Below are 144,179 nucleotides of genomic sequence, written 5' to 3'. Positions count from 1 at the left end.
CAACTAGGGAACATCATCAGTACTAGAAGAGGGGAGGAGGAGGAGAAGGGGAACAAGGAAAAGGAGGAAGGAGGAAGATGAAGATGAAGAAGACGAAGAGGAGGAGGAGGAGGAGCAGAAGAAGGAGGAGGAGGAGGAGGAGGAGAAGAAGAGGAGGAGGAGGAGGAGGAGGAGGTCCTGCATGCCCTCTGAGCTTAATTGTTTTCTCACAGATATTCATGATCCAACTAGGGAACATCATCAGTACTAGGAGAAGGAGGAGATGCGGAAAGGGAACAAGGATGAAGGAGGGGGGGAGGAAGGAGGAGGAGGATGGGGAGGAGGAGCAGAAGGAGGAGGAGGAGGAGGAGGAGGAGGAGGAGGAGGAGAAAAAGAAGGAGAAGAGTAGGAAAAGGAGGAGGAGAAGGAGAAGAAGAGGAGGAGGAGAAGGAGGAAGAGGAGAAGAAGCGGAGATGGGGAGGGGGAGGGGGAGGAGAAGAAGAAGAAGAAGAAGAAGAAGAGGGGGGAGGAAGGGAGGAGAAGGAGGAGGAGGATGGGGAGAAGGAGAAGGAGAAGGAGAAGAAGAAGAAGAAGAAGAAGAAGAAGAAGAAGAAGAAGAAGAAGAAGAAGAAGAAGAAGAAGAAGAAGAAGAAGAAGAAGAAGAAGAAGAAGGAGAAGAAGAAGCAACAAGAGCTCTCAGAGAGCAAACCACCCCCTTCCAGAGCTGGAGAATTGCCTAGCTGGAGCACAGACCCAGAGCAAACCTTTATCATCCAATAATCAGAGGATTCCGGGCATCTCAGAGCTCCTGGCCATCTGCCCTGGGCTTCCTACCTGCAGAGAGAATGCTCCACTTCTTGAACTTCCGCTACAGTTTCTCCGTCCTCGTGAATGGAGCGAGGTTCAAACTTCCGGTCCTGGAGGTCGTAGAGCATCACCACGACTAAGCTGGTCAGGTCATCTGACTGCAAGAGGACCAGTTGGACATCAGGCCCGAGAAACACCAATGTCGACAGTCCTCGACATACGACCGTTCGCTTAAGTGACCGTTTGAAGTTACAACGGCCACTGGAAAAAGTGACACATGACCATTTTTCACCCCTACGACTGTTTCAGCAATCCTTGCGGTCTCGTGATCAAAATTCAGACACTTGGCAACTGACTCATACTTATGACGGTTGTGGCGTCCAGGGTGACGCTGCACGCGATCCCCGTTGGTGACTTTCTGACGAGCAACATCAACAGGGAAGTCAGATTCACTTAACAACGGGGCTACCAACTTAAACACTGCAGTGGTTCACAGCAACGGTGGCAAGAGAGGTCGTAGAATGGGACAATCTCCCCCTTAACTACTGTCTGGTTCAGCAAGGGAAATTTTGGGGCTCAATTGTGGTTGTGCGTTGAGGCCAAAAGAGCCCCCATCCAATCAGGCAGAATTTAACCTGGCAAGATTGAAAAGGAAAAAAAAATGACTTTTCCAATGTTGCAGATCCAGAGAGATTGAGAGCTTTAGTCACTACTACACACCTCTGTTGTCATGTTACAGGCAATGCCTGTTGTGGCCTGCCAGCAGCCTGTGCAGTAAGCAACAGATTCGGACAGTGAGGAGGTTGGGGAGGAACCTGGGCCAGTCCTGGAGTCTGGGGAAGGCTCGGATGAGGGCTCTGTGTCGGAGGCAGAGAGGGGGCCAAGGCCGTGCGTTTCAAGGTTTTGATCACCATCTTTAAAGCGCTCCATGGCACAGGACCTAGCTACTTGCGGGATCGCATCCTGCCACACACATCCCTGCGGCCAATTCGCTCTCACAGGGAGGGACTTCTCCTGGTGCTGTCCACTAGGCAATGCCAACGGGCGACGCCAAGGAGTAGGGCCTTCTCTGTGATGGGCCCAACCCTCTGGAATGACCTCCCCCCCGACATTAGAACCACCACTGACCTCCGTTCCTTCCGACAAAAATTGAAGACTCACCTGTTCCGATTAGCTGGCCTGGCACATTCATAACTTCTACCTCCTGGCAGATATATTTTTTAACTGGTATTTTAGGGGAACTGTTTTTAAAATTAAATTTATGGGATATTTTTTAGGGGTTTTTTAAAACTATATTTGAGATACTTTATTTAGTTGCACAGTTCTTTTTAACCTCCTCCATATTTATCTATTTAACAATTTAACTATTTAATTATTTAATTATTCATGTGATGTATTTTTTGTATGGACTGTACACCGCCCCGAGTCCCTTTTGGGAGAGGGGGCGGTCTATAAGCGCAAATAAAAGTAAAGTAAAAATAAAGTATGCCAGTTACCAGCTGCCTTCGGAGTCAGACATCAGTGAGGCAGACGAACAGCTGGAACCTGTTCCCAGTGTGCGCATGCGCAGAGCTGCCAGACGAAGGGAAGAGCTAAAGAACAGGGGTCGACTTGGGAGGAAGGCCACAGGTGGACGATGAATGGCCCAGAGGAAATAAAAGAGGCGTGAAAGGGGAGTGGAGTTTGCAGGAGACCATTAGTTCATTTAATTGGTTCGTGACTCTCCGAGACTCCTGGCCAAGTTCTGCAGATATCGGCATGGCAGCTCTCCAAGCCAGATAAGGTCTGTGACCGTAAATCCTCCCTTGAAAGACTTGGCTGGAGGTGAAGGAGCAGAATTCACCGGAAATTAATAAAAGGGTTTTTTGTCAGGTCCAGGAGTTTGCTTCAAGCTCTTGGGAAGCCTCAGTCAGAACAACTCCCGAGTTACACAGTTGTGATGCGCGGTTATTTATTCACATGTAACTGAATAAACTGGGCTCACGAAAGTGTTTGGGGGAACGCAAGCCACGTCCGAGGGGAGGGATCCCAAAAGTTAAGATGTGGGTCATGACGAAATACCTGGGCCCTGTTCTGGACCACCCATGAAACCTTGACTGCACATTTTCAGGCATCGTGGTGGCTTTTCTGACCTCTTGCCAAACACTTGGCCTAGGACGGTGATGGCAAACCTTCTCGGCACCGAGTGCCAAAAAAGGAGCCCTTTGCATGCACATTTCTCTGGGCCGGAACCAGTGGTGGGTTGCTCTTACCGTCGCTACCGGTACGCTGCTCATGGTCTGTTGGTGCACACATGCGCATTGCACCGCCCCTCTGACACCCAGCTGCTCGTTGGAGGTCACGCAGGCGCAATTGACCCGGTTGCTTCAAACACAGGTATGAAACACAGGCGGGCAGGTGCGCCGCTGCTCCCGACCACTAGCGGCACGGCCGTACTGTCTGGAACCCAGAAGAGGAGTTGCCCGGGGAACATGTGCGTGCCGGAAAATGTACTTTCATTTTCTGGCACTGCCGCACGCACAAAGGCCACCTGATCGGCGCATGCGCATGGAGCCAGAAACCCAGAACAGGAATGGGCAATGCTGTGTGTGCCAGGTGACCTTGTCTCCTGCCCTAGGATGATGGCTTTAGTCTCCCCTGTACCAACTTCTATTGCTAAGCAATATCTGACAATCATATTTATTTATTTTTTAACATGAAACCCATAGTGTCTCCGATAAGATTTGCGTGAACTATGCTACAATGGAAATAAGATTCATCTTTGAAAAACGAATTCGGTGTCGACTCACTATTGATTGCAAGGGGTAAACGCCACTGTCTATCAACATGTATTCCAAAACGTCTTGATCTATAGGGGAGAAAAGGAAAGAAGGTAAGGAAAGGCATCGCAAGCGATCACAAAGCGACCTTCAAAGGCTCCAGATACAGTTCAAAATGTTTAACAACCTGAAAATAGATATACAGATACCGATTAATAGAGTTGGAAGGGACCTTGTAGGTCATCTAGTTCAAACCCCCTGCCCAAACAGGAGACCCTACACCGTTTCTGACCGATGGCAGTCCAGTCTCTTCTTGAAAGCTTCCAGGGATGAAGCCCCCATAGCTTCTGAAGGCAACTTCTGTTCCATGGGTGGATGGTCCTCATTGTCAAAAAATTCCTCCTTATTTCCAGGTTGAATCTCTCCTTGGTCAGTTTCCATCCATTATTCCTTCAGGGACTTTGGAAGATATCTTGACCCTCTCCTCTCTGTGGCAGCCCCTCAAATATTGGAAGACTGCTATCCTGTCTCCCCTGGTCCTTCTCTTCACTAGATTAGCCAGGCCCAGTTCCTGCAACCGTTCAATGTATGTCTTAGCCTCCGGTCCCCTCATCATCCTGGTTGCTCTTCTCTGCACTTTTTCTAGAGTCTCCACATCTTTTTTTATAGTGTGGTGACCAAAACTTCATATGTTTTAGTCTCCAGTCCCCTAATCCTCTTTGTAGCTCTTCTCTGCACTCTTTCTAGAGTCTCCACAACTTTTTTACATTGTGGCGACCAAAACTGGATGCAGTATTATAAGTGCAAAGGAGGCAATCAGACTTCCTTAAGCTCCATTTTTGGATTCAGTCTTTAGAGATATGTTAGAATCAGTGGTGAAATTCAATTTTTTTTGCAGAAGGATACTGCAAAATCCCCATTCCCTCCCCACTCTGGGGCCAGCCAGAGGTGGCATTTGCTGGTTCTCCAAACTACTCAAAATTTCCACTTCTGGTTCTGACAGGTTCTGGAGAACCAGAAGGATTTCAACCCTGGTTAGAATCGTTGTACTTTGGTCCCCTTCATGGAATTGTTATATTCAATCTTGCCCATGGAGGTGACCGATGATTGCAAGAAAACAACAGATCCTCCCCTGGCACTTGGGAAAACCATTTTCGGCCGTTTCCATGGCCTCAGACTGAGTCCCTGTCTCTTTGGCACACCGATTCAGACATAGCCGCCTCTGTTTTGCGAGTTGCCCGGGGTAACTCTCTCTCTCGCCAGCCCACTTTCACTAATGATTGACCTTTCGGGATAAAAAGACGATGCCTGACTTTGGGAGGGGTGGATGGGAAAACATTAAAGTAAAGCTTTAAAAATGGAAGATTCTGTGTGCTGGGAGATCCGACGATGTTATGTTTGCTTGGATTGAGTCCATTTCACCCCCTTTTTTTTCAGTTTAGTTTAGTTTAGTTTATTGTTGTTGCACCTCGTACAACGAAATTAAATGCTGTCTTTAGTGTACATTAGAACTATAAAAATAAAAATACAAACACACCTCCTTCACGTGCCACATAATTGCAATTGAAAACCCGATATTGCATTAATATTGCACCATACCCATTATGGCGAAACTATGGCACGCAGAGCCATATCGGGAGGCACACGAGCTCAGCTCTGGCGCTCATTGGTGCGCCGGCCAGCTGATTTCAGGTTGGAAACAGGATGTTTTCAGCCTCCAGTGGGGTTCTGGGGGGAGAGGCCGTCTTGGCCCTCCCCGGGCTCTTAGAAAGGCTCTGGAGTCTCGGGAAAGTGAAAAATGAACCTTCTGGTCCAATCGGAAGTCAGAAAACGGGCCGTTTCCGGCTTCCGGAGGGGTGGGGAAGGTCATTTTGGCTCTCCGCAGGCTCCTAGAAAGGCTCTGGAGACTGAGGAGAGTGAAAAATGGTCCTTCCGGTCAGACCGGAAGTCGGCAAATGGACTGTTTCCAGCCTCCGGAGGGCCTCCAGGGAGAGGGAGGCCCTTTTCTCCCTCCCCAGGCTCCTACAAAGGCTGCGGAGCCTGGGGAGGGCGGAAAATGTGTCCACCAAGCCATCATGTGCCAAAAATGGGGGGAGCGCATGTGGGGGTTGCATACACACGCATGGGGGGGATCACACACACATATGCACAGGGGGAGGGCGCATAGAATTATGGGTGGGGTCATGCACACACACACACACACACACGATACACACACCGCACTCCCCCTGCTTTTGGCACGCGATGGCTAAAAGGTTAGTCATCACTGCACTATACCATAGAATTCACTACAGTTACTACTTTGGGATAGAAGCTGTCCTTGTTTTTATTGCCCTGTACCGGCTGCCAGATGGTAATAGTTCCAAAAAAAAAGGAGTGCCCAGGATAAGATGGATCTTTAAGAATGTTTTGAACTTTCTTAAGTTAGGAAGAGAGAATTAGAGAGAGCTGGGGGTTTGTAGCCAAAGCAAAATACTTTCCCCTGGGAACCAAGGACATCCCAACAGGTGGCTGAAGAGAGGAGGAGGAGTGATGTTACCAAGCAACTGGACAGCACCCTGACTGGACCATGTGACTGTTCGTCTGAGAAAAGGGGAAAACATTTACGTTTAATTAGGTGAAAACCGCGGGAACCTTTAGAGACGGTTTTCACCAGCCTGTGCCAACGTGATATAGCTAATAAAACTGTTTTTGAGGAATCTACCTGCCTCGGAGTTCTGATTGTTATGGGTGCATTATACCGGCGACTCCGAGGCCCGTAAAGGCGTTTTCTACTTACATTTTAGAGCGTTGAACGCCAGTTCGTAGGACAAGCGCTGAAATTCTTCGTCTTTCAAATCCGGAAGGGATGGCAATGGCCCAGTTCCGTATTTCACCAGGATTTTATCGTGAGGTTTTTCATTACGGACGCTTTGGAAAATCTGGGCGGCACTGAGGTACAGGGGGTCTTGATAACCGCTTTTCACAACCGGCTCTGTCGAACTGATGTCAGAAGGCAGTGTTTCACTGGAAAATATGGTTTCGTGCAGGCTAGAAAGCTCGTTTGCAGTCGTGTGGTCCGCGGACCCCACGCTGCTCCTTAGAATCGGCATGGTTGTCGTACCGATGGGTTTTCGGCGGTTGCAGGCAGTAAATCAGAATCTTAAACGCCCTGGGGAAATAGAGAGAAAGGCCCAAAATTGGCATTACAAGAAACACCCGGTTGAAATTCACTTTGTGCCTCTTCTGAAATGGAACCGCACAACATTGGGTCCTGGCGGTCAACACAGGGATGTCGTCGCGGGATTCCACACCGTAGAAGACGCATACGGAAAGTGGAGAAGGTGAAAGAACATGAGGCAGACCCAGAACAGGATGGAGAGACAACATCACACTACACAACAACATCAGTTAACAATGGTTGAGGCCATCAGAAGAGCCAGAGCCAGAATTTCATATCTGCCTCAACACCCTAAGACAGCGATGGCGAACCTTTTTTGGCTCGCGTGCCGTAAGTTTGGGGAGCGCAGGGGGGTCGTGAGCAGACGTGCTGCACCCATAATGCAATGCGCTACCCCCCCAGTGTGCATGCACGCACTACAGGCGCTCCCCCCTCCATTTTTACATGCTTTTTTCCCCTTCCCCAGGCTCCAGAGGCTTTATAGGAGCCTGGGGAGAGCGAAAACAGCCTCCCCCGCCCCCCCGGACGCCCTCTGGAGGTGTCAGGGAGGCCTCCGGACGGTCCCTGAAGCCTTCGGAGCGCTCAAAATGACCCTCTGAGCAAACTGGAAGTGACTTCCGGTTTGCTCGGAGGGTCATTTTGAGCGCTCCGAAGGCATCAGGGAAGCTCATGAAGCCTCCGGAAGGCTCCGGGGGTGGGGGAGGCTCTTTTCGCCCTCCCCAGGCTCCTATAAAGCCACTGGAGCCTGGGGAGGGTGAAAAATGGCTTCAAAAAAAGGGTGAACTCAGCTGGCCAGCAAGCTGACAGGGCAGCACCTCGCGTGCCCTGACAAATGGCTCCACGTGCCACCTGTGGCACGCGTGCCATAGGTGCGCCATCACTGCCCTAAGAGGTAAAGGAGGAGGAGGAAGAAGAAGAAGAGGAGGAGGAGGACGATGACTGGGGGATCCTTAGTGCTTTCTGAACTTGGTTGTTTTCTTGCAGCCATTTCGTGACCCAACTAGGGAACATCATCAGTGCTAGAAGGGAGTGTGGGGCTCGCTGGCTGCTTATATATAGGAGATTGCCCAGCTGCTCTTAGTGGGATGTGACTTCCTCTTTGAAGGTTCTCTGACTAGGCTACGTTTCAGCCCTGACGATTTGTCTGGGGTTATTTGCTGCTTATCTGAATGTTGGCAGCTGGGGAGGATGTGTTCCAGTTGTTTGATTCCTTCCCAGGCTTTTGATTACATTTTGATTGATTTTGTAGGTGTAAACGAGGTGTATCTCTATGGACCAGTTGATGGTTGTTGTCTGAAGTGGGGTGTGCAGAGAGGAGGAGGAGGAAGAGGAAGGAGGAGAAGTTGTTAACACAGGGAGACTAGAGAACAGAAATTATATACATACATACATACATACATACATACATACATACATACATACATACATACATACATATAAAGTGTTATGTCAAAGCACCTGGTATGCCCAAATATGGGAGGGAGCATACTGCTTCCCTTTTGCCTTTCAGCTCCACCCTAGGAGCCTTCCATGCAGAAAACCATTTTTGTGTTGCATTTGTGCTGATAAATAAATAAAGGGAGACTAGGATAGATCTAGTATAGTATAGAAAAAAGGGAAGCAGTATGCTCCCTCCCATATTTGGGCATACCAGGTGCTTTGACATAACACTTAATCATTTCCTTGGCTCAGCTGATAAGGGAGGAGAGCTTGTGGCTTAGAGGCTAATACAATTGCCTAACATGTAAAAACAGCCCAGGTTCAAATCCCAGTAAGGGTATGGCTAGCTGATGAGAGCTAAATAGCTTGAAATAGATCTCTACTAGTCTCCCTTTATTAATTTATCAGCACGTATGTGTCTGTGTGTGTGTGTGTGTGTGTGTGATTGGTTGTGTGGTTGTATCATTCCACTTACTGAAACAAAGCCAGCACTCCATACCCCCCCCACCAAGATTTACAGAAAGACGGCAGCTCCGATCACGCTTTAAGCCCAAAACCCAGCCTGAAGATGGTGAGTGACACCTTGCCAAAACGTTGCCAAGACAATCTCAATCTTACACGGGAAAAGACCCAAATAAAAACAACACCAGCATATATATGCCACACTAAGTACAGTTTCCAGAATTCCACCCAATCGCCTCTCCTACAGACCTTGCATATTTTGTCCGTGCCTTTCTCTGATCAGCTGGAAGAGCAAACACAAACGAACGGCATCCACAACAGCAGAAAGAGTGAGAAACTGATAGCAGCACATGCTCCAAAGTTGCGCACACGTTCACATTTGCCAACCGTTAGGGAAGGTAAATAAATACCAGCCCTGTTCAAAAGGAAGAATGGAAAGCAAGCTTTTTTTTTTTTAATCCAGATGGATACTGTTTTTTTCAACTCGACTCTTTCTCCCGAGGTTATGTTGTTGGCGACTAGCGGAGCATTGCTTCCTAGGAAAGGCTGACCGTGCCTTTTGATCAAACTTGATCAAAACTTTAGCAAGGGAGTCAACAACTCCCTGGGAAGACGACAACAACGGCCAAAAAATTCCACCTTTGCAACCCAGCCGTGAAAAATGGAGTTTAAGGGGCAGCCCCAAAGCTTCGAATTGAAAAGTTCTTTTCTCTCTCTCTCTCTCTCTCTCTCTCTCTCTCTCTCTCTCTCTCTCTCTCTCTGGCAATCAATCTTTTCTCTCTCTCTCTCTCTCTCTCTCTCTCTCTCTCTCTCTCTCTCTGGCAATCAATCTTTTTTCTCTCTCTCTCTCTCTGGCAATCACAAAGTCCTTTTCATGCCACTGGCAGCACATTAGGTGCGTAGGATTAAGGCACAAACCTTGTTTCTGTATATACCATATACAACACCGGTAGTCAGATATTCAGACCCACCAAGTGGCCAACGTTTCCTCAACAATGTTTCTTGAATTTTTGGCTGATCCCCTTGCACTACAATTCGGTTTTCCAACCTATCAGAACAAACTTTCCATAGCCACAAGAAGATAGATAGATTTTGTTATAAAAATGGGACACAATATCTGAATATTGTTAACGTTCTCGAAATGAGAATGAAATGAAAAGGAGATTCTCTGCACCTCCCATCTATTTCCTCTCTGGACACCCAAAGGCGTTAAAGATGGGATATTTTTTCCCTCCTCTAATATTAAGATCTCAACTTGTAGACTTCAATTCCCAGAATTCCCCAGCCAGCCAGCATGGGGAATTCTGGGAGTTGAAGTCCACAGGTCTTAAAGGTTGCCAAGGATGGATCCCTGCTCTATAGGATTTCTCTCCAAATGCAGAAAAAGCAATTTGCAAATTCAAAGCATCCTCTGCTTACCTTTAGGATGTTATGCTTGGAGAGGATAATAATAATAACAACAACAATAATAACAACAACAACAAACGGCATAAAGGCAAAAATTCAACATGTTACCACCAACAGCAAATGTCGCCTCTGTAATGAGAAAGATGAGACAGTCGACCATTTCATCAGTGGGAGCAGCAAAATTTCACAAACTGACTACCTACAATGCCATGACCACATTGCTAAGATTGTTCACTGGAAATTGTGCCAAATGTTTGGATTTGAGTACAGCAAAAACCACTGGGACCATCAGATTGAGAAGGTTTTAGAGAATGAGAAAGTCAAGATCTTGTGGGACTTCAGAATACGGACTGACAGGCACTTGGCCCACAACACACCTGACATAACAATAATTGAAAAGAAAAAAGTTTGGTTCATTGACATTACAATACCTGGTGATGCACGAATTGAAGATAAACAGCAAGAAAAAATCACAAAATACTGGGACTTGCAAATTGAAGTTGAGGGACTGTGGAAAAAGAAATCATGTGTTATCCCAATTGTAATTGGAGCCCTTGGAGCAATACCTAAAGGGCTACCTCGCTATTTAGAAATTCTAAATTTACCTGACTTGAACATTCTGACTCTACAAAAAACCTCCCTACTTGGAACAACTTATATCCTCCGACGTTACCTTAACAGTTCCTAGGTCCTTGGTTAGGACTCAAGCTGTTGAGCTACCAACCAGCTCCAAAGGCTGTGAATCTCACCAAAGATTAACCAAATAATAATAATAACAACAACAACAATAATAATGAACAACTTGGTTGATACCTAGGACGCTGGCAGCAAACTGTATGAACCATTAGCACCAGACAGTGGTATTTGTGATGCATTTTTGAATGTTCAGTTGGCTGAGTTTCATGTTTAATGAATAAAGTATATAACAATAATGCAATTCTTCCAAAAATATAACTAAGAAACAGAAAAGCTTTGAGACAAGGGAAATGCCCCTCCTCCCGCCCCGTCTCCTATTCCATTCTCCCACCTGCTGAGTTACTTTTGGATTCGCTGGGGTAGGGTGGTGGAAATCAGCCAAATTTCACCAATCGAGAATTTTCTTTGGAATATCACCGGGGCATCTCAGGAGGAAGTTATCCCTTATTAGTGGTTATGATTTGTGTCGTGTATTTTTATTACTGCATTCCTTTTTACTGATTTACCAATCGATCAATGATTAAAACGTTACCGTGCTATAGTAGCAAGGTAGACTGTCCACACCAGGTATATACCGCTCTCTACGCGCATACAGTACATTGGGGAGTGAAGCGGCACCAGTTGAATATCCGACCATCCGCATCAGCCAATGTTTGCTGCGAAGAAGGATGGCGAAAAACACAATATCACAGGCAAAGACACCGAAAAAGCAAGAGTTTTGAACTTGGCAGACTCAGATTTGGGGATTTGCCCCCAGCTGGTAGCCTTGCTCTGGAGGAGGGTTGGACTAGAAGACCTTGAGCGTTCCTTCCTGCTCTGTGACCGTCGTAGACCAAGGCAAGTCCAAAAATGGACTCGAAAAAAATCCAAACACTTTTTTTTAAAACCTGGCCCTCTGACAAATTAGCCATCGATAAACACAGAGACATGAACAACATTATAGATTATGCAAAAGAGACCACCAACCAGCCCAACAGAGAACAAAAAGACTCCAGCACCAATAATCCACAACCAGATCAACATAGGTTAACTACCAAGGTTAACATCAGATCAACTATCAAGTCAACCAGACCCCAATCAAGCAGCTGTCAAAGAAGCCACAACTCAATGAATCTTTAAGACTACCGACAGGGCAGGCTACTAGAATATACACTGAGAGCAAATCCCACTCCGGACCAGTACTGATGCTGTTACCTAGTTTGGTAATGAGACGTCTGCAGGAAAATGTCTATAGAGATTCCCAGTCGTCCATCCAGGTCATGGTTGTCCTAAAGGTGCTTTTTTTTTTCAAGAGGCAACTGGACTTTCTGGTTTTTCTTTGAAGACGTTTTGCTTCTCATCCAGGAAGCTTCTTCCGCTCTGACCAGATGGTTGAATCCTCCCATTCCCCCCCCCCTTTGTCTAGTCAGAGCGGAAGAAGAGCTCAGGGGCTGCCCCAAAGAAGAGGGAGTCAAACTATTCTCCAAAGCCCTTGAGGGTAGGACAAGAAGCAATGGGTGGAAACTAATCAAGGAGAGAAGCAACTTAGAACTAAGGAGAAATTTCCTGACAGTGAGAACAATTAATCAGTGGAACAGCTTGCCTCCAGAAGTTGTGAATGCTCCAACACTGGAAGTCTTTAAGAAGATGTTGGACAACTATTTGTCTGAAGTGTTGTATGGTGTCTAAGCAGGGGGTTGGACTAGAAGACCTCCAAGGTCCCTTCCAACTCTGTTATTCTATTATTCTTCTATTTGGTATCATTGATTCCCCTAGTAGAGGCGCTCAAAGGAGTTGACACTAAAATATCCAGTGACTGGAATGTGTTATGAAACTTACATTCCTTCCAGGTGCATTACTAAAGTTATATGCACCTTGTACGAATTTTTAAAAATATATTTTAAAAACCCTTATTGCTTGTTCTGTTCTGTTCTATTCTAATTCTCTCGTCTCTTCTCTTCTCTTCTCCTTTACTCCAATTCTCTCTTCTCTTCGTTTTTCCTCTCCTCTCCTTTAATTCTCTCCTCTAATTATCCTATCCTATCCTATCCTATCTTTTTCTTTATTCTTTATCTTTATTCTTGGGATGAGAAGCAAAAGGTCTTCAAAAAAAACAAAAACAACAAAACCCAAAGAAAGTCCAGTCGCCTCTTGGGGCGGGCAGGAAGCACCTTGCAGGGTCCCCCAGGACTCCCCCCCCCTGTTATTCTGTTAAGGACGGGGTTGAGACAGCAGCAGGTCTGCAGGCAGAAGTTCCCCAGGCTGCACCTGTTGAACTGCCAGCCTGGCCGGTTTGGTTGGAGCCAAGAAGAGCCCCTCACCTGGCCAGCCCCGCGGGTCTCACCTGCCAGCCAACCCCAAGGATGCTGGACGCGCCCCCCCCTCCCCGCGCTGGACTCACCTGGCGCCTCCTGCCCACCAAGCCGAGCCCTCCAGCCGGGGTGGGTGGGGGGGGACCCTCTGTTAAAGACGGCGGGACCCCCGCAGACCCTCCGGCGCCGATCGCTCCCAGGCGCCTCTGGCCCCCCCAATCTTCAGCGCGCCGGTCCTGTCCCCTCCACGAGGGGAGGGGCGGGGGCGTCGCCTGGCCCGGCCCACGCGCCACACCCACCGCCCGGAGGGGGGGTCGAGGAAGAGGAGGAGGCGCCCCCCCCCTCCAGCCCCACCGGTCGTTTCATTCAAATCAGGACTCGGCCACTCCGGAGAAAAGAGAGGGGGGTCTCCAGTGGAGGTTGGAAAAGACCCCCTCCCCCTTTGGGGAGGGGGGGCGTTGGGAGTCTTGGCAACGACCCTTCTCGCCCCCTCCAGGGACACCGCCGGCCTCGTCGTCCCCTTCAGACCGGTTTTTGTAACCTTGCCTCCCACCCCAGCCCCCCACGCCCGCCACACCTGGCGCTTTGGTACAGTCGGCGGGCTGCCCCGGATTCGCTGAGCAGCTGCCTCTGTTTGCAGGTGGCTCCGTTGCTGGGCTGGGCCGCTCGGCTGCCTGCGCTGAGCTGAGATTTCTTACGCGGGGCTGTGGCCGTGGCACGCCTTTTACTACTACTATCCTACTACTACTACTACTACTACTACTACTACTACTACTACTACTACTACTACTACTACTACTACTACTATCATTATCATCATTATTATTACTATCATTATCATTATAACTGTGTTTCATGTTTGATGAATAAAAGTTATTATTATCATCATTATCATTATTAGTATTATTAGTATTATTAGTATTAGTATTATTGTTGTTATTATTATTATTATTATTATTATTATTATTATTATTATTATTATTATTATTATTATTATTATTATTATTATTATTATTATTATTATTCGATTGTATCACAGCGGCCAGTTGATTCGCCGGATTTGGCATTGATTACTAGTCGGGCCCCACCCAGGGGCCTAGGACGTCGTAACATATTTTTGTAATATACGTGCAGATCCAAGCAGTGCAGCCTTTTGCATTTGACTGATGGTGATTTTGTCAAGTTTTAATTGTTTTAACTGTAATTCCAGTGCTTTCGGAATAGCACCCAGTGTAATAGCACCCAGTGGTATTGCAATGCCTATGATTGTAACCTTATTTTTCTCAACCAGTGTGATGTCTTGGGGGGGGGGGCAGATCTGTCTATCTCTCCTTTCTTGAGTCTCTTCCAACGATGCATTTTCTGTCAGAAAAGAATAATCCATACCTTTGATATAGGTGATGCACCAAAAAGAACTGATCACCCAATAACATTGATTGTATGAAGATTGAACATGCAATGTATAATATATTGAACAAGGGGCGAGGGAAAAGATCATCGATAACATTCCACAGATGGCAAATGTATGGGTTGCTTTACTTTTCCCCCAGCTGGGTTTGTATCTTTCTTAAAACTTGGGAGTGTATTTTTAACTTTCGTGTCTTTCTTAAAAGTTGCAAGTTTATGTTTTCCTTTTGTGTCTCTCCTAAAACCTGCAAGTTTTTTTTTCCTTTTGTATCTTTCTTAAAATTGCAAATGTAATTTTTTGTACTATGTTGTAAAAAAAGGTGTTGAGACTCTAGAAAGAGTGCAGAGAAGAGCAACAAAGAGGATTAGGGGACTGGAGACTAAAACATATGAAGAACGGTTGCAGGAACTGGGCATGTTTAGTTTAATGAAAAGAAGGACTAGGGGAGACATGATAGCAGTCTTCCAATATCTCAGGGGTTGCCCCAAAGTCAAGATATTCTCCAAAGCACCTGAGGGCAGGACAAGAAGCAATGGGTGGAAACTAATCAAGGAGAGAAGCAACTTAGAACTGAGGAGAAACTTCCTGACAGTGGAAACAATTAATCAGTGGAACAACTTGCCTCCAGAAGTTGTGAATGCTCTAACACTGGAAGTCTTTAAGAAGATGTTGGACAACTATTTGTCTGAAGTGGTGTAGGGTTTGCTGCCTAAGCATGGGGTTGGACTAGAAGACCTCCAAGATCCCTTCCAACTCTGTTATTCTAAGTACTTCTAAATCATCTAAACATCCTTTGTCTTGGTATGAACATTTCACAGTGATGTCACCAGTGGGGAAAATAACAAGATATTATCTGCTATTTCAGTTCTATTCGAAATGTTCTTTGTGCTATTGTCTGAGCAACTGTGAGTTGGCATTGAGATATTTTACTACAGATACCTCATGGATTAAAGAGAATATTTGTAGCTCAAGATCTAACTGTGAGCTCTCTGAGCTAGGTAGTTTTCTTGCAGACATTTCATGACCCAACTAGGGAACATCCTCAGTGCTAGAAGAAGGGAGTGGGGTTTTCTCTCTGTTTATGTACAAGTAGCTTGGCTTGTACATCATTCCATTTGAACACTGATGATGTTACCTAACTGGGTAAGGAAATGTCTTCCAGAAAACCACCAAGCGCAGAGAGCACCAAGGACTCTACAGTCCCCCTTTTCCTCCATTCCACAGACACCACTCCTGTCTTACACTGAAGATGTTACCTAGTTGGGTCATGAGATGTCTAGAAGAAAACCATCCAGCTCAGAGAGCACCAAGGACTCCACAATCCTCCTCCATTCCACAAACCCACTCCTATCTGACATGGATGATGTTACCTAGGTAGGTCAGGAGATGTCTAGAAGAAAACCACCCAGCTCAGAGAGCACCAAGGACCCCACGCCTCATGGATTCCATCCCTTGATGACCCCTCTCAACAATGCCATGATAACAGAAGCTTGGAGCCCTTTCCCTTCATCCCCAAAGCAACATCTCATTTCCTCAAATCCAAATCCTGCGGGTCACTTAAGATTTAAGCAAATAAACCTTGTGCAAGCTTGGAAGGGCCCGAGGTAAGGTTACGTTACCCCAGGCATTGTGATTAAGTGCGCAGTCTTTAAAAAGGGGGTTAGAAATGAAGGCCACTTCCTCGTAAGAAGTCGTTGCAAGTCACAATTGGCACAAGGCGAAGGAGGATAAATGAGGAAAAGCTTTGTGCAGCCCTGTTGTCTTTTCGGTGAATTGCATCAGAAGGGCAGGGTGAAAAGAAAAGAAAAGAAAAAAGAAAGAACATTACAAAGGGAGCAGTCAAGAGGAATCTGTTTCGAGGGCAAATCTCAAGATCAATCCGGGTGGCGGTTGGGACCACAAGGCCGTGTGACAACGGCTTGGATTGTGATCATGTGGTCAGGACGGCACATTGTTCTTGCAAATTATTCTCACGCCTACCTTGGCAGCATTCTTTCTCAAAAACTGAGTGCCCAAGCCTTTATTTTGAGTTCTGGATGCTTGTTGTTTTCCTGCTGACGTTTCGTGACCATGCTAGGGGACATCATTGGCGCTAGAAGGGTGTGGTGTTTGTAGAGTGGAGGAAGGAAGAAGAGGAAGAGGACTGCGGGGTCCTTGGGGCTCTTTGAGCTTGGTTGTGTTCAATTTATTTATTTATTTATTATTCGTATTTATAGACCGCCCCCTCTCCCGAAAGGGACTCGGGGCGGTGTACAGTCACTAAAATGCGTTATAAAATACATACATAAAACAGTTAAATAATTAAATACGTAGGTGGAGGAGGTTGCAAGACTGTGTATAGAATAATAAATATAGTACATTAAAAACTCTAATAACCCAGGAGTTAAAATATTACCCAAAATTACCCATTAAAATATATCCACCGGGAGGTCAAAACTAAGAATGTGCCAGGCCAGCTAATCGAAACAGGTGAGTCTTTAATTTTTGACGGAAGGAACGGAAGTTAGTGGTAGTTCTAATGTCGGGGGGGAGGTCATTCCAGAGGGTTGGGCCCATCACAGAGAAGGTCCTACCCCTAGGCGTCGCCCGCTGGCACTGCCTAATGGACGGCACCAGTAGTAGTCCCTCCCTGTGAGAGCGGATTGGTCGTAGGGATGTGTGCGGGAGGATACGATCCCGCAGGTAACTGGGTCCTGTGCCATGGAGCGCTTTAAAGATGGTAATCAATACCTTGAAACGCACCCGAAAAACCACAGGTAGCCAGTGCAGCTCGCGCAGGAGAGGTGTCACGTGGGAGTATCTTGAGCTCCCCATAATCACCCGCGCGGCTGCGTTCTGGACTAGCTGTAGTCTTCGGATGCGTCCCAAGGGAAGCCCCATTTAGAGGGCATTGCAGTAGTCCAGGCGAGACGTCACCAGCGCATGAGTGACCGTGCGTAGGGCATCCCGGTCCAGTAGGGGGAGCAATTGACGCACCAGGCGAACCTGGTGGAACGCCCCCCTTGCCACGGCTGCCACATGGTCATCCATAGACAGCCGGGCATCTAGGAGGACGCCCAAATTGCGCGCCCGCTCCACAGGGGGGAGTTGTTCACCCCCTATGGCCAGCGATGGAGTTAGCTGGCTGAACCGGGGTGCCGGTAGCCACAGCCACTCCGTCTTGGAGGGGTTGAGTTTGAGTCTGTTGTCCCCCATCCAGACCCCGACGGCTTCCAAACACCGGGACATCACTTCGACAGCCTCGTTAGGGTGGTTTGGGGTTGAGATGTACAGCTGCGTATCATCAGCGTACAGATGGTATTCAACCCCAAAACCATGGATGATCTCCCCCAGCGGCTTCACATATGCGTTGAACAGGAGGGGCGAGAGGACCGACCCCTGCGGCACCCCACAAGAGAGTGGCCTCAGGGTCGACCTCTGCCCCCCTGTCAACACACATTGCGTCCGGTCAGAGAGGTAGGAGCCGAACCACCGTAGAACGGTGCCTCCGACTCCCATCCCCCCCAGCCGGCGCAATAGGATACCATGGTCGATGGTATCAAAAGCCGCTGAGAGGTCTAATAGGACCAGGATAGAGGAACAACCTCTATCTCTGGCCCTCCAGAGATCATCAACCAACGCGACCAAGGCTGTCTCCGTGCTGTGCCCGGGTCAGAAACCGGACTGGCGTGAGTCTAGATATTCGGATTCGTCGAGGTGTCGCGGAAATTGCTGCGCCACCACATTCTCAACAACCTTCGCCAAAAAGGGAAGGTTGGAGACTGGACGGTAATTAGCTAGTTCCGTTGGGTCCAGTGAAGGCTTCTTGAGCAGGGGCCTCACCACCGCCTCTTTCAAGGCGGTTGGCAAGGATCCCTCACCCAACGAAGCGTTCACCAGGCCCAGAAGCCAGCCTCGTGTCGTCTCCCAGGATGCCAGTACCAGCCAGGAGGGACACGGGTCCATTGAACATGTGGTGGGTCGCAGCCGTCCACGTAACCTGTCCAAATCCTCGGGGGCAACAGAGTCAAACTCCTCCCAGAGTGGTCTCACAAGACTCGCTGTTGACGGCTCGTCTGGTCCACTGAAGGGGGCCCATCCGCTCCGGATCTGAGCGACTTTGTCCTGCAGATATTCCCCAAACTCCTCTGCTCTTCCGTGCAGGGGTGCCCCCCGCGTCCTCTGTGATAGGAGGGAGTGGGTCACCCGAAACAGGGCGGCAGGGCGGTTATCGGCGGACGCAATAAGGGCGGCACAATGTCTACGTTTGGCCGCCCTTAATGCCACAAGGTAAGTCCGCAAGTAGGCTCTTACCTGTGCTCGATCAGATTCGGAGCGTGAGGACCTCCACCTGCTCTCTAGACGTCTCCTGTGGCGTTTCATCACCCTCAGCTCCTCGGTAAACCAAGGAGCCCGGGTGGATCGCTGCCGCAGGAGACGTCGCAAAGGCGCAACCCGGTCCAAGGCCCCAGCCGCCACCCTATTCCAGGCGGCCGCTAGGTCCTCCGACCGGGAGCGGGTCAGGGCTATAGGTATTGGCCCAAGCTCCGTCTGGAATCTATCCGGTTCCATCAGGTGCCTGGGGCGGTACCAGCTTAGACAGTCTGGTTCCGCCTCCTCGTGGTGGGAGGTAGCGCCAGGGAAGTCCAGCCGGAGGGATGAGTGGTCTGACCATGACAGGGGCGTGATGACTAAATCCCCCATTCCCAGATCACTCGTCCACTGCTCAGATACGAAAACAAGGTCCAGTGTGTGACCACCTTCGTGAGTGGGGCCCTGAACTAATTGGGTCAGGTCCATGGCCGTCATGGAAGCCATGAACTCCCGAGCCACCTCAGAAGCCTCTCCCGTTGACGGCAAGTTGAAATCCCCCATAACCAGAAGCTTGGGGGTCTCAACTGCCGTTTCCGAGATCAGCTCGAGGAGCTCGGGCAGGGCTGCTGATGCATAGCGAGGAGCCAAGTATACAATCAGCAAGCCCCACTGCCTCCCTGGGCCCCATTTCACACCAAGGGACTCACACCCGGGTATCTGAGGAACAGTGAACTCTCTCGGCTCCAAACATTCCTGAATAACTACCGCCACCCCACCACCCTTACCCAGGGCCCGGGGCTGATGAAATGCCCGGAAACCTGGAGGGCACATTTCCACGAGGGGCAAACCGCCCTCGTGGCCCAACCAGGTCTCCGTTATCCCTGCAAGGTCTAGCTCCCCCTCTGAGATCAACTCATTGATGAGGGGGGCCTTGTTAATCACAGACCTTGCATTGCAAAGCATCAGCCGCAGGCCCTGGCTCTGTAGCTCCTGACCACCCAGACTGCGGGGGTTGGTACAAACGACCGGGCGTAGCCAGCAGCCACGGTCTCCCAACCGACCTTGGGATCTTCTCCTGTCCTCGCATCCCCCTCTCCCCACGACTGTTGTAATAAAACAACCCTCTGTTGAAATGACCTTTTCTTTCCCCCCCCACCTCGTTCCCTTCCTTCCTGGACTCACCTGTTTGCCTGGCACTGGCTTCCCTCCCGGTCTGATGGACCCTCCCCCCCACCCTGGAACCCCCTAAAAAAGATACAAAGCATTTAATTAAAAAACCCCTTAGCTTCCGTTTCCTGCACCTCTCGGGGTTGATAAACCCGTCATCGAGGCGGGCCCTTGAGAGAGCCAAGGGCTATGCCTGTGAGAGAGGGGCCTCCCGCAGGCGGAGCAGGTCTGACCTCAGGTAAATTGATATAAGAATCCAGTGGGGTTAAGGTGCTGCAGATGGTAACAAAGTCAGTTAGGGAACATCGTCGGTTCTAGAAGGGAGTGGGATGTTGATCTGACCTATTCTTCCGGATACAGTAAAAAAACAGAGGCTTAGTCCCCAAAATCCTCTTTTTATTTCAAAGGCTGTGAATTATGTTCATTCACGGCCCGTAATGAGTCCCAAATAGTTTGTGAAGAGTCCAACAGTAGGCTGCCAAAGTCTTTTGGGATAAGGCTGATAAGCACCCGCCTTTATCACCCTTGAAATGCTGCCAAAGACCTAATTGGCAATTAGCTTTGCAAGGCCACACGGAGCAGAGTCAAAACGGAGCTTCAGAATGAAAACCGACCAGCATGAACCAAGTTGCTTCTTGCAATGGCTCATGTGCCTTTGCTCCTCCTTTATGTCCTCGGGAGGGGCCAATCACCTCCAAGCTCTACTCCTGAGTCGTCCCTTCTGTCTTCTGTCTGTCTGTTCTTGCTGTCTGGCAGCTCTGCGCATGCGTGCACTGGGAACAGGCTGCCCCTGTTTCTCTGCCTCGCTGATGTCCGACTCTGGAGGTTCGGAGGCAGCACATAACTCCCAGAGGGCCCTGGGCCCCTCTCTACCTCCGACGCAGAGCCCTCATCCGAGCCTTCCCCAGACTCTAGGACTGGTTCATTTTCCTCCCCAACCTCCTCACTGTCCGACTCTGCTGCCAGCTCCGCAGGCTGCTGGCGGATCACAACAGATATGTGGAGAGGAGGAGGAGGAGGAAGAGGACTGTAGGGTCCTTGGTGTTCTTTGAGCTTGGTGGTTTTATTGCAGACATTTCATTACCAAACTAGGCGACATCATCAGTGTTGGAAGAGGGGGTGGGTTGCAGAGAGATGGAAGAGGAGGAGGAGAAGGACTGTGGGTCCACGATGCTCTTAGACCTCAGTGGTTTTCTTGCAGACACTTCATGACCCAGCTAGGTAACATTATCAGTGCTAGAAGGGAGTGTGGGGCTCGCTGGCTGCTTATATATAGGAGATTGCCCAGCTGCTCTTAGTGGGATGTGACTTCCTCTTTGAAGGTTCTCTGACTAGGCTACGTTTCAGCCCTGACGATTTGTCTGGGGTTATTTGCTGCTTATCTGAGTGTTGGCAGCTGGGGAGGATGTGTTCCAGTTGTTTGATTCCTTCCCAGGCTTTTGATTACATTTTGATTGATTGCGTGCGTGCGTGTAAATGAGGTTTATCTCTATGGGCCAGTTGATGGTTAAGTTGTCTGAATGCCATATTTCCAACTGGCTGAGTCTGTCCATGATTAAGGAGATTTTGTCCTGTCTTCTGACTGCTACCAGTAGTTAGTGTTCACTGGATGAGCTCTGCTAGTTTTCTACCTGTCTGTCCTTCACGGTGGCTGTTACAGTCCTTACATTGGACGATGTAGATGTCTCTGAGTTGGTTTGCTTTGTTGTTTTTTTCATCTTCATCTACTAGATCGAGATGTTCGTTGCCACCTGTGGTGTGTAGATTGCACACACGATATTCTCCGTGTCCGTTGTTTCTTTTATTCCTTTGCCCTGTCTCTGTGGCTGGAGCAGGAGAACAATGTGGATTCAGAGGACCGGTTTAAGACGGTTTTGTCTTCTTTCTTTACTCTTTAAGAAGGAACAATTCCTCCAGCTTTGCTCTCCAAGTGAGATCCTTTAAGCTATTGTTCTTCACTCCGATCCCTTCTGTTCAAATCTTCGCTGCCTTTCCTGCGTTTGCTGTCCGTTTGTATCCCTTGCTAGGGATGTTTTTTTTTTGTTATAGTCCATTCTTTCTAATAGCTTCAAACATCCTGTTTTCAAAATGGAAGCGTCGATTCCCCAGACAAATAGGCCTGTAAGTTTTTATGTCCACAGGTCAACAACTGAAGTCCAAGATATGGGCTTCAATTCCTAGAATTTCCCCAGCCAGTCATGCTGGCTAGATCAGGGGTCCCCAAACTTTTGGACCTCAGGGACCACTAAATTCATAATTTTAAATCCCACAGACCACTAATATGATCTACCTAATGACCGGCTAGGTGGGCGTGGCTGGGTGGTCATGTGGCTACTTGCCCCGCCCCTCCCAGCCACTCCTCGCCTGCCCGCCTGGACTTCTTAGGACCCCAACAGGAAGCCGTTGCTGGAGCTAAGCAGCCACCACGAGAAAGAGCTGGCAAAACAGCTCAGTTCCAATTGGATCTGACCGAGAAGGAGGTTCAGCAGAAGCACCTCACTGAGGACTAGGAGCATAGGCTTTCCAAGCAGAGGGAAGATCTGCAGGAGTGCAAGGCCAGGTACCGGCGCCTGGAGGCTCAGCGGGCTGAGAGGGTCAGCCAGTTCCAGGCCATGATGCAGTCCCACTGGAACGAGACCCTCTGGCTCTTCCCCACCAGCGGCGCTTCCCTCCAGCCGTCACCCAAAGCCCCCCACCAGAAGGCTGAAGCAGACCCCAAGTCAGAATTTCTTCCCCCCTCCAACCCACACAAAAAGACCCCGAAGGGGGAGACTCTCTGCAGCAACACACAAGCATTCATTGCACGTATCCGTCCCAGGGACCGTAGTTTGAGGACTCCTGATTTAGTGCAATATAAAAAAACGCAAATAATTTTTCTACAGACCACTAAAAGTTTCTCACAGGCCACCAGCTGGTGACTGCTGGGCTAGAGAATTCTGGGAGTTGAAGTCCACCTATCTTCAAAGGGTCGAGTTTGAGAAATACTGATTTAAATTATGGCATTTTTAGAGGACTTCATACAAAAATGCCCTAAGCAGCCCAGTTTTCTTCCATAAACACAATATACAGTACTAGGAGCCTGCTCTCTTTTGTCAGAAGGCTGGAAGTTGATTTTGTCTCGTAAATACAGAAATGTTGTAAAGAGATAAAAAAACAACCCAGGCATTGAAAATGACTGCATTTACACGGGAAGTCACAAATTCCTGGATCAAATATTTGGGGTTTGCCAAAATATCCTCCAATCCGATTAGACTGAGCGAGAGCATTATCACAGAAGCATTGATATCCCAGGTTGCCTGATGTGCCTCTCCTGAGATCAGTGGTTGAGACAGAGAAGGTAATCGACACACCTTACGCCTCCTATTTCCCCCACAAACAATCCTGTGAGGTAGGTTGGGCTGATAATGAAGGACTGGCCTGAAGTCATTCAGTCAGCTTCACATGCCTAAGGTGGGACTAGAACTCACCGTCTCCTGGTGATTGGCTCAAAGTCATCCAGTCAGTTTTATATGCCTAAGGTGGAACTAGAACTCACCATCTCCTCGTGATTGACACAAAGTCAACCTTACATGCTTAAGGCAGGACTAGAACTCACTGTCTCCTAGTGATTGGCTCAAAGTCATCCAGTCAGCTTTGCATGCCTAAGGCGGGACTAGAACTCACCATCTCCCGGTGATTGACACAAAGTCAACTTTACATGCTTAAGGTGGGACTAGAACTCACCGTCTCCTGGTGATTGGCTCAAAGTCATCCAGACAGCTTAATATGCCTAAAGCGGGACTAGAACTCACAATGTCCTAGTGATTGGCTTAAGGTCATCCAGTCAGCTTTGCATGCCTAAGGCGGGACTAGAATTCACCATCTCCCGGTGATTGACACAAAGTCAACTTTACATGCCTAAGGTGGGACTAGAACTCACCGTCTCCTGGTGATTGGCTCAAAGTCACCCACCCGGCTTTCATTCCTAAGGTGGGGCTAGAACTCACCGTCTCCTGGTGACTGGCCCAAAGTTGCTCATTTGGCTTTCATGCCTAAAAGGGCACTAGAACTCACCTTCTCCCGGTCTCTACCCTGGTGCCTAAACTACTAGACCAAGCGGGCTGTCATATAAGCAGGACAAAACGCAATACGAAAACCATTCTCAAATATATTACATTGGAGGTGAGAAGCGACCTCTTTGACCCCACAGTGGGGTCTTCTACCTATGCAAAGCAGGGAGTATTTGAATAATTTTGCCTGGGCCTTGCTTTCCCCTTCACATTTGTAGCTTGAAGCAAATTCTGCCAAGCGAGTCAGGGCATATGGGTTGGCAGAGGTGCTTAAGAGCTGAACGGACCCTCACGGGGGTTTTGCAGGGAGCATTTAAGGAATGGAAAATTAAAGAGAGTTACCGATCTGGCAGAATGTCAAGTCCTTCTGTGCCATTATTTTCCCTTCCCCCAAACCTTTAAGCCTTTATCACAGATGCGAGAACGACACATTCCACTAACCGAGCCGTCTTCTGATGTCTCAGGGGCCATCCCAAAGAAGAGGGGGTCGATTTATTTTCCAAAGCACCAGAAGGCAAGACAAGAGGCAACGGATGGAAACTAATCAAGGAGAGAAGCAACTTGGAACTAAGGAGAAACTTCCTGACAGTTAGAACAATTCACCCAAGGGTGTCAAACTCAAGGCCCGGGGCCCAGGTTTGGCCCGCGGGGTGTTTTGATCTGGCCCGCGGGGTCACCTTGTACACAGCAAAGGACCAGTCCGCGGTGCCTCTGCCAGTAAAAACGGAGCTCTGTCTTTGCTGGCAGAGGGTTGCAAGAGGCCACGGCAGCCGAAAACGGAGCTCGGGAGGACATTTTTGTTGGCAGAGCACCTGGGCCACCAGAGGCGCCCCCGACACAGGTGACGTCGAGCTGGTCCCGGCCACGCCGGTCACGCCAACCCTGTCCCCCGAGGTCAAACACAACCCTGATGTGACTCTCAATGAAATCGAGTTTTACACCCCTGAATTAACCTCTGGAACTACCCTGTTTCCCTGAAAACAAGACCTCCCCGGATAATAAGCCCAATCGGGCTTTTGAGCACATGCCTTAAAATCAGCCCTCCCCCGGAAAGAAGCCCTCCCTGAAAATATTGCAATGAGGTGACCATGCTCGCTGCCTCCAGCACCTCAAAAATAATAAGGGCTCCCCAAAAATAAGGCCTATCTCAGTGATGGCGAACCTATGGCACACGAGGCGCTGCCCTGTCAGCTGGAGAGCACGCATGTGCGCGCTGGCCAGCTGAATTCACCCTTCTTTAAAGCCATTTTTCGCCCTCCCCAGGCTCCAGAGGCTTTATAGGAGCCTGGGGAGGGCGAAAAGAGCCTCCCCCACCCCCCGGAGGCCCTCCGGAGGCTTCATGAGCCTCCCTGATGCCTTTGGAGCACTCAAAATGACCCTCTGAGCAAACCGGACTTCCGGTTTGCTCGGGGGGTCGTTTTGAGCACTCCGAAGGCATCAGGGAAGCCTCCGGATAGTCCCTGAAGTCTTTGGAATACTTAAAACGACTCTCCAAGCAAACCGGACTTCCGGTTTGCTCGGAGGGTCGTTTTGAGTGCTCCAAAGACTTCAGGGACCGTCCGGAGGCTTCCCTGACGCCTCCGGAGGGCATCCGGGGGGCGGGGGAGGCTGTTTTCGCCCTCCCCAGGCTCCTATAAAGCCTCTGGAGCCTGGGGAGGGCGAAAAAAGCATGTAAAAATGGGGGGTCATGCCTGTAGTGCGTGCATGCGCACTGGGGGTCGCGCATTGCATTATGGGTGCGGCACGCCCGCACACGACCCCCCCTGCGGTTCCCCCCACTTATGGCACGCGAGCCAAAAAAGGTTCGCCATCGTTGCCCTATCTTATTTTCGGGGAAACATGGTACTTCCCTACAGAAGGTTTGGTTGCTCCATCCCTGGAGGTTTTTTTGGAAGAACTACTTGTCCCAAATAGGACAGGATCTCCTGCTTGAGCAGAAGGTTGGATTAGAAGACTTAGTTCATCTGGATTTCTGTGATGGCGGATGCTATCAGTTGTGACCACCATTGGTGGCTGTGCTATAGAATGTGCTGGCCACTAACAGACAAGACACCAACCACTGTAAAAATGCAACGATGGCCACTGTCACGAGTCAACAAGTGACCTCCTAATGGTGCAAAGGTTTCAAACATTGAAGAAATGCTACTGGACAATCACTTAAACATGAGTCGGCCGTGTGCGGCGGCCGCCAAAAAAGCTAACGCGATCGGTGGTTGTATAGACAGAGGCGTAGAATCAAATTCACATGAAGTATTAGCATTGCTTTATAAAGCCTTAGTAAGGAATATTGCATCCAGTTGCATCCAGTTTTGGTCACCACGTTACAGAAAAGATGTTGAGACTTTGGACAAAGTGCGGAGAAGAGCCACTAAGATGATGAAAGGCCTGGAGACTAAAAGATATGAAGAACAGTTGCAGGATTTGGGTTTGGCCCATCTAGAGAAAATAAGGACTAGGGGAGACATGATAACAGTGTTCCAATATCTCAGGGCCTGCCACAAAGAAGAGGAGGGGGTCAACCTATTTTCCAAAGCAGCAAAAGGCAGGACAAGAAGTAACAGATGGAAACTAACCAAGAAGAGAAGCAACCTGGAATTAAGAAGAAACTTCCTAACATCATGACGGGCCAACCAGAAGTTTGGAAACAATCCGTTTGCCCTCCCCAGGCTTCAAGAAAACCCCTGGAACCTGGGGAGAGGTCGTGCAGGAATGGGGGGTGGGTTCGAACGTACCTGCACAGGTGGGCAGGGAGATTGAGCGTGCACACAATTTTGGCACACTATACGAAAAAGGTTCACCACCCTTGGTATAGGATCTCCTGCTTGATCAGGGGGGTTGGACTAGAAGACCTCCAAGGTCCCTTCCAGCTGTATCCTGCTTGAATAACGGCGCACAAATAATGAAGAATGGATGGGACAGAATTCACTCGCATGCCCGGCCGTTCATCTTGCATTTGGTAATGTACTGTTTTTCCCACTGGACTTAATTACTGTGGTCGCTAAGAGTAACCGAATTGTCAGCCCTTGTTCTAAGTGGTGAACCAAGCACGGAGTGAAATGTTCTTTCTGGCGTAGGCGCCACTCCTGCCAAAAAGGAACTTGGAAGCGGGAGACAGAATTTGGGCACCACTGAGAAAGCATCTGTTGAAAGAAAAAAAGGGGGTTGGTAGCAAAGTTAATGAAGTATAAAACTCAGGGGTAGGACAGGAATGTTGGCATTTGGTACATAATTAAAAATGACCAGGATAGGCAGGGATTCAACTGGTACCTAAGAGAACTAATTTGAGCTTCGTTTGATAATAAATGTAAACACTGGATGAAGAAAAGGAGGCCCAGAATGTAGTCACTTTTAATTAAGGAAGAAGAAAAAATCAAACTCAAGTCCATTTGCACATTGTTTCAATAGCGGGTTACCACTGCGCTGGAAAAAAAAATCAATTCTTTTTTAAAAAAATAACATCAGTTGCTTTGACCTTGCTTGACCAAGCAAAGTTATAGATGAAAAGCCCCTGAGATTTCACGATGGGGAGTTATGGGCAGCCTCCAAGTTCGTGTTAATCGCTCAAAGAAGGAGGAGGAGGAGGAGCAGGAGCAGGAGCAGGAGGAAGAGCAGGAGCAGGAGCAGGAGCAGGAGCAGGAGGAGCAGGAAGAAGGGAGGAGGGAGGACGAGGGGGTGGGAAGAAGAGAGGAGAAGAAATAGGAAGAAGGAAGAAGAAGGAACAGGAGGAACAGGAATAAGGGAGGAGAAGGGAAGAAGGAAGGAGGAAGAAGGGAGGAACAGGAAGGAGGGGGAAGGAGGAGGAGGGAAGAAGGAAAGAGAAGGAATAGGAAGAAGGAAGGAGAAGGAACATGAAGAAAGGAGGAGAAAGAAGGGAGGAGGAGGAGGGAAGAAGAAAGGAGAAGGAATAGGAAGAAGGAAGGAGGAAGAAAGGAGGAAGAAGGGAGGAGGAGGAGGAAAGGAGAAGGAATAGGAAGAAGGAAGGAGGAAGAAGGGAGGAACAGGAAGGAGCGGGAAGGAGGAGGAGGGAAGAAGAAAGGAGAAGGAATAGGAAGAAGGAGGGAGGAAGAAGGGAGGAACAGGAAGAAGGGAGGAAGAGGAGAAGTAGGAAGGAAGGAAGAATGAGGAGGAAGAGGAAAAGATGAAGAAAATGGAAGAGGAGGAGGCAGCTAAGACAGAAAATCAACACAAACAAAATTCTTAGCTTGACTCAAACCATAATCTATCTATCATCCATTATCTCTCTCTCTCTTTCTCTCTCATCCAGTTACATGTTTTTACAGCATAAGCAATTTATTACTGCCATCTGCTGGAAAATTGCTGTACAGATTTATGTTATTTTTTCCCCGTCTCCATTGTAAATTTTGCTGTCTATCAGAACTGTATTTGTATGTATATACATATACATATACATATACATATACATATACATATACATATACATATACATATACATATACATATACATATACATATACATATACATATACATATACATATACATATACATATACATATACATATACATATACATATACATATACATATACATATACATATACATATACATATACATATACATATATATATATATATATATATATATATATATATATATATATATAAAGGAGGAAGCCAGATTCACTTCACCACCAGGTTGCCAACTTATCAAGTGCCGTGATTCACTTAACAACTGTGGCAAGGAAGGTGATAAAATGTGGCAAAACTCACTGAACAACAGAAATGTCTCACTTAACGACAGAAATTTGGGGGTCGATTGTGGTCGTAAGCCCGACGGCTGGCGGTATCTATATTAAAAAAAGAACTTTCAGCCAACTGAGTAAACCAAGCATGGGGGGGGGGGGGGGAGACAGCCTGACCAAATGCTACAAGGGTTCAAAAGGCCTCCCACTTCTAATTTTCTCTTCACAACAATCTTGCGAGGTAGGTCGCTGTTAAGACTGTCTCAAAGGAGGAGACTTCCTATGGAGGACGGCTATTCCCAGTTCTTTAGCACCGTCTGAGGAAAACTAGCTTTAGAACGAAAACATGTTATGGCTAATCCTTGACTTACAACAGTTCATTTAATGACCCTTACAACAGCACTGGAAAAAGTGAGGTCAATTTTTCACACTGTGGCAGCCTCTCCATGCATTACACATCTTGTAAAATTCAAAATTCAGAACGTGTGGCAACGGACTCCTAGTTATGACGGTTGCAGCAGTGTCACATGATCTCTTTTGGTGACCTTCTGTTGTGGCCCGCCAGCAGAGACGGACAGTGGGGAGGTTGGGGAGGAGGCTGGGGAAGGATCAGACGAGGACTCTGTGTGGGAGGCAGAGACAGGGCTGAGGCCGTCTGCCAGTGAGCAGGTGCCTTTGGAGTCAGACATCAGTGAGGCAGAGGAACAGCTGGAGCCTGTTCCCAGTGTGCGCATGTGCAGAGCTTCCCGAAGAAAAGAACAATTCAGAAATCAGGGTCGACTTGGGAGTAAAGCCACAGGTGGAAGGTGATTGGCCCCTCCCATAGGACATAAAAGGAGGACCGAAAGGGAAGGGGACTTTTGCAGGAAACAATTCGTTCGTTAAGATTCGTTTCAGGAGTGTGAAGATCTGTCCGTGAATCTCAGAGACTCTCTGCCAAGTCTTTCCTTGCACAGCATCTCATTTGGGAAAATATTTACATTGGCAGCTTTCCAAGCTAGATAAGGTCTGTGATCATAAATATTCCTTTGAAAGACTGTTTGCCTGGCCTTGGCTGAAGGTGAACGAGAGGAATTCACACTCGTTTAATAAAAGGGGTTTTGTCAGGACCAGGACTCTGCCTCGTGCTTTTTGGGGGAACAACTTCTGACCCTCAAAATCAATGGGGAAGCCAGATTTACTTAACAACTGTGTTACTAACTGAGCAACAGCAGCAATTCTCTTCCCAACTGTGACGTGAAAGTTCGCACAATGGGGTAAAACTCACCAAACAACAGTCTCACTCAGCAACACATAAATTTGAGGCTCCCTCCTGGTTCCTTTAAGGCAGGGGTGTCCAAACTTGGCAACTTTAAGACTTGTGGACTTCAACTGTTGAAGTCCACAAGTCTTAAAGTTGCCAAGTTTGGACACCCCTGCTTTAAGGTGAGGACTACCTGTACCGGAATTAGCCAATCGGCACCCTGCGCAGCCAGCCGGTGGGGAGGAAGTGATGCGATGATTGACAGCAGCATCTGTAACTGGTACAGAGGCTTTGGAAGCCCACTGTTTCCAAGTTAGTATCATAAGGTATTTTATCAAAAGACACAATGCTTACCCCACAGCAGGATCCCTATTTGATGTCTGCTGCCTAGGGAGACCCCGTGCTCGCGAAAAAGAAAAGTTATTATATGAATTATCATCCGTCGCTAAGGATTTGACAGGTTTTCTTTCCCCCATTCAAAAAAGAGAAGTGGGGGAGGGGAAGGCAGCACCCTAAATAACTTCCCCAACGCCAACATTTCACACACAAAAAAGACACGAAGGGGACCGACACTGTATTTTTTCCCCCTTTTTTTCCAGGCTTCCTTAGATTTGGAAAAAGAACGAAATTGAGGAGACGCCTGGAAAGGGGAGGGAATAAAACAAGCAGAACGTTTCGTTCCCCCAGTCAGTCCATAATTCTGTCTGTTGCACTTAACGTCCGGAATTTGCCCGTGGGATTAACTCTTTGTGTCTATGTGAGGAGGGTTCTTTATTGTTTTAAAATGAGATGATCTGTCTTGATTGATTTCAGCAAATGAAATTTAGACTATAAGTAAAAGGTAAAGATTCCCCTCGCATGTATGTGCTAGTCGTTCCCGACTCCAGGGGGCGGTGCTCATCTCCATTTCAAAGCCGAAGAGCCAGCGCTGTCCGGAGATGTCTCTCCGCGGTCATGTGGCCGGCATGACTAAAAGCCGAAGGCGCACGGAACGCTGTTACCTTCCCAACAAAGGTGGTTCCTATTTTTCTACTTCCATTTTTACGTGCTTTTGAACTCCTAGGTTGGCAGAAGCTGGGACCAATCATGGGAGCTCACTTTGTTACGCGGCGCTAGGGATTCGAACCGCGGAACTGCCGACCTTTCTGATTGACAAGCTCAGCGTCTTAGCCACTGAGCCACTGCATCCCTTCCTTTCGAATCTGTTGCATTACGCTTCCCTAAGCTAAGGAATACATCTTAGCTTCAGGCCACAGGAAGCTAAATTTTTTCAGCCACACCTTTAAGCAGCTGAAAAAGTACTTCAAGAGCTGTCAATCTTGATTTCCAGGGCAAATTAAAACAACTGTTTTTTTTAAAGAAGCAATTCTTACAGTGATTTGCATTAATACTAATGGTTTAAATGCTGGCATCCTTCAGGCTGTTAAATGCTAATTTGCTTCTGAACAAATTATGTAACTGTTAGGTTTTTTTTAAAAAAGCATTCCATTAGGTAGGTGTGTGCGTGTGTGTGTGTGTTCCAGCATAACTCTGGAACGCCTTGAGCAATTTTAACCAAACATAGTACACAGATGACTTACTCTCTGGAAACAAATACTGTGAGGGTAAGGCACCCCTAACACCCCTCAGGTGTGTGTTCTGTTACGATACAGCCTGTTGTGCCTTAAAATGGCTTCTACTGTACTGCCGTAAAATGGCTTCCAGTGTACAGGGCAGTAAAGTTGCCATGGTAACGGCTTCACAGTACTCCACAAGGGGGCTCCCTCTGGTAAGGGGGAAAATCCAATATTAGAAATTATGTTTGGTCTGGATATTTTCCCCCTATAAATAAATACTTGGGCAACGTCGGGTTATGAGCTGGTAAATAATAAGTGGAGCTATTTGTCAATCAAGACACAACCTACGACAAAAATTATGACTGGAGAAGAGATTGCGTTAACGTCTTCTTTGGCATCCACATGAATCGAAAAAAATAAGCTATGGATTTATCCCTGGGGTTTTAATCTAGGCTTGTTAGATCTCCGGTCCCCGAAGTGTTTGCATACCAGTTTTCTACTTTTGTTGGGGCCTCTCAAATTTTAGATAAGCCTCTTTGCATTCTAGTTCCTTGAGCTTTTCCGCAATTAGACCGAGTGGTGAAATTTGTCCCCAAACTTCCCTTCCATTATGATTATATTTACCGGCCTCGCTTTGAACTCGGAGGTCTCGGGGATGGCTTTGCACACAAGGAGCACTGAAGGGATTTAAACAGCTTAAACTTCTGGCAGTCCCTCCGAGATGCTAACCCGAGTCTTGAAAAAGTTCAGCAACAATGAATGGAAACATAGAGCGAGGGGATATTTTTTCTCCCCCCTCCTCAAAACTGTAAAGTTTGGGCTGCCACAGGCTCCCTCGGGCTTGATCCTCGGGTAAGCGATCAAAAATCGGTTTTGTGAGAAACCTGGCTTTCGTTGACATTCGTTTTTGCAAATATAAACCATGAGGATGGGAGGCCCCTTCATAATGTTGATTGAAATGCTCAATTGATACAACAAGTTTACCTGGGGTTTCCCTATAAATTATTAGCTCATGTTTCTGGAATCATATTGGAACCACAAATGGTTTAGGGCAGCGGTAATCAACTGGTGATCCGTGAGAAAAGTTTGGTGGTCCACAGAAAAATCATTTGCATTTTTTATATGGCACTAAATCAGGAGTCCTCAAACTACGGCCCCTGGGACGGATACGTGCAATGAACACTTGTGTTGCTGCAGAGAGTCTCCCCCTTCAGGGTCTTTTTGTGCAGGTCAGAGGGGGGCAGAAATTCTGACTTGGGATCTGCTTCAGCCTCCTGGTGGGGGGCTTTGGGCAAAGGCTGGAGGGAAGAGCCGCTGGTGGCAAAGAGCCAGAGGTCCTCGTTCCAGTGGGACTGCATCAAGGCCTGGAACTGGCTGACCATCTCAGCCCACTGAGCTCCAGGGCCGGTTCCTGGCCTTGCACTCCCACAGGTCTTCCATCTGCTTGGAAAGCCTATGCTCCTAGTCCTCAGTGAGGCGCTTCAGCTGAGCCTCCTTCTCAGTCAGATCCAATTTGAACTGAGCTGTTTTGCCAACTCTTTCTCCTGGTGGCTGCTTAGGTCCAGCAACGGCTTCCTGTTGGGGCCTTAAGGAGCCCAGGTGGGCAGGCAAGGAGTGGCTGGGAGGGGAGAGGTCAGTAGAGCCCGACAAGGTGCCCCTCAACATGAGTGACATCATTGGCCATGCCCACCCAGTCACATGATCACCTAGCCACGCCCACCCAGCAGGTCATTAGGCAGATCATATTAGTGGTCTGTGGGATTTAAAATTTTGGATTTAGTTGTCCCTGAGGTCCGAAAGGTTAGTGACACCTGATGTAGGCTAGGGTCTCCTGCTTGAGCAGGGGGTTGGACTAGAAGACCTCCGAGATCCCCTAGCAACTCTGTTATTCTGTTAAAAAGATAAAGGTAAAGGTTCTACTCATACATATGTGCTAGTCGTTCCCAACTCTAGGGGGCAGTGCTCATCTCCGTTTTAAAGCCGAAAAGCCGTCTCCGTGGTCATGTGGCCGGCATGGCTCAACGCCGAAGGCACACGGAACGCTGTTCCCTTCCCACCAAAGGTGGTTCCTATTTTTCTACTTGCATTTTTTACGTGCTTTCGAACTGCTAGGTTGGCAGAAGCTGGGACAAGTAACGGGAGCTCACTCCATTATGCGGCGCTAGGGATTCGAACCACCGAACTGCCAATCTTTTTGATCAACAAGCTCTGTGTCTTAGCCACTGAGCCACCGTGTCCTCAGTTATTCTGTTAAGACACCCTAAACCAGGGGTGGGCAATTATGACCCCTTTATAACCTGCGGACTTCTACTGTTTGTTTGTTTGTTTGTTTTATTGGATTTATATGCTGCCCTTCTCCCAAAGGACTCAGGGCGGCGTACAACATTAAAAAGCACATATCACGAAAGTTAAAAAGAAATTAGATACATATCCAAAAAACAAACCCAATTAATAGGACAATAACATTTAAAACTGCCAAAATTCCTGGAGTTACCTATCCCTGCACTAAACCATAAACTAATTAACATGGTTTTGATATTTATTTTTTTGTTTATTTGGTTGATTACATTTATGCACCGCCCGTCTCTATTCTAGGCAGCTTACAATCTAATAAAAGCAGAAATATAAAAGCCATTAAAATTAGGAGGAATTAATACCATACATACCCCATACTTTTCTGTCTCACTTACCAACAGATATTTGGGGTTCAGTTTTGGTCGTAAGTTGCAGACTACCTATAATCAGATTTAAGTAAACAGTGTAAGAGTGTCAAACTAGTTTTTATAGGAGACTAACTGGTAACCTTATGCCGCCCAGGTATTTATTTCTCCTGACCCTCCTCCCATAAAGGTCGCTGCAATTTCTAATGTTGGATTTTCCCCCTTACCAGAGAGAGCCCCCTTGTGGAGTACTGTGAAGCTGTTACCATGACAACTCTACAGCGCTGTACAGTAGAAGCCCTTTTACGGCAGTGCAGTAGAAGCCATTTAAAGGCACAACACGCTATATCGTAACAGAACACCCCTGCCCCCGAGGGGTGTTAGGGTGTCTTACCCCCAAAGTATTTTTCTCTAGAGAGTAAGTCATCTGTGTACCAAGTTTGGTTGAAATTGCTCGAGGCGTTCCAGAATTATGCTGGTACACACACACACACACACACACACACACACACACAAAGCCATTTTTATAGAGAGAAAGATATGGGTCTTGTTGGGAGCTGCTCACGACAACCTTAAGAACATAAGAACCACCCGATAATTTCACTGTGACTACAACAGGTTGCAGTAAAATAAACACATTGCACATCTTATAAAACAAATTCAATTGCTCTGCTTTCAGAGAGATGATCTTTAAAACCACATGCTGGAAGGATGCACACATCCTGATTCTCCATATGCTAAATATTATTATTATTATTATTCTTTTTTAAAAAAACACCTCATGCTCTTCCTATGACTTTGGGCATCTAATTAAAGGGGAATTAATGAAAGAGACATAGGGCTGAGCATATGACAAAACATGTCAAGAGTCCTATCATTAGGGAAGGCTACTTAAATTTTGATTCAGTAAATTTAAATTGGAAATATATTCATGTTTTCTTGGGAGAGTGAGGCCATTGTGTTCAATGGACTATGTTCACAGTCGGTTCACCAGATTGGGTTACATAGCTATAAATGACCACTAGATGGCAATATAGAGATGGAAGATATGCATGCTCTCTGGCGCCATCTAATGGTGGCCTCAGACTCCGCAGCCCAAATCAAGCAGCCAGCGTTGAAGGGCAGCATTAAGGGCAGCATTAACTGAAGTCCAAACCTGCACGAAACTTTTGGTCAATGGGTTTTAAAGCGAGTCAACTTCTGACTGGTATGCCTTTGCACAATCACTCACATCTTTTGCTTCTTAACATGCGTGGTCCATAACACATCCACATGGAACAATGCCGAACAGCTGGATGTCGCCGAGCAGTGGCGTGCGCATGCGGGCGTGCCTGAGGAGGACGACTGGCCCCGTCGCGGTGTACCGGTTGCGACGGGATCCAGAACCACAAACTGGTGTGCACATTTGCTCCGCATATGCGCAGAGTGTCAAAAATGGACATATCTGTGTAGGTGGGCGGAGCCTGCTACCGAGCATGCCTGAAAATGTAAGTAGAACAGCAAGGGAGGAGGAATCCACTGTGCCACGGGATTAAGATTAGCTAGAAAGCTTTCCAGGTAATATAAATCATGCATCACAGCTGATCATCGGAAATACCAGTTTGCCCGAACTGACAGTATTTTTTTATTACTGGTTCGGGCAAACTGGTCCAAACTGGTGGCATTTCACCCCTGGTGTTGAGGCTTATCGAGAATCCAACATATCTCCAACACGTTGCCTTCACATGGAAGTATGGAGATGTTGGACAAATTGTCTAGATTCATTCTACATCCAGCTAATTTGCAAGAGCTACAAACTCAAGATATAGGCAGTCCTCAGTTTACAACTGTCACCTTTTATTTTGGTCTTTTAATGACCTCGGAATCCCTTGCATCAGGGTGAAGTCAGGGCAACTGAATGGAGCTAAGTGTTTACTGGCCGGATGCCGTACCTGTCGCCAATGCGGAGTTTTGTTCAGCAAATGTATTCTCATCGTGCCCAGAGAGAGAAATATCTGCCTTGACCTAGGATCGAACTCCCAGCCTCCTGACTGGGAGACGAAAGCTCTGCCTCTAGGCTACCACACCCCTCCAAATTACAACTGTAACTGAGCCTGGGAATTTCGGTCGTACGTTATGGCATTCGTAAAACGGGTAACCACATCCCATCAAGGAAAAAAGCAGTTTTGCCCCTCAAAAATCAAGACTGACAACATCTGTAAAATCAGCCTGAGTCCAGATCAGCTTGGCGATTTTACTTTGACTCAAATCCCTGCCTTGATTTCTACATCAAAATAATTTACCTGTTGCTCAAAGTTTAATCTGTATTGGGAGGGGGGGAGAAGGAAGTGCAGCGATTTTGCTCAAGAGTTTTTGTCGTTGCCTTTTTTGGGGGAAAGCAGAGGTGGGCTTCAAAAATTTTAGCAAGGGGATCTCTGGGTGGGTGTGGCCATGGTAGGCATGGCCTAGTTGGCCTCTTGCACCATGGCTGGGGGGGGGCATTTTTGCCCTCCTTGGGCTCTGGAGGCTTTCCTTGAGCCTCCGGGAGTGCGAAAATGGCCCGGAGGCCCTCTGGAGGCCGGGAATGGCCCCAAACATCTGGTAGGCTGTTTTCCACCCTCACCTGGCTGGCCCCGCCCACCCCTTCCCTCCCAGGAGTCACCACACGGCCCCGCCCACTCCACACATGCCCTGCACTTACCTGCACCCAAAATGGGCCGCGCGGTGTCTCCTGGGAGGGGAGGGGTGGGCGGGGCCAGCCAGGAATGGGATTTGGGGCTTCTCCGAACTGCAGAGAATCCTAGCTAGAGGTTCTCCCGAACCCCTGCAAACCCCCAGCTGCCCACCCCTGGATAGGGGGGGTTGGGAAGCACCTTTTCTCCTGCAGGCAATCAAAGCCCAGCAAAAAATGTTAAGCTTAGCCTTCGGGTGGCGCTTTGTTTTAACCTAACTTTGAAACTTTTTAAGGAATTAACTTCGAATTGCTAATTTCTTGCTCCAAGGACGCTGATATTTTTGACTCTGTTTCACTGCCGTGTTGGAAGAAATGTTACTGCAGGGGTGACTGAAGCGTAAGAGAGTTTCCAGATGAGTAAGGAAAGCGACATAACACCCGTTTTCCGTTCTTCTCTAGAGAAACAGAGTGCAGAGACAAGACTGTTTATGACTCCGGTTCAAATTGAACAGTGAACGGTGGGCTATTTGTTGACCGGTGGGCACGTATCTATCCCAGTGGCCGTAGTTTGAGGACCCCGGATTGAGGGCAATATAAAAAATGCAAATCAGTTTTCTGCAGATCACCAACATTTCCTTGCGGACTACCAGTTGGTGACCCCTGGTCTACCATAAACCACGAGAGACAGTGGGAAACATCAACGATAAACTTTTCTGCACACCCTATTTCCTGATCTTATGGAGAATTTCAAAAGTCAGATTAATTCATCCGGTAGAGTCCCTCGGTCAAAGGAAACATTGGGGTTAAATTAAAAATATTCCAGGAGCCTTGGGGAAGTTACCGGTTGTTGAATCCGTAGTGAGGAGACTGAGGCAGTGGTCAGTTCAACGTAGTTTAATAGGAACAGGCTAACTGACAACGGACAAAACGCGATCCGGCTGACAGCTATTTATACTTACAGCTGTCAGCCGGTGGAACCAATAGGAAACCTTAAATTCTCCCGCCGGCTGGAGCGCGCGCCTTGGCCAATCAGAGGGCTTCCTCCGAACGCCCTCTGCTGGCCAGGCTCCTCAGTACTCAACACCCCTTTCCCCCGGATTGCGCATGCGTAATCTTCCAAATATCTTGGTCGTCTGCGCACGCGCTGGGAACGCCTTGGCATAGTTGGTGTGGCGTTCGAGGAGGAAGGAGTGTCGGCTCCGCCCGTGTGACGAGGCCCTGGAGGAGCGGCCGCTACAGGCCCAACCCTAGGAGATGGATGCGTCAGAACAGGTAAGGAACCAAACGCACCGGGGGCAACCTGCGCCGACTCGGAGCTAGAGTTTTTTGTGCAGTTGGGCCGGCAGGCGGCGTTGTTAGGGCCTGGCTGTTTCTGTCCGCTGGTTGCAATTCCGGGAACTTCTGCCGGTCGTCGCCGCAACAGGTCTACATGGCGCCTCCAAGATCTCCCATCGTTGAGGAGGACCCTGTAAGAGCAGGGCCCTGTTACATCTGAGATCTTTCCAGGCACCCATTTGGGTTCCCCCGCATAATTCCGGGCGAAAACTTCCTCCCCCACTAGAAAAGATCTCGGGGAGGTGGGAGGGTGAAAGGGGGGGGAAGAACAGAGGGGATGCAGACGGTCTAAAGTAGACCCGAGGCGGCGACCCATGAGTAGCTCGGAGGGGGCTTTGCCCGTGGATGAACAAGGGGTGGTGTGTTGGGTACGGAGATACGTGTGAATGCGGTCTGGCCAAGGTAGTGCTGCCATACGGGCAAAGGCATCTTTTGCAGAACGGACCGCACGTTCCGCCAGGCCATTGCTGGCCGGGTGATATGGTGATATTGGGGCATGGCGGATGCCCAGGGAGGTGAGGAAAGAAAAGAATTCGGAGGAGGCGAATTGGGGCCCGTTATCGGAAACGATAACATCGGGCAGCCCATGGGTTGTAAACAGGGAATTGAGAACGCGGATAGTGGCCGCGGAGGTGGTAGAGGTCATGGGGAATAGCTCAACCCATTTGGACCATGCATCTACCACAACTAGGAAGGAATGGCCATCAATGGGACCCATGAAGTCGACGTGCAATCGACTCCATGGGCCTAAAGGTTGTTCCCACTCGCGGGGAGGTGCAGTGGGGGGGGCAGCCTGCACTCGCTGGCAGGCAGAACAAACTTGGACGTAGGAAGCGATGTCCGCATCCATAGACGGCCACCAGACATATCCGCGGCCAAGGGCCTTCATTCGGACAATGCCTGGGTGGCCGTCATGGAGGCGAGACAGCACAGAGGCGCGCATGGACGAGGGAATTACAACGCGGGTGCCCCAGAGGAGGCAATCCTGCATTACTGAAAGTTCGTAACGGCGGCGGAAAAACGGCAGGAGGAGGGGGTCTGTAGAGTAAGCTGCCCATCCTCGAGTTACGGCGGACATAACTCGGATAATGACAGGGTCGGTAGCAGACGCCGCAGCTATGTCCGAGACGGACATAGGAAGGGACAAGTCATCAATTAGGGAGACTTGAATAGTAGGAGCCGGGTCAAGAATGGGCACTGGCAAGGGGCAGCGGCTCAAAGCGTCTGCGTGGGATATATGGCCGCCAGGGCGATAGGCAAGAGTATAGGAATAGGCAGAAAGGAATTCAAGCCACCTTAACATGCGCGGGGAGAGGATGGGAGGAGTGGGGCGATCCCCGGCAATGATACCTAGAAGGGGCTTGTGATCCGTAATGAGGGAGAAGTGACGTCCGTATAGGTAGTGATGGAAGCGCTTTACTCCCGCAACGGCAGCCAGCGCCTCCTTATCAAGCTGGCTGTAATTGCGCTCAGGCCTTGATAAGGTGCGGGAGTAAAACGCTATGGGACGCTCCGAGCCATCAGGAAAGGAATGGCTAAGAACAGCGCCCACCCCAAAAGGAGAGGCGTCACAAACTAAAGTTAATGGAAGGGACTCGTCATACTGGGCGAGGACTGGAGGAGTGGTGAGGGATTGCTTGACAGCCGCGAGCGCCTGCGCTTCGCGGCTGCTCCAGCTCCAAGGGACTTTGGAGTCCAAGAGGCGGTGAAGGGGTTCGGCTAGGGAAGCTTTGTGGGGAATGAAAGAAGCATAAAAATTTAGAAGCCCCAGGAAAGCCTGTAGCTCTGCTTTAGATTGGGGTGGGGGGGCAGCTAGGATGGCGTTAAGTTTATGTGGATCGGGGTGGATGCCCGCGGCATCGATGCGGTAACCTAGGAAGGTTACAGCAGAGACCCCCAGTTGGCATTTTTCGGGCTTTAAGTGGAGTCCCGCAGCGCGGAAGCGCTGGAGGACAACGCGCAGCGTCTGAACGAGGCTCGCAGTGTCGGGGGCTGCAATCAAGACATCATCGAAGTACGGGGTGACTCCGGGAATGGCATGGAGCAGGCGCTCCATTAATCCTTGGAAAATTCCCGGGGCCACGCTGACTCCGAATTGCAGCCTTCGACATTTGAAAGCCCCGCGGTGGGTTACTATGGTTTGCGCAAGCGCGGTGGGCTCGTCAACGGGCAGCTGCTGATACGCCTGCGCGAGGTCTAATTTTGCGAAAATGCGCCCATTGCCTAGTGTGTGCAGAACATGCTGCACCACGGGCACAGGATAGGGATGCGCTTGTAGGGCTTTATTTAATGTAGATTTAAAGTCCGCGCAGATCCTCACGGATCCGTCGGACTTAAGGGGGACTACTATTGGAGTTTCCCATGGAGAAAAATCCACGGGTTCCAATATGCCTTGGCGGAGAAGCTTATCTAGTTCCGCGTCCACCTTGGCTTTAAGAGCCAGCGGCAGACGGCGAGCCTTCAAGCGTATGGGGGCTACAGAAGGGTCGAGGTTCAGGGAAATGGGGGAACCTGTATAGCAACCCAGGGAGGGGCTGAAAACGTCAGCGAATTCAGTTAGGAGAGAAGAGGGAGAATTAGAAGAGGGAAGAGGAGAGGGAAGTAAGGAATGCACCCCCGCTATAGAGAGCCCTAGTGCCCTAAACCAATCTAAGCCTAGCAAAGAGGATAGAGGGTTTTTTACTATGAGGAGCGGGAGCCTGGCGTGGCGGGAACCATAGGCAACTTTAAATCTGCCACAACCCAGCAATTCAATGGAGTTCCCCTGGTAGTCACGTAAGCGACAGTCTGGGGGCGATAGGCTAGATCGTTGGATTTTAGGTAGCAAAGAGTGAAATGTGTCCCATGACATTATGGACCTAGCCGATCCCGTGTCCACCTCCATGGATGTTGTCACTCCCTCTAATGTAATTGGAATGTGCAGCTTACCTCGGCCCTCCGCAGAGGAAGAGGCCGAGTCCACCAGCCATTCAGGGAAAGCAGCGGCCGGGTCGCCAACGGTGAGGGAGTTTTGGCGACGGCCAGGGAAATTGGCTGGATTTCGGGGAGTGTGAGGGGGTTGTTGCGCGGGTCTTCTGTCAGGAGGCGCGGAGCAGCACACGGCAGCCAGGTGGCCCTTTCGGCCGCAATTGTGGCAAAGAGCTTGACGGAATCGGCATTGTGATCGTTGGTGGCGGCCGCCACAACTCAGGCATTGACGTCCGTCTCTGGTGGTGAGCGACTGGAGTCGGTCGACGGCCTGATCGACTTCATTTTGAAAAGTAGATGCTGTCGAATGCGCGTATGAGGCGGTGGAAGGCGCGTATGGGGAAGGCGGTACATAGGCAGCGTGAGGGTGCTGGCTGAGGTGGCTGAAATCTGGGGTGGATTGGTCAGCCATCTCATAGGCTCTGGCATCATCGACCGCGATTTTTAGAGTCAGTTCTGGTCGTGCGAGAATGCGGCGATGTAGTTTTACATCGCGGAGCCCATAGATAAACTGCTCCAGCAGCGCCTCTTCTAGGTCGCTGAACTCGCACAGACTCGCCTCAGCCCGAAGAGCAGCGACGTACTGGGCAATGGTTTGGCCCTCTTTCTGGATGCAACGTCGAAAGTACTGTCGGCGGGCGAAACGGGACGGCGCGGGCTCGTAATGATGCTTGAGGCGAGTCATCAGGTCTTCCCACGGCAGCGAATTCGCTGGTTCTGGGGCAGCTAGAGCCCTAGCAGTGGCGAACATCTCCGCGCCGCAGTAGTTTAGGAAGATGCCGCGTTTTCTCTCCTGAGAGAGGTTTATGAGGTCATGGGCTATGAGGAAGCAGTCGAATCTCTCTAGAAACGCTTCCCAAGCCTCAGCCTCTGGCCTGAAAGGCGAAAAAGCGGCAGAGGTAGCCATTGGTGGCACGACGAAGGGGTCCGTGTCGCCCGTCCTCGTCGCCAGTGTTGAATCCGTAGTGAGGAGACTGAGGCAGTGGTCAGTTCAACGTAGTTTAATAGGAACAGGCTAACTGACAACGGACAAAACGCGATCCGGCTGACAGCTATTTATACTTACAGCTGTCAGCCGGTGGAACCAATAGGAAACCTTAAATTCTCCCGCCGGCTGGAGCGCGTGCCTTGGCCAATCAGAGGGCTTCCTCCGAACGCCCTCTGCTGGCCAGGCTCCTCAGTACTCAACACCGGTCCATTCATCCACAAAGCTTTGAGTGCTCTTTGCAAAACTCCAGGTGCAATTGAAGTAACTCATTTTAATTTTTGGTCAATCAAGCCAGCTATTCATTCATTTGTTGGAAGAAATCTGGCTTCAGCTCCAAGTGGGGGAAAAGACACTGGAAACATGGAGGCTGCTTGGAAAGATGGTTTAATGGTGGACAGGATCGCCTGGCTTGAGCGCCTGAACAGAAAAGGGGGAATCAGATGCTTCCAGATGTTGGGGGAAGAAGAAAAGAGAGTGAGATGCTGAAAGCCCCTGGCTTTATACTGTCTGTTCGGCCCCACCTCTCTGTTTCCTGTTTCTGTGTATGAAAGGTACTCTGATTGGTTATCAGACTCCCATGGGGCCATGCAGGAGCAACTCTCTAGGTTGTGCTTTGAGTCCAAGTTTGGCTGAGCATTGCTTCTTCCCAGGTGCCCTGCGGTGGGTTTCTGTAGAAGGCTAATCCTACCTTTGTTATGTAGAGTAGACAAACTCAGGGCCCCTGATGGCCCATCGAGAAAGGTGGGGGCTATTAAGAGTAAGTCTGCTTCCTGCCTAAAAACATGTTTCTCCATTTCTGATCCAGGGAAATATAATATTCTGCCTTTTTCAATATTTCCCAGGATATTTCATTTTTTTCTAGGAGAGGGGTGGGCGCTAACTTCCTACACATTCAAACAAACAAACAAACCAAAAACCATCTCATTTTCCCCCACCCCCAATTGCATAACAACACAAGCAAGACTCACAACTTTTCAAAACCAAAAATGAAAAAGAGGGGGAAAAAACCCATTGGAAGCTGGAGACTTCCTCTTTAAGGGTCTGTGGTATGTTTGAGTCACAAGGGCTCAATAAGATTTCAGATCTTCGGCTTGGGTTGATTCCATTAGTCTCAAAAGGAGGGAGGGGGGTGAGGGGGGGGTAGGTAACGCAGAAGGGCTAAACCGAACTGAAGAAGTGTCTCTGTTTGTTTATTTTGCGCAGCGACGAGGTAGGTTGAAAAGAGCTTCGTTTTTTTCCTCCCCAATTTTATTTTATTTTTAAAATTTTGCTTCCTTTTATCTTCGGTTAAAACAAAAACAAAAACCAGAAGTATGCCTGTGGGATGTGGAGGGGAAAGGACTTTTTTGCAAAACAGTTCCAGAAAGAAGTGAGAAATCGACCTTTTCATCCAGTCTGCACTTAATTCTTACCAAATCTGAAGGGCGCTACGATCCAGGTAAGTCTTTTCAGCCCTTCTTTCTCTTGAGGTTTAAAATTGTACAAGTTTGATTTACAGAGTTGGAAGGGACCTTGTAGGTCATCTAGTCCAACACCACCACCCCGCCCAAGTAGGAGACCCTACCCCATTTCTGACAGAGGGCAGTCCAGTCTGTTCTTGAAAGCTTCCAGGGGTGAAGCTCCCACAAATTCTGAATAACAGAATAATAACAGAGTTGGAAGGGACCTTGTAGGTCATCTAATCCAACCCCCTGCCCAAGCACGAGACCCTATACCATTTCTGACAGAGGGCAGTCCAGTCTCTTCTTGAAAGCCTCCAGGGGTGAAGCTCCCACAACTTCCAAAGGCAACTTCTGTTCCATGGGTTGATTGTTCTCACTGCCAGAAAATCTCTCCTTATTTCCAGGTTGAATCTTTCCTTGTTCAATTTCCATCCATTATTCCTTGTCTGGTCTTCGGGTGCCTTGGGAAATAATAGTTTGGAAAAGTGTGAAGATTGCCTGTGCCCTCTACCAAATGTAGGGCCCACGATGGTTTAATACGATTGGATTGCAACTGTGATTGTAATTTATACTATTGGATCACTACTGTAATTGTAATAACCCCCCCCCCCTTGGGATTGACTCCTCCTGAGTCAAAATTTTTTTTTAAAAAAAAGATGGATAGCTTAAATTGCGTTGCAAAATTTAAAGTCACAAGGTGGAAGATTTGGAGAAGAATTCAGGGACCTGTTATCTGTTTGAATTCATCACTCAAGGGGGAGAAGATGGGATTGTGTGTGGTTGAGTTGTCCAATTTTATCCCCCCCCCACGCCCCACACTGCTTCAGCCGCATTGTTTCTAACTTTTATCTTGAAAGCTGCAGGCAGCCTTGATATCCCACGTCCTGCTGTACGGAACCTCCTTAAAAAATATCTTTAGAAAGGTAGCTAAATGGGAGGCAAGGTCAGCTGGCTTCAGAATGTGTCTCTTTAAGGCTGGATTTTAACGACATCGCCCTAGGAAGCTTATACCCAGAGTGGCTCACTTTGCAGCGTATTAGAATTATAATTTCATTTGTTTTTAAAACACGGAGCGTGCCCTGCCTGGAAACCTGTCAAAGGAGAGTCATAAAGGCGAAAACAGGTCCGTCCTCGGCTTACAACAGCTTGTTTAGTGGCCGTTCGAAGGTACAACAGCACCGGGAAAAGGGACTTATAACCAGGGGTGGGGTTGAAAATTTTTAGCAACCAGTTCTCTGCCAGGTTGCTGGGTGGGTGTGGCCACGGGGGCGTGGCCTACTTGGCCACAGCGGGGTGACTTTCCCTGAGCCTCCGGGAGTGTGAAAATGGCCTCCTCTGAGCTCCAGAGGCCCTCCAGAGTCTGGAACCAAGGCTCATTTCTGGATTTCCGGAACTTCCGGTAGGCCCGTTTTTCTCCATCCCAGAGCCTCTGTGCGAGCTCTGCATTTTAATTGATGAATGGGCCGCGTGGAGACTCCTGGGAGGGGAGGGGCGAAGTGGGCAGGGCCAGCCGGTCCTTGTAACAACCGATTCCGCGAACCGGTGCGAACCGGCTGAATCCCAACCCTGCTTATGAGCATTTTCCATACTTACTACTGTTGCAGCCATCCCCACGCTCACACAATTTACCTTCAGATCCTTGGCAACTGGCTCATATTTATGACGGTTATGCAACATCCCGGGGTGACATGATTGCAACCTTTTGCAACCTTTTGACAAGCAAGCAAAGTCAGCGGGGAAGCTGTATCCACTTAACAATCCGTGTTCCTAGTTTCGCCACTGCAGCGGTTCACTTAACCTCCATAGCAAGGAAGGTTGCAAAACGGGGCCAAACTCTGTTAACACATTTCTGAATCATGTAATCTAAATTCTGAGCTCACTTGTGGTCCTAAATCAAGGATTGGCTGTGTTTGGATTAATTTTATTCTTGCGCATTGAGTGTCCCCTGCCTAGAAACCGGTCAAAGGAGAGTCATAAATGTAAATACAGCTTAACAGGTGGAAATTACGCCTCGCTAAATATGTTTTTTTCTCCAGTGCTTACCTTTTATGGCTTAGGACAAATGTGGTTAGAAAGCTGGCCCAGATAAAGAATTAAAGCTGGGCTGTTGGTTTTGTTATATTTATTATAACAAACCAACAGCCTGGCTTATATTCAAATACATTTCAGAATTAAGCTAATTGATTGTAATGAGAACAATCCACCCATGGAACAGAAGTTGCCTTCAGAAGTTGTGGGAGCTTCGTCCCTGGAGCCTTTCAAGAAGAGACTAGACTGCCATTTGTCAGAAATGGTGGAGGGTCTCCTGCTTGGGCAGAGGGTTGGACTAGATGACCTACAAGGTCCCGTCCAACTCTTGTTATTCTGTCCCATCCTTGGATTCTACAATTTATTTTCCCCCCCTGTAGATGTGGTAAGTCAGCAAAGCCGTGGATTTTAGAACAGTAAGTAAGTAAATAAGTAAATAAATGAACAAACAAACAAATACCAGACCCAATTTATATTTTGGTTTGGACAGGAGAGAATGAGAAGGGGGGGGGGCGCAGTTTCAGAACAGGAGTTTCCAAAGTTTCTCCTTCCTTCCTTCTCTGTTCTCCAACTTGGCTCTTCCCCCCCTGCAAGAGAAAAAGGGGCCAAGGTGAGCGACCTTGCCGAAGAACAAAAAGCTCCCGAGGGAGGGGGGAGGGCAAGGGGGGAGGGAGGAAGGCTAAAATTTCAGCAGCTCAGATTTAGCACAGAGGCCGTGGTGGAGTCAGTGCAAAAAATCTGGTTAGGTGAGTTTGAGAAGCCGGGGAGTTAAACCTGGCTGAAGGCTGGAAGGGAGGGAGGAAGAGGAGGAGGAGGAGGAGAAGAAGCTGGCAGAGGAAGAGGTGAGAGCCCCGCAAGCCGTGGCTCTCCCGCTTTAAGCCCGGGTAAGAATTTGGGGAGGGGAGAGCTCTCTGATCTTTGGAAAAGAGCCAATGAAAAGGGAGAGCTCGCTGTCCAGCTGGCTCGCGTAATTGCGCATTCTCCACTTTCCCTGCGCGGAAAAAAAACTCCCAGGTGAGCGGGGAAGACAGCCAGGGGAGGATGCTCTCGAGTGGCGCCGCGCGGAGGGGGCTCGGAGATCCTAACCCCCTTCCCTTGGCGCCCCTTTATGGGTGGATGGGTGGGGAGAGGGAGGTCAGAGGGTGCCTTCCCTCGCCGGCTTACCTGCTTCCTTCCTTTCTTCCTGGTGTCAAGACAGCTGGAGCAAGGTAAAACTTTGGGGAAAGTTTTGCGTTCTACGGAGTTTCGCCATCATCCAGGCCGGCGGTGTTTCTCTCCCCCCCCCCCCAAAAAAAAGGCAACTGGACTTTTCCCCTGGGTTGTTTTTGGTTCTTTGGAAACTTCTTGGAGGAAGAGGGAAAGGTATCCGAAGGTAACATAAAACAAGGAAGTCCAGTTGCCGTTTGGTAAAAGCACCTTGGGTTTTTTCCTCTTTCTCTCTCTCTAAAATGGGTCATCTACCATCTCACTGGGTCTAGGACACATGAAAGAAGAGAGAGAGAGAGAGAGAGAGAGAGAGAGAGAGAGAGAGAGAGAGAGAGAGAGAGGAAGGGAGTAAGAAGAGGGAAGGAAGATGTGAGAAGAAGGAAAGAAAAGAGAGAAAGAGAGAGAAGGAAAGAAAGAGAGAAGGAAGGAAGGAAGGAATAAAAGAAAGAAAGAAAGAAAGAAAGAAAGAAAGAAAGAAAGAAAGAGAGGAGCAAGGAAGGAAGAAGAGGGAGGGAGGATGGGAGAAGAAGGAAGGCAGGCAGGCAGGAAGGAAGGGAGGAAGGAAGGACAATTAACAGTGGAACAGCTTCCCTCCATAAATTGTGGGCGCTCCAACACTGGAGGTTTTTTAAAGAAGAGATTGGACAGCTATACCACAATGGTGTAGGGTTTCCGGCCTGAGCAGGGGGTTGGACTAGAAGACCTCTAAGGTCCCATCCATCTCGGTTATTCTGTAATAAGAAACAACTTTTGAATTCCTTTTGGGTGCGTTTGGCTTTAAGGCAAACTTTAAAGGGCTTTGATAACTTGGTGGGGGGGGGAGTTATTGCCCTTGGCAAGGTTGGGCTCTTACACTCGGGGTGCTCGGATGGAATGCAGGGAATGTGATCATTTTAATGATGACTCTTCCTCAGACAGAATGATTTTTTTAAAAAAATTTCTCCCAGAACATGCTTTTAATTTTTTAATTTTTTTTACCGCCTTCGACTTTGGAATCTCCTATGAAAAACAGGGAGGATTGACCAGTGGGGATGATTATTTAAGACTTACTTTTTTTATTACTATAAATGATTATGATTATGAATTGTCAGACAGTCAGCCGAATGTTCAGACTGGGTTTGGCACTTTTGTCTACCGATCGCCGAAGGCAAATCTGGATGTTTGATGGTGTTACAGATATCATTATTATTATAAACTTTTATTCATTAAGCATGAAACAGTCAATTGAACATTTAAAAATGCATCACAAATACCATTGACTGATGCTAATGGTTGATACGGGTTGCTGCCAGCATTCCAGGTATCAACCAAGTGTCTTCTTAAAATGTATGTTGTTCCGAGTAGCATATTATTATTATTATACTTTATTCATTAAACATGAAACTCAAGTCAACTGAACATTCAAAAATGTGTCACAAATACCATTGACTGGTGCTAATGGTTGATACAGATTGCTGCCAGCATCCTAGGTATCAAGCAAGTACCTTCTTAAAATATATGATGTTCCGAGTAGCGCAGTTTTCTGCAGTTCCATTGGTGTTATTGCAGGAAGCTGCAATTCGTTGATGTATCTTATAAAATTCTTAGACATGGTGCCAAGTGCCCCGATGACAATGGGTATCACTGTTTATTATTTGGTTAATCTTTGGTGAGATTCACAGCCTTTGAGGCTGGTTGGTAGCCTAACAGCTCGAGTCCTAACCAAGGATCTAGGAACTGTTAAGGTAACGTCGGAGGATATAAGCTGTTCTAAGTAGGGCGGTTTTTTGTAGAATCAGAATGTTCAAATCTGATAGATTTAAAATTTCCAAATAGCGAGGTAGTCCTTTAGGTATTGCTCCAAGGGCTCCAATTACAATCCGGACAACACACAATTTCTTTTTCCACAGTCGCTCAACCTCAATTTGTAAGTCCCGGTACTTTGTGATTTTTTCTTGCTGCTTATCTTCTATCTGCGCATCACCACATATTGCAATGTCAACAAATCAAACTTTTTTCTTTTCAACTATTGTTATGTCAGGTGTATTGTTGTAGGCCAAGTGCCTGTCAGTCTGGATTCTGAAGTCCCACAAGATCTTGACTTTCTCATTCTCTAAAACCTCCTCAACCTGATGGTCCCAGTGGTTTCTTCTGTACTCAAATCCAAACTTCTGGCATAATTTCCGGTGAATGATTTTAGCAACTCAGTCAAGGTGTTGTAGGTAGTCAGTTTGTGAAATTTTGCTGCACCCACTGATCAAATGGTCGACTGTCTCATTATTATTATTATTATTATTATTATTATTATTATTATTATTATTATTATTATTATCATCATCATCATCATCATCATCATCATCATCTATCATCATCATCATCATCAATTCACAGTCTGGGACTGGTAAAAACCTAACAGTTCAAGTCTACTTAACCAAGGACGTAAGAGCGGTTAAGTACATAGGGAGTTCTGAGTAAAACGGGGTTGTTGGTTTTTTTTGCAAAGTCAGGATATTCAAAATTCCGAATTTCCATGTATCTAGGCAACCCTTTGGGTACTGCACCAAGGACTCCTCTTACTATTGGTACAATCATTGTTTTCCTCCTCCACAGTCGTTCAATTCCAATTTGCAAATCATGATATTTTGCTATTCTTCCCCCAGCTGTTTGCTTCAACTCGTGCATCGCCTGGTATTGCAATATCAATGAAACAGATCTTTTTTTTTCATTTCCACAATAGTGATGTCAGGCATGTTGTGGGCCAGATGTCTGTTTGTCTGGATCTGTAGGTCCCACAGGATCTTGGCTTGCTCATTTTCAAGAACTTTGTCAATTGGGTGTTCCTGATCAGTTTTGCTGGATTCGAACCCAACTTCTGGCAACCCTTTCAATCTGTGATTTGGGCAATTTGATTATGATGTGGTAGACAATCAGCCTGTGGTGTTGTTATTGTTGTTGTTATTACTATTATTATTATTATTCAATTGTATCACAGCGCCCAGTTGTTTCGCCGGATTTGGCATTGATTACTAGTCGGGCCCCACCCAGGGGCCTAGGACGTCGTAACGTATTTTCGTAATATACGTTCAGATCCAAGCAGTGCAGCTTTTTGCATTTGACTGATGGTGATTTTGTCAAGTTTTAACTGTTTTAAATGTAATTCCAGTGCTTTTGGAATAGCACCCAGTGTGCCGATTACCACTGGAATTACCACTGCTGGTTTGTGCCATAATCGTTGGATTTCAATTTTTAAGTCCTGGTATTTCGTGACTTTTTCATGTTCCTTCTCGTCAACCCTGCTATCACCTGGTATTGTGATGTCTATGATTGTAACCTTCTTTTTCTCAACCAGTGTGATGTCTGGTGTATTATGCGCCAGTATTTTGTCTGTTTGTATACGAAAATCCCATAGGATCTTGACCATCTGATTTTCGGTGACTTTTTCAGGCTTATGTTCCCACTAGTTTGTTGTTGTTTTAATATTATAATTTTTGCACAAATTCCAGTGGATCATTTGTGCCATTGAATTGTGCCACAATTTATAATCAGTCTGCGTGATTTTTTTACAGCAGCTGAGTATGTGGTCAACAGTTTCACCAACTTCTTTGCAGAGTCTGCATTTGGCATCATCAGAGGATTTTTCGATTTTGGCCTTAATGGCATTTGTTCGGATAGCTTGTTCTTGCGCAGCCAGGATTAGTGACTCTGTTTCTTTCTTTAATGTACCTGTTGTTAACCATAACCAGGTTTTTTCACTGTCCACTTTATCTTTTATTTTTTCCAGAAATTGACCATGTAAGGCTTTGTTCTGCCAACTCTCCATTCTTGATTTTATCACATCTTTTCTGTATTCTTGTTTCGTCTGTTGGGCCTTCAGTAGATTTTTGTTCTTTACTTCGATTAATAGATGTTCTTGACTTTCTTTTAGATAATCAGCCAGTGCATGTTTTTCTTCTTCAACTATTTGCTTCACTTGTAATAATCCTCTGCCACCTGATTTTCGGGGCAGGTATAATCTATCAGTGTCACCGCGTGGATGTAAACTGTAGTGCATTGTCATTAGTTTCCTGGTTTTTCGGTCCAAAATGTCCAAATCAGCTTGTGTCCAGTTAACTATACCAGCTGTGTATCTTATAACTGGTATTGCCCAGGTATTTATGGCCTTGATTCTATTTCCACCATTTAATTTAGATGATGATGATGATGATGATGATGATGATGATTGACCAAAGGCTTAGTTTTCCTGTCAAACTGGAACAGAGAGTGGCTTTATCTCCTATATTTATTTATTCCTCTGGAATGGGAATTGAATAGCTGTTCACCTTTAAAGCAGAAAAAGAGCGTGTGTCTTTAGTTTACCTATAAGAATTTTTATAGGGATGGCTTGATTTATTTTTAAACGGTGAGCTTTCATCAGCTGTTTTGCACAGACGGTTTTGAAGTGATTTGGTTTAGTAGGAACTTTGTATAAAATTGCTATAGCAATACTCCTAGGAGGAGGCAGTCTGATCCTGAATTATTTGGACAGGTTGTGAGTAGAAATGTGACTTGTGCCCCTTTTGCTTAGACTCAATCTCTCGTTGACTCAACAAGCTGCTTCTGTAATTTTCCGCTTTAAAATGAAAATATTTATCGGAAAAGCTGTGCCGAATTGTAAGATTTAAAGATGCATCTCCTCTCCCTTCGCCCATTCAGCTGATCTTAACTCTGAAAACTTCTTTCTGCATTTAAGAACAATGCTTCCCTATCATGGGCATTTCTGGTTTTTTGGGGGCGGAACCCAAAATATTGTCCCTCTTGCAAGGAACATTTAACTTAATTTCTTTCCAGGATCTCTTAGCTCAGCAGGTGTGTATGATCACAGGTGTGTATGATCGCAACGTTGCGTGTTCATTTGGACAGGAGCCGAAGCCTGGGGAAATCAACACAATGGATGCTTTGAAGGAAGAAATTAGAATAAGAGAAGAAATTGTCTGTTGGTTGGTGGTTTGGATTTTGTTTTGTTTTTCAGTAGACGAAACGTATATTACTTATAAATCTAACTAAAAAAAGGAACCGTTCAGTTTTGTTTCCCCTGCTACACATTGTACGGGGAGAAAGCCTGTTGCTTTAAAGATTGTTTCTCAGCTAATTGGTTTAGACGGCAATCTTAAACACTCAAAGAGCCATTGGGTCCCCTTTCCCACAGAAAAGAAAACACCGGGAGCAACAAAACCCTTCCCATGTCTGGCTATTTCCTGAGTATGGTATATGTAGTTGAATTAAACGTTCTGTTTACTTTCTGAAACTTTTCTTTTCTTGGATTGATCCATGGTTGAATACCTCAATAAATCATGTGCCGGCAGGTATCACACATTGGCGGTTGTGATGCAAATTTTGAGCCACAGGGAGCTGCAGCAGAGGAATGAAAGAGCCACCTGTGGCTCCAGAGCTGCAGGTGGCTATCCCCCGGTTTAGACCATTTGGATATATGTTTTTAATGTTATGGAAGTCTTTTTGAACTCGTGTTTCCCAGCTTTAAGAGGGCCCCGTTTTTGCAACTTGTCGGGCAACCAGAAATGGTTTCCTGAGTTGGGAAAAATTAGGAAATGGATTTGGGGCGAGTCAGATAGTTGGATGGCGCTGTCCAAACTCCACACGGTGCCCTTACCCAGGAGTAAAGCTGAGATGCGACCCCGGAGCATGTCTGATGGGTAGAGCTGCAATTTAACCAAGCTGTAGTACTAATATACACGTAATCCTCAAACCACCCCGGCCACAATTGGACCCAACGTTTCCATGGCTAAGCGAGATGGTCATTAAAAGGAGTTTTGCCCCGTGTGATGACCTTTCCTGCCGCAGTTGTTAAGTGAGTCACGGCAGTTGTGACATTAGCAACACGGTTGTTAGTTGAATCCAGTTTCCCCATTGATCTTGCTTGTCAGGTGATCGTATGACCCTGGGCACTCTGCAACCGTCATAAATATGAGTCGGTTGCCATTTTGATCACTTGACTATGGAGACACTGCAACGGGTCTTAAGTGTGAAAAACGTCCATAGGTCACATTTTTCCAGAGCTGTTGTAACTTTGAACGGTGACCGAATGAACTGTCATTAGTCGAGGACTAGCTGTACCGATAATGTGGTTCTGAATACATCTAGCCCTTGCCATGAGGAGCTCCCTTCTTGGCATTGTCAAGACCTGGTTGGTATCTTTCTATAGATGGAATTTTTAAAAGAATTTTGTTGACTCGTGATGCAATTCATCCCCATTTGAATTGCAAAGACAACAGACAATCTAATGTCTCCACTGAGAACTTTAAATGGTGAAAAAAGTCAGGTTCTACATTTAGGCAAGAAAAAACGAAATGCACAGGTACAGTATGGGTGGTATCTTGCTCAATAGCAGTAACTGTGAAAGGGATCTAGGAGTCCTAGTGGATAACCATTTAAATATGAGCCAGCAGTGTGCAGCAGCTGCCAAAAAAGCCAACACAGTCCTAGGCTGCATCAACAGAGGGATTTCTAGAATCAAGATCACATGAAGTGTTAATACCAATTTATAATGCCTTGGTAAGGCCACACTTGGAATACGGCAACAAGTTTTGGTCACCACGATGTAAGAAAGATGTTGAGACTCTGGAAAGAGTGCAGAGAAGAGCAACCAAGATGATTAGGGGACTGGAGGCCAAAACATATAAATGGTTGCAGGAACTGTGTAGTTTAATGAAAAGAAGGACTAGGGGAGATATGATAGCAGTGTTCCAATATCTCAGGGTTTGCCACAAAGAAGAGGGAGTCAAACTATTCTCCAAGGCACCTGAGTGTAGAACAAGAAGCAATGGATGGAAACCAATCAAGGAGAGAAGCAACTTAGAACTGAGGAGGAATTTCCTGACAGTTAGAACAATTAATCAGTGGAACAACTTGCCTCCAGAAGTTGTGAATGCTCCAACACTGGAGGTTTTAAGAGGAGATTGGATAACCATTTGTCTGAAGTGGTGTAGGGTTTCCTGCCTAAGCAGGGGGTTGGACTAGAAGACCTCCAAGGTCCCTTCCAGCTCTGTTATTCTATCCTATCCCATCCTATTCTAAATATGTCGGGATTTCATTCCAATAATCCATGCAAGGAGACTCAACAGGAGTCAAAATCCAAGGCCCCTGACAAGCATCTGAGTGAGCAGACCTACCAAACACCTGGCAATATTTTCTACAGTTCCCCATCAAAACTCTCTTTGTGGACTTCTCCTTCACTCCAGTCTTAATCCCATCAGTTTTCCTGATGGGATTAAGATATTGTCTTATCTTCTTCTTTCTGGCAGGAAAGGAAGGGATATTTCTGGCTAAACAGTAAGAGGGGCTTTGCTTACACTTTTAGACCTGGTTTGAAATGGTAGGTAGAGGGTCTCCTGCTTGAGGTTGGACTAGAAGACCTTCGAGATCCCTTCCAACTCTGTTATTCTGCAATTCTGTAAGGGTTTCCTGCTGGATCAGGGGGCTGGACTAGAAGGCCTCCAAGGCCCCTTCCAACTATGTTATTCTGCTATTCCTGATTTGTTATTTTGATAGCTTGGAATTGGGGTCTCTAGCCAAGGGTGCTTGAGTTCCTTGCAAATTTCTAAAATGGAATGCACAAGCCAAGCGAATCGGTGACAAGCCAGTTATCAAATTCTTCTCGTTTCCCCCTCCTCGAGGATGGAATGGATGAACTATTAACCAGGACTCCTAAATTATTGCAAGGTACACTTGCTGTTCTCCTAATCCAGACATCTGAACAGAGGGGATCACATTCTCTATTTTTTGTTTTTTTGGGAGGCTCTTTATCTTTGATCCTTATTTATGCAGGTAGCAAGTAAGAATTGGGGCTGCATAGCTGGAGGCCAAAGACGTTTTCCCAGGTCGGCCTAATCTTCACTCACATCAGATAACCACTATCTATTCTTTTCCCGTTATCAGTCTACTTGAAAAACGCCCCTAGATCTTATTAATAGCATATCAAAGGTGGCTTAAGAAAAAACCAATTCGGTGTAGGAGTGAAGAGGGCTCAGTTTTGAAACAGGGAGGCTGTGAGTTTTAATTCTGCCTCGGGGCACCAAAGCCAGCTGGGTGACTTTGGGCCAGTCACTTTTTCTCAGCCGTAGGAAAGAGGCAATGGCGCAAAACTTTTCTGAAAAACTTGGCCAAGGGGTTTGTGGAAGCGGTTTTCAAGAATCGAATACAATTGAAAGGGGAAACATGCAGCTCTAGTTCTACATTCAGCTCCTCCTCCTCCTTCTTCCCCGCCTCCTCTTCCTTCTCCATTTTCGCACTGATGATGTTCCCTAGTTGGGTAATGAAATGTCTGCAAGAAATTTCTGCAAGAAAACCACCCAGCTCAGAGAGCACCAAGGACTTCCCCAGTCCCCTCCCTTTCCTCCTTCCAAACCCCACTCCCTTGTAGCACTGATGATGTTACCTAGTTGGGTTTGCAATCAAGGTCAAAACCAAACAGATCGTATTCTGGCAAGTGAGAGGTGGAAAGTCTTGGGGAAATCTAGCTTGACTTAGCTGGTGCCTTTGCAACGAGATTCTCTAATAAAAACCAGTTTTTAATGATTGCAGTCATTAATAATAATAAGAGGCAATTAAGAACTGAATTCAGAAGAATTTTCACCACCAAAGATTCCACAGAACTGAAGTTCTTTTTATTAGCAATAAAAGTACCATTGGTTAAAATGATGATTAATCACATGAAAAAGGCATATGATCTTGGTCATCATTGCTGGTTGGCATTGTGCAACCTCAACATATATATTTTGTTGCTTGCTTCATTCATAGTGTGACTTTGGATTTTGAGCACACACAAACACACACACAAAAGCTTCATAATCCAATTGTGTTTTGCATTTGCTGCTATTCATCTTCGAATTGAACCTTACATTAAGAAGCAAAATGGCGGCAAACTTTTTACGGCTTTCCTGTTACGTAAACAAACAAACAAAAATCACGAAAGATGTCAGCAGCTTAAAATGAGTAGCCACAGGGGCAGTGTGGTTTTTTGGCACAGATAACTAGTGAAGGGTTTTTTTTGTTTTTTTTGTACAACACACAATTCCAGACTTCATTAAATCGGTCCGTGAAGCAGGGCCCTTTAAAATGGAGCCTGGATTACGGATTGGATTCTGCGGTGTTCATATTTTTAATTTGCCTTTTAAAAAAATAATTGCAAACAAGATGCAATTATTTTGGCTGATGTGAACTTCCTTTATCTTAGTCAGTCTTCGTTCTCTTCCTGGGTACGTGCTGTATTTGGTCAACGAAGCTTCTCACTCTTCTCTCGAGGCAACAACTCTTCAGTTTGGTGGATTGCAGAAACGCAAAGCGGAGTTGAACTTTAGGAGTAAATGGACAGGAGGCCACCAGGAAGCTCTAGATCTGTAGGCTGGATTTGAAAGTTTAGTTTCATTCTAAGAGGGGTGGTGAGAAACCATTTGGCACTGAGCCATGAAAGCTGCGGGTCGCCAGGAATTCAGGTTGAATTGAAAGAGTTTCCCTTTTGCCCTAGCATAGCCTCAGGATCTCTTGGTGGTCTCCGATCCAATTAAAAAAAAAACCAAAATAAATTATCTGCTTTGCTTTTCTGCTGCCATTGTTGGGATTCTATACATCGTAAGTGTGGTTCAAATGTATTGCTAAGTTGTGGATGAAAACTCCAGCCTGGTTTGAATGAGTGTTTGGTTATAGACGTACGTTTAGTGCACATAATCTATCTATATAAAAGGCAAATACCACTCACTCATCACGAAATCTCCAGAACGGTAAAGCCTACAAACTTGAAATTTGGCAGGTATGTTCCTCTTGGCTTTTAGGTGCTCACTAAGAAAGGATTTTTCAAAATGACCATCAGATCATTAGTATTTCTTATACAGTAATTAACATGCTCTGATGCTAAGGAGTTCTACTCCCCCTCCCCACCTGAAAAGAACTCTGTTCCAACTGCCAGTTGCCTCACATTCCGTTACCTCAGTTCAAATTGACAGACGTTCCACTCCTTCACTCAGGAGCCGTCTGGGGCTCCTTACAGTACTAAACGTCGGTACCTCACCATAATGTTTATGCCTTCCACCTATAGAACTGCTTCCGGACTCGAGGCGGCGGGAGCGATATTCCCTTATGTGTTTCAATCACTGACCACCACTGAGCCAACGGATTGAACCGGAGTGAACCGGATTTCTCCTGCATAGCCCAGTCACGCAGTCGCGAAGCACGGGTATCCAGCTAGTGTTGTCTAAAGCAAATCTGGGGACAGGTGATTTGATGCATTGCGCTTGAGAGTCTACACTGAATTTTTCACGATTTGTTTCAGCCCATTGCTTTGAGCATCACTGGATTTTCCTCTATGCAACCCTTGATCTATGAATCTCTCATTTGGATGTGAATATTTAATAATCATCGCACTGCCAGTATGGAATCTGGCTAAATATTATCCAGGATATGAGATCATGTACTTTGTCCTTACATAACCGTGATTTCTGCTGGGAATGGATATGTATTTGTTGAGTAAACAGTACACAGAATGATTTAAAGCAGTGTTTCTCAACTTTGGCAATTTAAAAAGGTGGGGACTTCAATTCCCAGCATGCTAAAAGTGGGGAATTCTGGGAATTGAAGTCCACACCTCTTAAAGTTCTGAAGGTTGAGAAATATCGGTGCTGTGCAGAGAGAGCCTGAATTTATTTATTAATTATTTATGCCGACCCTCCCCCACTACAAGATGACTCTGGCCAGCTATGAATCAATGCTATTTATTTATTAAAAGACTTGTTATTCTGTTATTCATGCGGAAAATCCCAAAGCATTGTTACAACAGTCACCCCAGTCCTATGCATAGTATTATTTCTGAATGAAACTTGAATAGTAGAACGTGCTCTAAAAAGCAAGTGTGTTGATGGCTGGAAAAAGCTAACCCTAAATGGCATCTATTTTTAATGTCGGGGTATCTCGCCATCTTTGGGTTTGAGACTTTAGCAAAAGCAAATTGTGAGTGATTTCTTTTGTTACTCTCTTAGAGTAATCTTGTGCCTGCAAAGAAAAAGGAGGGAAATAGAGAGAGAGGCAGAGAGAAAGACAGAGAAAGAAAGACGGAGAGAGAGAGAGAAAGAGAAAAAGAGAGATAGAGAGACAGAGAGACAGAGAGAGAGAGACACACACACAGTGAGAGGGAGGGAGGGAAACAGAGAAATAGAGACAGATACACACACAGACAGACACAGAGAGAGGAAGACAGAGAGAAATAGAGAGAGAGAGAGAGACAGACACAGAAAGTCACACACAGAGAGAGACACACAGAGAGAGAGAGAGAGAGAGAGAGAGAGAGAGAGAGAGAGAGAGAGAGAGAAAGACACACACACACAGACAGACAGAGGGAGACAGAGAGAGAAATAGAGAGACAGAGAAAGAGAGAAAGAGACACAGACACACACAGACAGAGAGAGAGACAGAGAGAGAAACAGAGAAAGAAAGGGATGGAGAGACAGAGAGAAAGACAGAGAAAGAGAGAAAGACAGACAGAGAGAGAGAGGGAGAGTCCTTCCACACTTAATCAATCAATGAACCTTTGTCTGCTCCGAGCTGAAGGAGTTAAATTAAAAATTATTCTAATCTCTTTATCCTTGTCACACAGCTCTGGTTATGCAGTAATACACCCAAGAATTTCTGAGGGCAAACACAAGGACAGGGAAATGCTTTCTCCTGGGTTTAAAAGGGTGAAGAATTTTTTTTTTAAATGGTGCACGCTGGCTTGTGCTATTGGGGCTTTCCTGCTGCGTTTCAGCAGAAAAGGATGTTGGCTTATTGGAAACATTGGTTTTGCTATGCTATGGCATCGCCCAGGGTGTCTGAAGAGATAAATGTGAGATGTTAGTTTAAGAGAAGTGGGAAAAGCTTCAGGCTAATCCTGAAAGAGAAAAGAACGTGTAGAAGTAAACTTAAGTTTGTTCTTGGGGTGGTTACGAATGGCTTATGCTTGGGGGCGATTCTTATACAAGATTTATGCATGCTAGTGACACGTTGCGCAGAAGTAACGCTTGAATGTAATGTTTGCTTGACAAATTAAAAAGATCCTTTTCTGTGCAACGTAACGGTATATGCAGGCCCTGTGGAAGAGAGAGAAAATGTACATTATAACACCAAAGGATATTGGTAGTCCTCATTTAGTGACTGCCACTGGCTCCCATGCAGTCGTTTAGTGACTGCAACTAGTTCCCAGTAACCTCATTTAGTGACTGCAACTAGTTCCCATGTCGCTAAATGAACCTTGTGACTCAGCTGCTGCAAAGGACACTAACGTCCTTTAGACAAAGTTCTCTCATACAGCGTCCTGTGTTTAACCTGTCCACCCCACCCCCTTAGGCAGAAAAACTATAGTTATCTCTTTCTTCCATCTCCTACCTAGCAGGTCCCCAAAGAATGCTAACTGGGAGTTCACAAGCTCTGCTGTGTGATCTTATTTACTTGATAGTAACCCTCCCACTGACTGGCAGCGCCTGCCTGAAACTGACTGGACTTTAATCAGCTTCACACTGAAGGTTTCTGTTGTCCTCAATGGGCTCATTTAGGTCCCAAAGTTATTTTTTTATCATCTTCTTAATTGAGGAACGCGGTGGCTCAGTGGCTAAGAAGCTGACCTTGTCGATCAGAAGGTCGGCAGTTTGGCAGTTCGAATCCCTAGCGCTGCGTAACGGAGTGAGCTCCCGTTCATTGTCCCAGCTTCTGCCAACATAGCAGTTCGAACGCACGTAAAAAATGCAAGTAGGAAAAATAGGAACCACCTTTGGTGGGAAGGTAACAGCGTTCTGTGCGCCTTTGCGGTTTTGAGTCATGCTGGCCACATGACCACAGAGACGTTTTTGGACAATGCTGGCTCTTCGGCTTAGAAACGGAGATCAGCATCGCCCCCTAGAGTCGGGAATGACTTGCGCATATGTGTGAGGGGAACCTTTACCTTTACCTAATTGGGAATAGTTGATATCTGAGACAATTAAATGAAGATTATTTAATACATCAGTGTGAGCACCTTAAAAGACATTACAAGGTATTTCTTGACTTACAACCACAATGGAGCTTAACAAACGTGACAGAAAAGTCGTAAACTGGAGCAAAACTCACTTAGCAAATTTCTCTCCTAGCAACATAAATTTTGGGCTCAACTCTAGTTGTAAGTCGAGGACTCCCTGTATGCAAGCCACTTCTATACAAACAGAGAACAACCCCTACTCCCTTCTCGCATTGATGATGTTACCTAGTTGGGTCCTGAAATGTCTGCAAGAAAACAGTCCAGCTTAGAGAGCATCAAGGGCATCACTGTTTGTGTGCTTTAAACTTCTGTACATGCAGAAAGCCCTATCCACTATTTTACATCTTCTATATATATAAAAGCGAAATACCATTCATGCATCATCATGAAATCTCCAGAACCGTAAAGCCTACAAACTTGAAATTTGGCACATGTGTTCCTCTTGGCTTTGAGGTGCTTGCTAAGAAAGGATTTTCAAAATGACTATCATTAGTATTTTTTATACAGTAATTAACGCGCTTTGATGCTACCCCCCCTTCCCATCTGAAAAGAACTCTGTTCCAACTGCCAGTTGCCTCACATTCCGTTACCTCAGTTCAAACTGGCAGATGTTCCACTCCTTCACTCAGGAACGATCTGGGGCTTCTTACAGTACTAAACATCAATACCTCACCAAAATGTCTACGTCTTCCACCTATGAAACTGCTTCCGGATTCAAGGCAGCGGGAGCGATATTCCCGTACGTATTTCAATCACCAACCACCACTGAGCCAACGGATTTTGAACCAAATTTCTCCTGCATAGCCCAATCACATAGTTTTGTCGCAAAGCACAGGTATCCAGCTAGTACATACATAAAAGCCCACTGCCAATATGTAAAATATGCCTGATTAAAATTCCTTTTTGGATTGGGTGAATATTCTGCTTGAACGGTCACCCCGTTTCCCGCTTCCCTTATAATATTCCAGTGGTGCAGCTACTGTTTAGTTCCTTGGAGATCTGGATATTTCACGGCATGTAAACCTTTATTGCAACATTCCTCTTCAGCTCTTCCTTGTTCGCTCTTAAGCTCGAAATATTTTACAGATCCATTTGATTTCAAAATACGTTTGTGGGCTGTCGTTTTAAAACTGGAGATTTTTTTTGAAGCAGTTATTCAGAGCCTGGGTGGAGGCATGCTACCGAGAAAAGGAAGTGTAGCTAGACACAATTCAGAGCTCTTCATTCTTGCTCTGAATTGCCTCATGGTTTGATTTCAGTTTGGGCTTTATTTTTTCCGCCGTTTAGAAGACAATTCCCTGAGTTTTTAAATGGTCATTTGCAACTTGCAGCGTTCCAGTGTCCGAGAGACCGAACCGGGTGTGTTCCTGAAGAGGGATAAGATAAGACAGAAAGATCAGCCTTCGGTAAGGATGTGACCTACTACGAAACACCTTAGTCTAGGGGTGGTGGTGTCAAACTCGATTTCATTGAGGGCCACATCAGAGTTGTGTTTGAGGGCGTGGCATGGCCAGGGTGGGCGTGGCCAGTTCGACCTCATTCGTGTCGGGGGCGCCTGTGGCGGCCCAAGCACTCTGCCAGAGAAAACGGGCTCCCGAGCTCCGTTTTCTGCCTCCTGCAATCCTCTGCTAGCGAAAATGGAGCCGGGATGCCCTTCGCTGTTTCTAGGGCCAGATCTAAGCACTGGATCCGGCCCATGGGCCTTGGGTTTGACACCCCTGCCTTAAACGTTTGAACGGTAATTCTTGAATGCAGTGTTTGGCGGTGGTGGCGATGTGCGCGTGGCTTCATTTTTAAACGGAGCGCACAGCGTTTTGTTTTGTTTTTACCAGCAACTTCCCCTGGTTCAATTCCAAGCTTGCTTGTGCAGGGAAATCTTGTAGTGTGTTGATGTTCTTGAGATGAAAGTTGGGCGATCGCCTTCTTAGGGTGACTTGGCAAATCCACCAAACTCAACTGTGGAACATCTTGGTTGACACACAATCTGGTTGAAATGGGTGAATATTTGCAGATAAATATGGATACAGATTAAGAGAGTTGGAAGGGACCTTGTAGGTCATCTAGTCCAGCCCCCTGCCCAAGCAGGAGACCCTACACCATTTCTGACAGTGGGCAGTCCAGTCTCTTCTGGAAAGCTTCCAGGGATGAAGCTCCCACAACTTCCGAAGGCAACTTCTGTTCCGTGGGTTGATTGTTCTCCCTGTCCGGAAATCTCTCCTTATTTCCGGGTTGAATCTCTCCTTGATCAGTTTCCACCCATTATTCCTTTTTTGGCCTTCAGGGGCTTTGGAAAATAGCTTGATCCCTTCCTCTCTGTGGCAGCCCCTCAAATATTGGAAGACTGCTATCATGTCTTCCCTGGTCCTTCTCTTCCCTAGACTAGCCAGGCTCAGTTCCTGCAACTGTTCTTTGTGTGTTTTAGGAAGTCCTCAACTTATGACCACAATCGACCCCAAAGTGTGCCTCTGTGAAAGAGAAGCACTGATTCAAAATGAAATTCATTTTGTGCTTATAATTTCCACATCTCTTTAAGGGAAAAAAACCCCCACAGAGCTTCTCCACAGTTCCACTTAGAATGGATGACTAAGAGTTCTCCATTGTCTCGGGCTATTATTTTGAGCAATGAGGAAATAGATGAGGATTTTGCTTCTCCTTTTTTCCTTTCATTCTTCTTATATTTTTTTTCAATCTCAAGGCCTTTTATTCTCTGCAAAAAACGTCCTAAAGGCAGGTCTGTCCTGCTCTCCAAGTTCACACCAAGGGAGGTGAGATGGAAAAAACTGGATTTTCTCTTGAACAAAACTGGAGGCAGGCAGTCCTAGCAAAAGACTTTTCCGGAACCGGAATGTCATTCTCACCTCTGTTCTAGCTAGTGTACGAAAGATTGACGTCTAAACGTAAAGGTTCCCCTTGCGCATATGTGTTAGTTGTTCCCGACTCTAGGGGGCGGTGCTGATCTCCGTTACAAAGCCAAAGAGCCAGTGTTGTCTGAAGATATTTTTGTGGTCATGTGGCCGGCATGACTCAACGCCGAAGGCGCATGGAACGCTGCTACCTTCCCACCAAAGGTGGTCCCTATTTTTCTACTTGCATTTTTTACGTGCTTTAGAACTGCTATGTTAGCAGAAGCTGGGACAAGTAATGGGAGCTCACGCCATTACGCAGCACTAGGGATTCGATCTGCCAAACTACCGACCTTTGGGGAGGTAATTCTGGGGTGAACCAGCTTGTGAGGTTTGTTCTCGGCATCCGGTGCCCTTCAGATATGTTGGACTACATCTTCCATCCTCTCCAGATAGTTTTTCTAGAGAAGGCTAAGTTGAAGGAGGCTGCTAGAAAAAACTGGGAGAAGATGGAAATGTGGATTCTGCAAAAATTCTGGAGACTCCTGGCCAGAAGTCCTCTTGAAGGGTCTGTGTAGCTGTTTGAGGACTTTTGGTGTCCACAAATCCAGAAGACAACAGTCCTGGTGGGTGGGTCTTTGATAATAGAATAGAATAGAATAGAATAGAGAAGGGAGACGAGAAGAGAAAAAGGAATAGAATAGAATAAAACAGAATAGAATAGATTTCTTTATTGGCTAAGTGTGATTGGACACACAAGGAATCTGTCTTTGGTGCATAAGCTCTCAGTGTACATAAAAGAAAAGATACATTCATCACGAATCCTAAGGTACAACCCTTAATAATAGTCATTGGGTACGAATAAGCAATCAAATAATACTAGGAAGCCATCAATATAAACGGTGAGGATACAAGCGACAAAGTTACAATCCTACAGTTATAAGTGGGGGGAGATGGGCGATAGGAACGATGAGAAGATTAATAGTAATAGTAATGCAGCCTTAGTGAATAATTTGACAGTGGTGAGGGAATTATTTGTTTAGCAGAGTGATGGCGTTTGGGGAAAAAACTGTCTTTGTGTCTAGTTGTTCTGGTGTGCAGTGCTCTATAGCGTCGTTTTGAGGATAGAAGTTGAAACAATTTGTGTCTAGGATGTGAGGGGTCTATAGATATTTTCACAGCCTTCTTTTTGACCTGCGCTGTGTACAGATCCTAAATGGAAGGCAGGTTGGTAGCCATTGCTTTTCCTGCAGTTCTGATTATCCTCTGAAGTCCGTGTCTGTCTTGTTGGGTTGCAGAGCCAAACCAGACAGTTATGGAGGTGCAGAGGACAGACTCAGTCCTTCCTCCGTAGAAAAGAATCAGCAGTTCCTTGGGCAGTTTGAACTTTCTGAGTTGGCGCAGAAAGAACATTCTTTGTTGTGCTTTTTTGATAATGTTTTTGATGTTAGGTGTCCATTTTAGGTCTTGAGATAGGATAGAACCTAGAAATTTGAAGGTCTCCACTGTTGATACTTGATACTACATGGATATGCATATTCAGATGACCAATAAGAGTCCTGACTCAACCACTATATTTTTTTGTCGCTTTCAATGCCTTCCAGGATTTTAAGGTGTTCCTGGTGCCAATAGAGACAAATCTGTGGGCTGCTTCAGCAAAAAGATACACCCAGAGACAAAGTTTTACACCTGGGCAGGAAAACCCAAAAGGTACAAAGTAGAGATGAAGCGAAATCTGGCTCAAAAAACAGGAACCGGTCTGAACTGGTAGGAACCCACCTCTGGAGCAAAGTGCGTGTTCACTAAACTGGTTGTTAAACAGGTTACAGCCCACTACTGGTTGATACCGTTTCCCTGAAAATAAGACCTCCCCGGATAATAAGCCCATTCGGACTTTTGAGCAAATGCACTAAAATAACCCCCCCCCCCAATATTGCAACACAGCAGCAGCCATGAAGTGAGCATGCTCGCCACCTCCTGCACCCCAAAAATAATAAGACCTCCCCCAAAATAAGGCCAAGCGCTTATTTCAGGGGTCAAAAGAAAATAAGACCCTATCTTATTTTTGGGGAAACACAGCAGGTAGGTAGGTAGATAAATAGATAGGTAGGTAGATGGTAGATGTAGGGAGAATGGTGTGTGTGTGTGTGTGTGTGTGTGCGCGCGTGTGTGAATATAGTAAACATATAATAAATATATAATAAATATATAGTAAATATATAGTAAATATACAGCAAACATATAGCAAACATATAGCAAACATATAGTAAACATATAGTAAACATATAGTAAACATATAGCAAACATATAGTAAACATATAGTAAACATATAGTAAACATATAGTAAACATATAGTAAATATAGACATATATAATCTTTGTTGTAACTCCCAAACATGGTGAGCCTACAAAACAAAACCAAAAAATAATGGCAGGTCACCTGTCTTAAAATACTCATTTTAAAACCCGAAGAAAAACCTGTTGGACCTGTGGATTGCAACCATTCCAGCTGGTCCTGCAAAGACGGGTCTGCTCGCCAGTTGCTGAACAGGAACTGCACTGTAGAAAGCAATAAAAGGGAACCTGGATTTTCCTGATCAAGGAGCAGATATTTGGTTTTTGGAGTCAAGGGGACGGGGTGTTAAGGGGGCGCTTGGCCGAGTCCCTTTCTGCCTCTGCCTTCAGTGCTCCGTTGAGAGGGCCCCTCCGACGCCTTTGATGCGTTGGCCATCTTCTCGGGAACGGGAGTTCTGGGGCAGCCCATGAGATGTGCCTGAATTTTTCTAGGCCAGTGATGGCGAACCTATGGCACGCGTGCTGGAGGTGGCACGCAGAGCCCTCTCTGTGGGTACGTGCGCTGTTGCCAGCTGCTATTCTGGTTTCCAGCACGCATGCTGGTCTTTGCGGGCCCTGGAGCACCAGAAAACAGCCTGAAAATGGCCTGAAAAACGGCCAAAAAACGGTCCGAAAATGGCCTGAAAATGACCAAAAAATGCCCCAAAAGCAGACATGCGCACACCAGCCTGCTGGTCTTTGGGTTTCCAGTGCGGGCACCTGTACACACATGTTCCAGTTTGGGCACTCGGTGCCAAAAAGCTTCACCATCCCTGTTCTAGGCATTGGCTTCATCCAGGTGTTTTAGATAAGGAGGGTTTTCTGTTGTTCTTTCTTCAGAGGTTTTGTTGTAGACGCATTCGGATTTTGGCGGCTGAAGAACATTTTTGAGGCCTCCTATTAGGACATTAGTCACAGTTTATCTATCTATGTAGGTATTTATGTATCTATCTCTTTATCTCATTCATTCATTCATTCGTTTATACATCCATATATCTATCTGTCATCTATCTCTGTCTGTCATCTATTTATCATCTGTCTGTCTGTTTAGCTATCTATCATCACATTCATTCATTCATTCATTCATATATCTATCTATCTGTCATCTATCTCTTGTCTGTCTGTCTGTCATCTACTTATCATCTATCTATCTATTTATCTATCATCCATATATCTGTCTGTCATCTATCTCTGTCTGTCTATTATCTCTATCTCTACCTACCTACCTACCTACCTACCTACCTACCTACCTACCTACCTACCTACCTATTTCATTCATTCATTCATTCATTTATTCATACATACATACATACATACATACATACATACATACATACTTACATACATCTATCTGTCCTCTATCTCTGTCTGTCATCTATTTATCATCTATCTATCTATCTATCTATCTATCTATCTATCTATCTCATTCATTCAGTCATTCATACATACATACATACATACATACATACATACATACATACATATATATATATATATATATCTGTCATCTATCTCTATGTCTGTCTGTCATCTATTTATCATCTATCAATCCATCCATCTATCTATCTATCTATCTATCTATATCTATCTATCTATCTATCTATGATCTGTCTCTCTGTCTGTCTCTCTACTACCATCTATCTCTCACCTTTGTTATCTTTACAAATAATTCAAGGTGGCGAACATACCAAGCATCCCTCCCTCCTCCTATTTCCCCCCCCCCCCACAACAACAACTCTGTGAGGTGGGTGGGTTGGGCTCAGAGAGCATGACTGACCCAAAATCACTCAACTGCCTTTCATGACTAAAGCGGGACTAGAACTCATCGTCTCCTGGCGATCGGCCCAAAGTCACCCAACCGGCTTTCATGGCAAAGAAGCGGGGCTAAGATTCATGTGATTCTGGCAACTTTCACGACCAAGGCAGGACTAGAACTCACAGCCTCCTACTTTCTACCCTGGTGCATTAACCACCATACCAAATTGTCTTTCTTTGTTCTTCGGCAGCCTAGAGGAAAAAGCAATAATTCAAATTACGCAGGTAAAAATATCAATTGTTAAATATAGTAAAGAAGATTCATATTTGATTGTACAGATAATAACAGCAGCTGGAATTGTATTTGCACAAAATTGGCAAGCAGATAAAATCCCATTGGAGGGGGAGGTAATAAAGAATATATTAGATTGTGCAGAAATGAACAGGTTGACATTGAGAATAAAGGACAAAGAGGAACCAGCGTATTACAGGACACGGGGGCAATTTTACGATTGGCTTGAAAAAAGATATAAATAGAAAGAGAAAGGAACAAAACATGAAATAAATATCTCAGACGACACAGTATTAGATTAGGGGGAGGAGAAATAGGAAAATATGAAAATGTAAATATACAAGCGTAAAAATGTCATAAGTGGAACTAATATCGGAAATAAAATGTGAAAATTATTTGTATGAAAATATAAAGTTGGGATTGCTGAAACAGAACCCACCCCAAGAACCCACCAGAGAAAGTAAATAAGCCAGGGCAACAATGGAAAGGAGGAGGGATGAGGAGGGAAAAGAAGAAAGGGTAGAGTAGAGAAAGTAAGGGTGGGGAATAGGAGAGAGGGTAAGAAAGAGGAGAATGGAGAAGGAGAGGGGAAAGAGAGGCGAAGAAGAAAGGAGGATGGAGAGAAGGAAGGAAGAAGGTAGAGAAGAGAGGTTGAGAGGAAGGAAGGAGTAAAGTTGTTGCAAAATATGATGGAGGCACAGGGGGACAAGAAAGTGACCCAAACTGTATTATATATGTGTGTGTAAAAATGAGTATAGAGACTATGATGAATAGACAAATGTTAAATAGCAATTATAAGAATATATATCTATGAATTTGAAAGGGAAAAATAAAAAAAACTTTACCAAAAAATATTAATTATTCTGCTCGATAAGCAACTCCCTTTGCCGTTTCAGCTAGCATCAAACAACCAACTATCTGAAATTGCTTGCAGGGCGTTATGTCTGGATGGCTGTAAATCTACGGATATGTCCAGTGTGTGTCATTTTCTGCTCCAGTGACTTCAGAATACCTAATTAACTGGTTTCATTCCACACATCCTGTATTTGTTCTTATATATTTGAGAAGAAGATTGTGCAGTTTAATTCTTACCTGTCAGGTTGTCCCAAGTTTTCTCTGCATCACCCCATGGAAATGAACACGTGCTATTAATTAAATGCCTGTTTTTTTCCTCGCCTTTCGCCAAACTATTTAGACCTTTTGACAGAACTACTTTATGGCATCCAGGTTTCAAATGTAGGAGCTACCGGGGTCCACTTACAGGTGATCCTCGACTTAAGGTGGTTCACTGTTTGGAGTTACAATAGCGCTGGAAAAAAAAGTGACTTACAACCGTTTTTCACCCTTACGATCGTCCCCGTGGTTAAGTAATTTATATTTGGATGTTTGACAACTGACTCACATTTATGACGGTTGCATCCTGGGGAGTCGTGTGATTCCCTTTTTTGCAAACTTCAGATGAGCAAAATCCACGTGGCAGCTGATTCACTAAACGACTGTGTTGCTCACTTAACAACTGTTAAGGTTAAAAAGTGGCAGAACGGGGCAAAACTCCCTTAGCACGTTTCTCACTTAGCAACATAAATTGTGGTCGTTAAGTTGAGGACTCGCCAGTCTTCCAGCAAGACGCAGGATGGTGATGTTGCTTTATCCAAGAAAAGTTTGGCAAAGTTTGAACTTTGCTTCCAAGGCTTGTCTGCTTTTCCCCACCGGCCGCGATCATTTAAAAAATATTTTACTTGCTCTTAGTATGACCCTACGTGGCACGATGGCGCAACTCTAAAGCGCCAGTAAAAACAGGTTTGGTGGCTTCTGGAGGGAGGTTATGAAACAGCTCTACTGCAATTCCTGAGTTTCAGGATATATAATTTTCTACCTGCCCCTGGAGATGAAAAACCAGTGTTTGCCATGAGGGCTCTTGAATGTCTAAATTGAAAACAGATCTTACTTTTGAAAGAGTTGTGCAAACAGTAGCTGCTTGAAGATCAAGAGCAATTCACCCATGGGAACCTTTGCCAATCTGGGTTCTCCAGATGGTTTGAGGGCCAAACACCTGTTCTGACCTCGGCTTTCCCAAAAAGCACGAGGCAGAGTCCTGGTCCTGACAAAACCTCTTTTATTAAACGCATGTGAATTCCTCTCATTCACCTTCAGCCAAGGCCTGGCAAACAGTCTTTCAAAGGTGGATTTATGACCACAAACCTTATCTAGCATGGAAAGCTGCCAATGTAAATATTTTCCCAAATGAGGTGCTGTGCAAGGAAAGATTTGGCACAGAGTCTCTGAGATTCACGGACAGATCTTCACACTCCTGAAATGAATCTAATGACCGAGCAAACAAATTGTTTCTTGCAAAAGCCCCTTCCCCTTTTGGTTCTCTTTTATGTCCCATGGGAGGGGCCAATCACCTTCCACCTGTGGCTTTACTCCCATGTTGACCCTGATTTGTGAATTCTTTTCTTCTGAAGCTCTGCGCGTGCGCACACTGGGAACAGGCTCCAGCTGTTTCTCTGCCTCACTGATAGCTGATAACTGTCGGATGACCCAGAGCTCTTGTCCGAGCCTTCCCCAGACTCTAGGACTGCCTCATGTTCCTCCCCAACCGCCTCACTGTCCCACTCTGCTGCCAGCTCTGCTGGCTACTGGCGGGCCACAGCAATTCCCAGAAATCTGTCTGGGTTGGCCAAACCCTTATGTAGAATTGAAATCACAATGCCAACAGAATCGAGGACAAAAAGCAAACCACTTTTGGCAACCAAAGAAACTCAAAAGTTGGAGATGCTTTTCTTGATTGAAAAGTTAGAGTCTGGTCACTAAACAGGACGTCTCTAGGGTTAAAATCAGGGAAGCCTCGGTTATCTTTACCAGCAGTGATAAAAGTAACAGCATGAAACAGAAGGTGAAAGTGAACTGGAGGACTCTGGGACTGGACCAGCTTCAGCGGGGATTAAAAACCGACTTTTGGTGGCCTCAGGGTAGAGACAAAAGTCCCGAGATGGAGTTGACCTGACTTGACCTCAGCAGTTTTTGCAGAGTTGCTAGTCCTGTTATGAGCTGAGGAAACATGCAATAAGCAAACAAAGATCTTCCTAGATGTGAAGATACAGAGGTCCTCACTATGGGTTTGAAGAGAGACAGTTGAAGGACCACTGCTGTGAAGATCTACCTAGACATGAAGGTGCAGAGGTCCTCACTATGGGCTTGAAGAGATACAGTTGAAGGATCATTGCTATTAAGGTCCACCTACACTTGAAAGTGCAGAGGTCCTCACCATGGGTTTGAAGAGAGACAGTTGAAGGACCACTGCTGTGAAGATCTACCTAGACCTGAATGTGGAGAGATCCTCATCATGGGTTTGCAGTTGAAGGACCAGTGTTATGAAGGTCTACCTACACTTGATGGTGCATAAAGCCTCACCATCTTTGAAGAGATGCCATTGGAGGACTAGTTTTTTGAAGATCTTCCTAGATTGGAGGTGGAGATGTCCTCACTATGGATTTCAAGAGATACAGTTGAAGGATCATTGCTATTAAGGTCCACCTACACTTGAAAGTACAGAGGTCCTCACCATGGGTTTGAAGAGAGACAGTTGAAGGACCACTGCTGTGAAGATCTACCTAGACCTGAATGTGGAGAGATCCTCATCATGGGTTTGCAGTTGAAGGACCAGTGTTATGAAGGTCTACCTACACTTGATGGTGCATAAAGCCTCACCATCTTTGAAGAGATGCCATTGGAGGACTAGTTTTTTGAAGATCTTCCTAGATTGGAGGTGGAGATGTCCTCACTATGGATTTCAAGAAATACAGTTGAAGGATCATTGCTATTAAGGTCCACCTACACTTGAAAGTACAGAGGTCCTCACCATGGGTTTGAACAGATGCAGTTGAAGGACCATTGCTATGAGGTCTACCTAGACCTGAAGGTGCAGAGGTCCTCACTATGGGTTTGAAGAGATACAGTTGAAGGACCACTGCTATGAAGGTCTACCTAGACCTGAAGGTGGATAGGTCTTCATCATGGGTTTGAACAACCAATGCTATGAAGGTATACCTACACTTGATGGTGCATAAGACCTCACCATCTTTGAAGAGATGCCATTGAAGGACCAGTTTTATGAAGATCTACCTAGATTGGAGGTGCAGAGGTCCTTATTGTGAGTTTGAAGAGATGCAGTTGAAGGACCACTGTGATGAAGTTGGACATGACTATTTTGGGGGACAGATCACTCTTTTTCAAAGTCAGTGTGACTTTCTTTAGCATTTAGGTCAGTGATCAAAGAATAATGTGAGATATAAATTTTATCTTGCTGTATCGCTGCCCCATCTTTCTTACCGCAGAGTAGAGAAACACACAATATCCTTCTCTTTAAGAATATATGAAATATTTGGGGCTAAATATCTCTTTAAAAAGCTTGGCAATTTCATATGATTTGTCAGGACAAATCCTAGGCATACGGGAAGTTTATTTTATTTATTAATCGAATTGATATGGATTCCTTTTTTTACAACAAGAGAATCTGGGCGGCATACCGATCAGTAAAACAGTAACAATAAAACAATGATGACCTAAACCCATTAAACATAATTATTTATAGAAGACCTTTAAAATGATAAAGGCAGAACCAAACAAGAAAAGAAAGAGAATAGAGGCATGTTCATACCATATTTCCCCGAAAATAAGACAAGGTCTTATTTTCTTTTGACCCCCGAAATAAGCGTTTATAAGGCCTTATTTTCGGGGAGATCTTATTATTTTCGAGGTGCAGGAGGCGGCGAACGTGGTCACCTCATGGCTGCTGCTGTGTTGCAATATTCTCCGGGAGGGCTTATTTTTTGGGGGAGGGCTTATTTTAGCGCTTGCACTCAAAAGCCCGATTGGGGGAGGTCTTATTTTCGGGGAAACAGGGTAATAAGAGAGCCACTTCGCTATGTACTTATTAAATTTATAAGGCCACCCATCTCAGGGAAAGTGACTCTGGGAAGTGTAAAATAATACAATAAAACAATAAATATTAATCGTTACCTAAATAGGTTGCCTCTTATCAGGAACTTGAGGGTGTGCAGCGATATGGACCTCTTGCAATTATTTATCAAGAAAGTCCAAGGACTGAATTTGGTACCTTCTGCCTATCAAGAAAATGTTACTTATTACCAAATTACTCCTCCACCCTTCTTTGTGAACACTTTCTTGAGCGCTGCATTTGTTCGTTTCTACCTACAGTTTGTAGACTACTTGACTCCCAATAACTCTGGGCCAGGGGTCGGCAAACTTAAACACTCAAAGAGCCACTTGGACCTGTTTCCCACAGAAAGGAAAACACCGAGAGCCACAAAGGTCCTAACCGGATGCCCCCCGTTCAATTCTGGAGCTGACCGGAAGTTCAGTTTCCCCACCATAGAGTTTCCTCCTAGTGCGGCGTACTTTTTCCTCTACCTGTCATAACCGAAAGCCCTATCAATTGTGGAGTCAACTGGAAAACCATCCCCTTGCCATAGAGTCTTCTCCTGGCGCACTGTACTTCTCTCCCCCCCCCCCCACCGGAAGCTCCTCTCAAAATTGTGGTGCCAACCAGTGACGGAGCTGCAGCAGAGGGAGGAAGGAGCCACATGCGGCTCCAGAGCCACAATTTGCTGACCCCGGCTCTGGGCAAATTACAATTGGAAATTACAGAGAGAAAGAAATGATTTTAGGCGGTCCTTGGTGTTCCCTGAGCGCGCTTGTTTTCTTGCAGATGTTTCATTACTCAACTACCCTGTTTCCCCGAAAATAAGACTTAACCGGAAAATTAAAACCTACATGATTTCTCAGGATGCTTGTAATATAAGCCCTATCCCCCCCAAAATAAGCCCCAATTAAGATTGTCAGCTAGATGCAAAGGTGGATTCCTACCGGTTCGGCCTGGTTCAGCCGAAAAGATAGTAACTTGGCGGTCTGGAGTCGCTGGAACCAGAAGCAACCCAGGCCTACCAAGCCCCTGAACCGGTGGCGCCATTTTGATCCGTTCTGCGCATGCGTAGAACAAATTTCATTGAAGAAATGTATTTTTCCCCTTTTTTAATGTTTTGCACATGCGGAGACCATTTTAGGTGAAAATGCGCACGCAAAAAAATTTGCACACCCAACTGGCAGTAATGCCCGCAGCAACTCACCCTGGCCAGATGGATGCATTTAGTACCATATTTTCCCGAAAATAAGATCTAACCAAAAAGTAAGCCCTAATGCATCCTTTGGAGCAAAAATTAATGTAAGACCCATTCTTATCTTGACAGACTTGAACATTGGGTGCGATCTAACAAAATGAAATTCAAGGGTGAAAAAAGCCAGGTTCTACATTTAGGCAAGAAAAACCAAATGCACAGGTACATATAGGTGGTACCTTGCTCAACAGTAGTAACTGTGAGAAGGATCTTGGAATCCTAGAGGACAACCATTTAAATAGGAGCCAGCAATGTGCAGCAGCTGCCAAAAAAGCCGACACAGTTCTAGGCTTCATCAACAAAGGGATGGAATCAAGATCACATGAAGGGTTAATACCATTTTATAAGGCCTTGGTAAGGCCACACCTGGAATATTTGCATCCATTTCTGGTCGCCACGATGTAAAGAAGATTTTGAGACTCTAGAAAGAGTGCAGAGAAGAGCAACAAAGATGATTAGGGGACTAGAGGCTAAAACATATGAAGAACGGTTGCAGGAACTGAGTATGTCTAGTTGAATGAAAAGAAGGACCAGGGGAGACAGGATAGCAGTCTTCCAATATCTCAGGGGTTGCCACAAAGAAGAGGAAGTCAAGCTATTTTCCAAAGCACCTGAGGGCAGGACAAGAAACAATGGATGGAAACTAATCAAGGAGAGAAGCAACCTGGAATTAAGGAGAAACTTCCTAACAGTGAGGACAATTAACCAGTGGAACAGAAGTTGCCTCTAGAACTTGTGAATGCTCCAACACTGGAGGTTTTGAAGAAGAGATTGGATAACCATTTGTCTGAAGTGGTATAGATGTAGAGACTCAATGGTTGATTGTAAGTCGAGGATGATCCTGGGGTGAAGGTTTTCTCGGCAAAGGGTAAATAAAGCCTTTCCATCTTTAAAGAAACATTCTGCCCTTGGTTGGTGTTTTCCAAAACGAACTTTGAAAAAAAAACATCCAAATATTCCTTCAGAATTTGCATGGTTACAGGTGCTGTTAGGACAGTCCATGGGAGTGCATTGTTTGCTATCTGTTTGTCTGTGCATGTGCACGCTTAAATTTCCTGTCTTCCTCCTCATGTCCCTTCCCTGTTTTCATTTCTGCCTCTGTTTCTCTTTTCTCCCTCCCCTCCCGTGTACCACTAGTATCTTGCTTGCAGTGTCCTGCTTGTGGAGGTTTTAACATCCTCGCAGTTGCAACCTCTACTTAGACCCCTCCACCGCCCAGTTCCTGCTCACAAGGAAGTGTTTGTGGATATGCAAAATCTCCCTGTACTCTGTGAGCTGGGAGATTATCTTTTCATTGATGTCACCAGTGCAACCAGAAGTAGGGAAGGGCCACCCAACGTACAAACTCCTGGCTTGCAATGTTGTGTTTTTTTTAAGAAAAATCAGTTCCTGGTTTAAGGCGGCATTGTAGTGTCAAGGTTCCTTAATGCTCCTTTCCTTTCTCCTCGTTTCTAATTAATCTGGGATTTTTAAGGTGGCCTACGATGGTCTTTTGGACGCCTGCTAGCCCAAAGGTTTTCTAGATAAGCAAAAAGATAATTGCTGTGCTCACAGCTCACATCAGAGGTGGGCTCCTACCGGTACATTATTGTTTGGCCGAATAGGTAGTAACTCCAACGGACATGTGACCGTACCAGTTGTATTCTCGGTGGTGCCATCTTGATTTTCTGTCCTGCACCTGTGCAGAACAATCTTCATTGAAAAAAAATGTAATTTTTATTCCTTTTTAAATGTTGTGCAAACGTTTTAAGTGGAAATGCGCAGGTGCACGGAGTATGCTTTTGGCGTGCAAAATTTTTTGGCCACCGAACCAGTAATAATAGCTCACATCCCTGTATATTTCTTACCAATTGTCCTGTCCCAAGCCTCTACAATATATACGGACGCAGACTTGGCTATCTGCCACAACTAAGGAGGGAGATAAGCAACCCCTTGGCTGGGAGCCCAGAAAGCTATCTCTATGAAAACAAGGCTTGAACTCACGAAATTCTCCCCATCTTTCTCTACAGCAAGATCAGTAAATTGTTGTTCCTGCAAAATTCCCCTCCTGTCGCCCCACCTATAAGCCCTCCAGGAGGGGCCAATTAGTAGCCACCTGTTCCTATTTCCTTCTGTAATCCTTTTTCCAAAGCTGCTCCCTCCTCCTCGCAGCCCTACGCATACGTACGTCAGGGACAGCCTCCCTCTGTTCTTCCTCACTGCTCCCTGACGCAGACGCCACCTGGTGGCCAACAGGCCTCTGTAGTCCCTGCTCTGACTCCGAACACCCCCCAGAGTCTTCCTCAGCTTCCAGGGCAGTCCCATAGTGTTCATCGCTGTCAGATTCCAGCAACAGCTCAGCTGGTCGCTGTTGGGCCACAACACCAATGCAAGATCTCTCACTAACAAAATGGATGAATTAAGGCTACGTATTTCAAAAACTAAATAAACGAAGAACTGCTGTGTTTTGCTAATTACAGAAACTTGGCTTCATCCACTCATTCTGGATGCAGCTGTTGCACTGGAAGGCTACATAGCTCACCAGCAGGACAGGAATAGTGAATCCGGCAAGAGCAAAGGAGGAGTTGGTTTAAGCATTTATGTGTACAAAAGCTTGCACACTGAAGATGGCATTTTATTTTGTTGTACCATGTGCAATGACAATAAAGTAAACTAAACTAAACTGTAGTAACCTTAGTGGATTCCTGCCGCCATTACTACCGGTTCAGCACACAAAATGCACGCTCCGCACGCCTACACATTTGCACCTAAAAAGGTTTGCGCATGCACACAACATTAGAAAAGGGGGGGGGGAATTACATTTTTTTCAATGGAGATTGTTCTGCGCATGTGCAGAACAGAAAATCAAGATGGCGGCCCCGAGAATAGAACCGGTTCGGGCGCGTGTCCAATTGAGTTCCCTACTTGGCCGAACCAGGCCGAACTGGTAGGAACCCACCTCTGGCAGGTGCCATATCACATCTCTTTCTACCTCTATCCTTGCTAAAAAGCCTAATGCACTCCTAGGTTGTATCTATGGAGGGATAGTTTCAGTATCATGTGAAATGATAGTACCGCTTTATACTGTACTGGTAAGATCGGACTTGGAATACTGCATCAAATTATGGTCACTATGAGAGCAATAGCAGTAGCCCTTAGATTTATATATCGCTTTGTAGTGCTTTACAGCCCCCTCTAAGAGGTTTACAGAATCAACCTCCTGCCCCACAACAATCTGGGTCTTTGACCAACCTCGGAAGGATGGAAGGCTCGAGTTGGTCAGGATCGAACTGTTGGCAGTTGGCAGAATTAGCCTGCAATACTGCCTTGTAACCACTGCACCACCGCAGCTCACGTAGCAATAGCATTAGCACTTAGACTTATATACCGCTTCATCATCTTTACCGCCATCTCCAGGGGTGGGATTCAGCCGGTTCGCACCGGTTTGGGCAAAATGGATGTTAAGTTTACATCCGATTCGCCAAACTGGCCCTGCCCACCCCAACTTTCCCCTCCCAGGAGTCTCCACATGGCCCGTTCATCATGCCAGGTAAGTGCAGGGCCTGTGTGGAGGCTCTGGGTGGGCAAAAAACGGACCTCCCGAAAGTCCAGAAACTTCTGGGAGGCCCACTTCACTCTGGGGGAGGCCGTTTTCACCCTCCCAGAAGCTCGAGGAAAGCCTCCGGAGCCTAGGGAGGGTGAAAAAAGGGCCTACTGGAAATACCGGAAGTCCAAAAACAGCCCTGTTTCTGGCCCCTGGAGGGCCTCCGGAGACCGGGGAGGGGGAAAGGCCCCCCCCAACATGGTGCAAGAGGCCGAATAGGCCATGCCCACCATGGCCACACCCACCCAGCAACCAGGCAGAGGGCAGAGAACTGGTTGCTAACATTTTTCAATCCCACCCTCTCTAAGCAGTTGTCTGAAATGGTATAGGACAGTGTTGGTGAACCTTTTTGGCACTGAGAGGGCACCAGAGACTGGAAGAGCAGCCGCTCAGTGGGCATGCGTGCACCGATAGGGTGAGCTTCGGTTTCCGGAACGTGCATGCTCACTGACCACCTGGTCTTCTGATTTCTGGTACGCATGAGCATGCGGACTGGCTGGCTGGTGCGCATACGCACGCCGGAAACCAAAAGAGCAGCTGCAGGGTGTGTATGCGTCTGCCGGGAAGATGATCTTCCAGTTTCTGGTGTGCGCATGTGCACCGGCCAGCTGGCCTTTGTGCATGCATGCACACCAGAAGGCCAGGTGGCTGGTGTGCATGTGTGTGCCAGAAACTGGAAGATTATCTTCCTGGTGCGCGCATAAACGTCGTGCAGCTGCTCTTCCAGTTTCTGGTGCTCCCGCACATATGAAGACCAGCTGACCAGCGTGCTGGTACTCGGAAGGGCAATGCCCAGAGAGATGGCTCTGTGTGCCACTTCTAGCACGCATGCCATAGGTTCATCATCGCAAGTATAGGATGGACATAGGATCGGATTAGAATACAATAATACAATACAATAGCAGAGTTGGAAGGGACCTTGGAGGTCTTCTAGTCCAACCCCCTGATTAGGCAGGAAACCCTACACCACTTCAGACAAATGGCTATCCAACATCTTCTAAAAACTTCCAGTGTTGGAGCATTCACAACTTCTGGAGGCAAATTGTTCCACTGATTCATTGTTCTCACTGTCGGGAAATTTCTCCTCAGTTCTAAGTTACTTCTCTCATTGATTCCACCCATTGCTTCTTGTTCTACCCTCAGGTGCCTTGGGGAATAGTTTGACTCCCTCTTCTTTGTGGCAGCCCCTGAGATATTGGAAGATTGCTATCATGTCTCCCCTAGTCCTTCTTTCTCTTAAGCTAAACATACCCAGTTCCTGCAACCGTTCTTCATATGTTTTAGTCTCCAGTCCCCTAATCCTCTTTGTTGCTCTTCTCTGCACTCTTTCTAGAGTCTCCACATCTTTTTTACATCGTAGTGACCAAAACTGGATGTAGTATTCCAAGTGTGGCCTTACCAAGGCATTATAAAGTGGTATTAACACTTCAGGTGATCTTGATTCTATCCCTCTGTTGATGCAGCCTAGAACTGTGTTGGCTTTTTTGGCAGCTGCTGCCCACGGCTGGCTCCTATTTAAATGGTTGTCTACTAGGACTCCAAGATCCCTCTCACAGTTATGACTATTGAGCCAGGTACCACCTATACTGGACCTGTGCATTTCGTTTTTCTTGCCTAAATGTAGAACCTTATTCTTTCACCAAGACTTCCAAGATTCCCTTCCAACCCTATTCTTCTATATTCGAATGTTTCCCTTGGACGGTTTGTGGACTGGGTCAAGGAGGACATCTAAAACTCAAATATTCAGTAGGTCAGAGGACTCCTTACCCTTGGCCTTCTTAATAACAAAATTACCTTTCGGCTATTTGTGTCCCTGTGATAATAGCTTTGGAACGCAGAGGGAGTCTTGTTTTGCTTGGGAATAATTTGGTCGCTTAAATATGGCAACAATCTCACAAGGGAGGGAGGGATCTCTTTGCAGAGCTTGGAGGAAGCTGGGGAGATGCTTGGAGTAAGCTCAAGCCTCATCCTCGTCTACGGGCGTCAGGCTACAACTTCCACCAGGTCTGTCAGTTATCCATTGTGGCCCCCAGGAAGAGGTTTTAGGGATGTCATAGTTCAACAAACGGTGAGGTCCCAAGTTGAGATTAACTGTAGATTGCCGTATTTTTCAGAGTATAAGACACACCTTTTTCCCTCAAAAAGAGGCTGAAAATCTGGGTGCGTCTTATACACTGAATACAGCATTTTTGGCCTTCCAAAAACCTGTCCCCTTCACCAAAATGACCATGCATAGTCTTTAGGAGACTTCCAGAGGGCTCCTGGGGGCTGGGGAAGGCAGAAATGAGAGAAAAACGTGCCATTTTTTGCTCAATTTTGCCCCCCCCTCCAGCCTCCCGGAGCACTCTATAAGCCTCCTAAAGGCTATGCATGCCCTTTTCTTGGGGGAAAAAACATCGGGGCCATTTTTGGGAGGTCTGCAGAGTGCAAAAATCTTTTTTTAAAAAATTTGCCTCTTCAAAATCTTGGTGCGTCTTATACTCCGATGCATCTTATACTCCGAAAAATACCATAGCTATAAATTGTGAGTTTCAACTGCAATGGATGTGGCTGACAGATCAGAATTAGCTTGGGCTCCTTCATCTTTTCTGTAAATTGTATTTCTGGGATGCCCTCATATTGGTTGAGATATGACACAATCAGGGGTGGGATTCAGCCAGTTCGGACCAGTTCGGGTGAACTGGATGTTAATTTTATATCCGGTTGACCGAACCAGAATTTGCAAGGACTGGCTGGCCCTGCCCACCCCTCCCCTCCCCTTCCAGGAGTCTCCACATGGCCTATTCATCATGCCAGGTTAAGTGCAGGATCCACGCGGCAGCCTTGGGAGGGCAAAAAATGGGCCTTCCAGAAGTTCCGGAAGTCTGGAAATGGGCCTGTTTCCAGCTTCTGGAGAGCCTCCATCATCTGGTAAAGGTAAAGATTCCCCTCGCGCATATGTGCTAGTCGTTCCCGACTCTAGAGGGCGGTGCTCATCTCCGTTTCAAAGCCGAAGAGCCAGCGCTGTCCGAAGACGTCTCCGTGGTCATGTTGCTGGCATAGCTCAACGCCGAAGGCACATGGAACGCTGTTATCTTCCCACCAAAGGTACCTTCCCTATTTTTCTACTTGCATTTTTTATGTGCTTTCAAACTGCTAGGTTGGCAGAAGCTGGGACAAGTCAGGGAGCTCACTCCATTGCATGGCATCGGGGATTCAAACAGCCGAATTGCCGCCCTTTCTGATCAACAGGCTCAGCCACTGACGCACTGCGTCCCATCCAGCACCCGGGGGAGGCTGTTTTTGCCCTCCCGGAGGCTCGAGAAAAACCTGGGGAGGGTGAAAATGCCCCTCCCTGCCGTGTTGTAGGAGGCTGCATAGATCATGCCCACCATGGCGACACTCACCCAGTGGTTAGGCAGAGAACTGGTTGCTAACATTTTTCAATCCCACCCCTGGATCAATGCATCTGGGTATGTTTTTTTCGCCTTCTCTTGTTTCCTGCCATACATCTATTTCCCACTTCTAATTTCTTAGCTTTTGACTTGAGCTAGGATTGTAGATCAGTGGCTAAGACGCTGAGCTTGTCGATCAGAAAGGTCGGCAGTTCAGCGGTTCAAATCCCTAGCGCCGCATAATGGAGTGAGCTCCCGTGACTTGTCTCAGCTTCTGCCAACATAGCAGTTTGAATGCATGTAAAAATGCAAGTAGAAAAATAGGAACCATCTTTAGTGGGAAGGGAACAGCGTTCCGTGCATCTTTGGTGTTTAGTCATGCCGGCCACATGACCCCGGAGGCGTCCTCGGACAGCGCTGGCTCTTCGGCTTTGAAACGGAGATGAGCACTGCCCCCTAGAGTCGGGAACAAATAGCACATTTGTGCAAAGGGAACCTTCACCTTTACCTTGCTGTGTGGATTGTAGATATTTCTATGTGATCCATTGATGATGTTGGGATGTCTTCATTCAGGTATGACCACCTCTGGATTTTTTTGATGGTGTCACTTGGCAACTGAACAAGGGTCAACTTGGTCTCTATACCAAACGAATGAGCCGTTGGGATCCCCATATCAAAACAACTTATCTTATGTGCGGCCAGATCTTAAAATAACATCAAACACAGCACAGTACTTAAGCAAAATAGTTCAATTGAGATCGGCATAGGCGGGACTGATTGGGGTAGATTGCAAGGGTGACACCAAAATATCATTTTATCACATTCTTTATCTAAATCTTAAATTATTGTATTTTGTTCCAATTTCATTTTAGACTGTATTTCATTCCAATTTCATTTCAAATTGTATCTTATCCAATCCCATTTTAAATTGCTTTGATCAAATTTTAGTAACCATTTGCTTCTGGACTGATGCATTTTGATATGGCCCAAGAGCTAATCAATAAAATGAATGAATGAATGAACTGAACAAGGTCCCACTTGGTGAGAAAACCTTCTCCCGTAATCAGGTACTTTCCTGTTGGATTGGGCTGCCCATCTTAAATCCTGACTGAGGATTATGGGAGTTAAACCCAACACCTTTGGTGGAGATCAGTTTGGGAAAGGTTGATTATAATGCTTTGGTAAGACCACACTTGGAATACGGCATCCAGTTTTGGTCACCACGATGTAAAAAAGATGTGGAGACTCTAGAAAGAGTGCAGAGAAGAGCATCAAAGATGATTTAGGGGACTGGAGACTAAAGCATATGAAGAACGGTTGCAGGAACTGGGTAGGTCTAGTTTAATAGAAAGAAGGACTAGGGGCGACATGATAGCAGTCTTCCAATATCTCAGGGGCTGCCCCAAAGAAGAGGGAGTCAAGCTATTCTCCAAAGCATCTGAGGGCAGGACAAGAAGCAATGGATGGAAACTAATCAATGAGAGAAGCAACTTAGAACCAAGGAGAAAATTCCTGATGTTTAGACTAATTAACCATGGAACAAGTTGCCTCCAGAAGTTGTGAATGCTCGAACACGGGATATTTTAAAGAAGATGTTGGACACCCATTTGTCTGAAGTGGTGCAGGGTTTCCTGCCTGAGCAGGGGGTTGGACTAGAAGACCTCCAAGGTCCCTTCCAACTCTGTTATTCTATCCTATCCTCCTATAGATCTTTGGCCTGCTGCGAGGACTTTGTCATTTCAGATCCTCTCGGGATACCAGCGGTACAAGTTTCTGTACCCTTTTGTGTAATTTTTAACCAGAATGGAATGCAGAAAGGCTGGTTCGAAAGTGGTAAAGAGTTTTAACCTGGGATAGTAGACGTGGAAAACTGGCAGTGAAGGAAGACAGACTACCTTACGGGGAAAACACTTGTGTGTATGTGTGTGTGCCTGCGTGCTCACACACATTTGGGAATTGCGTGCGTGTTATCAGTGAAAGTTTCGTCTTCCCCTTCCCCTTCTCCATTTCTTTCCTCCAGCCTTCAAAGTGTTCATTGCAAATTGCTCGGGTTTTTTCCCACACACACAAAACAAACTTATTAAGATGTTTTGATCGGAGCGTAGAATCATTAGGAAACCTGTTTAGTGACCCCTTCTTTATTTGCGGTTCCTGATTGTGGGGTGTTTTTTTTAGAACCTTAGAAGGCTTTAGAACCGAGCTAACGAAAGACAGGATCCCACTTTGCGACCAAGAAATATGTGGGGATGATTCCGAACCATCCTATTCCCACCACGATGGCTGCCTCGCCCTGCAGCCTTCGACTCAAAGTCCTTGCTGTGTTTGTGTTACCTGCCGGCAAGGTTGCGTGGCTTTTTTTTTTGTTGCCTTAGATCCTGTGCGCTCCTGTGTTTGCATGAAGGGTGGGACGAGAGAGAGGCTGGTGAGCGTCTTGTAAAACATTTACAAAAACCAGCCAGCCATAGATTTGAAGGGCATTCCACTGCCAAGCTGCCTGGGGGAGGAGAAACAGAAGGCGTACGTGAGCAGACGAAGGACAGCTACTTAACAGGTACGGTTGCAATATTTGGCTTTTCCCCCCCTGCTATTTTTGAGAGTTAGGGATGGAGGGGTGTCGTTGGCCCAGCAGGACTCAAAGAAATGAAAGCAGTCACCTCAAATAAAGGCGAGGGAACCTGACTTACACAAGCCCAGCGAGGGTGGGCAGTTGTGATTTTTTATATATATACACCTTTTTTTATATCTAAAAAGGCAGCCAAAAGTCTAGTTCTTGCAAAGGTGCAGCGTGTTGTCGCCTGGATGAAGTTTGCAGCTGGATTCAGTACCAAATTTCCGCTAGAGAATCCGAAGCCTTCAAATCAGCAGTTTCTGGGAACGTTTGAACGGGAGGGGATTTAATCGAATCGAACCTCTGAAGGATAGTAAGAAAACTTCTTGTTTTTCCCCCTTAGAGGATGTTTTGCTTGTAATTGGAGACGGCCTCGCATGCCGTAAGATATAGATTAGGTACATTGCATAACGTCTCTCTCGCCGTATATGTATTATTATTATTATTATTTTTAATGTTGAGATCCTATCATAGCCATTGCACATCGGAGAAAAGTACAACTCTGATTTGTAACTTGCCCAAGCTGGTTCTGTTGCCAGTTTTGTGTTGCTGTTCTGTAAATGCACTACTAATCAAGCAGAGAGTTATTTTTCTATTCATGAATTTTCTTCTCTCTCTCTCTCTCTCTCTCTCTCTCTCTCTCTCTCTCTCTCTCTCTCTCTTTCTTTCTTTTTGGTACTGAGAGATTAGAGAAACGCTTTGGGCAAAAGTTCAGAATTTTTATCGCCTGGGGAAAATGCCCTGCGATTGTTTCATAACCACAATTGATATATTGAATAGCGTTGCTGCAGTCCTTTATTTTTTCCCCCTCTCTTTTTATTTTCTTTTTTGCGATTTCAAATTGTCAATTGGATTGTTTAGAGCCTGTAGCACCCAGATTGCAATAATATACATAAGAAAAGAAAAGAAAGCACATTTTCCCATAACCCTGGATCTTCCAGAATAGGATTTGGCGTGTTTGAAGTGCCCTTTTAAGCAAACTATTATCAAAAAATCGGATTGGAGGCATTCCCATCAGAAATTTAAACACGTTTATTTCCCCCAGTTCTGTTCCTGCCTGTTTTTAGAATGTCAGTACAAAAAAAGGAGAGGGAGGAACGTTCGATAACGTTTAACATTTTTACAAATCTTTCGCTCGGGGTTTGGAAATGCACAACCGAAAACCACAATTATATGGTTTTGGAAAGTGGCAATCCGAAGAATTAAAGTGGGTTTAGGAGAGAAAAATTGCACAATGGGGTCTTAGAAGTGTTTTAAAAGGGGAAGCTTTGTTTGAGTTAACTCTTGACGAAGGTGGATAAGTCTGTGTCGCTCGCTTGGCATCAAAATTATTATTTTGAATTATTTGATGTTGGCTTCTCTTTTCCTCACAACCCCTGTCTCCCATCCAAGGATTCACCAAGTGTGACTCTGCTTAGCTTTTCAAGTTCAGCCACAACTGTCTACACTCTGCATGAACCCATTATGGTAGTAAATATGATTATATCTAACACGACTTATAAAGTGTTTAAGGGTGCAAACTAAGTTCATTGTTTTGTGTTATTTCTTTGGAAGTACAGGCTGTTTTTTTCTAACCAAGTTTGTTGGCCTTTTGCGTTTGTTTATTTGCTACCTAGCAAATTTCTTACATTTGCTTCTAAAGATCAGCCTACAATGGCCTAAAAAATGTTTTTTTTTTTTAATCCCATTATTAACTCGGAAATGCAAATTAAAAATCCTAACTTTAGTTAATTGCGAAGGCAACCATTTATACAGTTTCCCCAAGAGTCCAGTTTTTGGTTAAAAGACTGAAGGGGATTTGGGGTGTCTTTGGTTAATGACCTTGAAGCTCATTGAATGTTTTGAGACAGACAAAAAAATAACACTAGTCCTCTACTTACGACAGTTTGTTTAGTGATGCTTCGAAGTTAGAAGGGCACCCAAAAAGTGACTTATGACTGTTTTTCACACTTACGACCGTTGTAAGAACCCCATGATCACATCATCAAAATTCAGATGCTTGGCAACTGACTCGTATTTATGACGGCCGCAGTGTCCCGGTGTGTGTGTGTGTGTGTCACGTGGTCCCCTTTTGCGTCCTTCGGATGAGCCAAGTGAAGCTGGATTCACTTAACAACCTTGTTACCAACTTATCAACTGCGGGGATTCATTTAACAACGGTGGCGAGAAAGGTCATACCGTAGGACAAAGTTGCCTGAAATGTCTTGCTTAGCCACAGAAATTTGGGGCTAAGCAACTGCGGTCATAAATTGAGAACTACCTGCACAGAAACTAACATTCACTGCTTGTTAGCGAAACCAGTGCACTTCCTTTCCATTTTTAAAAGCTTTCATTTTTAATCTCGGACCTTATCTCGTACACGTTTGACAAACTAACTAAATAAATAAAAATAAGAAGTGCTGGAATTTTAGTAGCTCCAAATCTGGTGTGTGGATGGCAGGATCAAATGTCAAGATTAAAAAAGAGAGAGAGATTAGCCATTTTGTTTTATTCTTTTGCAATGTTTAAGCCAGTATTTGAAAAATGGCAGAGATCTCTATAGTAATTGGAGACCAGTTCAGCTCTGATTGCTTAGTAACATAATAGAAGACCGTAGCCTTATTTTCGGAGATATTATGCAAAGCTATGGCTAGTTCTTTGGAAAAGTCTGAAAGATGGAAGGAAAGAGAAGAAGAGGCAGCTAGCAGCAAAGGAGTTGGACCCAAAGGTGCTTCTTCAAAAGGCAATGAGACTTTGTTTTTCCTTGAAGATGTTTTGCTTCCAATTCAAGCAGCTTCTGACTTGAAAAAGCACCTTTGGGACATCATGACCTGGAGGACTGAGAATCTCCATAGATATAAAGAAGATGGACGTAATTAGAATTCACCATTGAAAACTTGAAGGTCCAGGCTAGGATAGTTCATCTTGGAGAAGGTCCATCTGAGTGGTTACTACAAATAACGCCAACTGGATGACCCATAACCGTCTTCCATCGTCCTACTTTTTTCTTCAGGGCAGAATTTTATGGAAGAGCTGCAGGGCTTTTTTTTTTTAAGATAACGGAATCTAAAATCGGTCCAATTGAGGGTGAGGAGAACAGCCATTCTGGAAGACGGAATGGGAGGACTCGCCATGACCAGCTCACTGCGGGGCAATTTATCAATTCAATTTCATTATTTAAAATACATTTAAAAATAATTTAATTTTCATCATTCCCATTTCATTCTGTCCCTCCTTTTGCGCCCTTTCTTTAATGATTCTATTCTGCTATTTCTTTGGTATTAGCATAACTCTTATCCTGCAGTGAGTTTTCCCATGATGAGTTGGCCATGACAGGTTGGCTGTGACAAGTTGGCCATGACGAGTTGGCCAACAAGTTGGCCATGACAAGTTGACCCTGGTGAGTTGGCTATGACAAGCTGACCATGGTGAATTGACCATGGCGAGTGGCCTTGGAGAGTTGGCCATGACAAGTTGGCCATAACAAATTGGTTGTGACAAGTTGGCCTTGGCAAGTTGATCATGGTGACTGGGCTGTGATAAGTTGGCCATGGTAAATTGACCATGGCGAGTGGCCTTGGTGAGTTGGCCATGATGAATTGGCTGTGGCGAGTTGACCATAGCGAGTTAGCCAAGATGAGTTGGCCATGGTGAGTTGACCATGGCAAGTTGGCCATGGTGAGTTGACCGTGGCAAGTTGACCATGGTGAGTTGGCTAATGGAACAGGAAAACTGAGGATGTCCTCAAGTGAGGGGGAAAATCTGTTCCCCTGTTCTGATGTTATAAGTGAAGTAACGATTACCCCATTGCTATTTGTCTAGGGCATCCTTGTTTACCGACTTCTACTCAGTCCCCCTCTGTAAGTACGCAAAAACCTTGTGAAGCAACGTTTATTTGGAAGGGAGCAACTGGAATGAAGAATCTTCTTTGGGGAGACTAATCCAGAGGGTGTGAATGTTGTTGAATTTCTTTTAAGCGGAAGCCAGGTTCATTTGAATGATTTCATGTAGAAGTATGTCCACAAATATGACTCTGCGCAAACGTGCATTAGCTTACTCCTAACAGGAAGTTCTGGGTCCCTCAAGGGTAGGTCTTGTATTCCTGGCACAGGGGAGGAGCTGCAAGAAAGCCGTTGTGGAAAGCTTGAAGGTTGAAAGACTCTGTCATCAAGATCTGAAGTTTAACTCTACTTAAGGCAACAAAAGTCCAGAGTCACCTAATTACACAATTAAAGAAGGGTGCCATCCTCCCTTCTCCCCCGTTTAATTAAAGCCAAAATCAACAATGGAGATCCACGCTATATTTCCCCCCGTGGCTGAAGGCTGTATTGATATTCAGGCAGGCCTCAACGTATGACCAGAGTTGAGCCCAAAATTTGGGCTGCAGAGTGAAACATTTGCTAAGTGAGTTTCGCCCCGTTTTATGGCTTTTCTTGCTGCCGTTGCGAATGGATTTATTGCCGTTGCTAAGTCAGTCACACCGTTGTTAAGTGAATCTGGCTTCCCTGTTTGATTTTGCTTGTCAGAAAGTCTCAAAAGGGAAGGGCATGACACACACACACCCCGGGGGGACGACAACACTGTGGCCGTCATAAAGATGAGTCACTTGCCAGTGTTCTGAATTTTGATCACATGACCTGCAATGGTTGTATGCGTGAAAAAGGGTTGTTAAGTCGCTTTTTTCAGTGCTGCTGTAACTTTGGTCACTAAATGAACTGTTGTAAGTCGAGGACTACCAGTACAGGCAATCCTCGACATACCACAGTTCATTTAGTGACCATTTGAGTTACAACAACACTGAAAAAAGTGGGTATTTTTCACACTGTTGAAGTTCCCCCTATGATCAAAATTTGTATGCTTGACAACTGATTCATACTTACGATGGTTGCTGTGTCCCGGGGTCATGTGATCAACTTTTGCAAACTTCTGACTATGGGGGAAGCCAGATTCACTTAACAACTTATTACAAATTTATCACCTGCAGTGATTCACTTAACGACGGGGCAAGAAAGTTCGAAAAAAGGGGACAAAACTCATTTAACAAATACTTTGCTTAGCGATGTGAATTTTGGGCTCCATTATGGTCGTAAGCCCGGGACTTTAGGTGTGTGCAGAAAATGGCACCTTGTTTTCCTCGTGAAGTTTGATGTCCTTTGCTTCCAGATTCGAAGTGTCTCGTTCTCACCTTCAGTTGTACCAGGAAGAGAAAGATTCAAATAATCAAAACTCCCAAAGGGTTGTGAATTGTGGCTTTTGGGGAGTCCACCTTCAATTTTGGGTCTTCTGTTTTACCATTTCGGCTAAATTAATTAGTAGCACAACTGACCTACACGCAGGAAGTGTCTCACTCTTTGTCCCAAAGATGCTTTTTATAAAACAGGCAACTGGACTTTCTGGTTTTTTCTTTGAAGACGTTTTGCTTCTCATCCAAGAAGCGTCTTCAGCTCTGACAGGATGGTGGGGAATGGAAGGATTTATATTCCTTGCAGACAGCTGGTCATTTGCATCCTTTTAGAGAGTTGTTGAGGCCGCTTGTAGGTTTGCCTGTGTCCTCAGGGTCACCTGAGTGGTGCAAATGGGTGTGGAGCCTTCTTGGAGCTGTTGAAAGGATCTGTGTTATAGGCTGGAGATACATGACGTCATATCCCCCCCCTCTGTTGAGAGAGGGCTGTTTAATTTGGACCTTGATGGCTTCTTTGACTCCTCTTTCAAACCGGCTGTCCTCTCTGTCCAAAATATGGGCTTTGCTGCCTTCAAAAGAGCGGCCTTTGTCTTTTGAATGCAGATGGACTGCTGAATCTTGTCCTGATGGGCTTGTTCTCCTATGTTGTGTTTATGAAGTGGCTGTTTTGTTTCCCCAATGTCCAGAGCTTCACATGTCTCACTGCTTTGTACTGCATATACCGTCAACAGCTCTCCAAAGGATGCAAATGACCAGCTGTCTGCAAGGCGTATCAGTCCTTCCATTCCCCAACATCCAGTCAGAGCTGAAGAAGCTTCTTGGAATGGGAAGCGAAACGTCTTCAAGGAAAAACCAGAAAGTCCAGTTTCCTCTTGAAAAAAGCACCTCTGGGACATCCATGACCTGGATGATTTGAGAATCTCCATAGGCATGTCTCACTACTTGATATATATATATTTTGACATCTCTTACTCTTACATGGGGCGGTAATGCCCTGAGATATAGGAAGGGGAAAAGACATGGGTCATAAGGGGTCAATACAGCTAGTCCTCGACTTACGACTGCAGTTGAGCCCAGAATTGATGCTGCTAAGCAAGACGGTTATTAAGAGAACTTTGCCCCATTTTACGACCTCTCTTGCCACCGTTGCTAAGTGAATCACTGCGGTGGTTAAGTTAGTCGCACACGGTTGTTAAGGAAATCTGCCTTCCCTGTTGACCGAGCCTGTCGGAAGGACGTAAAAGGGGACCACATGACTCTGGGGCGCTGCAACCGTCATAAATAGGAGTCAGTTGGCCAGTGTTGGGATTTTTATCACGTGACCAAAGGGAACGTTGCTGTAAGGGTGAAAAAGGGCCATAAGCCACCTTTTTCAGTGCTGTTGTAATCGGGCATGCACATTTGCACAAAAATAGGTTTGCACATGCGCAAAATGTTTTAAAAAATGAAAAAAAATTAAATTTGTGCAATTACATCTGTTCTGCGCATGCGCAGATGCAAAAATCAAAATGGCGGCCCTGTAGGAGAACCGGTTCGGGGGCTTGGCAGGCCTGGGTGGCTGCCGGTTCCAGCGATCCAGGCTGCCAAATCACTACCGGTTCGGCCAAACCAGTTCAAACCACTAGGAATCCACTTCTGGTTATAACTTCAGTCATTAAATGGACTGTTGTAAGTGGAGGGCTACCTGTAGAATGGTTCTTTGGCCATTTGTTGCTGTGAATTCACGGGTTCTTTCATCGGATTATTATTATTATTATTTTTGGTCCCACTTCTATCAGTCCCAAATTCATCAGGATTGTCAACATGATTAAAGGCTACCTTTGGGCCCGCAACGACACCGTCACAATCACAAGGTAGAGGTGGAGAAGAGCTTGGGGTCCCCTAATTACTTGCGTTGGGGTTATCCTTTATACTATTTATGTTGTATTTGTTGTCGTGAATTTTGCACCAGTGGGCTAAAACCAATTTCGTGGCATTTATTTTGTACAATGACAATAAAGTCTATACTATACTATATTTAGATATTTCATCTATGTACATGATTAGCCAGAAAGGAAGGATATAGTATAAAGGTTAAGACCACACCTAGAGTACTGCATCCAGTTTTGGTCACCACAGTATTAAAAAAGATGTCGAGACTCTGGAAAGAGTGCAGAGAAGAACAACCAGGATGATGAGGGGACTGGAGGCTAAAACATACGATGGACGGTTGCAGGAACTGGGCATGGCTAGTCTAGTGAAGAGAAGGACCAGGGAAGACAGGAGAGCAATCTTCCAATATTTGAAGGGCTGTCAGAGAGGAGGGGGTCAAGCTATTTTCCAAAGCACCTGAAGGCCAAACAAGGAATAATGGATGGAAACTGAACCAGGAGAGATTCAACCTGGAAATAAGGAGGAATTTTCTGACAGTGAGAACAATCAATCCATGGAACAGAATTTGCCTTCGGAAGTTGTGGGAGCTCCATACCTGGAAGCTTTCAAGAAGAGACTGGACTGCCCTCTGTCAGACATGGTGTAGGGTCTCCTGCTTGGGTGGAGGGTGGGGGTTGGACTAGATGACCTACAAGGTCTCTTCCAGCTCTGTTAATCTGTTAAAGTCCTGGAGCAACAAAGACAATTAGGGAAATGGAGAATAAAATATATGAACTGTTGCAGGAATTGGGTATGTCTAGTCTAATGAAGAGAAGGACTAGGGGTGACATGATAGCAGTCTTCCAATATTTGAGGGGGTTACCATAAAGACGAGGGGGTCAGTTTATTCTCCAAAGAAACAACAGACAACTCATCAACGAGAGAAGCAACCTAGAACTAAGGGGAAATTTCCTGACTTGTTAATCAGTGGAACAACTTGCCTCCAGAAGTTGTGGGTGTTCTAACTGGAGATTTTTCCATTGGACAACCATTGGTCTGAAGTAATATAGGATTTCTGCCTAAGCAGGGGGGTGGACTAGAGGACCTCCAAGGTGCCTTCCAACTTGGTTATGCTTTTAGTCTGTTACTCAGATTCTAGGAGTCAGGTAGACAGTGGTGGGTTTCAATTGGTTTTACTACCGGTTCGCTTGTGCGCATGCGCAGAAGTGTCGCGGGGTGGGCAGAGCCTCCCACCACCGCCATTTCCGGTTCGGACAATCCGGGCCGAACCAGGAGCAACCCCCCCCCCTGCAGATAGCCCCGTGGAGAAAAATGTCTGAACGGCAATAAGGGCAAAGAGCATGAGAAGTTTAAAAAAACAAAAACAAATATTGTTTGAACAAGCTGTGAAATACATTGACATGCAATGAAGAAGAAACACACAGCGGTAGAGGCAAAGAAAAAGAAGACAAAAGAGCTTGTGTATGTAAAAGGAACTCGCCAATAGTACATTTTCCATCAGAGAAGAATGTTCTCAAACAAATCTTGGAGTAGCTGGCCCCTTATCGCTTCCTTGTAAGTCAGGGGTGTCCAAAGTTGGCAATTTTAAGACTTGTGGACTTCAACTCCCAGAATTCCCCAGCCAGCTCTGCTGGCTGGGGAATTCTGGGAATTGAAGTCCACAAGTCTTAAAGTTGCCAACTTTGGACACCCCTGTTGTAAGTCATTCTTTAGTGGGACTAAGTCAGGAATAGATTGGAGATGTGAAAGGTGGTATTGCTGTGTTTCACAAGTTGTGAAGACGGCGCAGTTTAGAGCAATAGAAATTACACAATTAACTGAAGTTAAATGGCTGGAGAATTCTGGGAGTTGAAGTCCACACCTAAATACTAATTTATGGGCAGGCTTGAATTATTGACAGGACTAATATTTGGAGATAAATATTAGAGATAAATATTGGTTGTGAACACAGGACGTACAATTTAGCAAGAAAATGCAGAAGGCGGAGACAAGGACTTTGCCCAAGCCCACAAAATTAATGTAAACTAGCATCAGAAAAGGATGCTTATCTGATCAAGGGGCGTGGTGGCTCAGTGGCTAAGACGCGGAGCTCGTCGATCAGAAAGGTCAGCCGTTCGGCGGTTTGAATCCCTAGCGCCACGTAACAGAGTGAGCTCCCGTTACTTGTCCAGGCTTCTGCCAACCTAGCAGTTCGAAACACGTAAAAGTGCAAGTAGAAAAAATAGGGACCATCTTTGGTGGGAAGGGAACAGCGTAATGTGAGCCTTCGGCATCTAGTCATGCCGCCCCCTAGAGTCAGGAACGACTGGCACATATGTGCAAGGGGAACTTTTACCTTTACTTTTAGTATCAGATAACAAGTTTCAAATTAGTTTTGGGTGTCACATCCTGGGCTGCCAAGCAAGCCACATACCAAGTGCCAAGCATCAAAACCAGTCAAGTTAATGTTCTTCCTTTGAATCCCAACCCATAATATCCACAAGAGAGAATCTTATTTAGATCAGGGACACAATTAAGGTCAGACACCCTTCGCAATTGGGTTTTCGTAGAATCAAGCAGAGCGAATGGCTTGGTAAATTTGCAGCTGGCACTGCGGGCAGGGTGACTTCAGGGCACTGAAGCTGGCACTTCGGTACTGGTGTTTTGGAACCGATCTGCCCAGCTTATCAAAGCGGAGACCCACCATCTTGTTCGGTTCCGCTGATGGTCGGATTGGCCACGTGCTAGAATAGATCCATGTAGCCGAAACGGCTGAATCGACGGAGGTGGTGGTTGTGGTGGGAACCTGGAATGAAAAGCAGATGAATCTACTAGATAACCAATAAATTCTTAATGCAAAGTAAGATGAGTTGCTTTGGTGCCTAACTATATCCAGGCGGCCATTGACGGTTCTTCTTCTAGTTGGTAGCTATTAATCCTTACTTGCTTCCAGGAGTTGTGGGTGCTGCAACACTGGAGGTTTTTAAGAAGAGAATGGACAACCATTGGTCTGAAGTGGTATAGGGTTTCCAGCCTGAGCAGGGGGTTGGACTAGAAGACCTCCAAGGTCCCTTCCAACTCTGATATTCTATTCTATTCTATTCTATTTTCTGATATTCTGTTCTATGTTCTGATATTCTGTTCTTTATTCCGATATTCTATTCTATTCTATTCTATTCTATTCTTTCTAATTCTGTTCTATTATATTCTACTCCTGTTCTACTCTTCTCTACTCTACTCTACTCTATTCTACTCTACTCTACTCTACTCTACTCTACTCTACTCTACTCTACTACTTCTAATTCTGTTCTGTTCTATTCCTGCTGCACTCTATTTCTAATTCTGTTCTATTCTACTACTTTATTCTATTATTTCTAATTCTGATTCTAATTCTACTCTACTCTACTCTACTCTACTCTACTATGCTCTACTATACTATATACTATACTACTTCTAATTCTGTTCTATTCCTGCTCTACTCTACTCTATTTCTAATTCTATTCTATTCTACTACTTTATTCTATTATTTCTAATTCTACTCTAATCTACTCTACTCTGCTCTGCTATGCTATGCTATGCTATGCTATGCTATGCTATGTTATGCTATGCTATGCTATACTAATTCTGTTCTATTCCTGCTCTACTCTACTCTATTTCTAATTCTGTTCTATTCTATTCTACTACTTTATTCTATTATTTCTAATTCTACTCTGATCTACTCTACTCTGCTCTGCTCTGCTCTGCTCTGCTCTGCTATGCTATGCTATACTAATTCTGTTCTATTCCTGCTCTACTCTACTCTATTTCTAATTCTGTTCTATTCTATTCTACTACTTTATTCTATTATTTCTAATTCTACTCTGATCTACTCTGCTCTGCTCTGCTCTGCTCTGCTCTGCTCTGCTATGCTATGCTATGCTATGCTATGCTATACTAATTCTGTTCTATTCCTGCTCTACTCTACTCTATTTCTAATTCTGTTCTATTCTATTCTACTACTTTATTCTATTATTTCTAATTCTACTCTGATCTACTCTACTCTGCTCTGCTCTGCTCTGCTATGCTATGCTATGCTATGCTATGCTATACTAATTCTGTTCTATTCCTGCTCTACTCTACTCTATTTCTAATTCTGTTCTATTCTACTGTGCTCTACTCTACTCTATTCACACCATAGCTATGCAGAAGAAGAAAGGCAGGTATTTTACAGTAAAAGTAAAGATGGCTCTTGCCTTTTAGAGTTGCAATAGTCTTGTTCCCTTTTGGCTGCAAAGTGAAGGATAGCTATGAGAAATGCCATTTCGATTATGGCGTTTTTAAGCTGCGAGGGAATTTTGGCATTGAAAAAGTCCGTGCCGTGGACTCTTGCATCCTTTGAGAGAGTCATTGAGGCCACTTGGGGGCTTATCTGTGTCCTCGGGGTCACCTGAGTGGTGCAACTGGGGATAGATCTTTCTTGGAACTGTTGGAAGGATCTGTGTTGCAGAGAATTGTGCCGTAAAGAATGCAGATGACCAGCCGTCTGCAAGGAGTATAAATCCTTCCAACTCCATCATTCAGTCAGAGCTGAAGAAGCTTCGTGGATGAGAAGCGAAATGTCTTTTAAAAAAAACCAAGAAACTCCAGATGCCTCCTGAAAAAGCACCTTTGGGACATCATGACCTGGAGGACTGAGAATCTCCATAGATATAAAGAAGATGGACGTAATTAGAATGCACTGTTGAAAACCTGAAGGTCCAGGCTGGGATAGATCATCTTGGAGAAGGTCCATCTGAATGGTTACTACAAATAACGCCAACTGGATGACCCATAACCGTCTTCCATCGTCCTGAATTGACTGAGAATCTCTACAGACTTTTAGCTATACAATTTTGGAAGGACACCCTTTGAACGGTGTGGGATAGGAGTGGATTTCCAGAGGGGGAAAATATTACAGACTACAGGAACCATTTGCACCACTCAGGTGACCCCGAGGACACAGATAAGCCCCCAAGTGGCCTCAACGGCTCTCTAAAAGGATGCAAATGACCAGCTGTCTGCAAGGGGTATCAATCCTTCCATTCCCCACCATCCAGTTGGAGCTGAAGGAGCTTCTGGGATGAGAAGCAAAACATCTTCAAAGAAAAACAAGTGAGTCCCGTTGCCTCTTGAGAAAGCACTTTTGGGATAAAAACAAATCTCCAAGTGGCCTCATCGACTCTCTAAAAGGATGCAAATGACCAGCCATCTGCAAGGAGTATAAATCTTTCCATTCCCCACCATCCAGCCGGAGCTGGAGAAGCTTCTTGGATGAGAAGCGAAACGTCTTCAAAAGAAAAAACAAAAAAAGTCCAGTGGCCTCCTGAAGAAACATCTTTGGGGCAACCATTTTCTCATTGATTACTTACAAAATGCAAGATGCTGTGCCTAAATCGGGTTTTTTCCCAACTCGTATCAAAAGTGGCTGGTGTGGGTTTTTTTCCCCCTGCCCTTTGAACTTCGTTGAGTTCTCAACAACCTCAAAATTGTTTTGAGGACAGCAAGCTTCACCGTTTTCGGAGAAGAGAGTTCAGAGAGAGTCCAGATCTTTTATTTCGACTCGTTTGCACTCTTGACTAACCGGCTAATAATTTTCAAAGAAGTGAATGATCAATCTTATGGAGGGACTCCTTCTTAGGCAGGGGTGTCCAAACTTGGGAACTTTGCTATGCTGGCTGGGGAATTCTGGGAGTTGAAGTCCACAAGTCTTAAAGTTCCCAAGTTTGGACACCCCTGTTCTTAGGTAAAGGTAAAAGTTCCCCTTGCACTTGGACATGTGTGCTAGTCGTTCCTGACTCTAGGGGGCGGTGTTCATCTCCTTTTCAAAGCTGAAGGGCCAGCGCTGTCTGAAGACGTCTCCATAGTCATGTGGCCGGCATGACTCAATGTCGAAGGCACACGAAAACACTGTTCCCTTCCCACCAAAGGTGGTTCCTATTTTTCTACTTGCATTTTTTATGTGCTTTCGAACTGCTAGGTTGGCAGAAGCTGGGAGAAGTCACGGGAGCTCACTCCGTTACGCGGTGCTAGGGATTCGAACCACCGAACAGCCGACCTTTTCTGATCGACGAGCTCAGCGTCTTAGCCACTAAGCCGCCACGTCCCTTGACTCCTTGTTATTGCTAACCTATTTTGGGCCTCTGCTAGGCACTCTTTCAAGATCCTGAATCTCAAACCATCATGGAATATGTCAGATTAACAGAGTTGGAAGGGACCTTGGAGGTCTTCTAGTCCAACCCCCTGCTCAAGGAGGGAGACCTCATACCCTTTCAGACAAATGGCTAGTTGCCTAATGTCATCATTGCTAGAAGGGAGCTCCTCGCTGCCTCCTCTCCACAAAACTGTATTCCCTTCTAGCCCTGACAATGTTACCTGATTGGGTCATGAAATGTCTCCAAAAAAATCACCAAGCTCCGAGAGCTTCAAAGACTACTACTACTACTACTACTACTACTACTACTACTACTACTACTACTACTACTACTACTACTCTTTCTCTTCTTTTCTTCTCCTCCTCCTCCTCTTTCTCTTCTTCCCCTTCTCCTCCTCCTCTTTCTCCTCTTTTTCCCCTTCTCCACCTCCTTTCTCTTCTTTTCCTCCTTCTCCACCTCCTCTTCTTTTCTTCTTCTCCTCCTCCCCTTTCTCTTCTTTTCTTCCCCTTCTCCTCCTCCTCTTTCTCCTCTTTTCTTCTCCTCCTCCTCCTTCTCCACCTCCTTTCTCTTCTTTTCCTCCTTCTCCACCTCCTCTTCTTTTCTTCTTCTCCTCCTCCCCTTTCTCTTCTTTTCTTCCCCTTCTCCTCCTCCTCTTTCTCCTCTTTTCTTCTCCTCCTCCTCCTTCTCCACCTCCTTTCTCTTCTTTTCCTCCTTCTCCACTTTCTCTTCTTTTCTTCCCCTTCTCCTCCTCTTTCTCCTCTTTCTCCTCTTTTCTTCCCCTTCTCCTCCTTCTACACCTTTCTTTTCTTTTCCTCCTTCTCCACCTCCTCTTCTTTTTTCTCCTCCTCCTCTTTCTCTTCTTTTCTTCCCCTCCTCCTCCTCTTTCTCCTCTTTTCTTACCTTTCTCCTCCTTCTACACCTTTCTCTTCTTTTCCTCCTTCTCAACCTCCTCTTCTTTTCTCCTCCTCCTCCTTCTCCTCCTCTTTCTCTTCTTTTCTTCCCCTTCTCCTCTTTTTCCTCTTTTCTTCTCCTTCTCTTCCTTCTCTACCTCCTTTCACTTCTTTTCCTCCTTCTTTGCCTCCTCTTCTTTTCTCCTACTCCTCCTTTTTCTCTTCTTTTCTTCTTCTTCTCCTCCTCTTTTCTTCTCCTTCTCCTCCTTCTCCACCTCCTTTCTCTTCTTTTCCTCCTTTTCCGCCTACTCTTCTTTTTATCTCCTTCTCCTCCTCCTTTTTCTCCTCTTTTCTCCTCCTTCTCCTCCTTCTCCACCTCCTTTCTCTTCTTTTCCTCCTTCTCCACCTCCTCTTCTTTTTTCTCCTCCTCTTTCTCTTCTTTTCTTCCCCTTCTCCTCCTCTTATTTCTCCTCTTTTCTCCTCCTTCTCCACCTCCTTTCTCTTCTTTTCCTCCTTCTCCACCTCCTCTTCTTTTCTTCTCCTCCTCCTCCTCCTCCTCTTCCTCCTCCTCCTCCTCCTCCTCTTTCTCTTCTTTTCTTCCCCTTCTCCTCCTCTTTCTCCTCTTTCTCCTCTTTTCTTCCCCTTTTCCTCCTTCTCCACCTTTCTCTTCTTTTCCTCCTTCTCCGACTACTCTTCTTTTCTTCTCCTCCTCCTCCTCCTCCTCTTTCTCTTCTTTTCTTCCCCTTCTCCTCCTCTTCTTTCTCCTCTTTTCTTCTCCTTCTCCTCCTGGATATCAATCAATCCAGGTTGGAAGGCACCTTGGAGGTCTTCTAGTCCAACCCCCTGCTCAAGCAGGAGACTCAATACAATTTCAGATATATACGATAAGCCTGGGGAACGTTGTCCCTTGCTCTCTGGCTGTGTCCGACCTGAATTTCTTCACATCCCCTAAGTACATTTTTGCAAACACAACATTACTTTTTTGTTACATTATTGTGTTGAGTTGGCAGGTGTCCCAGAAAGAAGGAGGTGGGGGAGAAATATTAGCCTTCGTTTGTTTGTGTGTGGCTCTTGTGTTTGTAAAACTGCAAGGTGCATGAGATGTGGAGGACAATTTCAGATAATTCTGTAGCCTTCAAAGAAACTTCCTTTCACTGGGCACAGTGAAATACCGAAGTTTTCTTCTCCATCTCCTGAACCTTCGACTTCCTAAGATGTCCGCTTTTATTCCTCCTGGCGTTTAAACATCAGAACGAGAAGCAATAAGGAAACTTGTCAAGGGCAGTCACAGATCCAACCTATTTTCTGACCGATAGAACAAATGAACTCCATCTCGGTTTGACCGCTGATATCTAAGACTCCCTGTTTAAAAAAATTTCCCACGTTTGGTGGGTTGCTGGATGGATTAAAGGACTTTATAAACAGAAAAACCGAGTTGGAAGGGACCTTGGAGGTCTTCTAGTCCAACCCCTGCTCAAGCAGGAAACCCTATACCTTTATCGCCTCAGGTGCCTCATCCCATAATTTAATGCCCCCCTCGTGCCGTGCCCCCTGCCCATGTTCATGTGACACACACACACCTGCCCCACGCAGGCGCGCATGGCTTTCTTGGAGCCTGGGGAGGGCGAAAACAGCCACTCCGGAGGCTGAAAACATTAGGTCCGTTTTTCACCCTCCCCAAACTGGAGAGGCTCTCTAGCTGCCCCCCCCCCCCAGGAGGCACTCCGGAGGCAGGAAAAAGACCGTTTTCCGACTTCCCGTGGGCCCGGTAGTTTTCTAGGAGCCTGGGGAAGGCAAAAGGGGGCGGTTTAAAAATCTAAGAAATAAAAAACAGCCCAACATGCAAACCGGAAGTTTGGGGATGGACTTTTGGGTTGCACGTTGGGTGGTTTATCGCCCTCTGGAGGCTTTAGGAGGCTTCCCGGAAGCCTCCGGAGGGTGAATAATGGCCAAAAATCAAGGCCAATAATAAGCTGGCCAGTGTGCACATGCGTGTTGGAGCTGACAGGGCAACTGGCTCTCAAATCTCTTCTTAAAAACCTCCAGAGCTGGAGAACCAACAAAATTTGGAAGTAAGCCATTCCACCGATTAATTGTTCTCTCTGTCAGGAAATGTCTCCTTAGAGAATTATAAGAAGTGACCAGCGCAGTGTTGGCAAACCTTTTGTGGAATGAGTGCCAAAACGGGAGGGTGCACATGTGCGCATGGGCTAGCGTCAGAAATTGAAAGATCAGCTCCCTGGCGCGCATATGCGGGAGTGCTGGAAACCAGAAGAGCAGTTCTGGTTGAGCGTTCGGTTTCTGCCGTGCGCATGTGCGCTGGTCACCAGGTCTTCCGGTTGCTGGTGCGCATCTGTGCACAAAGACCAGCTGGCTGGTCTGCCTGCGCATGCCAGGAATTGGAATCTCAGCTTCCCGGTGTGTGCATGCGCACCAGGGAGCTGCTTTTCCGGTTTCCGGCACTCCCGCACACGCGAAGACAAGCTGGCCGGCGCACATGTGCATGCAGCAACCCGAAAAAGCAACTGTTGATGGCTGACGTGCCCGGAGAAATGGCTCTGTATGTCACTTCCGGCACGTGTGCCATAGGTTACCCCGCCATCATGGGACTAGTGAATATAGCAGATGTAGATTATCCAGGTTATAATCAGGGGTGGGTATTAGATACTTGCTCGAACTACAGTGGTTTCCACCCAGGTCCTCTGTTCCGGCGGGAACAGAGGTTTAATCCTATTGGTTGAAGGGTCTGACAGCTCCCTATAAAAGGGCTGCTGTCAGACTCTACCTTCGCTGGATTGTTCTTACTTGTTGTGTTACAATAAAGAGCTCTTGTTACCGTTAAGCCTGTGTGTGCCTATCCATTACCCGATCTAACAGTGGGCTTCAAAATTTTTAGCAAGGGGTTCTCTGCCCGGTTGCTGGGTAGGTGTGGCCATGGTGGGCGTGGCCTAGTCGGCTTTCTGGACCACAGCAGGAGGGGACATTATTGCCCTCCCGGGCTCCGGAGGGTTTTTTCGAGCTTCCGGGAGGGTGAAAACGGCCTTCCCAGGCTCTGGAGACCCTCTAGAGGCCAGGAACAGTAGTCCCGAACTCCCGGTAGACCGTTTTTTTGCCCTCCCCAAGGCTCCACACACGCCCTGCACTTACTGGCATCCAAAACACACCACGTGGGGACTCCTGGGAGGGGAGGGGTGGGCGGGGCCAGCCCGGAGTCGGATTCTGGGGTGCTCCGAACTGCACAGAATCTTAGCTAGAGGTTCTCCCGAACTTCTGCGAGCCCCCAGCAGCCCCACCCCTGGTTGTAATCTTATTAAGAGCGCCTTATCAAAACGCCATCCCAATTTGAACAATCCGTAACCACATTTTGTATTGGGAATAAGGAAAGTACGGACTCTGGCCACAAAAAGCCTTCCAAAACACACACACACACAAGGCACATCCCCTGTGAAATAATTTTGCTAAGTTGGCTGACCCTGAATGAGTGATTACAGCAAAACAAAGACCAAAAATTCTTCCCGGGGAAGAGTGGGTCGGTGGCTTTATTCTAAAACGGGAGGACAAATTGACATGCTGCTGGGTTAGCCGTTTAAACCGTGTGTGGGAGGAAGACTCACAATCTTTGATAATTCATCTTATTTCACAACTGGCCTTTCCTCTCCCCCCGCCCCTCACTTTCTTTCCACTTGTTGGCTGAAGTGTTTTTAGCTTGCTGAACTGGCAAGTTTTAATATCAGTTAGTTTAAAGTAAGTAACCTCTGAGGTTAGTTCTAAAAATTGCAGTGTTTACGGAAGCATTCACACAGCAACTCCCCACCCCCACCCCCTTCGCTCTTTACTGAAATAGCAATAAAGGTAGTCCTCGACTTACAGTGGTACATTTAGTAACAGATTAACAGAGTTGGAAGGAACCTTGCAGGTCATCTAGCCCAACCCCCTGCCCAAGCAGGAGACCTTACATCTGCCTCTACCCAGGGTTAAACTCACAACCTCCTGATTGAGAGGCAAGAATGACACATTTCGGCCACCGCAGCTGTTGAAGCTGTTTATGCTTTCAACGGCACTGAAAAAAAGGGACCTATGACCGTTTTTCACACTTATGACCGTTGGAGCAACCCTGTGGTTACATGATCAAAATTCGGACGCTTGACAACTGACTCTGATTTATGATAGTTGCAGTGTCCCCGGCCGAAGTGGGATTCAGCCGGTTCAGATCGGTTCATCCAAACCAATATGGAAATCGTGGGTGGGCACGTCCACCCCCACCCCCACCCCCGCAGCCTCTATGCTGTCCTATTTAGGCACGTTTTCAAGCCAAAGCGCATGCGCAAAAGGCCGAGTGCATGCGTGGACAGGGAAGGTGCTAGCGAAGCAAGCGCGCATGCGCTCACATATGCGAAGCGGTAGGGAAAGTAAATGAATGGCCACCTCTGGTTCCCGGGGTCACATGATCCCATTCTGACAAGCAAAGTCAAGGAGGAAGTCAGGTTCCCTTAACAACCAGGTTACTAACTTATCAACTGCAGTGATTCACTTAACGGCTGGGGCAAGAACGGTTGTAAAATGGGACAAAAGCCGCTTAACGCATGTCTCACTTAGCAATAGAAATTTGGGGCTCGATGGTGGTCGTAATTCGAGGACTAGCTGTTCCTTGTTTACGGACATTGTAAGAGAAGAATTATCAGAGTCTAGGATAGATGGCAAAATTTATTTTATTTTATTTTAAAAAACCAGAAATCTAGTAGTGCCTTTTCCAACTAACTCACAGGTTTTCCTCGGCTTATGGCCACAATTCAGCCAAACATTCCTGTTGCTAACTGAGACAGTTGTTATGTGAATTTTACCCCTTTCTTGCCACAGTTGTTAAGTGACTCACGGCAGTTGTTAAGTTAGTCCCACAGTTGTTAAGTGAATCTGGTCTCCCCATTTGCTTGTCAGAAGTTTGCAAAAGAGGATCGTGTGACCCTGGGTCCTGGCAACCGTCATAAATACAAGCTGGTTGCCATGCGTTCGAATTTTACTCACGTAACGACCTTACGCAGTGGTCGTAAGTGTGAAAAATGGGCGATAAGTCACTTTTTTCAAATGACGTTATAACTTCGGTCACTAAGTCGAACGCTATCTGTATTTTATTTAAAAGTTTCTGATGAAGTGAATTGCAGTTTCCGGGAACAGATGATTATGAAGATTCTTCGTAAAATCTGTTGGCGCAGCTACATTCCTTCTGCTTCTTCCTGAGAAGTCGCTACTTCTGGGTTACTCAGCGCAGGGAGTTTTGTAACCTTATGAAGTGGGCCCTGGTTTCAGTTCCTCTTTGTTTTCTTTCAGGCTGAGCGATCTTGACCGGTCCCCTAAAGTTGGCATAAAAATGGATTTTTCTCCTAAACAAAATCCGTCTGCCGAGCAAAATTCGCTCCTTCACCTCCTCCTCCTCCTCTTATCTGTTTTGAGTCACACCAACTATTTGCACAGCCGTTGTGCGAGGAGAGCCTTGTTTGTACATGATTCACTCTTCTTTTCTTTTTTCTTTCTTTCCCCCTTCCCCTTTTACCGAATTGGATTTATCTTTTCTAATTCCTGGCTGGATGAGGAAAGCTTGCTTTTTTTCCCTCTTCAGCTTCAAACCGTGGTTATTTTTTTTTTAAAAAAAAGAACCTGATTTGTTACCGATGGATTTCCCAATGACTTTTGCAAAGTGCTGCGGTAAACTTTCTCGCAGTGAGTGGGTGGGAGTTGATCCTCTCCGTCCCACCTCCTCCTATACCTCTTTGGGCGCCCTTTTAATCTTCAGCAGATTGCAATTTAAATCACCAAAGGCTCATTTGACCAATAAAGTGATCTATATGTGTCCCTGTATAATAATGTTTCCCCAGACCTCGTGACTGGAAGAAAAGGTTATTCTGGCAAAGGTAGAACTAAGCAGTTGCAGGAACTGGCCAGGTGAGTGGAAAATTTCTTTGCGACGTAGGTGCCTGCTTCATATTACAAGAAAACTGCTCAGATTAAACGCAGGGGTGCTCCCGTTTTTTCTGGTCTGTTCCTCTTTGGGATTAGGAGAAATAAAAAAAAATAGAATTTGAGGGTAGGGTGAAATCACAAAGGGGGAGAAATCTCAAGCCACTTCAACGTGAGTGAGCAGGGTTTAGTAGCCCTCAAAAATGCAATGGGAATAACATTTTTTTCTCCCCCGCAAACTGAACGCACTTAAAAGTCAAGTTGCCATTCTTTGAAATCCAGCGAGCAAAAAAAGGACTCCTGCGCCTTTTGTGGTCCTCTTTTCTAGGAACCTCTTCATCTTATGGAGTAGTTTGTTTTTCAGGCCGATCTGATGGAGTTTATTTATTTTATTTATGCATTATTAGTTTGTCAAACAGGTGGCAGGATAGCAGGTATAAGTATAAACATGGACGTGAACGAAAGAAATGAATACAAGTAAATGACAGTAGGACAGGGACGGAAGGCAAGCTGGTGCGCTTATGCTCTCCCCCTTTACGGATCTCTTAGGAATGGGGTGAGGTCCACGGTGGACAGTTTAAGGTTAAAGTTATGGGGGTCTGAGGATATAACAACGCTGTCAGGTAGAGCCTTCCAGGTGTTGACCACTCTGTTGCTGAAGTCGTATTTTCTGCAATCGAGTTTGGAGCAGGTTTACCTTGAAGTTTGTATCGATTGCTTGCCCGTGTATTATTGTGATTGAAGATCCGAAAACCATAAAAGATCTTGAGATCTTGTAAAAGCATAATTACATTTTGGGGTTTTTTTGGTGGGTGGGGATGGAAGGAGGCTAGCTTGGTTCCTTTGCTGTTGAACGATTCGTGAAAACTGAGTTTTGCTGGGTTTGTGTGTAAAATAAGATTGTGGGATTTTTCCCACTGGGTGTGCTGGGCGTTACTTTTAAAGGAACTTTTCAAAGTTGCAAAAGGAACTTTTACCGTATGAAAAAATATATATCTCTGTTTCGCGTCAAGAAAAACTCGCTCTGTATTGATTTAAGGAGCCCACAGTGGGTTCTATTATTTTTGTAAAGGTTTCATTTTTAAACACCTTCCGTATATGAATATAAAAGAAAGCCAACTGACATTTTCAGTTCTTAGATTCCAAACAGGAAGAGTTTCGGCTTATTGTTTGAAATAGTCTTCATATTTTCATAGAGCATTTCACTTTTTGGATAAATTAGATGAAAAAGTTGTGATTTGCGTTCTGCTGGCAAGGGAAAAGAGCAGACAGGTTCTGAAATAGCCCGATGTTTCATTAACTCACACGCTGTTCTTCTGAAAAGATTAACAGGTAGCCTACGATCTGCCTGGATATTTTAAGGATATTGCCTTAGGCTACAAAAACATAGATTTTTTTTCAAGGAGATCCCCAGATCGGTGCTTGGTTTCATTGGTCGGGTCCAAAGAGCAGATTTCAAAGTTGGCCGTTCACTTCTCCCCATTCAGAAAATGGACGAAGCCTTAACTTTTTTTTAAAATGTGTTTTGCTTTTCGCCCAAACCCAACTTTAAAATTAGAGCTGATTTATCCTCATATTTGCTGAACGCCATTAAATATATGAATATTCTTGAAAGGATCTTTTTCCTGGGGAGGGAGGGAGAAGGAGAGAGGTGGAAGAGAAAGAGAGGGAAAGGGAAAGCGAGAGGGGGAGAGAGGGAGGGGGAGAGGGTGGAAGAGTGGAAGAGGGAACGGGAAAGAGAGTGGGAAGAGTGGGAGAGAGGATGGAAGAGAGGGAAAGGGAGGGGAGAGGGAGAGGAGAGGAAGAGAGGGAGGGAGAGAGTGGGAGAGAAATGGAGAGAGGCAAATTGAGAGAGAGGGAGAGAGAGGGAAGGAGAGGGAGAGTGGAAGAGAGGGAAAGAGAAAGAAAGTGGGAGAGAGGATGGAAGAGAGGGAAAGGGAGGGGAGAGGGAAGGAGAGGAAGAGAGGGGGGAGAGAGTGGGAGAGAAATGGAGAGAGGCAAATTGAGAGAGAGGGAGAGAGAGGGAGGGAGAGGAAGAGTGGAAGAGAGGGAAAGAGAAAGAAAGTGGGAGGGAGGGAGAGAGATCTCAACATGCAACCAAAACTGAGCCCAAAATTTCTGCGTTCAATGAATTTTGAATCACTGCAGTCCATTAAATTAGTAACACGGTTGTTAAGCGAATTCATCTTCCCTATTGACTTTGCCCGTCAGAAGGTCGCAAAAGGAAATCGTGTGATCCTGGGATGCTGCGACGGTCATCCATAGGAACCAGTTGCCCAGCCTCCGACATTTCGGTCGCGTGGCCACAGCGCTGCTTCAACGGTCGTATGCGTGAAAACTGGTCCTAAGTCCCTTTGTTTCTGGCGCTCGTAACTTTGAGCAATCGCTGGGGGCACGGTTGTCCGTCGAGGGCCTACCTGTGTGAACCTCAGGTGAGGCTGATTTCACGGGACAACCCAATCCACAGCACCAATAACGCTGATTGCATCATTTCAGCCAGAGGGTTCAAAGGTTTGTACAGTCAGACCAGGGAACAGGATTGCCACACTCTCCTCAGCTCAGTTTTGGTGATGTGGTAACAATTTTCACAGCCGTAATAGTAAGTTTCACTCCAGTGGTCCATCCGTTTCGCTTCTCCTCTTCTACGGAGAGGCAGTTGGAAGGCTCTGTTGCAGCGGTAGCTAAAAAAGCCAACACAATCCTAAATTGCATTAACAGAGGGATACAATCAAGATCAAGGGAGCTACTAATACCCCTCTATAAAGCCTTAGTAAGACCACGCCTAGAATACTGCGTCCAGTTTTGGTCACCATACAATAAAAAAAGATGTTGAGACTCTGGAAAGAGTGCAGAGAAGAGCAACCAGGATGATGAGGAGACTGGAGGCTAAAACATAGAATGAACAGTTGCAGGAACCGGGCATGGCTAGTCTAGTGAAGTGAAGGACCAGGGGAGACACGATAGAAGTCTTCCAGTATTTGAGGGGCTGCCACAGAGAGGAGGAAGGGGGTCAACCTATTTTCCAAGGCACCCGAAGGCCAGACAAGGAACAATGGATGGAAACTGATCAAGGAGATTTCAACCTGGAAATAAGGAGAAATTTCCTGGTGGAACGATCAACCCATGGAACAGAAGTTGTGGGAGCTTCCTCACTGGAGGCTTTCAAGAAGAGACTGGAGTGCCATTGACCACAAATGGTGTAGGGTTTCCTGCTTGAGCAGGGGGTTGGACTAGATGACCTGTAATGTCCCTTCCAACTCTGTTAATCTGTTAAAAAGCTCCTCACGCTAATTAATGAGTAACTCAAGGATTTTTGACTTTTGAGCACAAGGTGAAAAAGAACCCGTGAGTGTGTGTGTGTGTGTGTGTGTGTGTGTGTGTGTGTGTGTAGGACAGGGGTGACTGCACGGCCGCGAGAGTGTAAGATGGAGAGGAGGAAGTTGAATGTAGTGAAACGCTGGCATTTTAGGCCTTGCTGATATTTCTTTGCAGAAGAAACTGCTTTTTTTATCCATAAGAAGTACTGGTGGAGTTTCCATGCCTGTTTTCAGCCATCCAGGTCACGGTTGTCCCAAAGGTGCTTTTTTCCCCCAAGACTTTCTGGTTTTTCTTTGAAGACGTTTCGCTTCTCATCCAAGAAGCTTCCTCAGCTCTGTAGTGTACAGCTCAGAAGTCAGCAACCAGTGACTCCACAATTCAGTGTGCTGCGCTTAACAGACTGACATATACTCAAACGGATAGTAGCTGATCGACCAGTTTATTGCAACGTGAGTGGCTTGCTAGCCATGTGACTGGGTGAGCGTGGCCAAGTTGTAAAATGTGGTGAAACTCACTTAACAACGCTCTTGCTTAGCAACCAAAATGTTGGCTCAGGAATTCTGGCATTGAAGTGTGCAAGTCTTAAAGCTGTCAAGTTACAAGACCCTTGCACCCCTAACCCTTTAGAAAAAAAACCCAGGGGTGTTCAAACTTGACAGCTTTAAGACTTGTGGACTTCAACTCCCAGAATTCCTCCTCTCGCTCTTCATCTTGATGATGTTCCGACGGGCGGGGGGAGGGAGCTCGAACCGGTTCTAAATGGCACTGTAGTTTTGTGGAACCTCTTCTATAGAAGAGGTTAGAACTGGCAGGAACTTACCCTTAATCATCACGCAGCAAGAGTCAACCAAGTTTGGGACTCTGGACAGCCTACAGAGTTGCCCCTGCATGGCCCATGGGAGTTTGACAACCAATCAGAATACAAGTTCAAATTCAAAGGCCAACAGAGGGTATAGATCTCTGTGTGTCTCTCTTTCTCTGTCTCTGTCTGTCTGTCTCCCTCTCTCGCTCTCTGTCTCCCTCTCTGTCTGTCTGTCTCCCTCTCTGTCTGTCTGTCTGTCTGTCTGTCTGTCTGTCTGTCTGTCTGTCTGTCTATCTATCTATCTATCTATCTATCTATCTATCTATCTATCTATCTGTCTTTGTCTCTATCTCTGTCTGTCTCTCTGTCTCTTTCTCTGTCTCTCTCTGTCTCTCTCTCTCTGTCTCCCTCTCTTGCTCTCTGTCTCTCTCTGTGTATTTGTCTCTCTGTCTCTTTCTGTCTCTCTCTGTGTCTCCCTCTCTCTCTGTCTCCCTCTCTTGCTCTCTGTGTATCTGTCTCTCTGTCTCTCTTTCTCTGTCTCTCTCTGTGTGTGTCTCTCTCTCTGTCTCCCTCTCTCGCACTCTCTCTCTCTGTATCTGTCTCTCCACCCTGCTTTGGGCCTAGTAGACCTCCCTGCAGCCTCAGGGGAGCAAAAATGGGAAATGGAGGGGCATCGCACCGCCATGTGCCCCATTTTGGGCCTAGTAGGCCTCCCTGCACTTACCTGGGAGCCAAAACGGGGTACAGGTGGGACTCCTGGAAGGGGCAAGGCAGGAAGGGGCAGGACCAGCCAGCAATTTAACAACCGGTTCACCCAAACCGTCCCAAACCAGCTGAATCCCACCACTGCTTATCACCATTTTTCACATTTATGCCCACTGCGGCATCCCCATGCTTGTGTGAACAAAATTCAGACGCTTGGGAACTGACTTGTATTTACGACGGCTGCGGTGCCTTGAGAGCATGTGATTATCTTTTCTGATCTTCTGGACAGTTAATGGGGAGAAATCAGACTAAAAACTGTGGCAAGAATGCTCATCAAACAGGGGCAAAACTCACAGAACAAACAGTTCACTTAGCAACAGCTGTGGCCCTAAAGCGAGGACTACCTGGATTAGTGCAGGATTTGCGAGAGAGTAATCTTTCTTACGCTAAGAAAGTGGCCAGGTTATTTTGGGAGAGTGATCTCATTGCCAGCAACAATGATATAATTTGAAACAATTTTTCCCCCTGCAGCAATAAAAATTGAGGTTGGCTAGGCTTAAGGCTAGATGATTGCTTTATAAACTAGAGGTGAGGATTGCTTTTGCATATTGAAATGTGTTGGAAGAAATATCTATCTGGCTCAGTTCCAAGCCAGGAGAAAGACACTGGAAATGTGGATGCAGATTGGAAAGAGAGTTTAATCGTGAAGGGGAGCACATGGTCCTGGTCAGAGGTGGTATTCAGCAGGTTCTGACCAGTTCTGGAGAACCGGTAGCGGAAATTTTGAGTAGTTCAGAGAACCAGTAAGTACTAACTCTGGCTGGCCCCGCCCCCATCTATTTTCTGCCTCCCGAGTCCCAGCTGATTGGGAGGGAATGGGGATTTTACAGGATCCTTCCCCTGGAGTGGGGTACGAATGGCAATTTTACAGAACCCTTCCCCTGCCACACCCACCAAGCCACACCCACAGAACCGGTAGTAAAAAAAATTGAATCCCACCACTGATCCTGGTGCAGCTGACCGCTTTGCACTTGAGCTTCCTGTTCCTGTGCAAGAACATGTCTTCTTTTTTTTATAAATAATTTTTATTGAGTTTTTTACAAAACAAAACATAGAAACCACATTCTACATCCATTCTTCCCATTTCTAGGACATCGGTATATCCCATTTTATTTATCGTCATACATACCTTCCATTTGTTTTACATTTGCTATTTCCTTTTTACATTTATAATTTCTATAACCTAATGTTACATATATATAAATTCTACTTTCATTTGTTATTCCTGTTCTCTAACCAATAATACCATTTATCCCATACTGTATGGTATTCTTTATCTTCTTGCAGTTTGAAAGTTAATTTGACCATTTCCAGTAGTCCATTACTTTTTTAATTATCATGTTTTCGGAAGGTATGCTGTTTAATTTCCAATTTTGAGCCTATGTTATTCTTTCTGCTGTCAGTATATGTATTATAATATAATTGATTTCCTTTGCAAATGTTCCTCTAATTATCCCTAACAAAAATATCTCTGGTTTAAATTGAATTTGAAGGCCTGTTATTTCTTGCAACAAGGTTCTTATTTTGCTCCAATATTTCCTCACTTCCGGACATGTCCACCACATGTGGAAGTATGAACCATGGCAAGAACATGTATTCTATTGGCCTTTGTAAGGGTCATGGATGGCTCTGTAGGGGGTCTGAGCTAAGTTTGGTTGAAATTTGGAGAGTGATGCAATGTCCTTACGAGATGGTGGAATGTAGTGAGCTTGTCTTCTGAAAGGGTGTTTGGGCAATTCCTATTATGGATGAGGGCTAATCCTACCTTTGTTCAGACCTTGCTGCGAGGGATTTTTGCCTATGAATAAAGCTATCTATCTCTTTATCTCTTAATGATGACATCTGCTGTGGGCTATTAAGGAAGGTGGGGGCTGCTTTCCCAGAGCATGTTTCTCCATATTTCTCATCCGGGGAAATATAAGATTCTGCCTTTTAAAAAAATATTTCTCAAAATATTTCACTCTTTTAGGAGAGGGGTGGGTGCTAGCTTTCTACAAATGTATGGGGTTATATTTCTGATATTTTGGGGTGACAGCTTCTTCCTAAATCTGAAAAGGTAGCCTTTAACCATTCTTCTCATTGCTCTCAGAATTTAATTGCGGAATGAAACATCCCCTACATCCCCTTAGCATTTTCATCCAAGATGTGCGATCACAATTAATGCCGCAATTCTACTCTTTTACTAGGCAAAGCATTGCACAGTTTGGAAATATGCCCTACGGCAGTTTGATTACAAACATCAAAGAGATAGCAAATTGATTTTCCAATGTGCTTTTTTTTTTTTTTACAAACGCTCTACACCAGTGTTTTTCCAAAACTTTGTAAATTGAAGATCCACTGTCAGCCTTGTTTTGAAACATTAAGGTATAAACACAGGGTGAATCTTAAATACAAGTTGTCCTTGACTTACAATAGTTCATTTAGTGGCCATTCAAAGCTACGACGACACTGAAAAAAGGCACTCAAAGGTTTTTCACACACTTACGAGCTTTGTAGCATCCCCATGCTCACAGGATCAAAATTCAGACGCTTGGCAACTGGTTTGTACGTACCGTATGATCGTTGATCCCCTTTTGCGCCCTTTGGACAAGCCAAGTCCATGGAGAAGGCAGATTCACTTAACAACTGAGGCAAGGAAGGCCATAAAAATGGGGGGGGGGCGGGGAAACTCACTCAACAAATGCCTCGCTTAACAACAGAAATTTGGGGCTCAATTGTGGCTGTAAGTCTAGGACAGGGGTGTCAAACTCGATTGCATTGAGGGCCACATCAGGGTTGTGTTTGACCTCAGGGGACTGGGGGTGTTGCCTGGCCATGGTGGGTGTGGCCAGATTAACATCACTCGTGTCGGGGGCGCCTGTTGCTCCCCAAGCTCTCTGCCAGTGAAAACGGCCTCCTGAGCTCCGTTTTCAGCTGTGATGGCCTCCTGCAGCCCACTGCCAGTGAAAATGGAGCTTGGAGCGAGCTCCGTTTTTGCTAGCAGAAGCACCATGGGCTGGTCCTTCGTGAGGGCAGCCCCACGGGCCAGATCTAATCACCCTTTGGGCCGGATCCATCCCGCGGTCCTTGAGTTTGACACCCCTGGTCTAGGAGTACCTGTACAGGAATCTTAAATTTGTTGCAGGCCAGTCTTTTAGTAATCATGTTTTGTTTCTTTGAAACATGACCAGTGAGATTTCTTTGAATGGTAGCATCTAACTGATGGAATTCCTTCTGTTTTCTTTATCCAGGTATCTCAGAGGTTGATGATTAGGCCATAATGACAGCTGAAGATTCTACAGCGAGGATGGATAATGATTCCTCCAGCATGCAGACAAATAAAATTCCTGAAGGGCTCTCGGGCGTGCCAAATGAGGCTGCACTATTGCAATTGTTAGATCGCACCGGTTACACCATGATTCAGGAGAATGGGCAACGAAAGTATGGAGGTCCACCCCCTGGCTGGGAAGGCTTACACCCTCCTCGGGGCTGCGAGGTCTTTGTGGGCAAAATTCCTCGGGACGTCTACGAGGACGAGCTGGTCCCCGTCTTTGAGACCGCAGGGCGGATCTACGAAATGCGACTGATGATGGATTTTGACGGTAAGAACCGCGGCTACGCCTTCGTGATGTACACCCAGAAATACGAAGCCAAGCGTGCAGTCAAAGAACTCAACAACTACGAGATCCGTCCGGGACGACTGTTAGGGGTGTGTTGCAGCGTGGACAACTGCAGGCTCTTCATCGGTGGGATCCCCAAGACGAAGAAGAGGGAGGAGATCCTGGACGAGATCTCCAAGGTGACGGAAGGCGTGCTGGATGTCATCGTCTACGCCAGCGCAGCCGACAAGATGAAAAACCGAGGCTTCGCTTTCGTGGAGTACGAAAGCCACCGAGCGGCCGCCATGGCGAGAAGGAAGCTGATGCCTGGACGGATCCAGCTGTGGGGACACCAGATCGCTGTCGATTGGGCCGAGCCAGAAATCGATGTGGACGAAGACGTCATGGAGACGGTGAAAATCTTGTACGTGAGGAATTTGATGATCGAGACCACGGAGGAGACCATTAAGAAGGTCTTTGGTCAGTTTAACCCCAGCAGCATAGAACGGGTGAAGAAAATCCGAGATTACGCTTTCGTGCACTTTACCAGCCGCGAAGACGCGGTTCATGCCATGAATAACCTCAATGGCACCGAACTGGAAGGGTCGTGTCTGGAGGTCACCTTGGCCAAGCCGGTAGACAAAGAACAGTATACCCGATACCAGAAAGCCGCTAAAGGAGGAGGAGGAGGAGGAGCAACAGCCGCCGAAGTGACTCAGCAACCTAACTATGTTTACTCTTGCGATCCGTACACACTCGCCTATTACGGGTACCCATACAATGCCCTGATTGGTCCAAATCGAGAATATTTTGTGAAAGGTGAGTGTATAAATTTTGGCACAGCTCCAGGAGGGATTAGAGTTACGTCCCCCAGAGGGAGCTGATCTTGTCTGGAGTCGGAGGCTGAGGAAGGTTGAGGCTTTGAGTAGGAAGTTGTTGCGGGGGGGGAAACTTTCTGGGAAAATAAATGGCATAGAATCGAAATAGAAATCGAAATAATAGAAATAATAGAAAGAGATAATAGAAATAAAAGCAGAATAGAGCTGGAAGGGACCTTGGAGGTCGTCTAGTCCAGCCCCCTGCTCAAGCAGGAGAACCTCTAGCTTTTAGTTTTTTTAAAAAAAGAGTATTTACTAAATTTTCCAACATTTAAAAACAATACACAAAACACAAAACATAAATGTACACTTCTAGCAGCTTTTCCATATCGGTATCAATATCTTTCGCAACAATCCTATTTACAAAAAAAACCATCTCTAACCATCTTAAGTTATGTTCTTATTTAAGTTATAATAATATCTATTCACAAATCTATATCATATATTTCTTATACATTTTATCTTCTATATATTATACCTTAAGTTTTGCCTTTACTCTCAAGCCAGGAATACCCTCTATTCCAAATTTGGTAATACTCAGATTCTTCCCTCTCCTTCATTTCCATAGGCAATCTATCCATTTCTGCACATTCATGGATTTTCCTTTTAGAATTGGGTCTGGAGGACTAATTGTATATTAATTGTACACATAATTGTATATAGACCCTTATTGTAGAGAATCATATTGTATACAGACTCTAACTGTATAGAGACCCTAATGGACTCTAGGATTTCCTGCTTGAGCACGGGGTTAGACTAGAAGACCTCCATGGTCCCTTCCAGCTCTGTTCTTGGATTGATATGGATTTATACCCGCTCGTTGTAGCCAAGAAACCTACTTGGGAGTGCCCATGAAGTCATCAAGCCTGGAGCTTTGGCTAGAGGATAACTTTTCATTTAGTCTGGCTTGGTGGCTATGTCCTGCTAGGCTTCACGATCATGGAAAGCAGCTTGGATGAGAGACCACAAGGAGATCCCAAGGCTATAAAATAGACTGAGAGAAAAGAACCTGGAGGGATGAGTTAGTAAAACACTCCTGTACTATTGCCAGTAACATCCTACGAATGTGTCCATGAAGCCACCACGAGCTGAGGTTAAGTAAAAACAAAAGGGGATTATTTTTTAGTGTATTTGTTTTACGCCGGAGGTCTATGTATCTTAAGTGGCTTTCCTCGCTTTAATGCATTTCAGATGTGCCGGGCATATACAGTTCCTAGAAATCTTAAACCCCGTGGTCAAGACAGTTGCCCCAGATTGGGGAAGGTGGACCTTTGACCTTGTTTAAGTTGCGTACAACTTTTTTCAGGCTAAAAATATTTCATCTTCTGGTCTCCAGCCTAGCTCAGTTGTGACTAAAAGGCCAATACACAACACAAATGGAAAAAGAAAAGAGAGAATTTTTTTCGGGCATCAAACTGGTAATAATGCCGGCAGTAACCCAACCCTTGTCATAAGTCACTTTTTTCAAGGTCATTGTAACTTGAAACAGTCACTAAGTGAACTGTTTTAAGTTGAGAACTATCTGAAGCACTGAAAAGCAAATGTGGATTTTTTTTTAACCAGAAGTAGGTTTACTTTTAATTCTACTATCAGTTAATGAAGTCCATTTTTTAAAGATGTTGCAATTTTGTTATCTTAAAGGATAGGAGAATATTTATCCATTTGCCAGAAAATGTATAAGAAAAATGGAGGAAATAATGACTAAGCGACATGCAGCAGCTGAATAGTATAGAATAAGCCAGCTTAAATTTTAAAGAACAAATTTTAATTTCAGCTACGTAGATCACACCGTATTAGCTAGTCTTTCTAGATAATAAAATAATAAAAAGTCAGTTCAATGGCCACCAAGCAACCTTTGACAACTGATCCAGGAAAATTAACAATCTCTCTCTCTCTCTCTTTTTTTTTTTTGCTTGCTTTTTGTGTAAACGATATCCAAAGTTCATAAACAGGTTCACAATTTGAGGTCAATGATTTAACAACATGGGAATATCTTTATGTCCCAACACCCGTATGACACATTTCTTCCATTTGATTTCATTTTATTGTACCTGAACAGATATTTAAAAGTGCCAAAAGAAATAGAGATTTTAAACGCCGTGCAAAATTGAACAAGAATTTGCAAGTCACATTTGAAATCACATATAAGGAGAGAGGGAGAGAGAGGAGAGGGGGGGAAAGGGAGAAGGGAGGGGGAGCGTGAGAGACAGAGAGAGAAAGGAAGGGAGGGGGAGGAGGGAGGGAGGGGGAGGGAGGGAAAGTGGGTGAGTGAGAGATAGAGAGAGAGGAAAAGGGAGGGGGGAAAGTTAGAGAGAGAAAGGGAGAGGGGGGAGGGGAAGAGGGTGAGAGAGAGAGAGAGAAAGGGAGGGAGGGAGAGAGAGGGGGGGAAAGGGAGGGAGGGGATAGGGAGGGGAGGGAGAGGAGGGAGAGGAGAAAGAGAGAGGGAAAGGCAGGGAGAGGGGAGGAGGGAGGGAGGGAGGGAGGGAGGGAGGGGGAGAGAGAGAGAGAGATGGTGTGTTGGCCTAGAAATGGAGTTCTCGCCTCACAATCAGGCTGTGAGTTCAATTCTAGGTAGAGGCAGATATTTCTCTCTGGGCACAATGAGAATAGATCTGCTGAAAAAAACTCCATATTGGTGTCAGGAAAGGCATCTGGCCAGTAAACACTCCGCTCCATTCAGTTACCCAGGATCCACCCCAAAAGGAATTATAGGCTCATTAAAAGAAGATGATTGATATAGATATAATGTTATATGTTAACTGTTGAAACCAAATCAATAATTAGCAAAAAAATAATAATTAACATAATAATCAGAATGAACTATTAATAGGAATTTAGAAAGCCTATCTTTATAATAATAATATATTTATATCTATGTTATATATACTCTCATAAATCATTCAAGAGCTAATATTTTAAAACTATGTTGAGAGAAAGCCTAGACTTTAGAGCAGGGGTGTCCAAACTTGGGAACTTTAAGACTTGTGGACTTCAACTCCCAGAATGCTGGCTGGGGAATTCTGGGAGTTGAAGTCCACAAGTCTTAAAGTTCCCAAGTTTGGACACCCCTGCTTTAGATGCAGTACAGCAAATGCACAGAATTAAGGTCCATAAATATAGGTAGTCCTCGACTTACAACAGTAAATTTAGTGACCGTTTAAAGTTACAACGGCACTGGAAAAAAGTGACTTACGATCATGTTTCAGACTTACAACCTTTGTAGCAACCCCGTGACCATGTGATCAAAATTCAGATGCTTGACAGTTGACTCATATTTATGACAGTTGGACAGTGTCCCGGGGTCACGTTGATCTCCTTTTGCGACCTTCTGACAAGCAAGGTCCATGGGGATTCACTTAACAACTGGGTTACCAGCTTAACAGCGGCAGTGATACACTGTGGCCAGAAAGGTCTTATGATGGGGCAACCTCACTTAGTAACCAAAATTTTGGGCTCAATTGTGGTCATAAGTTGAGGACTACCTGTAATTTCCAATTACATTCTGTATCAGGATTTTAAATACAAAACAATTTTTTTTACATCTTTTTTTTCTTTTTGTTTACATTTTATATCTCGAGTTCAGTCTTGGGATCCATAGTGAAGAAAAAGTTGGGAACCGCTGGCCTAATCCACTATTTTTCCACAGGAGTTTTTGTGGTAGGAAAAACAGGTATCCTGACAATTGTTACCATATATACCCGTGAATCTATGGCATGGGTACGGTCAGTTTTTCACGCTCCGGAGGCTTCTGGAAAGCTCCTGAAGCCTCCGGAGGGCCTCCCGAGGGGGGGAGGCTGTTTTAGCCCTAGAAGGCCTCTGGAGCCTGGGGAGCGTGAAAAAAGGACGCCAAAAGTGTGGTGGGGGGGGGAGTGCTGGTCGTGTTTGCAGGCGCACTGGTGTCAGGGTCATAGCATTGTGGGCGTGGCATGCCCGCGCATGCCCACCCCTGCATTCCCCACAGTTTTGACACCCAAGCAAAAAAAGGTTAGTCACGACTGATATATACTCTCCACCTACTTTGTAGAAATATAAACTTAATCAAACTTAGCAGAGAAACAGTTGGCAAGAAAGAAAGGTTTAATATAAGTCACTAGCCGATAACCCGGCGTTGCCCGCGTATTTATTTATTGGGGGGGGGGGGGAAATGTCCATAATTTCTAATGTTGGATCTCCCCACTTACCAGAGGGAGCCCCCTTGTGGAGTACTGTGAAGCCATTACCATGGCAACTCCACTGCCTTACACAAAGAAGCCATTTTATGGCAGTACAGTAGAAGCCATTTTAAGGCACAACAGGCTGTATCTTAACAGAACACACACCCAGAGGGGTGTTAGGGGTGTCTTACCCCCACAGTATTTGTTTCCAGAGAGTAAGTCATCTGTGTACTATGTTTGGTTGAAATTGCTCAAGGCGTTCCAGAGTTATATTGGAACATACACACACACATACATATACATATATATAATTATTTATTTATATGTCAATTGTCTTCCCGAATTGTTGCACTTATATGACATTGCCAAGACTGGGGGGATAAAATGACCCTTGATTCTTTCCAGCAATTTTAATATGATTGATCTATTTTCAAAAACAGATATTCCAATGCAAAATTACCTTGTACCGCTTTTCGCTGAGGGTAATATTTGCGATAAATTCCATTTCATTCAGTTTATGAATCTTCACCTGAATTATAATTTATAACTAAGCCTTGATGGGTTTTTCTGAATTTTGAATTTTATTTTATTTTTAATTTAGACAAGCGGTTGAGTTTTTCACCTTGTTTTCCTAATGACGCTACTTATTTGAAGATTTTAGAGGCGATTTGTGACATACTAAGGATAAATTTTCAAAAGATTTTCTTTTTCTTTTATTTATTTATTTTTTTAAAAAAAGCTTGCACCCTGTAAGAAATATTATCTCTCCGAGGATCAATTTTTGGGGAAATTAGCCTGCATGAAAAACTGTTGTTGAGACAAGGGGCTATAAATATGGACCCCATATTTTAGTACACTATTTATAATTTAATAATCTCTTATAGACTGGACACTTCTGTTTGTAACCACCCAAAGATATTTATGCGAGACTTCAAGAGATCTGCTCATACAGTAGAGGTAACCAACTGACTTGATACTATAGTTGGAGATTTGACACAGATGGTCCACCTCAATCTTTTTTTTTTGTCGTCTTGCAAAATCCTAAACAAAATCATCATTCTTTACTTGACCCAATGAGTAGGTGATATATGTGTCTTGCCCATTGATTTAATGTCTTATTGGAATCGTTTGAAAGAGAAAGCTCCTAGTCATTCTCGTTGACGATATTTGTATTATTCACTCTAATCGGATCAAGCTCAACCTTTGCCACCATGAGATATCGTCTACCCATGATATTTTGCAAATCGGCGAAATAAATACGCTTCAGTAAATTCGCAGGCATTTCATCCATTGAACAGGAAGATTCAACCCTGTTAAGTGCTTTTTCTCTTCCAAGGAATTCCATGCAATCATCTGTGCTTCTTAATCATATTAAAATACTAGCTGGATGTTGAGAATAATGAGATAGTAGGGCATGACCAAATCATGTGTGTTAGTGGTCCTTCAAATTTATTGCATCAGTGGCATTCAAAGGTAGATGACCAACCTTTTAAAAAAATCTGCGAGTAAATTTCTTTTACTTACTTGTTTTTTGTCCTCTGGGGTAAAATGCGATAAATGAGGCAGAGTGATTAATTAACATGCCTTACCTTTTCAGTCTGAAATGTAAGTTTCCAGCATTTGGGATCATAGCAGATTTAAAATCTGTGATCTGGAATCGACAGCAAGAGTGGTGTGGTGGCCTAGAGGTGAAGCTCTCGCCTCACAATCAGGAGGCCGTGAGTTCAATCCTAGGTAGAGGCAGATATTTCTCTCTCTGGGCACACTGAGAATATATCTGCTGAACAAAACTCCGCATTGGCAACAGAAAGGCATCCGGCCATGTAAACACTCTGCTAGCTCTGTTCAGTTGCCCAGACTCCTCCCCACAAGGGATTATGGGGTCGTTAAATGATGATGATGAATGATGATAATCTGGAATTGACAGCAAAATCCAGAGTGTGCAGAAATGAACTACACTTGCTAAGAATTCTTATTTTGAAGGTTTCTTCTACAGGTGGTCCTCGACTTACAGCCGTTCACTTAGTGAGCGTTCAAAGTTATAATGGCACTGAAGTATCCCCATGGTCATGTGATCAAAATTCAGATGCTTGGCCACTGACCTGTGTTTATGACAGTTGTCCTGGGTTGTGTGATCCCCTTTTGCAACCTTCTGTTAAGCAAAGACAACGGGGAAGCCACTCTACAACTCTGTTACTAACTTAACAACTGCAGTGATTCACTTAACGACCGTGAAACAAGAAAGGTCATAAAACGGGGAGAAACTCACTTAATAATATCTGGCTAAACAACAGAAATTTGGGGCTGAATTGTGGTCGTAAGTCGAGGATTACCTCTACCTTATTCTCTGACAATGATACACATTTTGCCAATATTTTACATAAGCAGTACATGTTTTTTTTTCCTTGTGACTTCTATAAAATTGCTCAGCCATTCGGCCAGGGATGGGATTCAGCCAGTTCGGACTGGTTTGGGAAAACCGGTTGTTATGATTTTGCACAGTTCGGAGAACCGGTATAATCGACCACCGGCTGGCCCCACCCATCCTGCCCTGCCTTGCCCTGCCCCACCCCACCCTGCGCTATATATTATCTTCCCTTCGCCATGTGGTCCAGACAGTCCAGCTAATCTCCGTGCCTCGCCTGCTCTGCTCACCAAAGGTAAGCATGCTGCCTGCTTGCCCTTCACCTCGGGTCAGGGCTTAGCGGCACGCCATTCCCTGGCTCCGGCCTTGCCCTGGAGCTGCCACCCACTCACTGCCTGCTCACCGCCCACCTCGGCCAGGTCGGGAAATGCGCCATTCCCCAGCTTCAGCCTTGCCCTGGCCCTCCACCCACATGCAGCCACCTCCCTCAAACTACCTGACAGTTCTTACCCAAAGTACTGCAGTGGAGGTCTTGCAGCCGTCCCTTGCCGAGACTCAGTTGCTCATGGAGACGCTCCATGGCTGCTTCTCTCTGCGGCTGCTCTTGCTGGGAGAGAGAGCATCTGTTGTGCAACTTAGCAGCTGTGAGCTGCCGCTTTCCTCTAAGGTCCCATCCGGAAAGCGCACAGCACAGAGAAGCAGTATTCACATTTTCAGCGAACCGGTTGTTCAATGGGTTGAATCCCACCACTGCATTCGGCTAACATGTTTGAACGGTACAATGTCTAATTTGAAGGTTGGAGGAGTTAATATGTTATTATTCTTTTTAAAGCTACACCAGGTTTATCCAGTTGGGCACAGAAATGCATATCTCCCTTGATTTCTGTGGGAGAATATGAGCTCATTGATCATGCTGACTCTCCATTCTTAGTTTGTTGTTGGTAGTTGCAAAGGCGTGTCCGACCCATCACGACCCCATGGACAAGGTTCCTCCAGGCCTTCCTGTCCTCTCCCATCCCCTGGAGTCCATTTAAGCTCAAGCTGATTGCTTCAGTGACTCCATCCAGCCACCTCATTCTCTGCCGTTCCCTTCTTCTTTTGCCCTCCATCGTTCCCAGCATGAGGCTCTTCTCCAGGGAGTCCTTCTTCCTTCTGATCAGGTGGCCAAAGTCTTTGAGTTTCCTCTTCAGGATCTGGCCTTCTAAAGAGCAGCCAGGGTTGATCTCCTCTAGGACTGACCGGTTGGATGGCCTTGCAGTCCAAGGGACTCAATGCAGGAGTCTTCTTCTCCAGCACCAGAGTTCAAAGGCCTGCATTCTTTGGCGCTCATCCTTTCTTATGGTCCAACTTTCACAGCCATCCATTGCAACTGGGAATACCATAGCTTAAAACCATTTCTTAGTTATTTCATATAAATACCGTGTTTCCCCGAAAATACATTCTGTCCTGAAACTAAAGCCTTGCCACATTTTTCGCGTGGGCAAAAACATAAGCGCACCCCCGAAAATAAGCCCCCTGGACAATTCCCCCCCTCCGGCCAGGCAGAGCACCGCTCGCCGACCTAGCGGTATTCCGAAGGCGCCAAGCCACAGGAACGAGGTGGGGGCAAAGGCTCTCGTGTTGCTTGGTGCTTTCGGGGTACTGCTAGGTCGGTCAGCGGCGCTGTGCCAAGCTGAAGACGGGGGGTTGCTGGGCAGCTGCTCTCTTGCGAGCGGGCTTCCGAAGAGCCAGGCACAGCCTCAGGGTCGAATGGCTGTGTTGCGCTATCGCAGCAGCAATGCAGCAGCCATGAGGTTACCAAGCTTGCGAGCAGCCGTCCGGCAACCCCCCTTTCCAGCCAGGTACAGCGCCGCTGACCGAACTAGCAGTACCCGGAAGGCACCAAGCAACGCCGCCCTCCGCCTCCCGCAGCTCGGTGCCTTCGGAATGCCCCTAGATGAGTGAATGAGGCTCTGCATGGCTGGAGAGGGGGGTTGCACAGCGGCTTTTCTGCTCCCCGCTCACGCGAAGGGCATTTCCGCTGCTGGCACCGCCCGCCACTTGGGGTTTTTTTTCAAAGCACGGAGGACGGATGCCGCTCTGGAAGTATGCTCTATGGTAGCGTACAACCATAGAGCATACTCCCAGAGCAATATCCTACCTTCCTGCTTTGGAAGCCGCAACGGAGGACGGATACCACTCTGGGAGTACGCTCTATGGTTGTACGATCTGCAGCCCACAACTATAGAGCGTACCCAAAAATAATAAGCCCTCCCCTTTAATAAGCCCAAGGCCATATTTCGTGGGTCATATAAGACCCTGTCGTATTTTCGGGGAAACAAGGTAGGCTAGAAGAAATGGTTATCTATCTGTGTCATGTTTTGATAGATCTACCTTGCATTTCATTCTTGCAAGTTTTTAGATGACACAATTTAGATGGTGTTTTGTTTTGCTTTGTTGCTGTTTTTACCGTAGCAAACGAATGGAGGCAGCTCTGCGTGGGTCGTCACCCCAAAAGAGACGACATTCTGAAAAGTTTTGAACATAAACAGGTGTCTACGGAGATGTTTCCCCTCTCTATAAATGAAATGTTTTGCGTGTAATCAAATGACTCCATCCCCTAATATACCCTGGCGAACTAAAACAGGGCAGTGATGTCTTATTTAGTGTTTACAGTTATCACAGAAAGGGATTCCAGATGCAAGTCGTCAAGATCACCCACGGGGTTTGAGACGAGTTGTCAGACGGAATTGATGGGCTTGGATGCCTTAGCAGAAAATAATGCAGGCATGCATTGTGCAAAAATCCATCATTTTGCTCATCAGCTCAAAAATACTTGATTTGGTCAGAAGAGTCCGTTCAGAAGTGAACCAGCTCTGAACCGAATTCCTATGGTGTTCTCTGGTAATTAGGGGGTCCAGCAAGAAAAAATAATAATTCAGAAAAAATTCCGCGATGTAGAAAAGATGTGGAGACTCTGGAAAGAGTGCAGAGAAGAGCAACAAAGAGGATTAGGGGACTGGAGACTAAAACATATGAAGAACGGTTGCAGGAACTGGGTATGTCTAGTTTAATGAAAAGAAGGACTAGGGGAGACATGATAGCAGTCTTCCAATATCTCAGGGGTTGCCACAAAGAAGATTTGGGGATCAAGCTATTCTCCAAGGCACTTGAGGGTAGAACAAGAAGCAATGGGTGGAAACTAATCAAGGAGAGAAGCAACTCAGAACTGAGGAGAAATTTCCTGACAGTGAGAACAATTAATCAGTGGAACAGCTTGCCTCCAGAAGTTGTGAATGCCCCAACACTGGAAGTCTTTGAGAAGATGTTGGATAGCCATTTCTCTGAAGTGGTGTAGGGTTTCCTGCCTAGGAAGGGGGTTGGACTAGAAGACCTCCAAGGTCCCTTCCAACTCTGCTATTGTATTGTAACTTCAACCAGCTGACCAGCCTCACATTTCTCCAAGATAAAGTTACAACAATTCATTTAGTGACATGCAAAGCAGAGGGGGGTTCCTACCGGTTCGGCCCGATTCGGCCAAACCGGTAGTGGTATGACAGTGTGGGTCGCTGGAATCGGTAGCAACCCAGATCTGCCACGCCCCTGAACCGATTCTCCGGTTGGCGCCATTGGTGCCATCATCTTGTTTTTAATTGAACTCTGCATGCTTGCACGTGGGAAGTGCGTGCGTAAACAAACGAGCAGTAAAGCCAGCCAGAACCCACCCCTGGTTCAAGGTTACAACAGCACTGGAAAAATAAGGACTTAGGAGCGCTTTTCACACTTTTGCAGCATCCCCATGGTCCTGTGATCAAAATTCAGACCCTTGGCAACTGACTCACACGTACGACGGTTGCAGTGTCCCGGGGGTCATGCGTTCCCCTTTTGTGACCTTCTGAGAAGCCAAGTCAGGCTCACTTAACAACCAGGTTACCAACTTAACAACTGCAGGGATTCACTGACCAACTGTGGCAAGAAAGATCTTACAATGGGACAAAACTCACTTAGCAACCGTCTCACTTAGCAGCAGAAATTTGGGGCTCGGTTTGTGAGCCATTCCATTAGTCCGCCTCTATGTTTCCAGTGGCCCAAAGATCATGCTTAGTTTTTCATGGGTTTTTTTTTCTGTTCACTCCCAGCTTCCTTTCTCTTTCTTTTATGTTTCTGTATGTGTGCAGATGTTGTCTCTTTGTGTATGGATGGTCCAATGAGTGGTCTCCTCACCGAAGGGGGCCCTGGAATCTCCAGGTGGAAGTGGATCCACCAAGAGAGCTGCTGCTACCAAGGGCTGATAATAGTGGAATTCATCTTAAGGCATTTTTCCCAGAGTCTGTATTTTGGGTATCTTGTTGTTGTTGTTGGTTGCAAAGTCATGTTCGACCCATCGCGGCCCCAAGGACAACGTTCCCCCAGGCCTTCCTGTCCTCTACCATCCTCTGGAGTCCATTGAAGCTGACGCCGACTGCTTCGGTGACTCCATCCAGCCACCTCATTCTGTCGTCTCCTCCTTCTTTTGCCCTCCATCTTTCCCAGCATGAGGCTCTTCTCCAGGGAGTCCTTCCTTCTCATTAGGTGGCCAAAGTCTTTGAGTTTCCTCTTCAGGATCTGGCCTTCTAAAGAGCAGTCAGGGTTGATCTCCTCTAGGACGGACCGGTTGGATGGCCTTGCAGTCCAAGGGACTCAACGCAAGAGTCTTCTTCTCCAGCACCAGAGTTCAAAGGCCTCCATTCTTTGGCGCTCAGCCTTCCTTGTGGTCCAACCTTCACAGCCATCCATTGCAACTGGGAAAACCAGAGCCTGGACTAGACCCACTTTTGTTAGCAGGCTGTCACTCCAAGTCCTTCTCCTTTAGATTAGACCAGTGATGGCAAACCTTTTCAGCACTGAGTGCCCAAACTGGAACGCACACATGCGCCGGAGTGCCAGAGCATCGGAGTGTTGGAAACCCGAAGACTAGCTGGCCAGTGTGCATGTGTGTGCCGACCACTTGGTCTTCAAGTTTCCGGCCCCCTCCAGCGTGCGCGAAGACAGGCTGGCCAGCAAAACCAGAAGAGCAGCTGACAATGGCACGCATGCCCACAGAGAGGGCTCTGCGTGCCACCTCTGGCATGCGTGCCACAGGTTCACCATCAGGACGCTAGACAAACCCAGTTCCTGCAGCTCTTCGCTTACAATATGAGAAAGGAGGAACAGATGGTCCTCAATGGAAGGCCGGTTGGTAGCCATTGTTTTTTCTGCAGTTCTGATTCTCCTCTGAAGTCCGTGTCTGTCTTGTTGGGTTGCAGAGCCAAACCAGACAGTTATGGAGGTGGAGATGACAGACTTCAATCATTCCTCTGTAGAACAGAATCAGCAGGTCCTTGGGCAGTTTGAGCTTCCTGAGTTGGTGCAGAAAGAACATTCTTTGTTGTGCTTTTTTGATGATGTTTTTGATGTTAGGTGTCCATTTTAGGCCTTGAGATATGGTAGAACCTAGAAAGTTGAAGGTTTGCCAGTTAAAATCCTCAAGCTCTGCTTTCAAACGGCGGTGAGGTCTACGTTGTTGGGATTTTTAATTTTTGAAGTGGGGGGAAGGGGGAAAACTGCGACGGCAGCACAGCTTGCCCAGAAATGCAGATTTAAAACAAAATAATTTTTTCAAAAAATTATTGTGCAGTTCTTCCTAGCTGCAATGGCACTTTGGGCAAATGTGCATTTGGGGAAACCACAAGGTGACATTTAGAGAAAGCAGAAGAAAGAAGAGAAAGAAGAAGGAAAGGGAAGAGAAAAAAGAAAGCGGCTACGAATTTCCTGCTTGCAAATGTTTCCCTCTTTCCTGAGGTCAGAAAAGGCGTCGGGAGGCGACAAAAACAGGTTGTGCACCTTTTCGATTGCAGTTGTTGCTAGGTGAGGACACACAACTCGATAGCTCCAGGAAACTGCACTTGCCGTCTCGTAGCAATGAAAGTAGCTGAGCTGAGAAATCACGTACAAAATAGGTTGTGAGTCCCAAATCCTTTGCAGGATGAACGTTGGATGGCAATCGAGCAACGATTCCCTTCCTCCCCCCCCCTTTTTTTTTTTATTCATAATATTAAAATGCACTTGTAATTTTGTTCAGGTTTTCTTTGGCTGAAAAGAGGAGGAGGGAAACACCTTAATTTTTGATTTATGAGTTTGAGAATCAGGAAGAGTGGAATATAGAAAGGCAGCTAAGACATAACCTTTAAGAGAGAATAAAATATAAAGGTGACTGTCCATTAGATTGGAAATCATTTCTTTTTAGCATTTTCTTTTTCTTCTTGGTATTCCCCCCCCCCCCTGTCCTTTCTTTTCTATTTGCTGATCCTTTTTATTGCTCTGTTTTCAGTTTTCCTTCCATCTGGATTATCCTTGCCTTGCAAAACACTTCTTTGGTAAAAATTAATGAAAAGAGGGGGGGGAGAGACAGGGAAACAGGGAAGGGGGAGAGAGAGGGAGAGAGGGAAAGGGAGAGAGAAAGGGATGGGAGGGGGAGAGGGTGAAAGAGGGACAGAGAGAGGGAAAGGGAGAGAGAGAGGGAGAGAGAGTGGAAGAGAGGGACAGAGAGAGAAAGGGAGAGGGAGGGAGAGGGAGGGAAGGAGAGAGGGAGAGAGGGAAAGGGAGAGAGAGATGGAGGGAGAGAAAGGGACAAAGATGGTGGAAGAGAGAGACAGGGAGGGAAAGGGAGGGGGGAAGAGAGGGAGAGAGGGAAAGGGAGAGAGAGATGGAGAGAGGGGGAGAGAAGGACAAAGAAGGTGGAAGAGAGGGACAGAGAGGGAAGGAGAGGGGGTGGAAGAGGGGAGAGAGGGTGGAAGAGAGGGATAGAGAGTGGGAAAGGGAGAGAGGGAGAGAGAAGGTAGAAGAGATGGACAGAGAGACAGAAAGGGAGAGAGGGAGAGAGGGGAAAGGGAAGGGAGGGGGAGAGTCCAAAATTGGGCCCCGTTTTGCAACCTTTCACTGCAGCTGATAAGTTAGTAAGCCGGTTGTTAAGTGAATCTTGCTTCCCCATTGCTGGTCAGAAAGTCGCAAAAGGAGGCCGCAAGACCTTCAGCGTCATACATCTGAACCGCTTTCCATGCATCTGAATGTTGATCACGCCATGAAGGAGCTTACAAAGGTTGTAACTATGCAGTCCCGTTCTCTCGGTGCCAACGTCACTTTGAACGGTCGCTAAATGAGCTTTTGTAAGACGAGGAGTAGCTGTACTTGCAGATTTGCAAGAGAGAGGTCGCCTTACTAGGAAGAGCAGGCTACCAAGATGGCCAGACGGGCGAATTCTACTTTATTGTAAAAGCTGTGCTGATATAATCTTGCAAATCTGAAAAATGCAATTCTCCCGCAATTCATCACATTTCCAGTCTGAGCACTTTTGAGCTTCGGCGGTGGACTTCACCTTCTCTCATCCGGCTATTTCTACAGTAGCAGCCAAAATTGAGGAAAACTTTTGGGGAAAGTATATTTTTGAGGTTTGATGGCTAATAACACCACTTTTCTTTTTTGGAGTGGTACCATACAATTATATTATCAATGAAAAAGGTAATTTAATCAAGAATGTAATGCAACAAAGTTTGTTCAAGTACCTGTATTCTACGAAAAGTTATAGCCAAATATATCCAGCAATAAAATTCAGTTAATAGAAGCAATCACTCAATCTTGGTTTCACATTATAACAGCTGCAGAACTGAAAGACTTGGTTCACTCACTGGGAAGATGTTGTAAGGCCATCATTCATGCTAAACGTTACCCAACTAAGTATTAACTGACATGGTGATAGTTTTTGTGTATCTCGTTTTTTTCTACGTGTTTCACTTTTCTTCTTTATAACTGCTCTTCTAATAGCAAATCTTTCCTAAACTTTATTGCATTACGTTCTTGATTAAATGATCTTTCCATTGATATATACTTTTATGGTACTACTCCAAAATAAAAGTGGTGTTATTAGCTATCAAACCTCCAAAATACTGCACACTTTCCCCAAAAGGTCTCCACAATTTTGGCCACAACTGTAGGTGTTTCTTCTCTTGACTCCGAATCTCAAGGTATATCCCACATCCCTTTATACGAGAGGATTCAAAGCACCCGCCGGTATAGATCAGACTTCTTTGGAACAGCATGTTCTCCCTTCCGCTCCCAAGTTTGGCTCCCTTCTGAACTTTCTAGAATAGTGTTTCTAGACCTCAGCAATGTTGTGTGGGCTTCAAATCCCCAACCAGCTCCTACCCCTCTTAAATTTGCCAAGGTTGGGTCTGTGCCCTCCTGAGTTAACTCATGAGATTTATTCTGCAAAATTAAGTTCTAGAGGTGCCTTTAAAGGGGGCAACCTTAAAACCTGCGGACTTCAACTCCCAGAATCCCCCAGCCAGCTACTCGTGAGAATAACTAGATAAGGCTTTAAGAATCCAGATCTATAAGTAACACTATATCACAGGAAGTGTCCAATCATGCTGGCTGGGAAGTTCTGGGAGTTGAAGTCCCCAAGTCTTAAATTTGCCAAGTTTGAAGACCCCGGTTCTGGAGCATGGGAACTAGAAAATATCCCCCCCCCCCAAAAAAAAACAGATAGTATTTTCCAAATCTTTGCAATTCCTGGAGGTCGTGCTCCGTATTAGGAATGGGGCAGCGTGTTTTCTGAGTTTTGAAACATCTTTTCTTTTTTTCCCTTTCTCTTCTTACATTTTAGTTGCCTTTTTGGGCGAACGCACTGGCTGGTTCCAAGTGTAACTTACCTGTTTGGCATTTTTATTTTTGTTTATCTTTTATTTGACTTACAAGCAGGCAGCATTAGAGGCAGAGGACGGGGCGCAGCAGGCAACCGTGTGCCTGGCCCAAGAGGATCCTACCTGGGGGGCTACTCCGCAGGCCGCGGCATCTATAGCAGATACCACGAAGGAAAAGGGAAACAGCAAGAAAAAGGTTACGAGATGATGCCCAATCTGGAATTGCCTGCAGTCAGCTCCATGGCAATTAAACCGGGAACAGGTCAGTAGATGGATAACCTTTATTGTCGCTTTTTACTGTGGGATATATTACAGATTCTGTGCAGTTTGGAGAACCCGCAAATCCCGTTCCTGGCTGGCCCCGCCCCTCCCCTCCAGGGGTGAGTTCCGGCTTCTGCTACTGCTGGTTTGCTCAGGGGCGCGCTTCAGGTGCACTTGCTTGATGTGTGCTATGCGCGCATGTAACAGTAGTAAAAAAAATGTTTCTGCGCATGCGCAGAAGAAAATAACAAGATGGCGGGACCTACGGCAGCGCTGACAGAACTGGTTTGGGGGCGTGGCAGGCCGAGTGACTACCTACTCAACTGAACCGGTCCGAACCGGTAGGAACGCACCTTTGCACCCGTCCCAGGAGTCCCCACGCATCCTGTTTTGGATATAGGTACGTGTAGGGTGCACTTGGAGGCCTGGGGAGGGTAAAAAAATGGGCCTACCAGAAGTTCAGGGAGGCTGGAAACTGGCCTGTTTACGGCCTCAGGTGGGCTTTCGGAGCCTGGGGAGGGCAAAAATGCCCCTCCCCCATCATGGTGCAGGAGGCTGACTAGGCCACACCCACCATGGCCACCCTACCAAGCAACCAGGCAGGGAACCCCTGGCTAAAATTTTTGAAGCCCCCCCCCCGGATATATATATATATCCCATACATATAAATACATATATATGTTAATCGCCGCCCATCTTGAATACGTGGAAGAGGAAGCTTGAGTGTCCGCAAGGTTGAACAAAATGTGGCTGAATTTGCATGTTCTGCTTCAGATACCACCTCCTAGAAAGGAACAAGGGAAACAGGGCATGAAAGGGACATGTAGTGGCCCAGACAATCCTGCCAACTTTGCTCAAGTATCACTTCTATGCCATGTCTTGGATAGAAGTGAGTGAACTACCAATAATCTTTTCTGCTGTTCTCACCACTCTCTGAACTGCCTTCCTGTCTGCAGCAGTAAGGCTTCCAATCCCGACTGTAATGCAGTATAATTGGATGCTCACTATAGAAAGTGGTGAGGACAGAGGAAGGAAGATGTACCTGTCTGAAGCAGTAAGGCTTCCAATCCCGACTGTAATGCAGTATAATAGGATGCTCGCTATAGAAGGTGGTGAGGACAGAGGAAGGAAGATGTACCTGTCTGAAGCAGTAAGGCTTCCAATCCCGACTGTAATGCAGTACAATAGGATGTTCGCTATAGAAAGTGGTGAGGACAGGGGAAGGAAGATGTACTGTTCTCATGCGATGCAGAAAATGTGGGTCTTGCTGTGCCCGTTTCACAGTGTCTCACTGTTGAGTGACCGAGCCAGCCTACTTGTTAGCTGCACACCCAGAAACTCGATGCTGCTTGATGAAGTATGAAATATGATTCTTAGGGTGAGAAAAAGACAATGGGAAAGGATTTAAAGAAAATTGAGTTGGTTCTCTCATGCTGGTGGACCCTCTTGTTCTGGTTGGAGGGGTACAAGCAGGGACGAAATGCTACCAGTTCGGGCCGGTTCACCTGAACCAGTAGTAAAAAATGCTATTGTTTCACAGAACCAGTAGTAAAAAATACTAAAATATAGTTTTTTTTAAAAAAATTGCGACGATCACACATCGCACAGCCAAAAATGGGGGGGGGGTCAAAAACAGGGAAAAAAGGAAAGAGAGAAAGAGGAAAGAAAGGGAGGGAAGGAAAAGAGAGAGGAAGGAAGGACTACAAACCTGGCACTAAACACAGCTTCAAAGGATAATCCAGGGCTGGAAGGGACCTGGAGGTCATCTAATCCAACCCTGCTCCAGCAGGACATTGTTAAAGTGAGTTTCTGTCTTTTGATTCTCCAGTTACATGATTACATAGTCACAAGACCCCGCCAAGCCATGCCCACCAACCAAGCCACGCCCACAGAACCGGTAGTAAAAAAAATGAGATTTCACTACTGGGTACATGCCTGTCAGGCACTAACAATCAGACCCCACATGGAAAGTTCAAGTTAAATACTTTATTACATTCTGCCTGTAATACAGGAATCTTCCCAGTCTGACAACTACTCATGGGAATAATTAGATAACCAGATCTACTGTGTTTCCCTGAAAATAAGACAGGGTCTTATTTTCTTTTGACCCCCGAAATAAGCGTGTGGCCTTATTTTCGGGGAGGCCTTATTATTTTTGAGGTGCAGGAGGCATGGTCACCTCACAGCTACTACTTTGTTGCAATATTTTCAGGGAGGGCTTATTTTAGTACATGCGCTCAAAAGCCCGATTGGGTTTATTATCCAGGGAGGTCGTATTTTGGGGGAAAACAGGGTATAAGTAACAATTTAATACAGGGGTGTCCAACTATGCTGGTTGGGGAAGTCCAAGAGTTGAAGTCCACAAGTCTTAAAGTTGCCAAGATTAGAATGCCCGTAGTTTAATATTTTGGAGATCCGTCACATCTTATTTTTGAAATCCATTATGTAATATTTTCTGTGCGATGGCAAATTTTGCCGAGCTCCTTTCCTCTTTCTTGCTGACAAATATGGAGAAGTGGAGAGATTTCCTTATGGTTTGGAGTCCAATATGCAGAAGTGAGGCCTACGGCTGCACGATTTCCTAGCACGAAAAAAGTTAAACCTGCTGTCATGGGTGACATGATAGCAGTCGTCCAATATTTGAGGGACTTCCCCAAAGAAGAAGGGGACCAAAGCACCAGAAGGCAGACAAAAAGCAATGGATGAAAATTAAGCAAAGAGAGAACCAACGAGGGGTGGGATTCAAAAGGTTTAGCAACCGGTTCTCTGCCCAGTTGTTGAGTTGGTGTGGCCATGGTGGGAGCAGCCTACTCATGCTCCTGCACCATGGCGCGGCATGTGTTTTCACCCTCCCCAGGCTCCAGAGGGTCTTTTTGAGCCTCCAGGAGGGCAAAAACAGCTTTCACTGGGCTCCGGAAGGCAGAAACGATCCCGTTTCCAGACTTCCAGAGCTTTTTTTGCCCTCCCAGAACTGCCGCATGGGCCCTGCACTTACCTGGCATCCAAATCAGGCTGCGTGGAGACTCCTGGGAGGGGAGGGGAGGGCGGGGCCAGCCAGTCTTGCAACTATCGGATCAGCAAACCAGATGTAAAATTAGCATCCGGTTCAATCGAACCGGTCTAAACCGGCTGAATCCCACCCCTGGAGCTAACCCAGAGCTAAGGAGAAATTTCCTGACAGTGAGGACAATTAACCAGTGGAACAGCTTGCCTCCAGAGGTTGTGGGTGCTCCATCATTGGAGGTTTTTCAAGAAGAGATGAGACAGCCATTTATCTAATATGGTATAGGACAGGGATCCCCAACCCCCCAGTTTGTGGACTGGCACCAGGCCACGGCATGCCAGAAATCAGGCCATGCAAACAAGGATAACCCCATCTACAGGATGCAACCAGCGCACAAAAGGAAGCCCCTTCCAGTCCATGGAAAAACCTGTCTCCATGGGACTGGTCCCTGGTGCCCAAGATTTTGGGGGCTGCCAGTATCAGGTCTCCGGCTTGAGCAGGGTGGTTGGACTCCAAGGTGCCTTCCAGGGATGGGATTCAGCCGGTTCGGACCAGTTCGGGCTAACCGGATGTCAATTTAATCTTGTTCACCAAACTGGTAGTTGCAAGGACTGGCTGATCCCGCCCGCCCCTCCCCTCCCCTCCCAGGAGTCTCCATGTGGCCTTTTTTGGATGCCGGATAAGTGCAGGATGCTCTGGGAGGGTGAAAAACGGGCCTGCCGGAAGTGCCGGAAGTCCAGAAACAGGTCCGTTTCCAGCCACCAGAGGGCCACCAGAGCCCAGGGAGGCAGTTTTTGCCCTCCTGGAAGCTTGAGGAAAGCCTCCGGAGCCTGGGGAGTGCAAGAGCATCCCCCTATGGTGCAGGAGGCCAACTAGGCCAAGCCCCCATGGCCACGCCCACACAGCAACTGAGCAGAGAACCGGTTGCTGAAATTTTTCAATCCCACCTCTGGCCCCTTCCAACTCTGTTATTCTGTTACGCTCTTTTCCAAGTGCACCAGTGGTGGGATACGACCAGTACACCCCGGTACAGGCGTACTGGTGCCTGCTGGGAGCACCAGGTACCGTTCCGATACGGTGCTCCAGAGGGCCCACCCGCCCTCCCTCCTTCCAAGGTGGACTTCCGCTGTAGATTGAAAGCTGAAATGTTAATGCCCATCCTAACCTGACCTCTTTGATCTGTTGCAGTGGCAATTCCAACCATTGGAACCCAATATTCCATGTTCCAAGCCACACCGGCCACCAAGGTGATCGACGATGGGAAGATCCATGCAATGGAACATCTCATCAGTCCTATCAGCGTCCAGCAGGATCCAGCAAGCGCCGCCGCGGCCGCTGCAGTAGCAACAGGTGCTGTCATACCTGCAGTGTCCACTCCGCCTCCTTTCCAGGTATGCTTTTTTGAGACTTTCAAGAAGGTGTAGAAACATCAGCCCTTTCTATTCCTGCGAGTAAGAGAACACCGGCTCGTATTAAGAGAAGGAGACTTCTTGCCTTGCAAATACAGGTAGTCCTTGACTTACAACCGCAGTGGGGTCCAACGTTTATGTTGCTAAGTGAGAAATTTGTTAAGTGGGTTTGGCCTCATTTTACGGCTTTCCTTGCGACATTTGTTAAGTGAATCACGGCCGTTGTTAAATTGTTCACACGGCTGTGAAGCGAACCTGACATCCCCCTTGACTTTGCTGGTCAGGAGGTCGTAAAAAGGGGACACTACGACCGTCGTAAATACGAGCCTGTTACCAAACATCTGAATTTTAATCATGGGACCATGCGGATACTGCAACGGTGCTTAAGTGTGAAAATTGGCCACAAGGCACTTTCTTCACTGCTGTTGTAATTTCGGATGATCATTAAATGAATCATTGTAAGACCAGGTCTACCTGTACCCTGTTTCCCTGAAAATAAGACACCCCCCCCAGTTAATAAGCCCAATTGGGCTTTTGAGCGCATGCGCTAAAATAAGCCCTCCCCTGAAAATAAGCCCTCCTTGAAAATATTGCAACACAGTAGCAGCCACGAGGTGACCACGCTCGCCGTCTCCTGCACCTCAAAAATAATAAGACCTCCCCGAAAATAAGGCCAAGCGCTTATTTTGGGGGTCAAAAGAAAATAAGACCCTGTCTTATTTTCAGGGAAACACAGTAGTAGGCAGATATTGGAATCTAGAAACTACAATTTTGTTATGGCTGCCACCTTGGTTTTCTGACATTCTTTTAACAACATGATAATCCCTTGCAGGGTGGAGTCTGGGCAACTGAATGCATCTAGCAGAGTGTTTACTGGCCGGATGACTTTCCTGTTGCCGATGCAGAGTTTTGTTCAGCAGATATATTCTCATTGTGCCCAGAGAGAGAAATATCTGCCTCTACCTAGGATCGAACCTTGGTTTTCCGACACCCTTAGGGGAAATCTAGTTCCTTTACAGATGGTGGCGTGATTTTAACTCTTGAATGCTCTCTCCGGCAGGGCCGTCCGATAACTCCTGTGTACGCCATGGCGCCTAGTATGCAGAGAATTCCAGCCGCAGGGATCTATGGCGCAGGCTATGTTCCATTTGCAACTCCTGCGACCGCCACCACATTTGCCACACTACAGAAGAACGCGGCTGCTGCCGCCGCTGCTGCCGCTTATGGGGGATACGCGGGGTACATCCCGCAAGCATTTCCAGCTACCGCCATTCAAATCCCCATCCATGATATCTATCAAACCTACTGAGACTTGCTGACCAGAGGGGTGGGTGGGGGTCACGGCTGGTCGAAGCTGAAGGAACATTTTACTATTTATGAAGAAAATACTGTAGAATTTCATGCTTGGATGTCAGTAAACGGAGGATAAAAACCTGAACGTGAAGTTTCTCACCGATACAGCATCATGTTTGAAATCTTTTATACAGATGAAGTTTTTACTAACTTTGTAGGCCTTTCGATTTTTTGGGTTTTTTTTTAAGAAAGGAAGAGAAAAAAACGTAATGCAAATTCCTACATTTCTAACATGGCTGGTTTTTGAAAGCTGTGCTTCCCCTTACAGGTTTATATTCCGTTGTAGATTTCTTTCTTTCTTTCTTTCTTTCTTTCTTTCTTTCTTTCTTTCTTTCTTTCTTTCTTTCTTTCTTTCTTTCTTTCAGCCGTTTTATTTTCACTGCGTTTGTGCTATGAAGGTTATTTTTTTAGTTAAGTCCTGCACTCCAGAATTGTCTATTTTGTAGGGCCTTGAATAATATATCAAGTTAATATTAAAAAAAAAAAGTGAGCCGAAGCAGGTAGGGGGAAAGTTTTTTAAAACAATATATTTTGAAGACTATATTCGATATTTAAACCATAATGCAAGAGATTTTTTTTTAAAAGAGATATAGATAGATAGATAGATAGATAGATAGATAGATAGATAGATAGATAGATAGATATAGACAGACTTACAAATGTGTATTTTATTTAAGAAGTGAAACTGGAAAGTGCAATTTGAAAATTATTGAGACCTCTGCATTATGAGATTTCGGTATGATCTAGAGCCACAAGTGTCTTGTAGAGACCTCCCATTAAATACCAGATCTTGTTAAAACGATATTTAATGTTAAGGCTAATTTTTATTTTGCGTTCTCTAATCTAGAGAGTCACGTTCTTTTTTTTTCTTTTTTTTCATTTTCACCCTCAGTGCATAAGTCATTGGTGTCTTAGGAAAAAATATCATTTTTTCATTTATTACAAAGGCTGATACTCCTATGATGAAAAAACAACAACAACGCACAATATGTGAACTTTGAGAGGGCTTTGATTGTTGACAATCAAAGCAACCTAGCTGTAGGTTTCATTTTGTTTTTCGAGCATGGTTAGTTTAACATTGGAGATAGTAGACATTTGGTCCTGTCCTATCCTGAAGCTCAGGGTTTATTCAAGCATAGAATCATGGTTTATTTAGCCATTCTCTTTCAATGGCTTTTAAAAAAAAAAAAAAAAAAGGTCCTGAAACTTTTCATCCATGTGAAAACAGCACTCATTTTATCTGGCTTAACCGCGGCAATTTTAAGATGAGTAGACTTCAACTCCCAGAATGCCCCAGACAGCATTCTGACTCTGACTTCATTCCTAGCTTAAAAACTAATGTAAGAATGAAAGGGCTCTCCGTAAAATAGAATATAATCATCGGCTCCTAAATGTGTATTTATCCAAAGTCTGCATTTCCAGATCAAAGAGGCCTTGAAGGAGAGGCATCAATAGTAGCTTCTAAATCAGTCATCTCAAAACTGTTTTGTTGCCTTTGTTCTCCTTGAAGACATTTTGCTTCTCATTCAAGAAGCTTCTTCAGTTTCAGAATTGAAGAATCGTCTTGGATGAGAAGCCTTCAAGGAAAACCAAGAAAAAGCACGTTTGGACTAAACATGACCTGGATGTCTGAGAATCTCCACAGACATCCTATCTAAACGATAGTTTTTTTGAGCAAGCTAGGGTCAGCCTTGGGGGATCAGATGAAGTAATCGTATTTTGTTTAACTCGGTTTTGACTGATTTCTGCTTCCACCATTTTCCAAATATCCTGCAGCTGCAGAGGCCATTTTTCCATAGGTATTTTGGGGTGTCTCTGTACCCTGTTTCCCCAAAAATAAGACCTTCCCAGATAATAAACCCAATTGGGCTTTTGAGCGCATGCGCTAAAATTAAGCCCTCCCGAAAATATTGCAACACAGCAGCAGCCATGAGGTTACCACGCTCGCCGCCTCCTGGACCTCAAAAATAATAAGACCTCCACGAAATTAAGGCCAACCGCTTATTTCGGGGGTCAAAAGAAAATAAGACCCTGTCTTATTTTGGGGGTAACACAGTATGCTTTTTAGGGACACTCGGGTTGGGTCAAAAAAGAAATCAAGGTCAAAATGAACAAAGCTCTCATTTTTACACTACCTTGTAATGTGGTTTAATCCCCTTTCTGTTCCCCAAATCCATTTTTTGTAATGGGGGGGATACAATCATGCCCCAAGATGTTTGTCCCCCAAACCTTGTTGCAACAGGGAGACATGGGTTGAATGCCAGTGTGCAAATGCAGCTCACTGGGTTCCCAGCTGTTTTAAGTGGAACCTTCTAGAATCCCAGCTCAGGAGGGCGGACTGTGTATTACAGGTAGTCCTTGAGTTGCGACATAATGGCGCCTACCCATTACGTGTCGGTTGTAAGGTGAGTCAATTGCATGACCGACCTCATTTTGCAACCTTTTTTTTTTTTTTGCACTGTTGTTAAGCAAACTCTGCAATCATTAAGTGAAAACTGTAAGCACAGGCTGGGAAATTGGGGGGGTAATTGACTGTGAGATGCCCGAAATGGCTGTAAAGTTATGGTCAGGTGACCTCTGGGGGCCATTGGAATGTTGGACCTGGATTGCAAATACCCCCCCCCCCCCAAGATAGGTTCGTGGGAACTAAGTACAGTCACTAAACAAGCTGTCGTAAATCAAGGACTACCTGCAATTCATGTGGCAAAGTTCAGATACGATTTGTGACTGCTATTTCAGTGAGCAAATTCCGGTGCCTTTAAGGATAATCTTTCACCAGCAGATCTTGAAACTCTAAACCAAAATATTCACATTTTAGAACATAGAATAACAGAATTGGAAGGGAGGTCTTGGAAGTCTTCTAGTCCAGCCCCCGGCTTAGGCAGAAAACCCTAAAGCCATGATGGCGAACTTATGGCATGCGTGCCAGAGATGGCGCGCAGAGCCCTCTCTGTGGGCACGTGCACCGTTGCCAGATGGTCTTTGTGGGCACTGGAAAATCGCCTGAACATGGCCTGGAAAACACCCCAAAAACAGACCGTATTTTGGGCCATTTTCAGGTTGTTTTCCGCGCTGGAAAATGTCCCAAAAATGGCCCCAAAAACAGGCATGTGCACATTGGCCAGCTGGTCTTCGGGTTCCGAGCATTCCGGAGGGCATGCATGCCCGTTACGGTTTGGGCACTTGGAGCTGAGAAGGTTCACCACCATTGCCCAACGGCTGTCATTTACTTAAATAATAATAACCTTGAAAATATCTCCTGTGGCTTGAACGATAGCTTTACCTCAAAGGACTACGTGCTAATACTGGTATTTATATTTCCCAAAAGAGTTCATGTGCCTTAAGCTGGGATTGTAAGCCTCTCAGCTCAAATATTTCACCTTTTCTTCGTACCACAAGTGCCTACCTTCCCACGCATCGCCACTCTTGCAAGGCGAAGGAAAAAAAACCCAAGGGTGGCGTTCGGCCGAATGGGTAGTAACTCCCCATAGATGCTGCCATCTTGTTTTTTTGCTTCTGCACATGCGCAGAAGCATTTTTATTCCCTAATGTGCATGAAGCACCCTGTTAACCAATGCCTAAACATATGAAAATAAAGCTGTGATTTCCAGTGTGCATCCTGGTTTTATTTTTGATCTCGCCTTGCAAAACGAAAGAGATGGTGGGATTTTTTTTTTAAGTAGCGCCAAGAAAAAATAATGTGCCAATTACCCAAATACCCTTAAAACAACCACCAAAATGGGGCTTTTATGTAGATATTTGTCCTTCCTGCAAGAAACAGTGGATCTCAAACTAACACAGGGCAGAGTTTTTAAAAATGCACTTCCCCATAGGGACTCAGAACTGTGGCTGAGACGCCAGTGAAAAGACAGTGGGAGGGGGGTCCGATCAAATGTTGATTAGCTCCCCCCCCCCCAGTCTGACTGGACTTTATAACAATTTCTGAACCATTTCATTGATACACTACTGAGATAGATTATGACTTGAAATGTGAAGTTTTCTTAGGTTAAGAACAAAAGAGAATATATATATATATATATCGTAGATTTTCACAGTGTAGGTATGCTGGTCTTGTTGTATTCGGGTCTTTTCCAGTTTTTCTCAATCTTACACGGGAAAAGACCTGAATACAACAAAACCAGCATACCTACACCCGTGAAAATCTACGAAAACATATATACATTCATCTCCTTATTTTCTAATGTGGAATTAGAGTTGGTATTTTACTATATTTCTGTTCTTTTATATATGTTGTTGAGCTTTCTCTTAAAAAAATACTTTCTTAGTCTGTAGTAAATAAAGACATTCTTTAACAAAAGAGACCTTTGTCCTCCCTTCTAGATATTCATTTTGCCACCGTTCAAGTAAATTATAAATGGTTTCAGGCAGTGGTGAAATTCAATTTTTTTTACTACTGGTTCTGTGGCCGTGGCTTGGCGGGCGTGGTGTGGCTGGGTGGGCGTGGTTTGGTGGGCGTGGCAGTGGAAGGATACTGCAAAATCCCCATTCCCACCCCACTCTGGGGCCAACCAGAGGTGGCATTTGCCGGTTCTCCGAACTACTCAAAATTTCCGCTACCGGTTCTCCAGAATCTGTCAGAACCTGCTGGATTTCATTTATTTATTTGCTGTCCACCTTTATAACTTTCATAGGTAACTCAAGGTGGCAAACATAGATAGTACTCCATTCTCCCGCCATTTTCCCTACAACATCAACCCTTTGAGGTGGATTGGACAGAGAGAGAGAGGTTGGCTCAGAGTCACCCAGCTGGTTTTCATGTCTAAGGCGGGACTAGAATTCCCCATCCCTCCTATTTGGCCCAAAGTCATCCAATCGGCTTTCATTATCTGAGGTGGGACTAGAACTCACCATCTCCTGGTGATTGGCCCAAAGTCCCCTAGTTGGATTTCATGTCTAAGGCAGGACTAGAACTCACCATCCCTGGTGATTGGCCCAAAGTCTCCTAGTGACTTTCATGTCTGAGGTGGTTCTAGAACTCACCATCTCCTGCTGATTGGCCCAAAGTCCCCTAGTTGGATTTCATGTCTAAGGCAGGACTAGAACTCACCATCCCTGGTGATTGGCCCAAAGTCATCCAATCGGCTTTCATATCTGAGGTGGAACTAGAATTCACCATCTCCAGGCGATTGGCCCAAAGTCATCCAATTGGCTTTCATGCCTAAGGTGGGACTAGATTCATAGTTGAACAAATCCTGGTTTAAGCTTTTTACATGACACATCGACGTGAGATTGTTAGCATGGTTAAAAGAACAATGAAAGTCACAGCCTGGGACACTTAAAAAATTCTTCAGTGAATCCTGAACTTCTAGTTCTTGGCCTGTTTTGAGCCCGCTGTTCTTCCTTTTACAGCTGAGATTGCAAAAAATGATTCTGGGTGTTTCTAAAGGAGCTTATTTAACTGGAATCAGATTACTTTTTTCCCCTCTCCTTAAATTCACCTCCTAAGAAAAGCAAACTTCCTTGTCCCTAAGCCCTGTCCTCGCAGCTAGTACACGATGCCCAGAGAGAATAAGGAAATTTACAGTATTTGGCACCAAGTCCATCTTAAACTAGTTTTTCAACATTTTGCAATAAGGGCTGGTCATGTGATAATCAAGAAAAGAAGGCTTAACAATTACCCTTTGCCAGCAAGGAAGGTGTGTTTAAGAGATCGTTGGGGCATATATATATATGAGTGAGTGAGTTGGGGCATATATATATATGAGTGAGTGGTGTATATATATATATATATATACACCACTCACTCATCACAAAATCTCCAGAACAGTAAGCCTACAGACTTGAAATTTGGCACGCATGTTCCTTTTGGCTACTAGGTGCTTGCTAAGAAAGGATTTTTCAAAATGATCATCCGATCAGTAGTATTTCTTATACAGTAATTAATACGTTTTGATGTTAAGGAGTTCTACTCCCCCTCCCCACCTGAAAAGAACTCTGTTCCAACTGCCAGTTGCCTTGTATTAACACACACTGGTGCTAAGGAGTTAGACATTCTACTCCCCCTCCCCACCTGAAAAGAACAATGTTCCAATGCCAGTTGCCTCACATTCCGTTACCTCAGTTCAAACTGGCAGACGTTCCACGCCTTCACTCAGGAGCCGTTTGGGGCTCCTTACAGTACTAAACGTCGTTACCTCACCAAAATGTCTACACCTTCCACCTAGGGAACTGCTTCCAAGGCGGCGGGAGCGATATTCCCTTATGTGTTTCAGTCACCGACCACCACTGAGCCAATGGATTGAACCAGATTTCTCCTGCATTGCCCGATCATTCATACATACATACATACATACATACATACATACATACATACATACATACATACATATAAAAGCTATAAATATGGTAGTGTGATTCAGAAGCAGAGAGAGCGTTATTCCACCGGAGATGACTGCAGGCAGGGAGGTCAAGATGGCATCTGCAGGATCAAAACTTCTCGTCTTGTTATGTGCCCCAGTGATTTCAAGAAAAGAGCAGGATAGCAGAGTTTCAGACAAATAGTACTGGAAACAAAAAGGACAGTTGCTGGAACTGGGCATGTCTAGTTTAATGAAAAGAAGGACTAGGGGAGACATGATAGCAGAGTTCCAATATCTTAGGGGTTGCCACAAAGAAGAGGGAGTCAAACTATTCTCCAAAGCCCCTGAGGGTAGAACAAGAAGCAATAGGTGGAAACTAATCAAGGAGAGAAGCAACTTAGAACTGAGGAGAAACTTCCTGACAGTTAGAACAATTAATCAGTGGAACAGCTTGCCTCCAGAAGCTGTGAATGCTCCAACACTGGAAGTTTTAAAGAAGAGATTGGACAACCATTTGTCTGAAACGGTGTAGGGTTTCCGGACTGAGCAGGGGGTTGGACTAGAAGACCTCCAAGGCCCCTTCCAACTCTGTCATTCTAGTCTATTCTGTCTTAGGTCTATAGAAATTGGCAAGGAGAAATTTCAGCGCTCTGATAATGCCTCCAAAATGGCCTATTTTACAAGGAAAAAGCAGAAATAAGATTGGCTTATGAGGCACAAAGGCTACAGAATCAAAATAAGGAAGCAGTGGGTTGTTCAACTTTTTCCACGCACACCAAACAGGCAGTAATGCAACCCACCCCTGCACCAGTCCAAGATACTCCCACCACCAACGCTGGCAGGACAAACCACTAGCATATAATCAGAGAGCAAACCCTTCTCCCTTCTGACACTGATGATGTTACCTAGTTGGGTAATGAGACCTCTAAGAAAGAAAGCAAGGTTCAGAGAACACCAAGGACTCAATTCGGTTAATCTTTGCTAACTTCCTGCTTTTATTCCTTCCTGGTAGTCACATAATAGCTCGTTAATCTGAAATGGAAGCACTTTGCGGCTGAAAGGGGCTTGTTGCAAAACCCACACACAAACTTGCAGGAATTCAAGACAGAGACAGAGACAGAGAGACACACAGTGAAAGACAGAGAGAAACACACACAGAGAGACAGAGAGAAACAGAGAGAGAGAGACACAGTGAAAGACAGAGAGACAGACAGAGAGACAGAGACACAGAGAGAGAGATAGTCAAAGAGAAAGAGAGACAGAGACAGACAGACAAAGAGAGGGACATAGAGAGAAACAAAGAGAGACAGAGAGAGAGAGAGAGAGAGAAACAGAGAGACACACAGTGAAAGACAGAGACAGACAGAGAGACAGAGACACACACAGAGATAGTCAGAGAGAAAGAGAGACAGAGACAGACAGACAAAGAGAGAGACAGAGAGAGAAACAGAGAGAGACACATGGAGAGAGGGACATAAAGAGAGACAGAGAGACAGAGAGATAGAGACAGAGAGAGAAACACACAGAGAGAGACATAGAGAGAAGCAGAGAGCGAGACACACAGTGAAAGACAGAGACAGACAGACAGAGAGACAGACACACACAGAGATAGAGAGAAAGAGAGACAGAGACAGAGAGACAGAGAGAGAAACAGAGAGAGAAACAGAGAGAGAGACAGAGAGACAGAGACACAGTGAAAGACAGAGACAGACAGAGAGACAGAGACACACAGAGATGGTCAGAGAGAAAGAGAGATAGAGACAGACAAAGAGAGAGAGACAGAGAGAGAGACGGACAGACAGACAGAGACACACAGAGAGAGACTCTGTTTGTGTGTGTGTGTGTGTAAGGGAGACTGCTTTTGTTTGTGGAAGTATACGAAAGGTTGAAATCAGTGGCAAGCTGTTTTATTTATTTTTTTGTATGCTGATGTTTACTTCACTTCACAATCAGGGATGGGTGCAGCTTTGGAAGGACACCCAAGAGAAAGTCATCCAAAAGTTGCACACCTCGGAGGTAACACAAAGTTTCTCTCTCTCTTTTTGGTTACTCGTAAAGTTTGGCCTTGCTTTCGGTATCCCAGGTCTAGCAAAATGGCAGCTAGATATAACCTTCTCCTTCTGACCTTTGAGTTCAGGGTTTTCACTTCACGCCTTTCTCCGAGTTTCTCCCACACCCTTTCTGATAATGATTGTTAAACAAATAGTTTAAAAAGAAACCAATTGAACAGATTGTCTTGGACCTATGCCTGGGAGAAAAAGCATTTTAATTTTTTTTTGCAAAAAGTACCCTATTTTTGGAATATAAGACGCTCTGAAGTATAAGACGTACCTAGCTTTTGGGAAGGAAAACAAGAAAAAAAATTTGCCTCCTTGCAGCAAACAGCGAACGGCCCATTTCAGTTTCAGCTTCAGCACAGCCTGATTAGAACAAGCAGCTGATTGTTGGTTGGATCAACCTCCTGACCATCAGCTGTTTCAGGCTGCAGGGATTGTCATTGCCTATTGCCACCTCCACGCGCCCTGTTTTCAGCCCATAGGCGCCCCATTGCTGCGCATGCTTAGTTAATTGTTCTGCACATGCATAGAAACATGCCGGCGATAGCAGAAGAGACCAGGGAACTGGTTGGGGGTGTGGCAGGCCTGGGTCGCTGCTGGTTCCAGTTACCCAGGCTGCCATACCATTACCGGTTCAGCCAAATAGGTCCGAACCAGTAGGAAACCACCATTGGGTGTGAAGGCTGAAAACAGGATGTAGAGGCCAAAAATGGGCCACGTGGAGGCAGCAATAGGCAATGGCAATCCCTGCAGCCTGAAACAGCTGATTGTCAGGAGGCCAATCCAACCAGCAATCAGCTGCTTGTGCTAATCAGGCTGTGCTGAAGCTGAAACTGAAACAGGTTGTTTGCTGTTTGCTGCAAGGAGACAAATTGCTGGGAGGCAGAGGCCAAAGGGTGGGGGCCGGTGGGTGGGCGGGGCTTCATTAGGTGTATAAGACACACCCCAAATGTTCACCCTCTTTTAGGGGGGGAAGTGTGTCTTATACTCCGAAAAATACGGTAATTCTTTTGCGAAGAAGATTACAAAGGAAGGTGTAAAATACAGAGCTGGTATGAAACCTGGAAATACATGTAGATCTCGACTTACAACAATTCATTTAGTGACCAAAGTTACGAAGGCACTAAAAAAAGGGACTTAGGACTGCTTTTCACACAATCATTGCAGCATCCTCATCACATGATTCAAATTCAGACATTTGGCAACCAATTCAAATGTATGACGGTTGCCATGTCCCGGGGTCATGCAATCCAGGGGTGGGTTGTTCCCGGCACTACTACTGGTTCGGTGCGCATAAAAATTTTGGTCATAAGGCGAGGAACTGCCTATCTAGCTGACCTGAAGTATGAATTTAAGGCAATCTTTTCAGTAAAGTCTTTCTCGCAGAAGTTTGGCCTTCTGGCCGGCTTCATGAAAGCTTAAGATGAAAAGAGGAATCGCAGGAGGATGAGGTTTGTGTAGCTTAACAATGGAGTGTATTGTTGGTCTCGGCTTGCTGGGCGGGAGGACGTTCGTACACAGTGCAGTTTCTTGATAACACAAGTACTTCCCACTCAGCGAAATGTTTTGGATATGCCAGAAGAGCAATGCAATGACCAAGCGTGGAAGACTTTGGTAAGGACTTTGATGATGCCGCCAACTGACTACAACAGTGGCCAAAATTGTGAAAACCTTTTGGGAAAAATGTACAGTATTTTTGAGGTTTGATGGCTAATAACACCCTCCTTTTTTTTTGAGTAGTACCATAAAATTATATATCAATGGAAAGATCATTTAATCAAGAACGTAATGCGATAACCTTTATGAAGGATTTGCTATTAGAATAGCAGTTATAAAGAAGGAAAGTGAAACACGTAGAAAAAAACGAGATACACAAAAACTATCACCATGTCGGTTAATCCTTAGTTGGGTAACGTTTAACATGAATTACAGCCTTACAACATCTTCCCAGGGAGTGGACCAAGTCTTTCAGTTCTGCAGCTGTTATAATGTGAAACCAAGATTGAATGATTGCTTCTATTAACTGGTTTTTATTGCTGGATATATTTGGCTATAACTTTTCATAGAATACAGGTACTTGAACAAACTTTGCTGCATTACATTCTTGATTAAATTATCTTTCCATCAATATATAATTGTATGGTACCACTCCCCAAAAAGTGGTGTTATTAGCTATCAAACCTCAAAAATACGATTTTCCCCAAAAGGTTTCCACAGCTTTGGCCACTACTGTATTGTATTGTATTGTATTGTATTGTATTGTATTGTATTGTATTGTATTGTATTGTATTGTACTCGAATTCTAATTCTAATCTATTAATTCTGGCTGGGGAATTCTGAGAGTTGAAGTTCACACACCTTCAAGTTGGCAATAACTTTTATGAAGGATTTGCTATTAGAATAGCAGTTATAAAGAAGGAAAGTGAAACACGTAGAAAAAACAAGATATACAAAAATTATTATGTCAGTTAATCCTTAGTTGGGTAACCTTTAGCATGCATT

The 144,179-nt window shown here is 45.6% G+C and overlaps 2 protein-coding genes across 15 annotated transcripts in view; one reads left to right on the top strand and one right to left on the bottom strand.

Moving 5' to 3' along the window:
- NSUN7 (NOP2/Sun RNA methyltransferase family member 7) overlaps positions 1-13,490 on the bottom strand; it is a 32,549-nt gene extending 19,059 nt beyond the window's left edge. Inside the window, 4 exon segments of the mRNA XM_081959053.1 lie at positions 814-944; positions 3,576-3,634; positions 6,325-6,696; positions 13,091-13,490. Of these exon segments, the coding sequence (XP_081815179.1) occupies positions 814-944; positions 3,576-3,634; positions 6,325-6,637 (503 nt within the window). The 5' untranslated portion in view covers positions 6,638-6,696; positions 13,091-13,490.
- Positions 13,491-43,091: 29,601 nt separating this feature from the next.
- RBM47 (RNA binding motif protein 47) lies at positions 43,092-135,396 on the top strand. 14 transcript variants are annotated; one of them, XM_081958996.1, is made up of 6 exons: positions 82,484-82,636; positions 82,837-83,006; positions 110,833-111,999; positions 127,329-127,535; positions 131,727-131,929; positions 133,008-135,396. In XM_081958996.1, exons 3-6 carry the CDS (start codon positions 110,862-110,864, stop codon positions 133,254-133,256), a joined length of 1,797 nt encoding a protein of 598 aa, XP_081815122.1. In that variant the 5' UTR covers positions 82,484-82,636; positions 82,837-83,006; positions 110,833-110,861; the 3' UTR covers positions 133,257-135,396. The 14 variants fall into 14 exon arrangements, with proteins under 14 accessions (XP_081815121.1, XP_081815123.1, XP_081815128.1 ...); XM_081958995.1 differs by lacking the exons at positions 82,484-82,636; positions 82,837-83,006 and adding an exon at positions 43,092-43,230; XM_081958997.1 differs by lacking the exons at positions 82,484-82,636; positions 82,837-83,006 and adding an exon at positions 43,255-43,458.
- Positions 135,397-144,179: the final 8,783 nt, after the last annotated feature.

The sequence above is a fragment of the Natrix helvetica genome (genome assembly GCF_964273705.1).
Source record: "Natrix helvetica genome assembly, chromosome: 7".
Classification (NCBI taxonomy): domain Eukaryota; kingdom Metazoa; phylum Chordata; class Lepidosauria; order Squamata; family Natricidae; genus Natrix; species Natrix helvetica.
This window is presented reverse-complemented; position numbering and strand designations above follow the sequence as displayed.

What these genes read in the sequence shown, in the direction of transcription:
- RBM47 (XM_081958995.1), top strand. Translation starts at nt 110,862, where the DNA reads ATGACAGCTGAAGATTCTACAGCGAGGATGGATAATGATTCCTCCAGC. An exon ending in TCGAGAATATTTTGTGAAAG is followed by an intron (nt 112,000 to 127,328) that starts GTGAGTGTATAA and finishes TTGACTTACAAG; the next exon opens with CAGGCAGCATTAGAGGCAGA. An exon ending in GGCAATTAAACCGGGAACAG is followed by an intron (nt 127,536 to 131,726) that starts GTCAGTAGATGG and finishes GATCTGTTGCAG; the next exon opens with TGGCAATTCCAACCATTGGA.